Below are 144,179 nucleotides of genomic sequence, written 5' to 3'. Positions count from 1 at the left end.
GCATTGTGTCCACCACCCACCATCCGCCACCCCCTCTTTTACGCTACTGCTACTCTCTGTTTATCATATATGCAGTCACTTTAACCACACCTACAAGTACATACTACCTCAATTAACCTGACTAACCGGTGCCTGTATATAGCCGCGCTTCTGTATATAGCCTAGCCACTTTTTACTGTTGTTTTATATTTCTTTACTTATCTATTGTTCACCTAATACCTATTTTTTACTTAAAAATTGCACTGTTGGTTTGGGCCTGTAAGTAAGCATTTCACTGCACGTGACAAATAAACTTTGATTTGATTTACTGCAGGGAGAGAACGTAAGTCACAGAAAATTGAGATTGTGGTGCATGGACACCACAGAGCGTGTTGACAGGGTGTGTGAAGGCAAAGTTTCTGAAAGGCTGGCATATAGGACCAGCATGGGATAGATGAACAGAGGCAGCTGCTATCTGTGTTGCGCTTTTTCTCCCAGTTGTAAAAGCAGGCAGAGCAGAAACTGGCTACTCATTAGTTGACTGATCTAGCTGGCAAGGTAACTGCTGTTTGACAGAAAAAAAGTATGTATTCCCAGTGCTGAGCTAGTAGTTGCTCACATATTATGTGAGCCAATGTTTCATCACCTCTCGACTGAAGTGAATGAACTACTAGCAGCTAGTTAGCTAGCTAGCAGCTACCACAGCCAGTTCAGCTCTAGCTAGCCTCTAGCTATCTCAGGTAGCAGTATCTAACAGCTGTTGTGTGTATGGAAATGTTTTGTAGCCTTTATTTTGTCTCATTTCAACAGAAGTAATATGATGATGTACCATTAACTATAGCTTGCCAAAAGTTGTCTAACATTAGCTAGCTAGCTAGCTCAATATCTTTAGCTATTATTTTTGTTCAATCACTCTATACCTGAATCAAATGATGAAACCAGTTACCAACCGATTGAAGACCAATCTTCTTATGTTTTTTCAGTGCAATGTTAGTTTTTATTAGTCAGTATAGCAATGTAACGTTATTGATCTGTCAGTTACCATAGCTAATTCCCTACTTTTCACACAGCTCCACAGGCTTCACTGTCATGATGCACAGTCAGTACGCTATGCTCATTATGTTTTAGCAGGATCAGATGGTGACAGGTGTCCATGCAGGGTCAGAGAGCCAGGGAAGACCAGTCTGCGGATGTCAGGTGAATTTTGCAGTATATAAAATTAGTGAATGGATACAAAGTTCCATCTTGAGTTGATGGGTAGGCTACAGTTTGGGATCTGGAAATAATGGTAATTTCAATTATTGAACCATTGATTCTATTAATGGATATCATGTATAAATGTACACCAAGGTAATTCATTGTCATACTTCATCTGAGCAGGATCAGATGGGGACAGGGGTCTCATCAGAGTCAGGCAGCCAGGGAAGACCAGTCTGTAACAGCACAGAGGTGAACAACACTTTATTCTCCCTGTGCATCAAACACAGGACAAGCAAGAAGCTTGGAAGATTGAAACTATTTTAAGGCAGTCCGACAAACCTCTAAAGTCAATTTCATTTCCAAACTGTACCAAGGGTTGATAGAGGCTTTTCCCGATGACACAAAACATGTAAAACAAAAATGTGAGGAAGACCTGGGAGACGCTATTGATGATGATGATGAATGGATACAGATATGTTAGAATGCTCAGTCATGTTCATATAATCTCAGACATAAATTACTGCAGTTTAAGACCATCCATAGAATGTACTATATGCCAGTGAAACTGAAAATCGTGCACTCTGAAATTGTATTATTCTGCTGGAGGTGTAAAGCACAAAAGGGGACATATTTGCATATGTTATGGTCTTGTGAAAGCTGACTGAATTCTTGCAAAGAGTATGTTCTTTTATCTCAGCATGTCTACAGATTTTCCATTCTCCCTGTTTTGTTTGCTTGCCAATGTTGAAACAGGAGATTGTTATCAGAAGAAACTGTGTAACCTAGCATTTATAGCGGCTAGGAAATGCATTGCCATTAATTGGAACATTGGTTATCCTCCCACAGTGTATGGAAGAAATGTCAAGTTATGTACAGTATCACTAGATTTGCTTTAAGATTAAGGGTATACTGTGCAACTTTCATAAGGTCTGGATGCCTTATATGGAATACTGTACGACAAAAAGATTCTGTATTGAAAACATGCCCACTTTAGGGGAGATATCTTTTTAGGCAATCCCTAGCTGCTGGGCTGCTCAGTCCTGGTCCTGGGAGTCTGCTGGACTGTTGTCACTCTGGCCTTGGCCTAACACACCTGAAACCAATAATGAATGTTTCACTAATATCCTAAATCTGAGTGGAGTGTGTTGGGTTGGGGTGGTACAGGGACCCCAGCTATATTGTGTGCAAGTAAAAAGAGCTCTACAGTACTATTATGCCTATGATGTGAATTATATGGAGGGGGTACTTTTTCTGTCTGTTAATGTGTAGCACAGGAGGTTGGTGGCACGTTAATTGGGGAGGACGGGCTCGTAGTAATGGTTGGAATAGAATTGGTGGAATGGTATTAAGTACATCAAACACATGGTTTCCAGTTAAGTTAAGTCTTTGTACTTTATTTATACGAGTTGTTCATTTGTTAGGCTATTGGTTAAAGATGCAACACAATATTGATTACTGAATTACCATTGATCTAGTTCAGTCTTATCAATCACTTAAACTTTTTGTTGTTCTAAATAGAGACAGCTAGAAAGGCCATGGGTCATATTAGATTGTGTAGAAATGCAGGAAATGTGCTTTAGATGCCCCAAGAAATGGGAGGACCCCCCCCGCCAAGTTATGTCATTTTTATTTGAACCCTTTCACGTAATATAAAAAATATACATTATTATTTTTTTAGATCTTCAAACTCTGTCAAGTTGATTGGTGATCATTGCTAGACAGCCATTTTCAAGTCTTGCCATATATTTTCAAGCCAATTTAATTCAAATGTCACGTTCTGACCTGTAAACGTGTTATTTGTTAGTGTTTAGTTTGGTCAGGACGTGGCAGGGGGTATTTGTTTTATGTGGTTCAGAGTGGTTGTGTGTATGTGTCCATGTAGAGAGGGGTATTTGATTTATTAGTCCAGGGTTTTGGTTATTGTTCTATGTTAGTTTATTTCTATGTTCTGTCTAGTCATTTGTATTTCTATGTTTAGTTAATTGGTGTTGGGGCCTTCAGTTGGAGGCAGCTGTCTATCGTTGCCTCTGATTGAAGGTCCTATAATTAGGGGTGTGTTTGGATTGTGGGTAGTTGTATTCTGTTTTGTGCTTGTCACATGACAGAACTGTTAGTGTTGTTTCTGTTAATTGTATACGTGTTTGATTTTGTTTCTCCTTCTTATATATTAAAAAGAGAAGATGAGTATACACTTCCCTGTTGCGTCTTGGTCCTCCACACACGACACGTGTTACATCAAAACTGTAATTAGGCCATTCAGGAACATTCAATGCAACTCCAGTGTATATTTGGCCTTGCGTTTTAGGTTATTGTCCTGCAGAAAGGTGAATTTCTCACAGTGTTTGTTGGAAAGCAGACTGAACCAGATTTGCCTGTGCATAGCTCTATTGAGTTTATTTTTATCCTAAAAAACTCCCTAGTCCTTGCCAATGACATGCATACCCATTACATGACGCAGCCACCACACTTGAAAATATGAAGAGTGGTACTCAGTGATGTATTGGATTTGCCCCAAACGTAACGCTTCTTATTCAGGACAACATAATGGCGCCGTAGGAGATGGCTGCCGTTTTACAATCTCCTAACCAATTGTGCTGGTGTGTGTGTTTTTGTTTTGCGTTATTTGTAACTTATTTTGTACATAATGTTTCTGCCACCGTGTCTTATGACCGAAAAGAGCTTCTAGATATCAGGACAGCGATTACTCACTCCATACTGGAGGAATACCTTTACTTTAACAAGTCGGACGGGAAGGATTTACTTCAGACGCCCAACAAGGCCCTCAACCCCGTCATTAGCAGGAGAAAGATACAGAGATATTGAGGACAAAGATTGGGGTGCCTTGTAAGGATCTGAAGACGAGTGTGTAATCTGCCTTTACCATCGATCCTATTAGTCAACGTACAATCATTGGATAATAAAATAGATGAGCTACGAGCTCGTATATCCTACCAACGGGACATACTGTAATATCTTACGTTTCACCGAGTCGTGGCTGAACGACGACATGAATAACATACAGCTGGCAGGTTTTAAGCTTTTTCGGTAGTATAGAACAGGGGCCTCTGGTAAGACAAGGGGTAGCGGTCTATGTATATTTGGAAATCTAAGGAAGTCTCGAGGTTTTGCTCACCTGAGACCTCTTTACTCCACACACAGACGCATACAAAGCTCTCCCTCACCCCCCATTTGACAAATCTGACCATAATTCTATCCTCCTGATTCCTGCTTACAAGCAAAAACTAAAGCAGGAAGCACCAGTGACTCGGTCAATAAGAAAGTGGTCAGATGAAGCAAATGCTAAGCTGCAGGACTGTTTTGCTAGCACAGACTGGAATATGTTCCGGGATTCTTCCGATGGCATTGAGGAGTACACCACATCAGTCACTGGCTTCATCAATAAGTGCATCGATGACGTCATCCCCACAGTGACCATACGTACATACCCCAACCAAAAGCTCGCTTCTAGGCAAGTAACACTGAAACATGCATGAGAGCATCAGCTGTTCCGGACAACTGTGTGATCACGCTCTCCGTAGCCGATGTGAGTAAGGCCGTAGAGCCAGACGGATTGTCAGTGAAGACACAAGGCCGTAGGGCCAGATTGATTGCCAGGACGTGTACTCCGAGCATGTGCTGATCAATTGGCAAGTGTCTTTACTGACTGAGTCTGTAATAATTGACTACTGACCCGTAGCACTCACGTCTGTAGCCATGAAGTGCTTTGAAAGGCTGGTCATGGCTCACATCAACACCATTATCCCAGAAACCCTAGACCCACTCCAATTTGCATACCGCCCCAGCAGATCCACAGATGATGCAATCTCAATTGCACTCAACACTGCCCTTTCCCACCTGGACAAAAGGAACACTTATGTGAGAATGCTATTCATTCCCTATGTGAGAATACTATTCACAGGCTGCCCTCAGGTGGTAAGGGTAGGTAACAACACATCCGCCACACTGATCCTCAACACAGGGGCCCCTCGGGTGCGTGCTCAGTCCCCTCCTGTACTCCCTGTTCAATCATGACTGCATGACTCCAACACCATCATCAAGTTTGCCGATGACACAACAGTGGTAGGCCTGATCACGACAACGATGAGACAGCCTATAAGGAGGTCAGAGACCTGGCTGTGTGGTGTCAGGACAACAACCTCTCCCTCATCGTGATCAAGACAAAGGAGATGATTGTGGACTACAGGAAAAGGAGGACCAAGCACGCCCCCATTCTCATCAACGGGACTGAAGTGGAGCAGGTTGAGAGCTTCAAGTTCCTTGTTGTCCACATTACCAACAAACTATCATGGTCCAAACACACTAAGACAGTCATGAAGAGGGCACAACAAAGCCTATTACCCTTCAGGAGACTGAAAAGATTTGGCATGGGTCCTCAGATCCTCAAAAGGTTCTACAGCTGCACCATCGAGAGCATCCTGACTGTTTGCATCACTGCCTGGTATGGACGCTGCTTGGCCTCCGACCGCAAGGCACTACAGAAGGTGGTGCGCACGGCCCAGTACATCACTGGGGCCAAGCTTCCTGCCATCCAGGACCTCTATTCCAGGTGGTGTCAGAGGAAGGGCCTACAAATGGTCAACAACTTCAGCCACCCTAGTCTTAGACTGTTCTCTCTGCTGAGTGCCAAGTCTAGGTCCAAAAGGCTTCTTAACAGTTTCTACCCCAAGCCATAAGATATCAATGAATGCCTTTTTATTTTTACTCGTCTACCAATAGGTGTCCTTCTTTGCGAGGCATTGAAAAACCTCCCTAGTCTGTGGTTAAATCTGTGGTTGAAATTCACTGCAACTGTGGGACCTTACAGACAATTGTATGTTTGGGGTACAGAGATGAGGTAGTCATTCAAAAAGCATTTTAAACACTATTATTGCACACAGTGAGTCCATGTAACTGTTGGGGTTTGTTCCTTGTCAAGTATTGGCTCATTGGTGAAATTAGCATTCAGACAATATCTTTAAGTAAATCATTAATTCATTTATTAACCTCTATGGGCTAGCAAGCGTCCCACCTACTCAACAGCCAGTGGAATCCCGTGGCGCGATATTCAAATACCTTAGAAATGCTATTACTTCAATTTCTCAAACATATGACTATTTTACACCATTTTAAAGACAAGACTCTCGTTAATCTAACCACACTGTCCGATTTCAAAAAGGCTTTACAACGAAAGCAAAACATTAGATTATGTCAGCAGAGTACCCAGACAGAAATAATCAGACACCCATTTTTCAAGCTAGCATATAATGTCACATAAACCCAAACCACAGCTAAATGCAGCACTAACATTTGATGATCTTCATCAGATGACACTCCTAGGACATTATCTTATACAATACATGCATGTTTTGTTCAATCAAGTTCATATTTATATCAAAAACCAGCTTTTTACATTAGCATGTGACTAGCATGTGACTAGCATTCCCACCGAACACTTCCGGTGAATTTACTAAATTACTCACGATAAACGTTCACAAAAAACATAAATTATTTTAAGAATTATAGATACAGGTGTCCGATTTTAAAATAGCTTTTCGGTGAAAGCACATTTTGCAATATTCTGAGTACCAAGTGTGGTACTCACCAAACTCAGATTTACTATAAGAAAAATTGGATTACCTTTGCTGTTCTTCGTCAGAATGCACTCCCAGGACTTCTACTTCAATAACAAATGTTGGTTTGGTTCCAAATAATCCATAGTTATATCCAAATAGCGGCGTTTTGTTCGTGCGTTCAAGACACTATCCGAAGGGTAAAGAAGGGTGATGCGCCCGGCGCGTTTCGTGACAAAACAATTCAAAATATTCCATTACCGTACTTCGAAGCATGTCAAACGCTGTTTAAAATCAATTTTTATGCGATTTTTCTCGTAAAAAAGCGATAATATTCCGACCGGGAAACCCTGTTTTCGTTCAAAGACGAAAAAATAAAAACATGGTGTCGGCTCGTGCACGCGCCCCAGTCTCATTGTTCTCAGATCGACCACTATCTAAATGCGCTACTGTTTTTCAGCCATGGCCTGCAAAGTCACCATTCAACGTTCTGGCGCCTTCTGAGAGCCTATGGGAGCGTTAGAAAATGTCACGTTATGCCAGAGATCCCCTGTTTTGGATAGAGATGATCAAGAAGGCCAAGAAATAGTCAGAGAGAGCGCTTCCTGTTTGGAATCTTCTCAGGTTTTGGCCTGCAAAATGAGTTCTGTTATACTCACAGACACCATTCAAACAGTTTAAGCAACTTTAGGGTGTTTTCTATCCAAATCAAACAATTATATGCATATGCTAGTTACTGGGCAGGAGTAGTAACCAGATTAAATCGGGTACGTTTTTTATCCGGCCGTGCAAATGCTGCCCCCTATCCCCAAAAGGTTAATGCAATTGCAGACAGAAGTTGACAACAGGAACATAGCACGCATGTTTCCAAGTAAGTTCTGCAAAATAGAAAACCATATATACATGACAAGCTCTAGTATCTCCCATATCTTCCCTCTACCATATTAGGTACATTTGCTCCCTTCTTGTGACCACCCCAACATACATGTGTCCCATAATCCCCAAATGTTCAACAGTCTTTTTAGCCAAGCACTTTATTATACATAAAGCAACAGTAAAGCACAGTAGTCCTACCAGAAGTGGAACAATCATGGCAGACAGGAACATCATTACCTTACCCGTCACGTTTCCAAATACACCATTAAACCAGTGTTCGATTCGGTCAAAGATGGTGTTGACAGCTTTTCCCAGAGTACCTCATAATTTAGCCAGGTCATTACTAATAGCTGTCATGTTGTCAGAGGAGTCAGGAAGCAACATGACACAATAATCCTCATCGTCTATTCCAAGGGACCTGTAGGCCCCTCTGTCTTTAGCCAATAAGTGCCATTTCGTCTCTGGTCACTACTGCCTTCAAACTCTGCACATTTAGTGACAACCGAGTAAAACCCTATACTTTCAAATTAGAAAGGGCCTGCATGGAGTATGTCAAATTGTTAATCCCTTTACTACAACTCCTGTACCTGGAAAGATTACTAGGGCTGCCATCTCTATCTGAGACAGCACATGTCCATAACCTTCATTATTTTGAGCCATTGCTCTTTTAGCTCTGCCATTCAAGATCTACAAGACCTCAGCGATCACTGCCTCATTGCCTGCACCCGTAATGGGTCAGCGGTCAAACGACCTCCACTCATCACTGTCAAACGCTCCCTGAAACATTTCAACGAGCAAGCCTTTCTATTCGACCTGGCCCTGGTATCCTGGAAGGATATTGACCTCATCCCGTCAGTAGAGGATGCCTGGTTATTTTTTAAAAATGCCTTCCTCTCCATCTTAAATAAGCATGCCCCTTTCAAGAAATTTAGAACCAGGAACAGATATAGCCCTTGGTTCTCCCCAGACCGGACTGCCCTTAACCAACACAAAAATATCCTGTGGCGTTCTGCATTAGCATCGAACTGCCCCCGCGATATGCAACTTTTTAGGGAAGTTAGAAACCAATACACACAGGCAGTTAGAAACGCCAAGGCTAGCTTTTTCAAACAGAAATTCGCTTCGTGCAACTCCAACTCTAAAAAGCTCTGGGACATTGTAAAGTCCATGGAGAATAAGAACACCTCCTCCCAACTGCCCACTGCACTGAGGATAGGAAACTCTGTCACCACCGATAAGCCCACTATAATTGAGAATTTCAATAAGCATTTTTCTACGGCTGGCCATGCTTTCCACCTAACTACCCCTACTGCATTCAACAGCACTGCACCCCCCACAGCTACTCGCCCAAGCCTCCCCCATTTCTCCTTCTCCCAAATCCATTCAGCTGATGTTCTGAAAGAGCTGCAAAATCTGGACCCCTACAAATCAGCTGGGCTTGACAATCTGGACCCTTTCTTTCTAAAATGATCTGCCGAAATTATTGCAACCCCTATTACTAGCCTGTTCAACCTCTCTTTCGTGTCGTCTGAGATTCCCATAGATTGGAAAGCAGCTGCTGTCATCCCCCTCTTCAAAGGAGGTGACACTCTTGACCCAAATTGCTACAGACCTATATCCATCCTACCCTGCCTTTCTAAGGTCTTCGAAAGCCAAGTCAACAAACAGATTACCGACCATTTCGAATCCCACCGCACCCTCTCCGCTATGCAATCTGGTTTCATAGCTGGTCATGGGTGCACCTCAGCCATGCTCAAGGTCCTAAACGTCATCGTAACCGCCATCGATAAGAAACAATACTGTGCTGCCGTATTCATTGACCTGGCCAAAGCTTTTGACTCTGTTAATCACCACATCCTCATCGGCAGACTCAGTACCCTTGGTTTCTCAAACGATTGCGTCGCCTGGTTCACCAACGACTTCTCTGACAGAGTTCAGTGTGTCAAATCGGAGGGCCTACTGTCTGGACCTCTGGCAGTCTCTATGGGGGTACCACAGGGTTCAATTCTTGGGCCAACTCTTTTCTCTGTCTACATAAATGATGTCGCTCTTGCTGCTGGTGAATCTCTGATCCACCTCTACGCAGACGACACCATTCTGTACACTTCTGGCCCTTCTTTGGACACTGTGTTAACAACCCTCCAGACGAGCTTCAATGCCATTCAACTCTCCTTCCGTGGTCTCCAACTGCTCCTAAACACAAGTAAAACTAAATGCATGCTCTTCAACCGATCGCTGCCTGCACCTGCCCGCCTGTCCAGCATCACTTCTCTGGACGGTTCTAACTTAGAATTTGTGGACAACTACAAATACCTAGGTGTCTGGTTAGACTGTAAACTCTCCTTCCAGACTCACATCAATCATCTCCAATCCAAAGTGAAATCTCGAATTGGCTTCCTATTTCGCAACAAAGCATCCTTCACTCATGCTGCCAAACATACCCTCGTAAAACTGACCATCCTACCAATCCTCGACTTCGGCGATGTCATTTACAAAATAGCTTCCAATACCCTACTCAACAAGCTGGATGCAGTCTATCACAGTGCCATCCGTTTTGTCACCAAAGCCCCATATACTACCCACCACTGCGACCTGTACGCTCTCGTTGGCTGGCCTTCGCTTCATAATCGTCGCCAAACACATTGGCTCCAGGTCATCTACAAGACCCTGCTAGGTAAAGTCCCCCCTTATCTCCGCTCACTGGTCACCATAGCAGCACCCACCTGTAGCACGCGCTCCAGCAGGTATATCTCTCTGGTCACCCCTAAAGCCAACTCCTCCTTTGGTCGTCTCTCCTTCCAGTTCTCTGCTGCCAATGACTGGAACGAACTACAAAAATCTCTGAAACTGGAAACACTTATCTCCCTCACTAGCTTTAAGCACCAGCTGTCAGAGCAGCTCACATATCACTGCACCTGTACATAGCCCATCTATAATTTAGCCCAAACTACTACCTCTTCCCCTACCGTATTTATTTATTTTGCTCCTTTGCACCATATTATTTATATTTTATCTCTGAACTTTCTTCAAACTACAAATCTACCATTCCAGTGTTTTTCTTGCTATACTTTATTTACTTTGCCACCATGGCATTTTTTTGCCTTTACCTCCCTTATCTCACATCATTTGCTCACATTGTATATAGTCTTATTTTATTATTTTTTTCTTCTACTGCATCATTGATTGTATGTTGTTTTACTCCATGTGTAACTCTGTGTTTTTGTATGTTGTCGAACTGCTTTGCTTTATCTTGGCCAGGTCGCAATTGTAAATGAGAACTTGTTCTCAACTTGCCTACCTGGTTAAATAAAGGTGAAATAAAAAAATTAATTACAAAAATTCGATCTGAAACTAATTTGCAAAGAACTGTTCAACAGCTCAGAAGCAAGTAATGTTACTACTCTCAGTTCTGTTTTCCCCAGATAACAGCACCCTTTCCATCCCCTGGGGAGGGAAATTTAGCCATTACCCCCACAGATCCAGAGATGATCTGGAGGTGTCCCCATGCCTTTGCCTATGTTTGACATATTTACCCTAGTTATCAATTGTTGCCCATCCAGTACATCAAAACTACTGGTATCCGTTTTTAGGCCTGTGTAAGACATTCCCTGAGTTGCAGATACAAACAGGGGGAGTTATTGTGGATTTTAATCCTGTCAACACAACATCTCCTTTATCATTTAGGGGCTTTACACTACCAGTCAGATACTCTCCCCATTGTACTTTTGGAGGTCCTATGCATTTGATCAGCTGGGAATTGTTACCTGGTTGTACGCCAGGAACCGTCTTCCACCTTGGTCATTTAGTCTCTGTGGGTCCACCCTCTTTAAATTCTTTAGCTGCATCTGAACTATTACCTATTGTCTTATTGGATAATCCACATTCCCATGCTGCTTCCTTTCCCTTAATGACCAACATCAGAATAGTATAATTACCGTTTCTTTGTCGAACCCTGGTATTGTTCCTTTGCATAAAATGGAGTAATTAACATCCAAAATCATTCTTTCTAATTGGTACTACCTGGGTTCCCCACAGAAAGGCTGTGGAGGTGGGTTTCTGGAAAATCATTACCCGTGTGCCAGATGTGTTCACCTTCCCCTGTAATCCTATGTCTGTCACTGCTTCCACCCATTTATTATTCTCCACATCCCCGTCCCAAAGGGAACAAGTAGGATTTGGAAAGCAATAATTACGCTGCATGTGTGTTTCCATGGTTGCGATTTTCTTGTTTCACAACCATAGTGTGTGTATGATGGTGTCCTCGACATCTGATGACTCTTCAGGTTCTGTGGCTGAACTCTCTGTTGGTTCTTCTGGCCTTTGGTCTCGGCCCTCTGCTTCTGTCCTTTGGCTCACCCCTTCTTCCTCCTTCAGATGTTCTCAGGGCCCTGCTCTCCCTCCCTCCAGTCACTCATCTATGGCTTCCACTGTGGGAGATGCTTGCAGTTGGAGAGATGATGCCAGCTGGACCTCTCCGCTACCCGCAGGGCTGGTGGTGTTACCTTGGTTACCTGGAACGGACCATCCATCGTGGCTGGTTCCATGTTTGCTTGTGGACCCTGAGTTTCACCCAGTCTCCAACGGTTATGGGTACCTCGTCAGGGCCTTCACCTGGGATTGATTCTGCTGCTTTCCTAGTGTGAGAGTGGAGACAACTTGTGTTAGGTTTTCACATAGCTTCAATCAATTGTTCAACATAAGGTCTGTTTTTAATAGGTGTGCCTGTGGTATTAGTAAAACCTCTAGCTTTCCAAACCCCACTAGCATATGCTGGATCTGAGTTGAAAGTAAGGGCCTTGCCTTCCCCCAATTCACAAGCTTTGTTCCGAGCTAATAAATCTGTCTGTTGCGCTGATAAATGGTCTGTTAGGGGCCGTATAACCTCAATATCATCTTCCACATCTACTACAGTAAATCCTACATGTTTCTTCCCTGTGCTTTGATCTATATAGGCAGAACCATCAACGAACAGCACCATGTCAGAGTCAAGCAGAGGTACATCAAACAAGTCTTTGTCCGGTACACATTCCTGGGCTGTCCCGATGCCCCTGTTACTGATGATTTGCGTCTAATAACCCCTCCCCTTCTATTAATACAACATAAGCATAATCAATTATTATAATACATCAAACATTTGGTACAGCCCCTATCATGACCCCTAGTTGAACCCATGACATAACTAATGTGACTTGTTAAGCATATCTTTATTACTGAACTTATTTAGGCTTGCCATAACAAAGTTGAATACTTCTTGACGAAAGTGATTTCCGATTTTCATTTGTTTGTAAAAACTTTAAAAACATAATTCTACTTTGATATTATAGGTTACTGTGTGTAGGCCAGTCACACAAAATGTAAATGTAATCCATTTTAAATTCAGATTGTAACACAATCTTTTTTTTTAAAGTCAAGGGGTGTGAATACTTTCTGAAGGCAGTCTGTCAGACTGGTAACAGATAAGACTGACTGGTGCTGTTGAAATGCAGTTCTTGAAAATAAATAACCACAGGACTTGTGTACATCTTGCCAGCCAAGGAGGACAAGGCTTGGGTGGCAGCAGGTCAAGTTGTCCAGTCCCTGTGTCCTTGTGGACAACAATGGGAGGAGGTGCAATTTCATAGAGTCTGTGCTGGCAGACTGGTGTGAGATTAATACAAAGCATTCGAGTTTGTTGATGTTTATTCTGTTATTCAATTGGTGATTGATAATAACATTTAATCTTTCAAATAAAACATCTGTCAATAATGACAAAAATATAAAACGCAAACATGTAAAGTGTTGGTCCCATGTTTCATGAGCTGAAACAACAAATCCCAGAAATTGTCAATACGCACAAAAAGCTTATTCCCTTCAAATGTTTTACACATGTTTGTTTTTCATACTTGTTAGTCAGCATTTCTCCTTTGCCAAGATAATCCATCCACCTGACAGGTGTGGCATACCAAGATGTTGATTAAATGGCATAATCATTACACAGGTGCACCTTGTGCTGGGGACAATAAAAGGCCTCTCAACACAATGCCACAGATGTCTAAAGTGTTGAGGTAGCATGCAATTGGCATGCTGACTGCAGGAATGTCCACCAGAGCTGTTGCCAGAGAATTGAATGTGAATTTCTCTACCATAAGATGCCTCCAATATAGTTTTAGATAATTTGGCAGTACGTCCATCCGGCCTCACAACCGCAGACCACGTGTAACCACGCCAGCCCAGGACCTCCACATCTGGCGTCTGAGACCAGCCACCCGGACAGCTGATGAAACTGTGGGTTTACACAACCAAAGAATTTCTGCACAAACTGTCAGAAACCGTCTCAGGGACACTCATCTGCTTGCTCATCGTCCTCACCAGGGTCTTGACCGGACTGCAGTTCGGCGTCGTAACCGACTTCAGTGGGAAATGCTCACCTTCGATGGCTGCTGGCACGCTGGAGAAGTGTGCGCTTCACAGATGAATCCTGGCTTCAACTGTACCGGACAGATGTTTGCTGATGTCAACATTGTGAACAGAGTGCCCCGTGGTGGCGGTGGGGTTATGGTATGGGCATGCATAAGCTACAGACAACAAACACAATTGCATTTTTTTTTAATGGCAATTTGAATTCACAGATACCGTGACGAGATCCTGAGGCCCATTGTCGTGCCATTCATCCGCCGCCATCACCTCATGTTTCAGTATGATAATGCACGGCCCTGTACACAATTCCTGAAGCTGAAAATGTCCCAGTTCTTCCATGGGCTGCATACTCACCAGACAGATCACCCATTGAGCATGTTTGTGATGGACATGTACGACAGCATGTTCCAGTTCCAGCCAATATCCAGAAACTTCGCACAGCCATTGAAGAGGACTGGGACAACATTCCACAGGCCACAATCAACAGCCTGATCAACTCTATGCGAAGGAGATGTGTTGCGCTGCATGAGGGAAATGGTGGTCACACCAGATACTGACTGGTTTTCTGATCCACGCCCCTATCAGTCGACTAGGGGTGCTGCCAACATGGCCAGCTTCAGTGCAGGTCTCAGATCACTTCAACGTGGAGGTTAGATGTTTTAAATCCTCATCATCCTGTAATGCTCGTCGTAAGTGGTAGTTGAAGTGGACCAAGGCGCAGCGTGGTAAGTGTTCATGATTACTTTATTCATAACCACACTCAAACGAAAACGCACAGTTCCGTCACGCACAGACACTAAACAGAAAACAACCTCCCACAAACACAGGAAGAAAACAGGCTGCCTAAGTATGGTTCCCAATCAGAGACAACGATAGACAGCTGCCTCTGATTGGGAACCACACTGGCCCAAAAACAAAGAAACAGAAAACAGATTTTCCACCCGAGTCACACCCTGACCTAACCAAACATAGAGAATAATAAGGATCTCTACGGTCAGGGCATGACACATCCCTTTTCACGTAGCCTAGACTTTTCTTTCTCTGATGCCTGTCGGTCTGTTTTACCAAATGCACTTTCACCTGGGAAAGGTAATATGCGGCTGGTGCAACATTGTAGCAGTCACTGCAACTAACTGTTTTTATTTTCAATTTACAATTACTCCAAACAGAAATTATTTATAATAAGTCTTGGTGATTCAATAGTTATTCATTACATGACTTTCTAAACTATGCTGGTATTCTTTCTTTTGTCCATTATTAAATATGTTTATTTTAGTATTTTTATTAGTAACAATCATTCATAAATGGCACCATACAGGGTTATATTCATTTGATAAATGTTATTCACAATTACAGTATAAAGACCTTGAAATCACAAAATTGTTCCAGTACAAAGATAGGAGACAAGAGAGCAAGTCCGATCATTAAAATAAATATTACAGAGCAAAGTGGCAAGGTCTACATTCGACAGTCAAGCTTTCTCATTGCAAAAAATATATATGTTTGAGGTTAAACAGAAACTCTCTCCACATTGCCCCCAGACACCACCCTCCAAATCAATTGCCACTTTGAAAGTCAGCAGTTGAGTGAGATTGGAGAAGGGTATGGCACACCTTCAGGGTGTACAGGTTTATTGATGCCATGAATTTATTACGTTTCAAGTTTTGTCGTCATTGCTTGACCCTCTGAAATGAAACAGAAACATAAGTTTTACAGTTAGTTAGTATTACAGTTCAGATAATGTTATCCTAATGTGCACATAGAAGTCCAACAATGGCACAAAGATTTTCATTCCTAGCACCTCATTAGTCTGCACATGAATTTGCGTTCTAGAGCAGAGTGGTAGATGGTCTTCGACACAGCTTTCACCCTCTTCTCCAACGCAACGTTAAGTACTCTCTTGGACTCCAAGCTGGCAACTGACCACCGCTGCACCACAATATGTTTTTTCTCCATTGCCTACATCTTTTTGTCTGCCCTGATAATACATAGATGGCAAACAAATATGCAATAAATAGTAGAAAAAGTAAAGTGGCATATTTTCAAAACAGTATTCAACACAATATGTCAAATGTAAAAATCTAATGTAGAAATTACTTTTGTCATTGAAACCACGTCCACCACTTTGGTTCCTCTTCCTGAAGTTTTAAGTTGCATTCTAGAGGTAAAGACCAAACAAATATTGATCCTACAGTGACAGCTTAAAGCGAGTTGATTTCATCAAAGTGTTAGTTATGTTTTTTTCTGGTGAGATTATTTAAAGCATGATGTGAAATAAAAGCATGCAATGTAAAAAACTGAGTGACTGCGGATCTGACTTTTCCAGATCTTTCCTCCCAACGACTGAAGGTCCCGAAGCTTCTGTGCATGTGCGGGACCCTCCACTCCACGCACAGTCTCTGCTCCACTCATAGAGAACAGGCTAGCCTACTCTGGCGAATGGTGTTTGTTTAATAAAGTTAGATCAAAGCTGACAAATGGGTGGCCGTGGTGGAAAAGTTTGGTAAACCCTGGTGTAGTTGATGGCATTGCATCCTGCAAATAAATCTGAAAGTGACATTGCATAGATGTACAGTGGGGCAAAAAAAGTATTTAGTCAGCCACCAACTGTGCAAGTTCTCCCACTTAAAAAGATGAGAGAGGCCTGTAATTTTCATCATAGGTACACTTCAACTATGACAGACAAAATGAGAAAAAAAAATCCAGAAAATCACATTGTAGGATTTTTTATGAATTTATTTATAAATTATGGTGGAAAATAAGTATTTGGTCAATAACAAAAGTGTATCTCAATACTTTGTTATATACCCTTTGTTGGCAATGACACAGGTCAAACGTTTTCTGTAAGTCTTCACAAGGTTTTCACACACTGTTGCTGGTATTTTGGCCCATTCCTCCATGCAGATCTCCTCTAGAGCAGTAATGTTTTGGGGCTGTCGCTGGGCAACACGGACTTTCAACTCCCTCCAAAGATTTTCTATGGGGTTGTGATCTGGAGACTGGCTAGGCCACTCCAGGACCTTGAAATGCTTCTTACGAAGCCACTCCTTCGTTGCCCGGGCGGTGTGTTTGGGATCATTGTCATGCTGAAAGACCCAGCCACGTTTCATCTTCAATGCCCTTGCTGATGGAAGGAGGTTTTCACTCAAAATCTCACGATACATGGCCCCATTCATTCTTTCCTTTACACGGATCAGTCGTCCTGGTCCCTTTGCAGAAAAACATCCCCAAAGCATGATGTTTCCACCCCCATGCTTCACAGTAGGTATGGTGTTCTTTGGATGCAACTCAGCATTCTTTGTCCTCCCAACACGATGAGTTGAGTTTTTACCAAAAAGTTCTATTTTGGTTTCATCTGACCATATGACATTCTCCCAATCCTCTTCTGGATCATCCAAATGCTCTCTAGCAAACTTCAGACGGGCCTGGACATGAACTGGCTTAAGCAGGGGGACACGTCTGGCACTGCAGGATTTGAGTCCCTGGCGGCGTAGTGTGTTACTGATGGTAGGCTTTGTTACTTTGGTCCCAGCTCTCTGCAGGTCATTCACTAGGTCCCCCCGTGTGGTTCTGGGATTTTTGCTCACCGTTCTTGTGATAATTTTGACCCCACGGGGTGAGATCTTGCGTGGAGCCCCAGATCGAGGGAGATTATCACTGGTCTTGTATGTCTTCCATTTCCTAATAATTGCTCCCACAGTTGATTTCTTCAAACCAAGCTGCTTACCTATTGCAGATTCAGTCTTCCCAGCCTGGTGCAGGTCTACAATTTTGTTTCTGGTGTCCTTTGACAGCTCTTTGGTCTTGGCCATTGTGGAGTTTGGAGTGTGACTGTTTGAGGTTGTGGACAGGTGTCTTTTATACTGATAACAAGTTCAAACAGGTGCCATTAATACAGGTAACGAGTGGAGGACAGAGGAGCCTCTTAAAGAAGTTACAGGTCTGTGAGAGCCAGAAATCTTGCTTGTTTGTAGGTGACCAAATACTTATTTTCCACCATAATTTGCAAATAAATTCATAAAAAACCCTACAATGTGATTTTCTGGATTTTTTTTCTCATTTTGTCTGTCATAGTTGACGTGTACCTATGATGAAAATTACAGGCCTCTCATCTTTTTAAGTGGGAGAACTTGCACAATTGGTGGCTGACTAAATACTTTTTTGCCCCACTGTATCTGAGAAACTGCATGGGTCGTCTTCCTTAGTCTTCTCTACTGGACCATCTTTGAGAAAGGACTCAGACTACAATCAGATTAATGACAAAAAAACATATTACCGCTAAGTCTGAAAAACAATTTCTGCAGACATGAAATAAATGTTTAAATCAAAGCACTTTACATACACCTTATCCACCACCAATGTGTAGCACCCACTTGGTGATGCATTGCAACCATATTGTGCCAAAACTTTCACCACACATCAGCTATCAGGGTGAGAGGTGTGTTATGCACATGGGTGTGTGTGCTCTTTTTGAATGTACTCCTCAATCTAAGTTGGTCTTAGTGTAACCTTCTGCGGTCTATGCCTGACCATACTGTGATACCCTGCCATTAGATTTGGTCCTGTAGCTCCTTATTACACCCACCACAGGAATATAATCTACACTCTCTACTCTCTCAGAACCAAAATAAATTGTATACACTCTCATTTATTACACTTTCAAATGTAAAGCCCCAATCTACCACTCTAAACTCCTCAAGTCAGTCTATAGTACAAATGTCATCATCCTTTGTGTCCTCACATCCCAACCAAACTATGTTTATAAAAGCATTTATACACTCAGCTACTACAGACCAGATCATACGTCATCATGACTTAAGGCTTAATAAGTTTGTCTCTTTACCCCATTCTATCAACAGTGTGATACTGATTAGATGCTGGAAGCTTTAAAAGTGTTCTTACACTATGAATTTGAACATTCAAAGCAACTGGGAAACGTCCATGACAGGCATTGTTGTCACCTTAACTTCTGGGTGACAGGAAGCACGAGCTCCACCACCAATACGCCTACACCACTGCGCACACACCCGTCATGACTATGACAGCTAGCATAGCCATGTCAGCAAATTACTGCTGTCTGAACACACACAAATCCAATTTGGTCACTTGTAACTTGCTGTTTGGACAGTCAGTGTTTATTTTATTTTTTAATTTTTAATTGAGCATTGTATATATATTTAAGCAATAAGGCCCAAGGGAGTGTTGTATGGCCAATATACCATGACTAAGGGCTGTTCTTAGGCACGGCGCAAGGTGCCTTTTTCTATTATAAACTGGTTACCAACGTAATTAGAGCATTAAAAATAAATGGTTTGGTCAATCACGTGGTATACCATGGCTGTCAGCCTATCAGCATCCAGGGCTCGAACCACCCAGTTTATAAATATATAAATGTTTGTGCTGCGCCATCTTGAGAGTTTCAGTGTCAACAGACCCGGCCTGGTGACCATCTATACCACCAACTTTTGGCCTATACTACAATATGGTGCCTGGGGATGGCATTCCTATCTAACCTCAACCATGACTGCACAATTGGAGTGAATACAGAAGAGAGCATGCTGGAATATCCTTGGCGCATGATACAGCAGCAACACATCAGCACACCCACCTGTCAAAGCAAGAACTGAATTATCTCAAAGATCATCCATTCCCTACAGGGATAGGCTGCAAATACTGCGTCCAAAATAAACAAACATTTACTGCAGTAATTTTGCAGTGTAACTACAGTTACAGTGCAGTATAACTGCAGTACACTGCAGTTATTCTGCAATCACCTTACGATGACATTGCAAGTGCAGATATTGCCCTTCCCTTAAAGCCAAGGTAACTTATGACCTGTGGTCCCTATCCAACCCTGCCTATAATAAGTAGCCTTATACCTGTAGCTACAGTATGTTGTATATTAATTATATAGCATGCCTATGTGAAACAGCTCTCAGCATATATTTAGGATGGTACACACTATTCAACCATGGTCCTGTAGAGCCATGGGGAAAGCAGGTTTGAGGGTCAAGCCCTCCAGTGTGTTAGTCCTCATAGTGTTAGCTGGGACAAAAGCTCTCCAGGAACAGGGTTGCTGACCAATGCCCTACATGCCATGACAGGTCAGGAATGCCTGATCCCTACTAACCATAGTATAAGCAGGCCTATTATACTTTAGCAGAGATAGTCTCTTGTTATTGTGGTGTTGGCCTTAAGACTACTCAAACACCCATAAAAACAGTCTTTATTTGGACCTGGGCTCAGAGCCCAGAGTCTTGGTCCATTGGCACTAATCCCTGAAACCCAAATCAACCCCTAGGCCCTGGGAACTTGTGTGGATCTGGAAGTATTGGATAGGTGTAAGCAATAAAGATGAAGTCGGAAGTTTACATACACTTTAGCCAAATACATTTAAACTCAGTTTATCCACAATTCCTGACATTTAAACCTACCATTCCCTGTCTTGGATCAGCACTTTATTTAAAAAATGTGAAATGTTAGAATAATAGAGGAGATAATTATTTCTTTCAGCTTTTATTTCTTTCATCACATACCCTGTGGGTCAGAAGTTTACATACAGTCAATTAGTATTTGGTAGCATTGCCTTTAAATTGTTTAACTTGGGTCAAACGTTTCAGATAGCCTTCCACAAGCTTCCCACAATAAGTTGGGTGAATTTTGGCCCATTCCTCCTGACAGAGCTGGTGCAACTGAGTCAGGTTTGTAGGCCTCCTTGCTCGCACACGCTTTTTCAGTTCTGCCCAAAAATGTTCCCTCCTGCAGCAAAGCACCCCACAACATGATGCTGCCACCCCCGTGCTTCACGGTTGGGATGGTGTTCTTCGGCTTGCAAGCCTCCCCTTTTTCCTCCAAACATAACAATGGTCATTATGGCCAAACAGTATTTTTGTTTCATCAGACCAGAGGACATTTCTCTGGTACAATCTTTGCCCCCATGTGCAGTTGCAAACCGTACTCTGGCTTTTTTATGGCGGTTTTGGAGGAGTGGCTTCTTCCTTGCTAAGCGGCCTTTCAGGTTATGTCGATGTAGGACTCGTTTTACTGTGGCTATAGATACTTTTGTACATATTTCCTCCAGCATCTTCACAAGGTCCTTTGCTGTTGTTGTGGGATTGATTTGCACTTTTCGCACCAAAGTACGTTCATCTCTAGGAGACAGAACGCGTCTCCTTCCTGAACGGTATGGCGGCTGCGTGATCCTATGGTGTTTATACTTGCGTACTATTGTTTGTACAGATGAACGTTGTACCTTCGGGCACTTGGAAATTGCTCCCAAGGATGAACCAGACTTGTGGAGGTCTACAATGTTTTTTCTGAGGTCTTGGCTGATTTATTTGGATTTTTCCATGATGTCAAGCAAAGAGGCACTGTGTTTGAAGGTAGGCCTTGAAATACATCCACAGGTACACCTCAAATGATGTCAATTAGCCTATCAGAAGCTTCTAAATCCATTACATTATTTTCTGGAATTTTCCAAGGTGTTTAAAGGCACAGTCAACTTAGTGTATGTAAACTTCTGACCCACTGGAATTGTGATACAGTGAATTATAAGTGAAATAAGTGAAATTCTCACCCATCATGTATTCTTGTGGTCTGTGTCGTCTGCGTCTAGCAAAAACGTAAACAAATCGTTAGTACTAATGAGAGTGGAGTTGCTGACTTCGGACGTCAACATGACCGGATATTCTTCTTCTCCAATTCCATTACAAATTGACATAGCTAGAAGGAAGGGATCTCCCATCTGTCAAACTATCCTTAACCCTTTTCCTAACTTTAACCTAATTCTCCTATCCTGCTGCGTAAGTTCTCCGAACCTGCTACAAAACGTCAAATCGGACATTAATTTGACAAAAACTGTATGCCTTTGAGGTATGACCATTTAAAGGTAGACATAGAGAGCAATAGTAATACTGCATCTTGCCATCTTGATGTAATTAAATGTATCACTAGCCACTTTAAACAATGCCACTTTATATAATGTTTTCATACCCTACATTACTCATCTCATGTACAGCCTGGCCTGTTGAGGAGTGACGGACTCCATCCTAGCTGGAGGGGTGCTCTCATCTTATCTACGAACATAGACAGGGCTCTAACTCCTCTAGCTCCACAATGAAATAGGGTGCAGGCCAGGCAGCAGGCTGTTAGCCAGCCTGCCAGCTTAGTGGAGTCTGCCACTAGCACAGTCAGCGTAGTCAGCTCAGCTTTCCCCATTGAGACCGTGTCTGTGCCTCGATCTAGGTTGGGCAAAATAAAAAATGCCGGTGTTCGCTTTAGCAATCTCACTAGTATAAAGACCTCCTCCATTCCTGCCATTATTGAAAGAGATTGTGATACCTCACATCTCAAAATTGGGTTACTTAATGTTAGATCCCTCACTTCCAAGGCAGTTATAGTCAATGAACTAATCACTGATCATAATCTTGATGTGATTGGCCTGACTGAAACATGGCTTAAGCCTGATGAATTTACTGTGTTAAATGAGGCCTCACCCCCTGGTTACACTAGTGACCATACCCCCCGTGCATCCGGCAAAGGCGGAGGTGTTGCTAACATTTACGATAGCAAATTTCAATTTACAAAAAAACTAAAATGACGTTTTCGTCCTTTGAGCTTCTAGTCATGAAATCTATGCAGCCTACTCACTCACTTTTTATTGCTACTGTTTACAGGCCTCCTGGGCCATATGCAGTGTTCCTCACTGAGTTCCCGGAATTCCTATCGGATCTTGTAGTCATAGCAGATAATATTCAAATTTTTGGTGACTTTAACATTCACATAGAAAAGTCCACAGACCCACTCCAAAAGGCTTTCGGAGCCATCATCGACTCAGTGGGTTTTGTCCAACATGTCTCTGGACCTACTCACTGCCACAGTCATACTCTGGACCTAGTTTTGTCCCATGGAATAAATGTTGTGGATCTTAATGTTTTTCCTCATAATCCTGGATTATCGGACCGCCATTTTATTGCGTTTGCAATTGCAACAAATAATCTGCTCAGACCCCAACCAAGGAGCATTAAAAGTCGTGCTATAAATTCTCAGACAACCCAAAGATTCCTTGATGCCCTTCCAGACTCCCTCTGCCTGCCCAAGGACGTCAGAGGACAAAAATCAGTTAACCACCTAACCGAGGAACTCAATTTAACCTTGCGCAATACCCTAGATGCAGTTGCACCCCTAAAAATTCAAAACATCTGTCATAAGAAACTAGCTCCCTGGTATACAGAAAATACACGAGCTCTGAAGCAAGCTTCCAGAAAATTGGAACGGAAATGGCGCCACACCAAACTGGAAGTCTTCCGACTAGCTTGGAAAGACAGTACCGTGCAGTATCGAAGAGCCCTCACTGCTGCTCGATCATCCTATTTTTCCAACTTAATTGAGGAAAATAAGAACAATCCGAAATTTCTTTTTGATACTGTCGCAAAGCTAACTAAAAAGCAGCATTTGCAAATGGAGGATGGCTTTCACTTCAGCAGTAATACATTTATGAACTTCTTTGAGGAAAAGATCATGATCATTAGAAAGCAAATTACGGACTCCTCTTTAAATCTGGGTATTCCTCCAAAGCTCTATTGTCCTGAGTCTGCACAACTCTGCCAGGACCTAGGATCAAGGGAGATACTAAAGTGTTTTAGTACTATATCTCTTGACACAATGATGAAAATAATCATGGCCTCCAAACCCTCAAGCTGCATACTGGACCCTATTCCAACTAAACTACTGAAAGAGCTGCTTCCTGTGCTTGGCCCTCCTATGTTGAACATAATAAACGGCTCTCTATCCACCGGATGTGTACCAAGCTCACTAAAAGTGGCAGTAATAAAGCCTCTCTTGAAAAAGCCGAATCTTGACCCAGAAATGATAAAAAACTATCAGCCTATATCGAATCTTCCATTCCTCTCAAAAAAAATTGAAAAAGCTGTTGCACAGCAACTCACTGCCTTCCTGAAGACAAACAATGTATACGAAACGCTTCAGTCTGGTTTTAGACCCCATCATAGCACTGAGACTGCACTTGTGAAGGTGGTAAATGACCTTTTAATGACGTCAGACCGAGGCTCTGCATCTGTCCTCGTGCTCCTAGATCTTAGTGCCGCTTTTGATACCATCGATCACCACATTCTTTTGGAGAGATTGGAAACCCAAATTGGTCTACATGGACAAGTTCTGGCCTGGTTTAGATCTTATCTGTCGGAAAGATATCAGTTTGTCTCTGTGAATGGTTTGTCCTCTGACAAATCAATTGTACATTTCGGTGTTCCTCAAGGTTCCGTTTTAGGACCACTATTGTTTTCACTATATATTTTACCTCTTGGGGATGTCATTCGAAAACATAATGTTAAATTTCACTGCTATGCGGACGACACACAGCTGTACATTTCAATGAAACATGGTGAAGCCCCAAAATTGCCCTCGCTAGAAGCCTGTGTTTCAGACATAAAGAAGTGGATGGCTGCAAACTTTCTACTTTTAAACTCGGACAAAACAGAGATGCTTGTTCTAGGTCCCAAGAAACAAAGAGATCTTCTGTTGAATCTGACAATTAATCTGGATGGTTGTACAGTCGTCTCAAATAAAACTGTGAAGGAACTCGGCGTTACTCTGGACCCTGATCTCTCTTTTGAAGAACATATCAAGACTGTTTCAAGGACAGCTTTTTTCCATCTACGTAACATTGCAAAAATCACAAACTTTCTGTCCAAAAATGACGCAGAAAAATTAATCCATGCTTTTGTTACTTCTAGGCTGGACTACTGCAATGCTCTACTTTCCGGCTACCCGGATAAAGCACTAAATAAACTTCAGTTAGTGCTAAATACGGCTGCTAGAATCCTGACTAGAACCAAAAAATTTGATCATATTACTCCAGTGCTAGCCTCCCTACACTGGCTTCCTGTTAAGGCAAGGGCTGATTTCAAGGTTTTACTGCTAACCTACAAAGCATTACATGGGCTTGCTCCTACCTATCTTTCCGATTTGGTCCATACCTACACGTACGCTACGGTCACAAGACGCAGGCCTCCTAATTGTCCCTAGAATTTCTAAGCAAACGGCTGGAGGTAGGGCTTTCTCCTATAGAGCTCCATTTTTATGGAATGGTCTGCCTACCCATGTGAGAGACGCAGACTCAGTCTCAACCTTCAAGTCTTTACTGAAGACTTATCTCTTCAGTAGGTCCTATGATTAAGTATAGTCTGGCCCAGGAGTGTGAAGGTGAACGGAAAGGCTGGAGCAACGAACCGCCCTTGCTGTCTCTGCCTTGCCGGTTCCCCTCTCTCCACTGGGATTCTCTGCCTCTAACCCTATTACAGGGGCTGAGTCACTGGCGTACTGGTGTTCTTCCATGCCGTCCATGGGAGGGGTGCGTCACTTGAGTGGGCTGAGTCACTGACGTGGTCTTCCTGTCTGGGTTGGCGCCCCCTCTTTGGGTTGTGCCGTGGCGGAGATCTTTGTGGGCTATACTCGGCCTTGTCTTAGGACGGTAAGTTGGTGGTTGGAGACATCCCTCTAGTGGTGTGGGGGCTGTGCTTTGGCAAAGTGGGTGGGGTTATATCCTGCTTGTTTGGCCCTGTCCGGGGGTTTCATCGGATGTGGCCACAGTGTCTCCTAATCCCTCCTGTCTCAGCCTCCAGTATTTATGCTGCAGTAGTTTATGTGTCGGGGGGCTAGGGTCAGTCTGTTACATCTGGAGTATTTCTCGTCTTATCCGGTGTCCAGTGTGAATTTAAATATGCTCTCTCTTTCTTTCTTTCTTTCTTTCTCTCGGACGACCTGAGCCCTAGGACCATGCCTCAGGCATGATGACTCCTTGCTGTCCCCAGTCCACCTGGCCGTGCTGCTGCTCCAGTTTCAACTGTTCTGCCTGCGGCTATGGAACCCTGACCTGTTCACCGGACATGCTTGTTGCACCCTCGACAACTACTATGATTATTATTATTTGACCATGCTGGTCATTTATGAACATTTTAACATCTTGACCATGTTCTGTTATAATATCCACCCGGCACAGCCAGAAGAGGACTGGCCACCCCTCATAGCCTGGTTCCTCTCTAGGTTTCTTCCTAGGTTTTTGGCCTTTCTAGGGAGTTTTTCCTAGGGAGTTTTTCCTAGCCACCGTGCTTCTTTCACATGCATTGCTTGCTGTTTGGGGTTTTAGGCTGGGTTTCTGTACAGCACTTTGAGATATCAGCTGATGTACGAAGGGCTATATAAATAAATTTGATTTGATTTGGGGAGAACAAGTATTTGATACACTGCCGATTTTGCAGGTTTTCCTACTTACAAAGCATGTAGAGGTCTGTAATTTTTATCATAGGTACACTTCAACTGTGAGAGACGAAAACAAAAATCCAGAAAATCACATTGTATGATTTTTAAGTAATTAATTTGCATTTGACCTTATTTTCTTAGTTTTTTCCCAAAACCCTATTCTTTACCCATTAATTTTAGCCATAAGAAGAAAAAAAACAGTTAAACCTGTAGCCAAAGACAGCCAACTTTTACTTCGGTACCCTTGGGCTACTACTCTCTTTGACAATTCAGCCACTGTGTTAACAGTCTTACAACTGTCACCTTTTAATTTTGTGCAACACATGATTCACTTAATAAAAGTGAATCTCAATATGTGGTCCAGGTGCCTTAGTTTTCACATCACGGTTTATGTCCAAATAGGCTTCCAAAAAATTAAATGTTCGCTGTCACGTTAATTTTGATAGACAATTTTATCGAATTACAGTGCATTCAGCAAGTATTCAGACCCGTTCTCTTTTTCCACATTTTGTTACGTTAGTCTTAATCAAAAATGTATTAAATTAATTATTGTCATCAATCAATACACAATACTCCATAATGACAAAGCCAAAACAGGTTTTTAGAAATTTTGCAAATGTATAAAAAAATAAAACATTAAGTATTCAGGCCCTTTTCTATGAGACTCGAAATTGAGCTCAGGTGCATCCTGTTTCCACTGATCATCCTTGATATTTCTACAACTTGATTGGAGTCCACCTGTGGTAAATTCAATTGATGGGACATGATTTGGAAAGGCACACACCTGTCTATATAAGGTCCCACAGTTGACAGTGCATGTCAGAGCAAAAACCAAGCCATGAGGTCGAAGGAATTGTCCGTAGAGCTCTGAAAAAGGATTGTGTCGAGGTACAGATCTAGGGAAGGGTACCAAAAAATGCCTGCAGTATTGAAGGTCCCCAAGAACATAGTGGCCTCCATCATTCTTAAATGGAAGATGTTAGGAACCACTAAGACTCTTCCTAGAGCTGGCCACCTGGCCAAACTGAGCAATAGGGGGAAAAGGGCCTTGGACATGGAGGTGACTAAGAACCTGATGGTCACTCTAATGGAGCTCTAGAGTTCCTCTGTGGAGATGGGAGAACCTTCCAGAAGGACCACCTCCGCAGCACTTCACCAATCAGGCGTTTATGGAAGAGTGGCCAAACAGAAGCCACTCCTCAGTAAAAGGCACATGACAGCCCGCTTGGAGTTTGCCAAAAGGCACCTAAAGACTCCCAGACCTTGATAAACAAGATTCTCTGGTCTGATGAACTCTTTGCCCTGAATGCAAAGCGTCACATCTGGAGGAAACCTGGCACCATCCCTACCGTGAAGCATGGTGGTGGTAGCATCATGCTGTGGGGTTGGTTTTCAGCGGCAGGGACTGGGAGACTAGTCAGGATGGAGGGAAAGATGAACAGAGCAAAGTACAGAGAGATCCTTGATAAAAACCTGCTCCAGAGCGCTCAGGACCTCCGACTGGGGCGAAGGTTCACCTTCCAACAGGACAGCGAACCTAAGCACACAGCCAAGACAACGCAGTAGTGGCTTCGGGACAAGTCTCTGAGTGGCCCAGCCAGAGCCCGGACTTAAACCCGATCGAACATCTCTGGAGAGACCTGAAAATAGCTGTGCAGCGATGCTCCCCATCCAACCTGACAGAGCTTGAGAGGATCTGCAGAGAAGAATGGGAGAAACTCCCCAAATACAGGTGTGCCAAGCTTGTAGTGTCATACCCAAGAAGACTCGATGCTGTAATCACTGCCAAAGGTGCTTCAACAAAGTACTGAGCAAATGGTCTGAATACTTACGTAAATGTGATATTTCAGGGTTTTCTTTATTTATAAATTAGCAAACATTTTGAAAAACCTGTTTTTACTTTGTTATTATGGTGTATTGTGTGTAGATTGACGATAAAACATTTTTTAAATCAATTTTAGAATCAGGCTGTAAAGTAACAGAATGTGGGAAAAGTAAAGGGGTTGGAATAATGTCTGAAGGCACTGTGTATACATAAAGGGATTCTTGTCATTGTTACAGTATATACAGTAAATTATATTCTTACATTTCAAATAACAGGCTCTCCCACCATCTATAATCAGGTCTGCTTCTAGATGAACAGAATGGCTTGGAAAGCCAGACCTTTAGACATCATAGGCCTGTCCAGTACCTTGTTGATTTTTTTCCTATTTATAGTTTAGTTACAAAGTGGAATTTAAATTGATGTACACTCCGTAATGTTGCAGTGTCTTAAGTATACATATACATTTTTCGAAAACAGCACTCAAATCCCATTAAAAAAAAAACAGGAGGTATTAGTCTCATGCTATAGTATATCGATTGTATTCTTCCATTTTAAATAGCCTAACAGGCTCTCCCATCATCTCAATTTATCTGGTCTGCTTGATAAACAAAAATGTAGACCACAACATTATTATACTACCGCAACTCTGTACTCCCCACACACAATCCATGTTTGGCTGATGCTCTTTGTTTGCTATCGTTGAAAATAATTATTTCGCTGCTTCCAGCATGTTTCAATGCCAGGCGTTGGTGAAGTGACAGGGGGTTGGGCTGGGCACGGGGCTAGGCACACAGGTTCTATTTAAAGACCATGCTATTCTTGTGTGTCTTTTCACATCCTGACATTGAGATACATAGCCACAATACTTATAAGGAGTTTATTTAATTTTTCGGTGGCGGCGAGAATTCCACTTTTCTGGATTAGTTAGCAACTATGGCACAGGTTGAGGTTCCAATCCATCAGGAAGTATTGGACCATATAGCTGACATACTGGACCCATTAAGCGACCAACTTCGACAACCAAATACTGCAGTAGACAATCTCTGCTTGATGAACAAAAGACCACAACATGATTATAAAATGACTACCCAATCTCTGTACCCCACACACACAATCCATGTTTGGCAAGTGCTCTTTTCATTTACAATTTAATTCATCCATTTAATAAATAACACTAGCACATCAAATTATGTTACGATTGTTCACTAGCCTACTCCCGTATTGACACAGTAAATATTATTGTCTACGTGCCTTTGACAATATGTTATCAAGTCAGTAAAAAGTTATTATTTTCAAATAAACCAAATTTGCCTCAACACAGTAGGCCTAAATATTTCCTAATAATATCATAATTATCTGGTAAACAATTACATGTTAAGAGTTAATTTCCTGCAATTCTACACATTTTGCCATGGAGTGTAGAGAAAATGTTGCAGTGTTAAAGCAAGTTTGCTGCAATTTTATACATTTTGCCATGGGGTGGAGAGAAGATTTAGAAATGTAACTAACTTCATGCAATTCTACTCATTTTGCCATGGGGTGAAGAGAAATGTTTGCAGTTTTTAATACGTTATCAGAGTGAGAGTAGCCAACAAAATTAATGGAGGCTCCCTGGTCTGTAATTGGACCATGATTACTAAGTTTAGATAGTTGGCTAGACAAATTTACAATCTAAACAATTTTAGCTGACATGGACTTATTGAGTGACTGTCAGTGACTTACATAACAAGAGAAAATCTGCTGATGCACAACCAAATGACAAAAATTGCAACTAGTATATTCTACTATTCTAACTCTCAACAGTAATGGGACCCTGAATTCGTTCTTTTTAATAATAATTGATCCAGGGGCCTACGAAAAGGCTGCCAGTTGCCCATACCTGTGTAGTTCATTTTTCTGTCATTCTGCAAAGAGCAGGCCTACAAAGCGTTAGTGTAGGATGAATATAAAGTAGGCTTTAATAAAAGTGTATCTGGATCAGTAAGAACCAGAAGTTTGCAAATTAATTCACATTAAAAAAAAATTCACAGGGGACTACATCTGGTTGGTGTGGTCATCTTTGATTTAGATGGAGCCATATATTTACATGTAGCCATAAAGGTATGGCTTTGGCTCCATAGCTGCTCCAAAGAATTGAGTCTCACAAAGCCTTACAGATTGCCATTTATTCCATTTGCCTACATGGTTGTTAACCATTGTAATGAATATAATGTCAAACATTTATGCATAAAAATCTGTTAATTTAGAATATAAAAAGACTGAGTAATTGGTTGTGTGCCGGTGTGCTAAATGATCATAGCTTGGAATGGTTATGTAAATGTGGAAATTACATTGCTGTTTTGTCACTGTTGTGCATTGATAAATCACAGTAAAAGGCAGTGAAAATACATATTTATCTTTGAAACACATAGGGCATCCCCTCAATGTATTCATCTTCCATTTATTATTGTAAATTAAAAAAGGTTATTTAATCATACTTTTATGGACATTTCAAACTCACCAAATTCAGTTGGACATAAACTTGCATCACAACTGCATTGAATAAGAAAATGTGCATACATTGATAATCCCTTCTGAATGACATACAATAAATGTGATTCTAGTAAGGAAGCCTTTAAATACAATTGGATCCTTGGGCAAGAAAGGTAGTAACAAGGGAATGGATGCGGGAATAGTTTACAGATATAAAACAAAATATTACCATAGTTTATAGTCAGACAAGGGACATCAAAGATTTTCCTCATATTCAAATGTCTCCTCGACACGCCTACCACTGACGGCCATTTTCGGCTCAAGGGGAGCTCTTATATTACAGGAAGTATTTTTTATACCCACATTGTAGGTGGGATACTTCTTGTATGTAGTTTATGTGTTGCAGGGAACCATGGGAGACTGTGGAGAGGAGCACCGGGACTCAGTTGTTCTCAAAGAGGGAGAGTAGGTCATCATTGCTGTTGTTCGGTAAATCGGGGGGACCAAGGTAAGACAGCAGCTCATCTGGATTTGTCAATTCAGGAAGTAACTGTAGAGGAGAGAGAGAAATCAGAATCCCTAAAGATTATGTACAACAACAGGTACTGCGCTCATTAACACATTGTGCCTCGCTCATCAATCAATCATTCACAGTTGAAAATAGTCAACATTAGCATATGAGCAATGTCTTCCACATTTTTTTGTAGCTCAGAAACTAATATTTAACTCTGTAAATACATATGTTTGTTATAAAAATCTAAAATATTGATACAAAAACCTGTCATTGAAATTACAAAGTCATTTGTGGAATATTAGGTTTCTACATTGTGTAAAAGCTCTACCTATTGAGATGCATTACATTGAACGTATTTCAAGTTTGTGAGTGAGGACATGCAAGAGATCAGCCCTTCATTAATAGATTTTCGGAAGAAGACATCTCTTTTCCTTTCTTTCTGTGCCCCCAGATGTTTAGATGTACTGGTAAAGTTACCAGGTTGTTAACTAGCTGAGGTAACATGACTGATGTTTACAGTCCTTTAAAAGTTGCAGCGTACTGCGGCGCAGCTTGCATGGTGCCGCAGAATTCTATGGCACGTTATTTAAGTGTGAACCACTGGCACCATTAATGCTAGTTAGTGCTAGTTTGACCGCCATAGGGCATCTTTGAGAAGCATTTGATAGCCTTCAATAGTGGCTGTACTAGAGAATTCAAAACCTTTAAAAAAAATACATTTTGCTTAATTAACTTGATTAATATTATGGTGTTTCTATCCAAGAAAAACGAAAAACACTCGGTTTCCGTTAGGATGGAAAGGAAAATATGCAACATGACCGTCTGGAGTAGGCGACAGAACTGGGCTATTTAGCTAAAGAATCCCTGTGTCGTGCGAGCACGCGGGAGACCGGGGTTCAATTCCCCGACGGGGAGGAAGGAGTAGGCTGTCCTTGTAAATAAGAATTTGTTCTTAAAACCTCTTAAGGCTTGGGGGGAGTGTTCAGAAGTTCGGATGAATGACGTGCCCAAAGTAAACTGCCTGTTACTCAGGCCCAGAAGCTAGGAAATGCATATAATGGTAGCATTGGATAGAAAGCACTCTGAAGTTTCAAAAACTGTTAAAATAATGTCTGTGAGTATAACAGAACTGATATGGCAGGAAAAAAAATAAGGAAAATCCATCCGGAATTTTTTGTTGTTGGTCACAGGCCATTTCAATGATAGCCTATGTGAAAAACAAATAGATAGGACCCAGATTGCAGTTCCTAAGGCTTCCACTAGATGTCAACAGTCTTTAGAAAGTGTTTCAGGCTTGTTTTTTGAAAAATGAACAAGTAGTTGTAGTTTTTCCAAGGTGTCTCTCAGGAAAATAGTCTTGTTGCGAGTGTGAATGAGGAGCGCGCTCTTCGATATTTATCTTCCCTATTGAACATACTATTCTCAGTGTTAAATTGTATTGTTTATTTATATATTAGAGTACCTGAGGATTAATTAGAAACATCGTTTGATTTGTTTGGACGAACTTTACCGGTAACTTTTTGGATTCGTTTGTATGCACGTTGAACGAGTGGATTACTGAAATCGATGGCGCCTACTAAACAGACTTTTTGGGATATAAAGGAGGACTTTATCGAACAAAACAACCATTCATTGTGTAGCTGGGACCGTTGGGATTGCAAACAGAGGAAGATCTTCAAAGGTAAGTGATTTATTTTATCGCTATTTGGGATTTTGTGACGCCTGTGCTGGTTTGAAAAAGTATTTTGATGTGGGGCGCTGTCCTCTGATAATCGCATGGTATGCTTTCGCCGTAAAGGCTTTTTTAAAACTGACAACGCGGTTGGATTAACAAGAAGTTACACTTTTAAACGTTGTAAGACACTTGTATTTTCATGAATGTTTAATATTATGATTTTTGTATTTTGCGCTCTGCAATTTCACCGGATGTTGTCGTAGTGGAACGCTAGCGGAACACCGATCCCAAAGAGGTTCTGACTTGCCGAGCTTGATAAAGGTTACACTAAGAGCATAACATTTCTACACCCCAATTGTAGTCTAACCAATACCCAACCGGAAATTCAGTGAAAATAAAAATCTCATTGACCAGTCCACGTGCTTGTCTCAGAGCAGCGCGAAACGGTGCTCAAATAGTCGTAGGCTATTGCTTCAAATCCTATTGCTTCTAACTTCAATATGCTCTTTAAATAAATAAAACCTACACCACTTTTAACAGCACATTACTCAACACTAGTGAGACTCATGTTGCCTACGGTAGGCCTACAGTATATCGAAAAATGTGACTCTCCGCCAATAATTATATATAGAGGATTGGAGGATTCTAAATTAAAACCAAAAGCCACCTCATGGGTCTCACGGTGGCGGCCGGCACGTGTATAGAACCTGCAACCGTTTGCACTGTGGGAGCCCCCATTCACAAAGATTCAAAATACAGAGATGTGTTGGTAAAGGTATATTGTCCTGCTAATATCTCATAATGGGCTATTATAATACTGTACTTATAATACTGTACATGGTGTCCAGGTCAGGATAACCAAAACATTTCTTTATAAAAGACTATCAAAAATAACCTTATTTATTTTGATCCAAAGCCATGAATGAGTGAGTCACTCAGCTTTATGTAGGTGCCGCTATATGACTGTGCCATCAACTTGATAATATATAACGATATTTGGGAGGTTATTTTGTTTTAAAAAAAAAACGAAAGTGAACAATTGTAATCTGAATAAAGGCCAAAATAATATTTGTAAAGGCCAAAATATTTATTTATGTTTTTAGAGGGAGAGAAACGCTGGGCCAATTGTACGCCGCCCTATGGGACTCCCAATCACGGTCAGATGTGATACACAATAATAATTTTTGTGGTATTATTTGTTTTGTCTTTTCTGGTGGATTAAACTGAAATTGCAACCAATCACGGCCTGTTGAGATACAGCCAACCTAACTTAGAATTCTCCCCCTACCCTCCTAGGCAAGTCTATTGTCCAGCTACCTGCTAATAGCCATAATGGCACTGTACAACGTGACCGTGTGTGTTCGAAATAGTACTTTCCAGTAAGCAACAATTTGTTTACTTTCATTAGACAACTTTGTTCCGATATTTCTGTAATTCAGTGATATTTATTCCCATAGTAATTCATTATGGATCCATAACTAAATAAATATCTGCATTTTGAAAGATAATTTGTATCATTATTTTATTAAACGAAAGCACAAAGATTCCATTATTAGTTACATTGTTTTAGTTTGAACGTGCAGACTGGCACTAAGAACAGCGGGAATGTTTCCCTAGGCAGCACCATTATTAGTGCAATGCGCTTAGTGTTGCTCTGTGCTACCCAGTGTGGTGGGGTGTGGGTCCACCTCTCTCCCCCATGGGCTAGGTCCGTCTTCTGTGTGCGGCTCTGCGGCCCATCCCGTGCCCCCTGCCCTCGTACTCTTTCAATGATTTTAAGGAGTGATTTGTTATTCGTCCTTATCTCTGGGACACTAAAAGCCATCCAGGCTGCTCATGTCTGTTGAGGCTCTAAAGATCTTGTCACTCACCTATCTTAGACACATAGGCTGTGAGAACTGGTTAGAACCTGCTTTTGCTTGTTTTAATGCTTTATGGGAGCCAAGAACCCCTTATCTCTCATGTAAGCTTGCCTCCCCCTAGCATGGTTAAGCAGCTTTTTGTGTAGATTAAGTATCTAAAGACTAATTGTAAAATCTTTGAGATCCTTTCCGGTATATCCTGAGAATTCCTTTCCGGTATATCCTGGAGGTTACTTTCTGGGTTCATCCTGAGTGATCTTCCTTCCAATTGCTTGAATAAATCTCTTATTGCTGATAAATGAGTTCTGCCTGATATCTCTGAGTTTTCCTCAACAACATAATACAATATAATGTGTATTACACATTACACAGTGCAAAAGCATTATGAATAGTGCAAAACTTACCATACTGCGAAAATGTTGCCCTATTTATGAACAAGTTGATGAATGAGGGCCATTGTGTAGCAGCTTTGCATAAATTGGAACCAAGACTGTTCTCAGGGCAGGCCTAGATGAAGCTAGATATGTTCGAGTTGCCTCCTGAGTGGCGCAGCAGTCTAAGACACTGCATCGCAGTGCTAGAGGTGTCACTACAAACTTGGGTTGGATCCCAGGCTGTTACACAAATCGTCCGTGACCGGGAATTTGTCCAGCATCGTCCGGGTTAGGGGAGGGTTTGGCAAGGTGAGGCTTTACTTGGCTTATCGCGCTCTAGCAACTCCTTGCGGTGGGTCGGGCGACTGCAGGCTGTCATCAGTTGAACTGTGTTTCCTCTGACACATTGGTGCGGCTAGCTTTCGGGTTAAGCGGGCGGGTGTTGAGAAGAGCGGTTTGGCCGGTCATGTTTTGGAGGACGCATGACTCGACCTTCGCCTCCCGAGCCCGTTGGCGAGTTGCAGCGATCAGACAAGATGGAAATTGAGGAGAAAGGGGGTACAATACCCCTTATTCTCCCCAATTTCGTGACATTCAATTGGTAGTTACAGTCTTGTTCCATCGCTGCAACTCCCGTACGGACTCGGGAGAGGAAAAGGTCGAGAGCCATGCATCCTCTGAAACACGACCCTGCCAAGACACACTGTTTCTTGACACACTGCTCGCTTAACCAGAAGCCAGCCACCAATGTGTCAGAGCAAACAATGTACAACTGGCGACCGTGTCAGCACGCATGCGCCCGGCCTGCCATAGGAGTCGCAAGAGCGCATTGGGACAAGGACATCCTGGCCGGCCAAACCCTCCCCAAATCCAGATGACGCTGGGCCAATTGTGCGTCGCCTCATGGGTCTCCAGGTCACGGCCAGCTGAGACACAGCCTGGCATCGAATCCGGATCTATAGTGACGCCTCAAGCACTGCAGTGCCTTAGACTGCTGCGCCACTCGGAAGGCTCCACGTCTGGAACAATATTTACATTTTACCTAACCCGTTTCCTAACCTTAACCTAATACCGAAAAGTCACTTCTTCTAGTCCAAACTGGCAGACCTGCCCTGAAAACAGTCTTGGTTTCCACTGATGCGATACAGCCATTGTGTACAGTGTGAATGTAAATGTAGTGTAGCAATGCACTGAGTAGCTAGGTCATGAAGTGAGTGAATTAAAATGTTGCTACTCACATCCAAGGAAGGCTCTGGCACCTCTGAGCAAGCGGGACCCCCTAACCCAAAGGAGCTTTCTGTGTGTAGTCTGGTGTTTTGGGAGGGATTGCGAGGCTGCATCATGGGTGCCCCTGGTCCCCCGAGGTGTGAGTTGCTATGGAGGCCTTGATGCTGCTGATGCTGTTGATGCTGGAGAGAACTGTGGGAGGAGTCCATGCGGCCCGAATGGGGAATCTGAGTTGAAAAGTATTATAAGTATTATAAGCTCCTGCATAACACGTCTGTGCCACATCAACGTATAATATTCTTTGGTGTGTTAGAAGTAAAATAAAGTTTTATAACAAGCCAATTCAACTCAAATCCAACTACCCTTCCAAAGTGTCATGCTCCTTTCAATTAGAACTCATCATCAATTCCTTACGACTTTGATGGCACCTGTGATTTGTAGAAGGGCCAAGACAACAAAGCAATATATGAAACCATCTTAACCCACGCTTAACCTATTCTTTATAGTTGAACTTAATCAATTTCTTCAACTTTATATGGTTCATTCATTCAGATTAGAGGTCGACTGATTATGATTTTTCAACGCCGATATACCGATTATGGGAGGACCAAAAAAAGCCGATAGCGATTCAATCAGACAATATATATATATACATACATACAGTGGTGGAAAAAAGTATTTGATCCCCTGCTGATTTTGTGCGTTTGCCCACTTACAAAGAAATTATCAGTCTATAATTTGAATGGTAGATTTATTTGAACAGTGAGAGACAGAATAACAACAAAAAAATCCAGAACAAAGCATATCAAAAATGTTTTAAATTATTTGCATTTTAATGAGGGAAATAAGTATGACTTAGTACTTGGTGGCAAAACCCTTGTTGGCAATCACAGAGGTCAGACATTTCTTGTAGTTGGCCACCAGGTTTGCACACATCTCAGGAAGGATTTTGTCCTACTCCTTTTGCAGATCTTCTCCAAGTCATTAAGGTTTCGAGGCTGACATTTGGCAACTCAAACCTTCAGCTCCCTCCACAGATTTTCTATGGGATTAAGGTCTGGAGACTGGCTAGGCCACTCCAGGACCTTAATGTGCTTCTTCTTGAGCCACTCCTTTGTTGCCTTGGCCGTGTGTTTTGGGTCATTGTCATGCTGGAATACCCATCCACGACCCATTTTCAATGCCCTGGCTGAGGGAAGGAGGTTCTCACCCAAGATTTGACAGTACATGGCCCCGTCAAATGATGCGGTGAAGTTGTCCTGTCCCCTTAGCAGAAAAACACCCCCAAAGCATAATGTTTCCACCTCCATGTTTGACGGTGGAGATGGTGTTCTTGGGGTCATAGGCAGCATTCCTCCTCCTCCAAACACGGCGAGTTGAGTTGATGCCAAAGAGCTCCATTTTGGTCTCATCTGACCACAACACTTTCACCAGTTGTCCTCTGAATCATTCAGATGTTCATTGGCAAACTTCAGATGGGCATGTATATGTATTCTTGAGCAGGGGGACCTTGCGGGCGCTTTTGGATTTCAGTCCTTCACGGCGTAATGTGTTACCAATTGTTTTCTTGGTGACTATGGTCCCAGCTGCCTTGAGATCATTGACAAGATCCTCCCGTGTAGTTCTGGGCTGATTCCTCACCGTTCTCATGATCATTGCAACTCCACGAGGTGAGATCTTGGATGGTGCCCCAGGCCGAGGGATATTGACAGTTCTTTTGTGTTTCCTCCATTTGCAAATAATCACACCAAATGTTGTCACCTTCTCACCAAGCTGCTTGGCGATGGTCTTGTAGCACATTCCAGCCTTGTGTAGGTCTACAATCTTGTCCCTGACATCCTTGGAGAGCTCTTTGGTCTTGCCATGGTGGAGAGTTTGGAATCTGATTGATTGATTGCTTCTGTGGACAGGTGTCTTTTATACAGGTAACAAACTGAGATTAGGAGCACTCCCTTTAAGAGTGTGCCAGAAATCTTTCTAATTGATAGGGGGTCAAATAATTATTTCCCTCATTAAAATGCCAATCAATTTATAACATTTTTGACATGTGTTTTTCTGGTTTTTTTGTTGTTATTCAGTCTCTCACTGTTGAAATAAACCTACCATTAAAATTATAGACTGATCATTTCTTTGTCAGTGGGCAAACGTACAAAATCAGCAGAGGATCAAATACTTCCCCCCACTGTATGTATGTATGTATGTATGTATGTATGTATGTATGTACATACATACATACATACATACATACATACACACACACATATACATACACACACACACACAGTTCGCAACGAGCCAGGCGGCCCAAATTGCGGCATATACCCTGACTCTGCTTGCACTGAACGCAAGAGAAGTGACAATTTCCCTAGTTAATATTGCCTGCTAAGATGAATTTCTTTTAACTAAATATGCAGGCTTAAAAAAATATACTTGTGTATTGATTTTAAGAAATGCATTGACGTTTATCGTTAGGTTCATTGGTGCAACGATTATGCTTTTATCGCAAATGCGCTTTTGTTAAATCATCACCCGTTTGGCGAAGTAGGCTGTGATTTGATGATAAATTAACAGGCACCGCATTGATTATATGCAATACAGGACAAGCTAGTTAAACTAGTAATATCATCAACCATGTGTAGTTAACTAGTGATTATGTTAAGATGTATTGTTTTTTTATAAGATAAGTTTAATTCTAGCTAGCAACTTACCTTGGCTCCTTGCTGCACTCGCGTAACAGGTGGTCAGCCTGCCACGCAGTCTCCTCGTGGATTGCAATGTAATCGGCCATAATCGGCATCCAAAAATGCTGATTATCGATTGTTATGAAAACTTGAAATCAGCCCTAATTAAATCGGCCATGCCGATTAATCGGCCGACCTCTAATTCAGATTACATTATGAATTTTATGGATAACTTATCATAATGACATGCACCATCAACACTGATTAGTAAACCAGGACCCACATACAAAAGAAAGACCACGTCTACAACACTACCCCACAGTTTGGTCTCTAAACGAATAAGGGAACTTCAACTTTGTCACCTAGCTGGTTAGATGAAAAGTGAATGATAATACGTAAAAGCACAAACATGATTATTTTAGGGGTGGGGTGGATTTGTTTGTCAAGGCTCCAGACCATTGAGAACAGGAAGAACAAAGCCCTCAGCAGGGTTGAGGTTAGTACCTGGGATGACATGGGATGTCCCATGGGTTTGTCTGAAGTGAGGAGTCCACTTGGCAGGTCAGCCTGGTAGGAGAGGGGGGGTGGTCCCGAGGAGAACTCCCCAACATTAGGGGTGCCAGGGGCATTTGGGAAGTCTGAGAACCCAGGCTGGTTAGGGTATCCCAATCCTGGGCAGAAACAGACATACACTCCTGTTACTTAGACATTCTCCACCGTTTTAACCATAAATGTACATGATAAGAATGTTTATTTGTTATTTTTTTCACAGAGAGCATTTGCTAATTAATCCATTTCAAAATTAATTTCGGCAAATACTTTGTAGAAAATAAAAGTAATGTTTTAGCAGGGAACGGCTATGAGAGGTGATTTGGAAATTTGGCTAAAACAGTCCAAAACATTTGTATTTGTACACTAAAGGAAAAACGTCAGAACCATTCTTTACTGAATTAACTATTGGTTGTGCTCATTGGGGTACTCCATAGAAAACTGCAAATATTTTGGACACAGAAAAGAAAAAACAGCCGTTTCCTTTGTAATAAGTACAGACAATATCCTATCATATCTCAGTCCCTCCGGGATTTTTTTTTTTTTTTTTTTGGTGATAGATTCAGAGGGGTTGGCTTAAATGCGGAAGACACATTTTGGTTGAATGCATTCAGTTGTGCAACTGACTAGGTATCCCCTTTCCCTACCCAATTTGCAATGATTTCTTACACTGTCACGAAAATGCACTAACAGGGGAAAAAGTTTGTTGACGTGTAGCTTGATTGAACCATTTTATGCTTTAAAAAAGTGCTGCAATTGGTTAAAATTGTTAGCACTTGTTTTGTATTGCGGTGATCATACAGTTTTATGCGGTAATATTGCAGTGATTTGACTGTTTTATGCGGTGTGGTGGATGAATCAGAATTAGTCGGGTAACATAGATAATTAAGATGTTTTATTAGTATAATATGCTTACGTGAGATACTTGTCATTAGAAAGTGTCCTTTGGACTCTGGTGTCTCTCAGTTGCACGTTTCCCTTAGCTGGGGCTCAGTCACTTGGGGCCCAGAGAGGGGAGAGGTCAGACTTGTTTTTTTTACATGTCTCTGTTGCTATGCAGAATATCAGCAAGAGAGGACAGAATGAAACATTGTCTTCATATGTGAATGTGTCTTTACCTATTCTTAAACCATGTGGAGGGATGGCGTGATTAATGGGGAAACAATTATTTGTCTCCACAATGTCTGTGCGCAGGTCACTCCCCTCAGTGAGCTTGTCCAGGAGTGGGAACAAGAGGTGTCTTACTGAGGATGGGCCTCTATGAGATAGCACTGACAGAGGAGATTTATGGTGTATTTTGATAAGAACGCCTAAAAAGCATTCCAGAGGACATGAGCTAATGGTTTTGTTCTATACCGTACCAGGGAGGGACGGTTCTAGGGAGACCAGACACTGGTCTATATAATGAACACTGTTGAGATAGCAGTTGCTGTCTGCTGTGTTTTATAGATATCTTTTCATACAAAACTTAACCTTTGTGAACTGTTCCTAAGATTTGTGGTTTGTCAATGTACGTTGAAGGGGTGGATTCATGGGTATAAAAAGCTCTTTGTATTGTTGTATAGAGACCTTCCTGGTTCATTCGAGAGAGTGCATTATTGAAGGTCAAAGTACTTTGCAAAAGTATCTAAATTATTAAAGATGTAGTTTAACTCAGACTGGTGTGTTTGTAACTCTCCTCATTTGGTAATGCAGAAATTAGCCACCACATTTGGCGACGAGGATGGGATTTGAATCTTCACTTGGTGATCGCGCCTGACGACCTAGGTAAATCGTGCACGAGGGATCCCTCAAACTTGAGATCTCAGGGAAACCACACTTCGGGAACGAAGCAGATGGACCCACCTTTGATCTGAGAGGCAGCAAGCTGAGTGGATACCACATCTCGAACTTAGTTTTTTTTAAAGAAAGAGGTGAGCAAACCACACTTGAAGTCGAGTTTTTAGAAAAGCCTCTGTTACGTGAGCTCTGAGTGTGTATTCCTTTGTGAGGGGGCACCTTGGAGGCGTAAACAGGGCCGAGTCAGAGGGGAGTAATCTGAGAGTTTGCGGACTCAAAGATACTCTGCCACTGGTCGGTTGCGTGCGACCTAGAGCCGTCCTGACACTGAATTGATCACAGTGGGGATTGGTGCGGTCTGTGGGGGTGAGGGGCCAGGGTGACTGTGTGTTCTGTGTGAAACATGGTACTTGGTGAAGCCCTATTGGAATAAGGACCTAGTTCTGAGAATGTCTGGTGACTGTCTAAGTGACCCTCAGAGGTGGTGAATTCCAATTATTTTAAATGTACTAGCCAGGTATGCCCTGAGTTACTCTGTGTGAGTATTTTTGTTAAAGTTACCACTAGGTAATCTTTGTAGGAGCGTTCTGTGTGAGTGGGTAGGTTGACTGTGTGGGTAACCTTTCAATTATGTTCTGATGTTCTGTGTGGACATCTGACCAGTTCTGTGTGAGTATCGGGCCAATCCTGTGTGAGTGATCCTTAAAGTTCTGTGTGAGTACCTAAAAATTCTAACGTTTTATTTGGATTCTGTGAATATATGATGTGTGTGTATAATCGATTACTAGAGATTTGATAAAGAATGCTGAGAATATAATTAGATACAATTTAAACCACCCATTCGTAGACTTATGTAGGTTTTGAGTTGGTATGTTTAATGGATAATTTGATAAAGATGAGGTTTTAAGCGTTAGTAAACTGTCTACAATGTTTGGGAAATTGTGCTCTAGAAACTGATTGGAGTGTGTCCACTTTTGGTTATCTTACCCTAACGATGTAACTATAAATGCGTATTGGATTATCTCCGTCTGGGTACAACAGTTGAAATAAAACTGCCCTTAAGGTCTGAAACTGTTTTATTTTCTCCTCCCAGTATGAGAGGAGTTGCTGGATATATTGAATAAACCGTTTTCCATAAAGTTAAAGCGAATTAAGATGGAATCTCGACATAATTTATAAAGTCGGACAAAGCCTAGGGTATCCATCAAACTAATCATCATTGCCTGATTTTAATATGATTAAGTAAAGTAATTGAAATACGATGAGAAAACATACTTTTATTAAAAGGCGCAAAAAGGCGCAAGATCTGTTTCCTAGTCAATGAATGTTGATTTTACTCTTTGACTGCTAATCTATTCATTTGGCATGTGAGAATCATCGCTGGAGTAAAGCTTGGACTTTGAAATTAGGGCTATGTTCTGGGAATTGTCTCGGTAGTACGTGCCTGATTTTACGACTACAGACAATTGTAAATGGGTTTATTTGCTGGGAGTCTGGTTCATTTAAATAGCATTGGTGGTTCAGTGGTAGAATTCTCGCCTGCTACGCAGGAGGCCCGGGTTCATTTCCCGGCCAATGCGCAAATGGACTAAAATCTGTGTTTTTGATTGTAATTCAACTATTGGTATGTTTTGCCTGGAAAGATACGGTCGCTAGTGTTTGTTGAAGATATAAACTGAACGTTTTGATAGCTTGATTAGTTTAAATTGAAAGACTAATTCATTCAAAATAATAGCGAGGCGAATTTTGATATAATACGTTGTCTGTTGCTGGAAATGACATATAGAGATAATGGCGATAGAGTGTGTCCACCAAAATGTGTTTATTCTTATGGATTGACTGATGTATGTTATAAGTTTGGCGATTTACATGTTATTTTTAAAGTCTTGGACATTTCATAAGTGTGAAGCCGAAAGAGAAGAGGAGGTTGTAAAGTTTGGTTTTAATCTTACGATAGAGGTAAGGCAGAACGTTGTTTGAGTAGTGGGTTATATTTTTGCTTACGGGTAAAAAAAAAAAGGATTAGAAGAGAGTTGGTTGTGAGCACTGTGCTATATTTGGCAGTAAGCTATTCAGGTCTGGATAGTTGAATCGTAAAAGGTTTGTGATGGTTTCTGGTTATTGATTCTTGGTTTGAATGTTTAGGTAACAACAGTGAATTGCAGGTTGAGTTAATTTTATTTTGCAGGAACAGTGCAAATTTATCACAGTTGTGTGTGTCTAATGGCAGGGTATTCCAGACATGGGAAGCTCTCACACTGAAAGCAGATTGACTAAAGGTGCTTTTCCTTAAGGGAACTATACAGTCATCTCTCATGGCAGACCTTCTGTTGCCATAAGGTTTGGGTTTTCTGTTGAACAAAAGTACTAAGTGGGGGAGTATCCTAGATTTGAAGTATAGTTTTGTTACCTCTGTAGTAAAACAATTTCATTTGTTTTGGAAATTAGCTAGGTTGCATTTGGTTATTTGAATTACCTTTTCATTTGCTTTTTAAAAAGAGAGGTTGGAATCAAGTATGATGCAGTGGAACTTAAAATCAGATATCACGTGGAACTTTCCCCCTGATACATAGACATCTGTCTAAGAGGCATCAGTGTTTTCTTTGTGAGGAACATGCAGACTGTGTTTTTATTTTTTATTTTATTGAGATGCAAACATGAGTCTGAGCAACTTTGTCATCTGAACCATTAAAGTAGTGAGTTCTTGTGTAGCTTGTTTGTTATTTGCATGCATTGATCAATGTATCATCTGCTTACATTGGAACTTCAGACCCTGTACGGACAGAAGGAAGATCATTAATGTACGAGCTGAACAGTATTGACCTTTGGGGAATGAAAACATTGTATATTATGTGTGTGGGGAAAAAAGTTAGTTTTGATTCTTACGCTGATGTGATAGCACAAACTTTTTAAAGGTTTTAGTTTTATTAAATGACAAGGATTGTTTTTACTAAATTTATGCAACAGGTTGAAATGATTTGATTGCTGGAAAGAGGTTATGGGTTTGTTTATTGTTTAGTGTTTGTTTATTTTTGGTGTTGATTTCACTTAATTAAACATTGTATTATCTGATGTGTTTGAGTAGGATTCTTTCCTCCGGGATGGATGGAAGTCAATTAAAGTATGTATGTTAAAGGAAACATGGGAGAACACGTCTCAAACAACATTTTATTAAATGCCTGGGATTAAATAATGCTGATTCCTTACGCTGAGAAATGTACTACATTTTTTACACATTTTTTTTCCATTTAGTGGGGTAACAGGAACAATCCAAAAGGTGAAAAAAGCTATCACATATTTGTTGGATATTGGTCTAGTAATGATACCAGCATAATTGTATCTAAGGGTAGCGCATGTTCAATTAAGCATGCATATACATTGATAGATTAAAACAAATGATTAATGATTTGAGGGAGTACAGTGGAATTATCATTAGGTTTTGTTTGTAGTTAACTTTTGGGTTTCTGAATCGGTGTAGTATAATGTATGCTACCGAAGTGTTTTGTGTTTGTCTTTGGGGAAATGGGGATTTCATTATCTCTCTTTGGAATGTTTCCTGGGGCTATAATCTTGGGTGAGTGAGGTAGAGGCCATAAACTACCAAAATGGAAAAGACCTGGCAATTTTTTGTTTGTTTTTACTTTAGGGTTTGCAAATACCCACACAAAACACATTTGTTATTACTATTTGTTGGTGTTTTTAAAATCGTATGTTTGATTTGTTTTCTATTTCCTGTGGGATTGGTGGGTTTTCCATATCACTTTGTGCAAAGATATCTTCCAGGGGTATACACACATGGAATTTTTAGAAGTTTTTTTTTTCTTCTGAGTTTTAATTACAGATGTGAATTATTTTGATAAGGAAATGTTTGAGGGTTTTTCTTTCATTTGTCTAAAATAGTTAGAAACATTTCTGTGATGGGGTGGTTTGATTATCGACCTGTGTCTGGGCTTTCCTGTGGGGTCTGATCAGCCTCATGGGAAAGCCATTTGGATAATACATTTTAGGTCATTTGTTATAATGATTTCAAGGTGATTCGTGAAATTTATAATTATGATGAAGTTTAGAGTTCTTGAACATATTGGTAACTTGGACCTACAGTGGGGGGGAAAAGTATTTGATCCCCTGCTGATTTTGTACATTTGCCCACTTACAAAGAAATTATCAGTCTAACATTTTAATAGTAGGTTTATTTGAACAGTGAGAGACAGAATAACAACAAAAAAATCCAGAAAAACACATGTCAAAAATGTTTTAAATGATTAGCATTTTAATGAGGGAAATAAGTATTTGACCCCTCTGCAAAACATACTTGGTGGCAAAACCCTTGTTGGCAATCACAGAGGTCAGACGTTTCTTGTAGTTGGCCACCAGGTTTGCACACATCTCAGGAGGGATTTTGTCCCACTCCTCTTTGCAGATCTTCTCCAAGTCATTAAGGTTTCGAGGCTGACGTTTGGCAACTCGAACCTTCAGCTCCCTCCACAGATATTCTATGGGATTAAGGTCTGGAGACTGGCTAGGCCACTCCAGGACCTTAATGGGCTTCTTCTTGAGCCACTCCTTTGTTGCCCTGGCCGTGTGTTTTGGGTCATTGTCATGCTGGAATATTCATCCACGACCCATTTTCAGTGCCCTGGCTGAGGGAAGGAGGTTCTCACCCAAGATTTGACGGTACATGGCCCCGTCCATCGTCCCTTTGATGCGGTGAAGTTGTCCTGTCCCCTTAGCAGAAAAACACGCCCAAAGCATAATGTTTCCACCTCCATGTTTGACGGTGGAGATGGTGTTCTTGGGGTCATAGGCAGCATTCCTCCTCCTCCAAACACGGCGAGTTGAGTTGATGTCAAAGAGCTCCATTTTGGTCTCATCTGACCACAACACTTTCACCAGTTGTCCTCTGAGTCATTCAGATGTTCATTGGCAAACTTCAGACGGGCATGTATATGTATTCTTGAGCAGGGGGACCTTGCGGGCGCTGCAGGATTTCAGTCCTTCACGGCGTAGTGTGTAACCAATTGTTTTCTTGGTTACTATGGTCCCAGCTGCCTTGAGATCATTGACAAGATCCTCCCGTGTAGTTCTGGGCTGATTCCTCACCGTTCTCATGATCATTGCAACTCCACGAGGTGAGATCTTGCATGGAGCCCCAGGCCGAGGGATATTGACAGTTCTTGTGCGTTTCTTCCATTTGCGAATAATCGCACCAAATGTTGTCATCACCTCACCAAGCTGCTTGGTGATGGTCTTATAGCCCATTCCAGCCTTGTGTAGGTCTACAATCTTGCCCCTGACATCCTTGGAGAGCTCTTTGGTCTTGGCCATGGTGGAGAGTTTGATCGATTGCTTCTGTGGACAGGTGTCTTTTTTACAGGTAACAAGCTGCGGTTAGGAGCACTCCCTTTAAGAGTGTGCTCCTAATCTCAGCTTGTTACCTGTATAAAAGACACCTGGGAGCCAGAAATCTTTCTGATTGAGAGGGGGTCAAATACTTATTTCCCTCATTAAAATGCAAATCAATTTATAACATTTATGACATGAGTTTTTCTGGATATTTTTGTTGTTATTCTGTCTCTCACTGTTCAAATAAACCTACCATTAAAATTATAGACTGATCCTTTCTTTGTCAGTGGGCAAACGTACAAAATCAGCAGGGGATCAAATACTTTTTTCCCTCACTGTATGTGATAGAGGGCATTGCCTTTAACTAAGGGTAGGCTGATAAGTCTATTTTCCTATGACCATGCTTCTTTCACATGCTTTGCTTGCTGTTTGGGGTTTTAGGCTGGGTTTCTGTACAGCACTTTGAGAATATCAGCTGATGTACGAAGGGCTATATAAAAATACATTTGATTTGATATGGGTAAAATCATTTCTTTGTGGAGGTTTTCAGAGTTGTGATTTTCATTTGATTATGTTATTTGAAATTTTGTTTTATCTTTTGACCAGTAGTAGTGTTTTTTAATACATTACTCTCATGGAGAGTTATGTGTTAAAAATGGGGGAGGATACAGTCCTTTGACGTTTTGGATTCAGTTCTTTGAAATTTGGATTGAAGTTTACACACCTTGAGTGATATGTGAAGGAGTGTATTGTTGTGTTGTTTGTTCCGTTCTATTCCCGATGGGTTATAGGTCTAACTTCCTGATTCTGTGGCTCTGCGATGGAGTTGAAATTGTGATGGGAAGTATTAGCCAATTTGAAAGAATAGTTTCAATAGAATGTGTTGTTATTCTCTTTGAAATATGTTTAGACATTTGTATTAGGAATAATTGGTAAAAGTAATAATTTATCATGTAGTTAATGAACTGAAATAAACTGTTGTTCTGATCTGTTCTTTCGAGGTTTTAATGAAAAGTGACATCAGATGGTATCTTAATGCATGGAAGAGATAATTGGACCGAAAGTGTGTGTACCTCAAACCCCCTCTAATTGGCTGAAGAAAGAGTGACGAAGGCGTTGAATATGGCCCTATCCGAACCATTTCTACCGAGAGGAATGGCCGAGCCAGCAACCGGTGTACAGTATCCGATCGAAGCCATCAACTGCTTTTCTCTCATGTTTCTCTCAGGAGTGTGAGAGGAGTCCACGTGGAGTGAGCATGGGGAAAGGTGCTGTTCTAGCTTTTCTTATGTTGCTGGTATATTGGTTGACAAATTTACAAGACATAATGGGCATCTAAGGTGAAACATTGACATTGGGACATTATAATGGGTCATTCACTTTGAACTTTAAAGCTATCTGAAGAAGAAAGAAGAGGACGCCAGAAGAATCAGTGCCTGGAGGAGGGGTTGGTCAACTGTGCCCAAAACTGTTTAGACTTTTGGGGTTTCAGGTTGATTGTAGAGGTCTACACCACGTAAAATTATAGTAATTTAGATTAAGAATGCATTGAGATACTGATCTGTAGAATAATCGTGATAAAATTGTTAATAGTAGAAATTATGGGATAATTATACTGGATGTTAAAATGAATGTACATTCTGCTAATATTGATGTTTGTTAAATTGAGTTTTTTTTACTTTGAGCGATAAGACAAATTTGAATCACTGAGCAATGTCATTTTAAAATTTTGGTTGGATAATTAACTGGGTTCTAATTATGATTTTATTTGGAAATGTAATGATTTTTAAAACTGAAGGATTGATTTGAGTTGAGTAGGTTAATATCTATATGAGTGAAGAAATTAATGTATTAGGGATTGATTGTTTTGATTGTTGTTATGAACTAAGGATGTTTACGCAATTATAAGCATGCCATGGTGACTGCCATGGGTGAACTCTGATCTGGAGAGTGTAAATGATGCTTATCTATTTGATCTATAGGCATTGCCTTATGAATAGTGGAATCATGATGTTTGTCTTGGGTCATGTTCATTAGGCACCAAGGGAATACATTTTACTTTAACTAGGAGTCACTACCTGGATTTGTACAACAAGATATGCTAATTTTAGTTTCTGGGATGGAAATAGTCATGTCCAACATACTATGCTGATCCATTGGAGTGTGATAGATAACTAAAGATTATTTTATTAAACTCCATTGTTGCATGCACTGCATTATGCATTAATTATGTGCTTTTCACTGTCTATGGAAAATATAGCTTCGAATCTCATAAACTGTATTCATTTTTTGTTTTTCTTTATGGGTTCGTACCGGTGACTGTGTATCATAGCCTTCCCAGACAAATTGCTTAGTAAATGTTGGGGGATTGAAATAAGAGACAGTGCTGAGTTTCTTGCGATGTCATGTGCAGGAACCCCATGCAATGAGTTATTGTTTGGTGATTTTTGGTTTATGTAGAATATATGTATTTTCTATGTGAATGAATGTTCTTAAATCTTGTGATTTTCTTTTAAGTTGAGAGGGGACTCAGAGGGATGACTGTCTTCTCTGTTGTGATGACTCCTGTGTTTCGACACTGGTTCTCCTGTAACGTTACTGTTCTGATTCTCTAGAAGGGACGGAGTCCCTTGAGAGGGGAATGTGGTGGATGAATCAGAATTAGTCGGGTAACATAGATAATTAAGATGTTTTATTAGTATAATATGCTTATGTGAGATACTTGTCATTAGAAAGTGCCCTTTGGACTCTGGTGTCTTTCAGTTGCACGTTTCCCTTAGCTGGGGCTCAGTCACTTGGGGCCCAGAGAGGGGAGAGGTCAGACTTGTTTTTTACATGTCTCTGTTGCTTTGCAGAATATCAGCAAGAGAGGAGGACAGAATGAAACATTGTCTTCATATGTGAATGTGTCTTTACCTATTCTTAAACCATGTGGAGGGATGGCGTGATTAATGGGGAGCCAATTATTTGTCTCCACAATGTCTGTGCGCAGGTAACTCCCCTCAGTGAGCTTGTCCAGGAGTGGGAACAAGAGGTGTCTTACTGAGGATGGGCCTCTATGAGATAGCACTGACAGAGGAGATTTATGGTGTATTTTGATAAGAACGCCTAAAAAGCATTCCAGAGGACATGAGCTAATGATTTTGTTCTATACTGTACCAGGGAGGGACGGTTCTAGGGAGACCAGACACCGATCTATATAATGAACACTGTTGAGATAGCAGTTGCTGTCTGCTGTGTTTTATAGATATCTTTTCATACAAAACTTAACCTTTGTGAACTGTTCCTAAGATTTGTGGTTCGTCAATGTATGTTGAAGGGGTGGATTCATGGGTATAAAAAGCTCTTTGTATTGTTGTATAGAGACCTTCCCTGTTTCATTCGAGAGAGTGCATTAATGAAGGTCAAAGTACTTTTGCAAATGTATCTTAATTATTAAAGATGTAGTTTAACTCAGACTGGTGTGTTTGTAACTCTCCTCATTTGGTAATGCAGAAATTAGCCACCACAGCGGTAATAGTGCGGAGATTGGTAAAATTTGAAACCCCTCACATAATGACCTAAGAATCCTAAAGGGACTGATATATGTATTATTGTTTTCTTCCATTTCATGCCAACTGGACACAACCGTGGTTTGTTATCCACTGGGAAAGTCATGTCTAATTCCAGCTCCACTTCCGTATAAAGTCCCATACTGTTTTTGACTGTACTTCAAGAATACATAATGAAATTCATGAAAATGCAATCGTTTAAGATGCAGTGCATTCGTAAAGTATTCAGACCCCTTGACTTTTTCCACATTTCGTTACATTACAGCCATTTTCTAAAATGGATTAAATTGTTTTTCCCCCTTTATCAATCTACACACATAATGACAAAGTAAAAACTAGTTTGACATTTTTGAAAATGTACTAAAAGTAAACTGAAACATATTTACATAAGTATTCAGACCCTTTACTAAGTACTTTATTGAAGCACCTTTGGCAGCGATTACAGCCGAGTCTTCTGGAGCAGGTTATCATCAAGGATCTCTGTACTTTGCGCCGTTCACCTTTGCCTTGATCCTGACTAGTCTCCCAGTCCCTGCTGCTGAAAAACATCCCCACAGCATGATGCTGCCACCACCATGCTTCACTGTAGGGATGATACCAGGGGGCCTCCCGAGTGGAGCAGTGGTCTAAGGCACTGCATCGCTCTGTCGCAGCCGACCACGACCGGGAGACCCATGGGGCGGCGCACAATTGGCCCAGGGTCGTCCGGTTTATGGGAGGGTTTGGCCGGCAGTTATGTCCTTGTCCCATCGCGCACTAGCGACTTCTGTGGCGGGCCGGGTGCAGTGCACGCTAACACGGTCGCCAGGTGCTTCCTCCGACACATTGGTGCGGCTGGCAGCCGGGTTAAGTGGGCATTGTGTCAAGAAGCAGTGCGGCTTGGTTGGGTTTCGGAGGACGCACGGCTCTCCACTTTCGCCTCTCCCGAAACTGTACGGGAGTTGCAGTGGTGAGACAAGACTAACTCCAATTAGATACCATGAAATTGGGGAGAAAAAGGGGTAAACGTTTTCTTTTTTTAATGGGATGATGCCAGGTTTCCTCACTTGGCATTTGGGCCAAAGAGTTCAATCTTGGTTTCATCAGACCAGAGAATCTTGTTTCTCATTGTCTGGGAGTCTTTAGGTGCCTTTTGGCAAAGTCCTAGTGGGCTGTCATGTGCATTTTACTGAGGAGTGGCTTCCGATTGGCCACTCTACCATAAAGGCCTGATTGGTGGAGTGCTGCAGAGATGATTGTCAATTTCTCGCCTTCATTTCTCAGAACAAGAATAGACTGATGAGTTTCATAAGAACGTTCTTTGTTTCTAGCCTGTAATCGAACCCACAAATGCTGATGCTCCAGATAGTCAACTAGCCTAAAGAAGGCCAGTTTTATTGCTTCTTTAAATCAGCACAACAGTTTTCAGCTGTGCTAACATAATTGCAAAAGGGTTTTCTAATGATCAATTATCCTTTTAAAATGATAAAACTTGGATTAGCTAACAACGTGCCATTGGAACACAGGAGTGATGGTTTGCTGATTATGGGCCTCTGTACGCCTATGTAGATATTCCATATTTTTTTTTTTTTTAAGAATCTGCCATTTCCGGCTACAATAGTCATTTACAACATTAAAATGTCTACACTGTATTTCTGATCAATTTGATGTTATTTTAGAATGAACAAAAAATTGCTTTTCTTTCAAAAACAATTGCATTTCTAAGTGACCCCAAACTTTTGAACGGTAGTGTATATATCATTTTTTGTGGGGCGGGGGATCTTGCCTGTTTTGCTTGTTATTTTGGCATTAATACGTGTCACATATCAGTTTTTTTTTAAAGTATAGCGTTAACAAAGCCGCATACAAACATTATCTCTTTCTTGCTTTCTTGAGTAAGGCAGCTCCAAAATGCAGGTGTTTCAGCCAAGCTCAGTGCTTTCTGTGGTGGTGGGGCTAGCCAGCAGAAAATACAGAGCGTTAAGCTTGATTGGCTCAGTTTTCTGTCATGATTAGGCTCCGTTTTATGTCACTCATGGGACAGTACGTCATCCCCAATTCTAACCTTAGAGCTCGAAAATGTTTGCCCCTTGGGTTCTGCCATAGAGTTATATTAGAAGTGCCCATCCATGAAGGCTCAAGGTCATTGGCCTCAGATATGTGATTTGATGTCATTCTATCTACAGTAGCTTTACTTTCAAAGTCTTAGCTAGCAGTCATCGTCAAGTCGACAATCTACTGGCAAATCCTTTTTAATCCTTGTCATATTTAGATAAATAATGGAGAAATTATGGATAAAACATATCGGTGCTCATCGGCTACTGTACATATAGATTACACAACAAGTTGGAAATCGCAAATTCAACAATAAGTTGTTTGGAAGGAATCAGTGGCTAACTGCAAGCGTTGCAAAGAAGCCACTAACGTTAGCCTGCTATTCAATGGCTGTGTTTCTTCCCCCCAGTTCCCACGCAGAAAATGCCAGGCTTTGATGACAAAGTTTGTTAACAAAATTTGCCAACAAAGGACCGCTGCGCCACCTTCACAAGGTGAGTCCAAAAATGTATTGTACGCTGCTGCATAAATTATGTAATATGCAAGGGAGAAATGTATACTGTAGCTAAGAAAGGAATACTAAGTGTATGTTTTGTAGTAAACTGTTAGTAGCACATGTGCCTCACCCTAATAATTTGGTCTATTTTCACCAACGCGGTATTGTGAACACATCGTTTGTGGCCCGGTGTGTGCTTGTTTGGCTACTTCTTTTTGTATAGCTTTTGACAGTGCTACTGATAATAGGTGTGGTGCTTGGCTTGCACATGCAAATTCAGCAGAAACAACATATAACAACATATAATTGTGTTATTTGACATGTCAAATTAAAAGCTTATTTAATGCGTCAAGTGTTATATGACGTATATCTTTTTTGACACGCAAAGACCCAAATGGCATTCAATACGCCTCACCCTAATAATTTTGACTATATTCACCTCTTAATTTCGCCTAATGTTCTAACTTGGTGGTGCACAAATAGCATATAACCTGTTTTAGAGAAATGTAATCATTGAATATTGTAAGAGCTTTCATTGTCTGTTTATATGCCCCATTTATTTATCCTACAGTTCTGATGGGTACAGGGAGTACACTGTATGAACAACCCATGTTCTGAACTCTGTCGCTGTACATTTCAAAAGCGCTGAACAAATAGTTATATTGACTACGTCTGTCGTTGCTTGCTCATTAATGTCTTAATCAAAATAACGGATTGCCTCTTATCCGCTTGTCGTACCCTCATGCCACAGTTTGTACATCTCAATTGTCAGGAGAAACCACATTTGTGTAAGCATGTCTGCCATATCAGCTATGTTTTTATGTGTAGTGGCTTTGCTGGCATGCATCCCACTTGTTTGTTTTTTTCCCCACCAAGATTTACATGCTAAAATCACTAATGCTACCAGTACAACTCGGGAAAGCATACAGTTTATAAGGCAACAGATAAAATAATAGATGATTAACTTATTGAGGGTCTTATTTTGGTGACATGATGACCGATGCTTGGCTACCGTTTGACAGATAAAAAGAATCTTGCTCTTTTGTCCATAATAACCTCATTATCTAGGTAGCCTACCCACACTGTATCTGCAAGATGTTGGCTAGAGTGCAACGTTCCACAACCAGAGGGGTACATTCGCTATATAACGCAACCTTTTGTGACAAAACCATCAGTAGAGTTGAAAATGCGATGGAAACCCATTTAACTTGTATTATTTATTCGTAGATGCCATCATGAGAAGGGACAATTATGTGGATATATTGAAGCAACATCTCAAGACATCAGTCAGGAAGTTAAAGCTTGGTCACAAATGGGTCTTCCAAATGGACAATTACCCCAAAAGTTATTTTTATGTGCAGTACGTCATCACGCACAGCATTTTATCCACAACAAATCAAACATCTTTGGAGGGAAAATGCATATGTTTTTATGCAGATTTTTGATTAGTGTTTAAATCTGTCACCAATTCGATGGAAACCTAGAAAATGTCCATATTTTCCCCCCAAACAATCACTTTTATTTTAACACAGGTTTAACACTTAACATAGGCTTAACTCCCAACAAACACTTTTCAACTTTTTATTTTATTTTTTAAATTTTAACACAGGCCAGGCCCGTGTTACCGCATATCCCAGCAATAATGCCTTGCCTTACGCCTGAGAAGAAAACATTTTGCAACAATTTCCTCAACTTGCCATTGGGTCATCCATTGGCTCAACTTCCACCTTGCCAAATTTACCCCACAGCCACCATTTTGACTATATTAGCCTACACACAGCTACAGTGGTTCCTCCTTTAAAAATTGTGAGCTTACACTGTGGTACTTAGAGGTAATTTGTGGTTAAGTACAGTACCCTGCATCACCACTTCATTGCCCCAGGCCAGCACAAGGGGGAGTTAGAGCACTGATTATGCTTTTGGGTCCTACTGTGTCTCTAACTGACAATGAATGGGCGACGTAAACCTAAATAGAAACTGATAATTGTGCACAACTTCAGCATTACTTACTAAAACTGTTGTTACACTAAGGTTTTTCTTATTTATCTTGTTAGGATTATTTTTGCTCTTACTGTAGTAGTCTAGCCCACTCCCGACCGGTCACGTTGTACAGCGCCTGAGTAGCACAATGGTCTAAGACACTGCATAGCAATACAAGCTGTGCTGCTACAGATGCCGGTTCAATACCTGTGCCGCCCTCGACTGGAAGACCCATGAGATTATTGTAGGTTTTTGGTTTCTCTCCCTCTATAAACAGAAATAAATAATTCTAAATAACAAACTGGTTTTATTTACAAATTAATAACGATGTCTCACCCCATGTTCAAGAATAGCCTTTTTCCTCACTCATTTACGTTAATTGAAAATCTCCAAAATATTGTTATTTTTTAAACAAGGTGATTATTATTATTATTATTATTATTATTATTATTATAATAGAATTATATAAAAGGCAGTTGTAGATTCTCAAAGATATAATAACAGTGTTAATATTATTCGGAAGTTTACATACACTTAGGTTGGAGTCATTAAAACTCATTTTTCAACCACTCCACAGAATTCTTGTTAACAAACTATAATTTTGGCAAGTCGGTTAGGACATCTACTTTGTGCATGACACAAGTCATTTTTCCAACAATTGTTTACAGACAGATTATTTCACTTATAATTCACTGTATCAAAATTCCAGTGGGTCAGAAGTTTACATACACTAAGTTGACTGTGCGTTTAAACAGCTTGGAAAATTCCAGAAAATTATGTCATGGCTTTAGAAGCTTCTCATAGGCTAATTGACATCATTTGAGTCAATTCGAGGTGTACCTGTGGATGTATTTCAAGGCCTACCTTCAAACTCAGTGCCTTTTTGCTTGACATCATGGGAAAATAAAAATAAATCAGCCAAGACCTCAGAAAAAAAACATTGTAGACCTCCACAAGTCTGGTTCATCCTTGGGAGCAATTTCCAAACTCCTGAAGGGACCACGTTCATCTGTACAAACAATAGTACGCAAGTATAAACACCATAGGACCACGCAGCCGTCATACCGCTCAGGAAGGAGACGCGTTCTGTCTCCTAGAGATGAACGTACTTTGGTGCAAAAAGTGCAAATCAATCCCAGAACAGCAGCAAAGGACCATGTGAAGATGCTGGAGGAAACGGGTACAAAAGTATCCATTTCCACAGTAAAACGAGTCCTATATCGACATAACCTGAAAGGCCGCTCAGCAAGGAAGAAGCCACTGCTCCAAAACCTCCATAAATAAGCCAGATTACGGTTTGCAACTGCACATGGGGACAAAGATCGTACTTCAAATGTCCTCTGGTCTGATGAAACAAAAATAGAACTGTTTGGCCATAATGACCCTCGCTATGTTTTGAGGAAAAAGGCGGAGGATTGCAAGCCAAAGAACACCATCCCAACCATGAAGCATGAGGGTGGCAGCATCATGTTGTGGGGATGCTTTTCTGCAGGAGGGACTGGTGCACTTCACAAAATAGATGGCATCATGAGAAGGGAAAATTATGTGGATATATTGAAGCAACATCTCAAGACATCAGTCAGGAAGTTAAAGCTTGGTCACAAATGGGTCTTCCAAATGGACAATTACCCCAAGCATACTTCCAAAGTTGTGGCAAAATGGCTTAAGGACAACAAAGTCAAGGTATTGGAGTGGCCATCACAAAGCCCTCACCTCAATCCAATATAATTTTTGTGGGCAGAACTGAAAAAGCGTGTGCGAGCAAGGAGGCCTACAAACCTGACTCAGTTACACCAGCTCTGTCAGGAGGAATGGGCCAGAATTCACTCAACTTATTGTGGGAAGCTTGTGGAAGGCTAGCCAAAATGTTTGACCCAAATTAAACAATTTAAAGGCAATGCTACCAAATACTAATTGAGTGTATGTAAACTTCTGACCCACTGGGAATGTGATGAAATAAATAAAAGCTGAAATAAATCACTCTCTCTACTATTATTCTGACATTTCACATTCTTAAAATAAAGTGGTGATCCTTAACTGTCCTAAGACAGGGAATTTTTACTCTGATTAAATGTCAGGAATTGTGAAAAACTGAGTTGAAATGTATTTGGCTAAGGTGTATGTAAAGTTCCGACTTCAACTATATATTGGTCATATTGTTCATGGCTCCCGAGTAGCGCACAATGGGATTGTCTTGAAGTTTTCCAGCTGTATCCACTGAAAGAGCATGAGGTTCAAGGCACGAGGGCAGGGGCACAGGATGGGCCGCAGAGCCGCGCACAGAAGACCAATCTAGCCCATGGGGAAGGGAGGAGGAGGAAGATGGAGAGGGGGTGGGCCACCACACTGCACCCACCCCACCACACTGGCAACACTTTAAGGGGCATTGCACTAATAATGGCGCTGACAAGGGAAACGTTCCCGCTGTTCACGTTAAAACTAAAACAATGTAACTAATAATGGCATCTTTATGCTTCGTTAACCTGTTAGGGCTAGGGGGCAGCATTTGCACGTCTGGATAAAAAAAATGTACCCGATTTAATCTGGTTACTAATCCTACCCAGTAACTAGAATATGCATATGTTTGAATGGTGTCTGTGAGTATAACAGAACTCATTTGGCAGGCAAAACCCTGAGACATTTTCTGACAGGAAGTGCATACCTGATGTGTTGTATTACCTTTAAACCTATCCCATTGAAAAACACAGGGGCTGAGGAATATTTTGGCACTTCCTATTGCTTCCACTAGATGTCACCAGCCTTTACAAAGTGTTTTGAGTCTTCTGGAGGGAGATCTGACCGAACAAGAGCCATGGAACGATGATGTCCCATTAGACACCTGGCGCGCGAGTTCATGTTGGGTACCCTCGTTCCAATACGTTATAAAAGAGTATGCATTCGTCAACCTTAAATATTATTCATGTTCTGGTTAAAAAAGGCCCTAATGATTTATGCTATACAACGTTTGACATGTTTGAACGAACGTAAATATATTTTTTCCCCTCGTTCATGACGAGAAGTCCGGCTGGCTTAGATCATGTGCTAACAAGACGGAGATTTTTGGACATAAATGATGAGCTTTTTTGAACAAAACTACATTCGTTATGGACCTGTGATACCTGGAAGTGACATCTGATGAAGAGAATCAAAGGTAATGGATTATTTACATAGTATTTTCGATTTTAGATCTCCCCAACATGACGTCTAGTCTGTATCGCAACGCGTATTTTTCTGGGCGCAGTGCTCAGATTATTGCAAAGTGTGATTTCCCAGTAAGGTTATTTTTAAATCTGGCAAGTTGACTGCGTTCAAGAGATGTAAATCTATAATTCTTTAAATGACAATATAATATTTTACCAATGTTTTCTAATTTTAATTATTTAATTTGTTACGCTGACTTGACTGCCGGTTATTGGAGGGAAACGATTTCCTCAACATCAATGCCATAGTAAAACGCTGTTTTTGGATATAAATATGAACTTGATAGAACTAAAAATGCATGCATTGTCTAACATAATGTCCTAGGAGTGTCATCTGATGGAGATTGTAAAAGGTTAGTGCATCATTTTAGCTGGTTTTATGGTTTTGGTGACCCTGTCTTTGACTTGACAAAACATTACACACAACTCTTGTAAATGTACTGTCCTAACATACTCTAAATTTATGCTTTCGCCGTAAAACATTTTTGAAATCGTAAAACGTGGTTAGATTAAGGAGATGTTTATCTTTCAAAGGGTGTAAAATAGTTGTATGTTTGAAAAATTTGAATTTTGACATTTATTTGGATTCAAATTTGCCGCTCTTGAAATGCACCTGCTGTTGATGGAGTGCACCACGGGTGGCACGCTAGCGTCCCACCTAGCCCATAGAGGTTAATAAAATAATGATAAAAAACTAAAAATGACTTAGTTATGGATCCTTAATGAAGTACTATGGGAAGAATTATCACTGAATTACAGAAATATCCTCCAATCCTCTATATGTAATTATTGGCGGAGAGTCACATCATATTTTTCTATATACTGTAGGCCTACCACAGGCGACATGAGTCTCACTAGTGTTGAGTAACGTGCTGTTAAAAGTGGTGTAGGACTTATTTATTTAAAGAGCATATTGAAGTTACAAGCAATAGCCTACAACTATTTTAGCACTGTTTGCTCTGAAACAAGCATAGGGAATGGTCTTGATAAATCAATGAGATTTTTATTTTCACTGAATCTCCGTTTGTGTATTGGTTAGACTAGATTTACAAAATTAGGGTGTAAAAATTAGGGCGACAGCTGACGCATTGGTCCAGAGACAGACGGCATTGGCAGAGAGTCAGGGGGGAATGACACGTTGAAGAGTGCGAGGAACGAGATAGAGTCACAATCCATGCCAGGCACACGTGAGCTCTGGAACTCCACCTCCGTCAGGCAGAGTCAACATACCTGGCGGGTTCGTCAGGTCGTCAGTTCACCCTGACATTTCCATTCCTCTTCTGACAACAGAACTTGACGACCTGCTCACGAGGCACAGCAAGGGCCGTCCAGACCATTGTGCTGTTCTGCTATTCCAAGGAAGTGTAACCAAAGAGAGATACCACGAGTGGGCACAGAATACCAACTGGGATAGATCCCGATGCAAATGTGGCTTACCAGCGAACCTCTGTGTTCATCATTAATTCTATGTCTCAGAAGTTTCTGTCCATGACTGATGCAACCAGAAAAATCATTAAAGACCGAGTTAACGAGTACTTGAGGTCACCGAAAAAGTCTGGACATGGCCTACTCTCCCTTATGTAAGGAATTAGGCACTTTCCCATTTTTCTACAGTAGGTTCTGTAGGCTAATTTTACTTGTCAGACTGCACAGTAGCCTAATAAACAAATGCAGGTGGCTTACATCTTCAACATGCTTTAAATGCTTTATTATCCAAATGTAAAAGCATATACTGTACAGTAGTTTGTTTCTTCATCAACATCGTTATGCTTTCGTTAATAAAATAACGATGAAAATACTCTTTCAAACACACACGGTCACATTGTACAGTGCCATTATGTCTATTAAGCAGAGCTATATTTTGGCCTTTATGGGCAGCGCACAATTGGCCAAGCGTTTCCCTCCCTCTAAAAACAGAAATAAATGTTTTGGCCTTTACAAATATTATTTTGGCCTTTATTCAGATTACAATCGATCCCTTTCGTTTTTTTGAAAACGAAATAACCTCAAATATCGTTATATATTTTCATCAAGTTGATGGCAGTCATATAGCAGCACCTACAAAAAGCTGAGTGACACACTCATTCATGGCTTTGGATCAACAAAAATAAGTACCAACATTCTTTCTAATAGTCTTTAATAAAGACATGTTTTGGTTATCCTGACCTGGACACCATGTACAGTTTTATAATAGCCCATTATTAGCAGGACAATATACCTTTACCAACACCTCTCTGTATTTTGATACTTTGGCTAAATAGCCCAGTGTTTAAGTAGTTATGAATCCATAACAAATTACTATGGAAATAAATATCACTGAATTAAAGAAATATCCTCCAAACCTCTAATCCTCTATATGTAATTATTTGCAGAGAGTAACGTCATATACTGTAGGTCTACCGTAGGCGACATGAGTCTCACTAGTGTTGAGTAAAGTGCTGTTGTTTATTTAAAAAGCATATTGAATTTAGAAGCAATAGCCTACAACTATGTAAGCACCGTTTCGCGCTGCTCTGAGACAAGCATGGGGACTGGTCTTGATGAATCAGTGAGATTTATATTTTTCACTGAATCTCCGTTTGGGTATTGGTTAGATTAGAATTTGAAAATTAGGGTGTAGAAATGTTATGCTCTTAGTGTAACCTTTATTTAACTCGGCAAGTCAGTTAAGAAAAAAAATCTTATTTACAAGGACAGCCTACTCCTTCTTCCCCGACGGGGAATTGAACCCCGGTCTCCCGCGTGCCCGCAAGACACAGGGATTCTTTAGCTAAATAGCCCAGTATTTCCTGACCTTCACGTTGTACACCGCCATATTTTCTGTTCCATCCTAACGGAAACCCAGAGGGTTTTTAGTTTTTCTTGGAATAGAAACACCATAATATTAATCAAATTAATTAAGCAAGTACCAGTGGAAAGAAAGTATGGTCACACCTACTCATTCCAGGGTTTTTCTTTATTTTTACTATGTTCTATATTGTAGAATAATAGTGAATACATCACAACTATGAAATAACACATATGGAATCAGTTAAGAACAAATTCTTATTTACAAGGACAGCCTACTCCTTCCTCCCCATCGGGGAATTGAAACCCGGTCTCCCGTGTGCCCGCATTCTTAGTTCAGCCATTATTGAAGGCTATCAAATGCTTCTCAAAGATGCCCTCTGGTGGTCAAACTAGCACTAACAAACATTAATGGTACCAGTGGTTCACACTTAAATAACGTGCCATAGAATTCTGCAATTTATGCATATATATTATAGAATTTATGCAAGCTGCGCCACAGTACGCTGCAACTTTTAAAGGAGGAACCACTGTACAAGGATGCACTTTCTGGATAGGTTTAGGATCTCATACTGAAGCTTATAGAGACCCCCAACTGGTGTAAAATAAAACAAAATGGATGCAAGCATCATGAAATCGACCAGTTTTTTTTTACCTAATTTGCTTACCACTTTTTCCATGTAGTTTCTTTCTTCACAGATTCCACGAAATGATCACTTTTACCCTTACCTACACGCACATATTACCTCAATTACCTCATACCCCTGCACAATGACTCGGTACCGAGTCAACTCCTTGTATATAGCCTAGTTATTGTGTTACCATTTCTATTATTTAGCAAACTTGTATTACTTTTAATTCTGCATCGTTGGGAAAGGACTCCTAAGTAAGAATTTGACAGTAAAGTCTACACACCTGTTGTATTCGGCGCATGTGACAAATACATTTTCATTTGATGCATTGATGATATTTGGTCACTGAATACATTTATGTATAGTTTCCTAGAAACAAGGGGTGGCTCAACTAACCCTTTGGCCGACTTGGCCAACTCTCCCCTATACCATTCTGTTTGTGCTGACTTTCCACTCTTTTCCAGTCCTTTTAATGCCATACACGTTTGGCAGTGACAGAGTCCAAGGAGTGGAATGCTAGCAGAAATCAGGTTCTGGATTTCAGGCTACTCTGGAAGTCCATAAAACAAATACTTAAAAAAGTGGATATGGAAGTGATAATGGCACCACACTTCCCTACCACATGAGAGGAGTTAGTCAGTCTACCTTGGCTGGGGTAGTCCGGAGTACTGCTGTTTCCCCCTGCTGGCATGGAGGGGTAGGGCGATGAGGCTGGGCCTAGGGAGGCGATCATCTCCATGACACTGGGCAGGATCATGTGACTGGGGCTCAGTGTGCGGCAGCGCTTCAGTGCCGGACCATCCGGCTCTTCTTTGATGTGAAGGTCGGGTTTGATGGGAACGGGCTTCCAGCTGCACACCGGGTCAATGGTAATCTCCTCATACTCCGAGCTGCGTGCGTGTAAAATTCAGAGGTGAACGTTTTAGATACGTGGCTGCAGATGAAATAGCACCGTATTCTTTATATGGTGCACCACTTTTGACCAGATAGGGCTCTGGTCAGAAGTAGTGCACCAAATAGGGAATAGGCTGCCATTCAGGACGTAACTATGTTGTGGGTTTTGTGAGAGACATATTGTTGAGGGGATTGGGGGGGGGATAATAGAGAATGGGAGAGGAATATGGGGGAAAGACTATAAAGCACAATCAGGTACAAATCAGAATGACATGGGGGAGTTGGTTCTTACTTCTGAATGTAGATGAGGATCCCCAGCATGTACTGGTCCACCTCTAGACCCTCCAGTAGAGCCGTCTTACTGCAAGGGGGAAAGGACGTAGTAGTGAGCTACAATTTATTTAGGACATAGTAGTGAGGTTCAATCGATTTGAATAGTGCAAGGGAGTTATGTAGTAGTCTACTATTCTAACGTACTTGCACACAGGACAGCGCCAGGTCCCCCTCTCACAGTTCAGCTGCAGGTAGGACTCTAGGTCGAAACACTGAAACCAGGTTGAGAGAGAGAGTAGGATTAGCCGAAAATTCATCCAGATACAGAAACATAATATTGATCCGTCACTCACAAACCCTCACGTGTGTAGAGCTCTGACATGTGACTTCCTTGGCACTCAAGAGTTTATAGCCCATCTCCAGGGAACAGGTGAAGGATCAACACTGGCTGCGTCTGAAGTGACACCCTATTCCCTATATAGTGCCCTACAAGTAGAGCACTATTTAGGGAATTGGGAGCCATTTCAGATGCAGCACTGTGTTTTTTCCACTCTGAGGGAGCAGTGTTAGTGGAGCTGATCGGTGTGGTACTGGCAAGGAGTACTGACCTGTATGTGTCTGCAGTCATGGCCTCGCGCTGGCAGCTGGATGCGGCGGAAGGTGATGGGGCACTTGAGGGACACCCTGATAGCCGTCTGCTCCACCCCATCCTCCCCATTCAGCCCCGGTGTCCCTGGGATGGTGCCGCTGCTGAAGTTCCTCTTGACTGCAGTGGGGAGCGGGGGAGAGAGTGAATTTAAGGCCTTTTCACACTGCATTTGTCTTAGCCTTGGGCTATCCTTAACCCCATGCTAAGACTGTCCCTGTGTTAACTTAGCCTGTGTTCACTGAAACCAACTGTCACTTTTCTGGAGTAGAATACTGAAATTAGGAACAATGGAACTCTGATAGGCTAGCCCCAAAAAGTTGGCGCTAACCCTGCTCCAGAGCAGAGCCAGCTAGCCCTGGGCTAAGGTTGGTGCTAGCTCACTTGAGAATATGCAAGAGTGAACACTATATTTGCCCCAGGATAAAAGCTCCCATAGCTAAGAGCAGTGTGAACAGGGCTTTAGAGACACATTGGCCATGCGGCGAGTGAAGTCCCCATTGTAGAGTTACAGGATGTATTGCTAATGCTATGACGCCGTAGTGCTCAGAGCCTTATCGTGGGACAGTAGCATAAAAGGGATGGAGAAATGAATGCACAGGTTTCACAAAGGCTGTGTCGCTTTGTTGGTAAACCATGACGCTTGCAATGTCAGGATTATGGGTTTGATTCCCGCTGGGGCCCCCAATATGAATATTTATGCATGCGCTACCGTTATTAGCTTTTGATAAAATCAACTGCTAAATGGCATACAGTATTTAATCTATTCTAAAATTGATTAAATACATTTTTTCCTTCTCAATCTACACACAATAACCCAAAATGACAGTGAAAACAGTTTTTTAGAATTCTTTGTAAATTTATTACAAATAAATAATTATTTACATAAGTATTCAGAACCTTTGCTATGAGACTCAATTGAGCTCAGGTGCATCCTGTTTCCATTGATCATCCTTGAGCTGTTGCTACAACTTGATTGGAGTCCACCTGTGGTAAATTCAATTGATTGGATATGATTCGGAAAGGCACACACCTGTCTATATAAGGTCCCACAGTTGACAGTGCATGTTAGAGCAAAAACTAAGCCATGAGGTCAAAGGAATTGTCAGTAGAGCTCCGACACAGCATTGTGTTGAGGCATAGATCTGGGGAAGGGTACCAAAAGATGCAGCATTGAAGGTCCATGAACACAGGTGGACTCCATCAATCTTAAATGAAAGAAATTTGGAACCACTAAAACCCTTCCTAGAGCTGGCCGCCCGGTCAAACTGAACAATCGGGGGAGAAGGGCCTTGGTCAGGGGAGGTGACCAAGAACCTGATGGTCACTCTGACGGAGCTCCATAGTTCCTCTGTGGAGATGGGAGAACCTTCCAGAAGGACAACCATCTCTGCAGCACTCAACTAAATCAGGCCTATATGGTAGAGTGGCCAGACAGAAACCACTCCTCAGTAAAAAGCACATGACAGTCTCATTGGAGTTTGCCAAATGGCACCTAATGGAATCTCAGACCTTGAGAAACAAGATAATCTGGTCTGATGAAACCAAGATTGAACTCTTTGGCCTGGATGCCAAGAGTCACGTCTGAAGGAAACCTGGCACCATTCCTACGGTGAAGCACGTTGGTGGCAGCATCATGCTGTAGGGGTGTTTTCAGCAGCAGGTCTGGGAGAGTCAGGATTGAGGGAAAGATGAACGGAGAAAAGTACAGAGAGATCCTTGATGAAAATGCTCCAGAGCGCTTAGGACCTCAGACTGGAGCAAAGGTTCATCTTCCAACAGGACAACGACCCTAAGTACACAGCCAAGACAACGCAGGAGTGGCTTTGTGACAAGTCTCTGAATGTCCTTGAGTGGCCCAGAACCCGATCGAACATAGAGAAATAGCTGTGCAGCGACGCTCCCCATCCAACCTGACAGAGCTTGAGGGGATTTGCAAAGAAGAATGGAAGAAACCCCCCAAATACAGGTGTGCCAAGCTTGTAGCGTCATACCCAAGGATACCTTTTTTTAGACAATTTTCTAAACACATGTTTTTGCTTTGTCATTATGTGGTATTGTGTGTAGATTGATGAGGAAAAAGATAATTTAATCAATTTTAGATTAAGGCTGTAACGGAACAAAATATGGAAAAAGTCAAGGGGTCTGAATACTTTCTGAAGGCGCTGTATACTACTAAAAGCTTATCCAGACTTTTCAATAGATTTGAAACAACTGAGAATGGCAAATGGTGGTACCAGAGGTAGTCCTAGTTCCAATGCAAGGTTTCCCTTGTAAAATAGATTTTATATCTCAATGGGAGTTTCCTGATAAATTAAAACCTGTTAGGGCTAGGGGGCAGCATTGACACGGCTGGATAAAAAACATACCCGATTTAATCTGGTTACCACTCCTACTCAGTAACTAGAATATGCATATACTTATTACATATGGATAGAAAACACCCTAAATTTTCTAAAACTGTTTGAATGGTGTCTGTGAGTATAACAGAACTCAAATGGCAGGTCAAAACCTGAGAGATTCCTTTACAGGAAGTGGCCTGTCTGACCATTTCTGGAACTTCTTTGCCATCTCTATCATTTACTAAGGATCTCTGCTCTAACGTGACACTTCCCACGTCTTCCATAGGCTCTCATAGCCCGGGAAAAAGAGAATGTCGTCATTCCAGCCCCAGGCTGAAACACATTATCGCCTTTCTCAAGTGGCCCATCAAGAGACACTAGCTTATGCGCGTGACCCCGACCGCCCCCGCCTTTGGGATTTTTTCCTCTGTTTGCCGAAAAGGAGATTCCCTGTCGGAATATTATCGCTTTTCTACGAGAAAAATGACGTAAAAATTGATTTTAAACAGCGGTTGACATGCTTCGACGTACGGCAATGGAATACTTTGAATTTTATTGTCAGGAATTGCGCCAAGCGCGCGACACTTCTTTACTATTTCGGATAGTGTCTGGAACGCATACGAACAAAACGCCGCTATTCGGATATAACGATGGATTATTTTGGACCAAACCAACATTTGTTATTGAAGTAGACGTCCTGGGTGTGCATTCTGACGAAGACAACAAAAGGTAATGACATTTTTATAATAGTAAATATGATTATGGTGAGTGCTAAACTTGCCGGGTGTCTAAATAGCGAGCCCGTGATGCCTGGGCTATGTACTTAGAATATTGCAAAATGTGCTTTCACCAAAAGCTATTTTAAAATCGGACATATCGAGTGCATAGAGGAGGTCTGTATCTATAATTCTTAAAATAATTGTTGTGCTTTTTGTGAACGTTTATCGTGAGTAATTTAGTAAAATGTTAGCGAATTCCCCGTAAGTTTGCGGGGGTATGCTAGTTCTGAACGTCACATGCTAATGTAAAAAGCTGGTTTTTGATATAAATATGAACTTGATTGAACAAAACATGCATGTATTGTATAACATAATGTCCTAGGGTTGTCATCTGATGAAGATCATCAAAGGTGAGTGCTGCATTTAGCTGTCTTCTGGGTTTTGGTGACATTATATGCTGGCTTGAAAAATGGGTGTCTGATTATTTCTGGCTTGGTACTCTGCTGACATAATCTAATGTTTTGCTTTCGTTGTAAAGCCTTTTTGAAATCGGACAGTGTGGTTAGATTAACGAGAGTCTTATCTTTAAATGGCTGTAAAATAGTCATATGTTTGAGAAATTGAAGTAATAGGATTTTGAAGATTTTGAAAATCGCGCCACAGGCTGGCAGTGGCTGTTACGTAGGTGGGACGAATTCGTCCCGCCGGTCCCATAGAGGTTAAAGGTTCAATAAATAAATGCCCCACTCACTCTTAGTGACACAGTGCTCCGCTGGCAACAGCCGCTTCTTCATCAAGCCCTGTAGCACCGAGCGCACTGACGGCCTGTGGACCAGCTGGAGCACAAACAGGTGAGACTGCAGGTAGCGAGGGCGAGGGGTAGAGAGGAGAGAGACAGCGAAATAGATGTTTAGGATTAGAGATTATCAGTGCAATAGTGAACACTCTACATAGAGGGCAACAGCTTTGACTGTGCCTCAATGTTAACTGTGATGTGACACTTGCAGAAGAGTTGGTTACAATGGTGAGACTCCATTCAACAGAGTGTGGGTGTGCGCTGCAGGACACTTACACAACAGCAGGCTGTGACCGTGATCTGGATGGTGTTCCTCCCAGGCTGACATACTTGCTTCAGGTACAGGGGCTTGTGGGAAGTCTTGTTGTCGCCACGCTGGATGGTGAGGGGCGTGGCGTTAACGCTCACCTGCACCGACGCCGGCCAGTTGGTGTTCATCTGGCGGTCCTCGTGGTGGTAACACTTAAACTGGAGCTCCAAGTCCGGCCTGCGTACGGTACACACATGCACCCACACACACCAAATCATCTACAACAGCAATATATTAGTATAGCATGGTTTAGTTAAGCAATAAGACCCGAGGGGGTGTGGTACTGTATATGGCCAATATACCACGGCTAAGGGCTGTTCTTAGCACGACACAAAGTGGAGTGCTAGGACACAGTCCTTAGCCGTGGTATATTGGCCATATATCACAAACCCCCTGAGGTCCTTATTGTTATTATAAACTGGTTACCAACATAATTAGAGCAATAAAAACAAATGTTCTGTCATACCCATGGTATACGGCCTGATATACCACGGCTTTCAGCCAATCAGCATTCAGGGCTCGAACCACCCAGTTTATAATACAGTATATTACAGAATAGTATAGTATAGCATAGCACAGTACAATCCAATATATAAAATGAAAAGCAGCAGAGCTTGAACCTCATCATGAGGGTCTTGTAGACGGAGTCGCGCAGCTGGAAGACGTGGTTGCTGACAGCCAGGTTGTGCTCCAGGCGGAAGGGTTCCAGCACCACGCCATCTCGTACAGGGAAGGTCAACCGCAGGTCATCGCTGGGGTTACCTGTTGAGCAAAGCCAGGCGGAATCAATCAGCCACCATGTCTCGTTGTTAGACCATCCAAACACACACAACACTAGTTTCTCTGTTTTCTGGAGGCACATAGCCTTACTTGCGTAAGTGCAGAGAAATGATGAAAACAAAGACTACGCTAACCACGTTTCCATCCACAGTTTTTATGCGAGTAATGTCATACCATATAAAAATTAATCACGACAGTTGTGATGGATACAGGAAGTTTCGGTACAAAAGTATAAATACCGATAGATAATTTGTTCGTTCGACATGGTGGGATCTTTTTGTGTCCGTAAAATTAATTATGCGAGAAATGGCGGTGGAAACGCATCAATGCGCAAATACCAAATATTGATATAATAACCATCATATTGAAGTAAACTTGAAATCACACGATGACATGGTGTGTGGTCCTCCCACTACGACTCAGGAAAACATGCAGTTTAAATTAAGCTACATATGAAATAAATTATGATGAACTGAAAGTGCATGGTATGAGCTTGATGCTCCTTCCAATAAATGCTGAGGGTCTTATTCTGGTGACATGATGATCGATGCTTGACTGCCGATTAAAAAAATATACATAATCTTATCCATAATCTCATAATGTAGACTAGCCTACCCGCACTGTATCTGAGTCATGGCTAGACAGAATCCTGTTTTTGTCAAATTAATGTCAAAAGTAGATTTTTTTGCATTTTAACATGACGTTAATTAGTCAAAAGCTAGATCACTTCTAGCCATTACCCTGTATCTGCGAGCTGCTGGCTAAAGCACACGTGCCAAGACCAGAGTAGGCACATTTTCTATTTAAAGCAACAGTTTTTGTGACAACACATAGAACATTAGGAAGAAAAAAAACGTAAGCCAAAAATGCACATTGTATGCACTACGTCATCACGCACAGTCAGTTTGGTGGAAACACACCACCGGTGGGGAAAATTGACCTATTTTCTTTATGTAGATTTTTGAATATTTGCATGAAAATCTGTCGCCAATTGGATGGAAGCCTAGATGATCGTGGACTTCAAGAAACAACAGAGGGAGCACCCCCTATCCACATTGACGGGACAGCAGTGAAGAAGGTGGAAAGCTTCAAGTTCTTCGGCGTACACATCACTGACAAACTGGAATGGTCCACCCACAGACAGTGTGGTGAAGAAGGTGCAACAGCACCTCTTCAACCTCAGGAGGCTGAAGAAATTTGGCTTGTCACCTAAAACCCTCACAAACTTTTACAGATGCACAATCGAGAGCATCTTTTGGTGCTGTATCACCTCCTGGTACGGCAATTGCGACGCCGCAACCGCAAGGCTCTCCGGAGGGTGATGCGATATGCCCAACACATCACCGGGGGCAAACTACCTGCCCTCAAGGACACCTACAGTACCCGATGTCACAGGAAGGCCAAAAAGCTCATCAAGGACAACAACCACAAGCGCCACTGCCTGTTCCTCCCGTAATCATCCAGAAGGCGAGCTCAGTACAGGTACGTCAATGCTGGGACCGAGAGACTGAAAAACAGCTTCTATCTCAAGGCCATCAGACTGGCCACTTTAATAAATGGAACACTAGTCACTTTAATAATGTTTACATATTTTGCATTACCCATCTCATTTGTATATACTGTATCCGGTACTATTCTACTGTATCATATTCCATGCCGCTCTGACATTGCTCATCCATACATTTGTATATTCTTAATTCCATTCCTTTACTAGATTTGTGTATATTGGGTATATATTGTGTAACTTTTAGATATTACTGCACTGTCGGAGCTAGAAGCACAAGCAATTCGCTTCACCCACAATAACATCTGCTAAACACGTGTATGTGACCAATAAAATATAATTTGATTTAGCTACTGAGAGACAAGGGATTTCCAAAGCAAATTCTGTGTACGAGTGTGTCGTGTTTGAGGTTTACCTGTGGGGAGTGGTGGGGGTAGGGAGTTTGTGTTTGGCTTGATGTCAGGCAGGAAAGCTGGCTTGACGTCTTGGCCAGGAGACATGTAGGGGGGCACCGCACTGCCTGGGGTTATGGGAGGGGTGGGGTTTCCAAGAAGGGGAGAGCTTGGATAACCAGGCATCGCCCTGCCCGGCTGGGACACAAAGAGAATGAGAGTAGGGTTAGGTTGCTGTACTTGGAGGACTCAAAATAGCAGTAATGTGCTGTGCTTTGAGATGTTGGCATTCAGAGGCAACGTAGGTCTACATCTCTACACACAAAAACAAGCCTGGTCCCAAATCTGTTTGTGCCGTCTTTCCAACTCCTACAGCCATTGGCAAGACAGCACAAACTGATCTGGGACCATGTTACACAAAAACATAATGAAGGTGGAATGAGTTCTCTCTCTCTGTCTCACCCCATTGACTGCAGTCTGGTTGAAGGTGTTGTAAACTCCACCGACTCCCCCAGCTGCTAGTGCATTTAGTGTGTTGCCCTGTCCGTTGAACTGCTCCGACTGAAAGGTAAATCGCACAACACTGGTTTGTGCTCTGGACTCTAGTTTGGGTATTATTACAGTAGCCAGCCAGGGCATACACACACACATAGGAGGGAGGGTGTGAAAACAGCACAGCCCACCAGGCTGTGTAACAGACAGACAGGAATAGGCGTTCGACAGATAGTGACACTGGATAGCGTTACCTTGTAGTACTGTCCTGGGTGGGCTGGTCCCGAGGGGTACTGGCCCATGTTGCCCTGCTGCATGGGCATCTTGTGGCCTTGGTAGGAGGGGGAGGTGGCTGAGCGCTGGGGTCCCAGGCCCCCGTGGTACTGGATGGGCTGCCCAGGGTAGGGCCCCTGACCAGGAGCAGGGCCAGCCATGCCTGGACCATACTGCTGCCCGGGAAAGCCCTGAGGGAGACACACAGAGGGGGCAAAATGGAACAGAGATATGTGTTGACCTCAAAACAAAACTGGGCACACAATTATATTTCTGGAATGATGAGGATACAAACAAATGAAAGCTATAATGTCACTGAGATTAACCTCACCAAATAAGGAAGTTGAGCTTACTTGAATTCTAAGCTCGCGAAATTACACTTTGATACCCAGCATTAATTGGAGGCGTTTACTTGCTAAAATGTGAAGTGACACCTGGCTATTATAAGAGAATGGCCCATTTTGGTGAAGTTGGACAGCGTAACCAAAAACAACTACATTAACGGCAAACTCCATATCAAGCTTAATATTATAATTCACATGGTATATTTTTTACTTATGGCTGTCAGTCTACAAATTGTTTGCATTAGAAAGTATGTGAAGTCATTCGCCGGGAGAGACTCACCTCAGCGTTGTATGGGCGTTTGAGTCCCTGCTGTGGCCTGGGTGGTCCATGCTGAGCCCCGGGGTAGCCTGGGTGCTGGGGCATCCTCTGACCTTGAGGGGCACCGTACATGGGCCCCATGGACGGGGGACGAGCGGGACCCATCCCTGCCGGGGACATGCCAGGGGGACCTCTGGGGCCCGAGTGTTGCATGAACTGTGTGTTGTAGCCCGCACCGCCACCCATCTGAAAAGTTCTCTAGGTTAGTGTGGGCATGACATGGTGGATGAGATAAAGGAAACAGAAGTAACTTTGATGTTCTCTGTTTTCCCAGGGTTACATGGTTATAATAACGTATATTTATGTCCATATTGAGCAGTGTTGCAAAGTTGAATAACTTCCCTCTGTTAAACATGACATCAGCCACTCACTCCTATAGCCAGTAGGGGGTGCAGTATCCACTCAGACCAACAGAGGCCACCATTTTGGTTGGATGTTTCTGCACAATACATGAGTCTGACAGGCAACTCCAATTAGGTGTTTATGTCGCAACCCCTGGCTTGTGGTCATCTGAGACAATAGTACTACTATAGCAGACAGTATGCACTACAGAGTTGGATTAATTTGCCCCAAGACTCTGATCTTGGGTCAGTTTAGCATTTCCCCCTGTAATTGTTAAGGTTAGGATTTGGGGGAAGGCAAGCTGATCCTAGATCTGTACCTATGGAAAAATTCACTAGAGCATGTACTACATTGCCCTCCCTAACTCCTTCCTTACCTGGCCATAGTTCATCTCCTGATTCTGCTTCTCCTGGATAGCAGCAACCGTTGCCGTGGCTGTGGCCGTTGCTGTGGCAGCCGCTGCAGCCACCGCTGCCGCCGCCGCCTGGGTGAAGTCGGTTTGAGGGCGGATGCCGTGAGGGGGCATGCCCATAGACCCCCCTCCGTTATTGGGGTAACTGAGGGGACAGAGAAATGGTTGTTTCAAAATAAACCAACCTGAAAATAGTGTGACTCCAGTATTTCACACAGGTACATTTTCCCCCAGTAAAACAGTAACTGTTCCGTATAAACAGAAACCATCATCCTCTTGGCTACTATACAAACACTACAGGAGGACTACTATACAACATGTATGTCTGGCAGCTAATTCATTCGGTTTTGGTTTGGACACTTGTCCCTTGTGCTCGGAGGGAACAGTTCCAGCTATTCAAAAATGAATGGTGTATTGAGATTAGTGTCACCCTGAATGTTAATCGATTTAGTTTTGCAGTGCACCACTCAGGATTAAATAGCCTACTAGTCGACTGAATCCACAATGGTATGAGAGGGGATGGCAAAAGGAAACTGCTGTTAATGGGTGAGTCAGAGACAGGTCTCACTAAAAGGAAACGGTTGCAGCCAAGAAGATGGACGAGGAGCTCTGACACTATCCAGCCTTCACATACTGGAGTGGGCAGAGGCATATTGCCAACACGGGTATGTGTGTGTGGGGGAGATGTTGACTCCCTTAATCTTTGCCTCCAAATCTCTCCTCTCCTTCTCCTCGAGGTAATTCCACATAAATGAGCGGAGATAAAAACACGTGGCCTGGGCTATATCGGTCGGTCGGTCTGTCTGTCGCTTACCTGCCCACGTATCCAGGCCCGGCGGGGTATCCCCCATTGCCCCTGCCGTACACGCCCTGCTGCATGTAGCCTTTGTTGGGCTCCGGGTAGCCCTGTTGACCCATAAACTGCTGGCCCATCCCAGGGCTATGGCCGGGAATCATGTTGCCCCCGCCAGAGTTCCCACCTGGACCCATCGGGTTCCCACCCAGGACCTGAGGGGGAGGAGAAACAAACAGAGTGTTTACGAGGTGAATCACTATCAACCTAGTTCTAATATGATTCACCCCAATGATTCTTGTACTTTGGAATGTTGATGTATCGCCTGTGGAGGAAAGGAAGGGAGGGTGACATTATATTCCAGCTGTATGTAGCATCCCAAGTGGGTCCAGGTTGAAAGTAGTGCACTACATAGGGTATAGGGTGCCATTTGGGATGCACTCTTAATGTTTGCTTTCGTGGGGTCACGGGTGTATCCATACCTGGCTGGGTGAAGGATTGGTTACCCCCCACACTGTGGTTACCACAGACAGGGAGCCTGCCGGCTGATTGCTGCCTTGCTGCCAGGACACAGGGTCATAAGGGTAGGAGCCGTCACTGAGGAGGAGGAGAGACAGAGATTACTGACTGGAGAATTGGGTCGTGGCCAACACTTCCTCTGTGGCCCTTCAGGGACCTCAACTATGGGTTAAGGCGGATAAGTCCATGGAGCTTTGAGCGGATGCTGGAGCTTTGCTGAGTCAGGAGAGAAATATGGACATGTATTTATACATGTAAGCAACATGCATGCCTGAAGATTCTGGCTTTGCTATAGCCCGTGCATATTTAAAAATCTGTGCTGGGCATGTGTGCCGCTTGTGCTTTACTCAGTGGATTTGCCTGTGCATGTCAATCACATTATCACACGACACTGCACCATGTCTCCATGGAGACAAAGCCGTCACCTAGATACGGGTAAAAGTAGCAGTGCCAAGAGAGAAGTTACGTGTGTGACTCATACTGGATAAAACAGGACTGCTCTAGTTATTCCTGTTTGCTTTCCATAATCAGCCTTGCAGCGCACATCTTGTTGAGTCTGGCACACAGGCACAGCATGGTTTCTGTTATTTTGGCCCAAAAAAAAAAAAGAAAAGTCCATAAATAAAACTGTTGCAGGCAAAAATGACTGGGAGAAAAAAAAAAATTCAATCCCATTGCAAAATAATGCTTATATTCATTGATGGAAATACCAGTCAGTGGAAATACATTTGACCATCATGAGCATCAGTCTATAGGTTAATTTGCATAATTTTGTGGAATTAAATTGGCCTGTGTGTATTTTCATTAGTCATCATGCATCTTATTTATCCAACACAACTGTCACACACGCACAACATACAGAGTTCATCAGCTGGTTGCTGCTGGAGTAAACATGCTTTTATAAGCCCATTCATTGCGCAATAATTCTAAATGCGTGTGTTAAACACAGTTTTGGTGCACAGTTAAAAAAGCTATTTTATTTATTTATTTCTCAAACAGGCTATTGAAGCGCGCCCCCCATTCACAATTCAAGTGCAGGCAACAGGCTATCAGCGCGTCATCCACCACTTTACAATGTGAGCTGGAGGCAGTATGCATTTTAAAAACATTGTTTGAAACCTATATGTTTTATTTCATTTAAATGAGGCATGTCTTACCTTCATTCAAAGTAGCCTATAGGCAAAACCCGACCATAAAACGTGGAGGCAATTATTTTATAAAGACTTTATAGGCGGCGCGTGAGTTTCAAGTTTGGGGAAGCTAACAATTTATCCTACCATTTCTTCCGTTTTACGTGCCAGTTATGATTTTCATATGCACGTTTTAATGGAACAATTTCATTTCAATTATAACGTTTTCGTTTCTCAAAATCATTGTCACATGGTTAATCATAAAAATCTGAATTAAAATGATAAAAAATCTAAAAGTTAAGTCAACTAATGCGAGGTCACCAACATATTGATACACCATGATCCATTGGCGCATAAAGAAATGAGCGCATGGAACTAGGCCTATAAATTCCACTGCTCTTTCACACCGAGGATTGGTGATTATCGAGGGAGATTGTTGGAAAGATTTTTCAAATAGCTTACATTGAAAAACTATAGTTTTAATATATTATCATTCGCAATGGATGTAAAAAAGTAAAAATAAAAAATACACTTTCCTACATTTCCACGGAGCAGGCCAGGTACTTCTATGCATGCTCAGGCGCGCACGCTCCCTCAACATTATTAGGAGAGAGAAACCAGACACATGCTCATTGATCACATCGAGCACTCCAAACAAAAAGGGAATTTAAAGTGTAGCAGTTTGTGAACTCCGCACTCCAAGACCTCTCCACTCCAAGAATGAGAACGGTAAATGACAGTAATTAATGTAACCAAATGGCAAGGACTAACGGTACATTTACTACTGGTGACATATGTAATAGGGAATTGATCATATAAAATAAAAAGGGCAAACAATTCACACAATGAATGTTTAAGAATTCGCGGGAGACTGATGAGCCATTCTGGAGAGACTGGCCTTCACCTCACACCCCTCCGCTTCTTATTGTCTCAAAATGTTTAATTATACTCAAGACACATTATCTTCACACATATTTGTTATGCTTTTCACTGACAGCTAGGCCTATTGCCACGCGCTGCCCAAATTGGCATAAGCCTATGAGAGCTTCTGATTTGAAACAATACAAAGCAAAATATGACATTTTTTGTTACTAATGATCCTTGTTCCTCTGTGGCTAAGTCATGTTTTCTGGTGAAGTATTTAAATGATTTAATTTATTTCTGTATAGACAGGACTAATTACATAATTTTGTGAAACGTATTTCTATCTCTCTTGCTCTTTTGGTTTTCATATCAACTTTCATTTTTTTCCAGAAGCCAAAAGTCGTCTTGTTTTGCACGCTTTGTACAAAATAAAATGCAGTACAACAGGATATTTCTAAACATAGTTCTTTATTAGCAAGCTATAACTGGCATGTTCGAATGTCTAATACCATGATCAACCGAATATGACCTCACCACCTGGGTGGTCTTAACCAATCATAGCGTAGTATGATACGGCTGTAAAATGCATCCAATTACAATTCAGTAGGTTTACACATATGAATATTACTTCCCCTTCTTTTAAAAGAAAAATGTACAACATATTCTAAGCGTTTCTTTTGAATACATGCTCTGTAGTTTGAACTGTACACTGCTCCTTCTGCGGTGTGGACGTGATATGAATGTTCAGTGTCAGCTGGCTGGATGAAGACTGCTGGCTTCCAGTGGCCATGCTCCTGGATTCTAACTGACTCTGTCGTTCAGTGGTGGCAGTGTTCTCGCTGACCTGTCATAGTTGTCTCTGTGCACGTTTTTCATGCATTTCTTTGTAGCTGACGACCTTAGGTTGCAGCTGCTGGTTAGTGCTGGGAAGGTTTGAGCGAAGTCTGCGGCTCATCAACAGCTGGGCTGGTGATTTGAAGTTGTCAACTGGAGTGTTGAGGTATTCAAGGAGACTGAGGTAGGGGTCTCTCTTGTCTGCTTTTGCTTTGTCCATGAGTGATTTAGCAATCTGCACAGATTTTTCAGCAAGGCCATTCATTTGAGGGTAATGCGGGCTTGTGGTGACATGTGTGAACTCCCATGCTTTTGTGAAGGATTCAAACTCATTTGATTTGTAACAGGGGCCATTGTCAGATATAAAAGTCTCTAAAAATGCCATGCCTGGCAAGGATTGCTTTCAGCTTGTGTATCACAGCTGCAGATGTGGTGCTGTGAAGCTTGTCGAGTTCGAAGTATCTGCTGTAGTAGTCCACTGTTACGATGTAGTCCTCGTTGTTCCAGGTGAACAGATCGGTTGCCACGACCTGCCAGGGTTGGTCTGGGATACAGTGAGGTAACATTGGCTCTGGTGATTGAGGAGCATCGTTGAAGACATGTGGGGCATTTACTAACAATGTCCTCTGTTTGCACATTCCGTGCCAAAACAAAATGTCCCGCGTGCTCTCTGTTTGCACTTTTCCATGCCCATGTGTCCAGCATGGATTTTTTGGTCAAAATCTCTTCTCTGAGAATGGTAGGAATGATGATTTTCTCTCCTTTGAGAGAACCATCGTGATGAACTATCATCACGATGGTTCCAGAACTCTGAGACACTCAGAGGGGATTTTCTCCTCTCCTCAGGCCATCCATCCTGTATGACTTTCCTCAGCTGTGTGAGTTGTGAGTCCTTTTCTGTTTCTGCTCAGCTCTCCTTCAGTTTTGTGTCACTAACTGGTAAGTTGTTGTACACAGTGTGCACTTGCATGTCCATGCCTTCACTGAGGCTGCGGTCCTTGTAGGTAAGAAACTTCCTGGAGAGTGTGTCTGCGACAGGGATGTCTTTGCCTGGACGGTGAGTGATTGTGAAGTCGTATTTTTGTAGTTGAAGGATCATTCTCTGTAGCCTTGGCCGTGCTGCGGCTAGTGGTTTCCTCATGATTGACTCGAGGGGCTTGTGGTCAGATTTCACAATGACTTGTCGTCCATATACGTACTGATGGAAACGCTTACATCCGAACAGAATGGTGTACAGCCCCTTTTCGATTTGAGCGTAGTTCATTTCACAGTCAGTGATTTGAAAGCGTAGCCGATGGGCTTTCCTTCTTGCAGTAGCACTGCACCTAGTCCATACTTCAACGCGTCCACTTGGAGTCTGAGCTCTTTGTTGGGGTCGTAGTAGGTAATGTTGGTAGGATAGACCCTGGCCTCTGTCCAAACAAACCAGACTGAAGTGAGGGTTATATCAGCACAAAACTGTGTTGAGTAAGCTACGTTGGAGTGAGAGGTGGTGACATTTTTGCCTTGTGTGGGTGTACTTTGTCATTCAAATAAAAACTTTACTGTCACACTCTTTTCTCAACTCCCACGTTTAGCCAGCCATCCTCAAAAGAAGATCACTTTATCGGTCAGTTCATCTCGACTCTCCCTTGCCTCCTTGACAGAAATTCACAGAATGGATGTATTTCTGGGCCCGTATTCACAAAGCATCTCAGAGTATGACCAAGGATCAGTTTTGTGTTTTAAATCATAATGAATAAGAGGGGGGGACCTGATCCTAGATCAGCACTCCTACTCTGAGACATGTGAATACAGACCCTGAAAGTCACAGCCATTCTTCTAAACTACAAAACCACATCAAAGCTTAATCATCCTTATCGAATGGAGAGGGAGGAGAGATGGGCTGGCTATCTGGCTGGGTGGGTAGTTGTTACACACCTGTGTGGATTAGGAGGTAGGCCAGGTTTCATTGAGTTCATGGGGTTCATTGGAAGGACGTTGGGATCAGCAGAGAGCCCCACAACTCCTCAACCAGCAGACAGCCTGAAAACAAAAGAACACGTGGTTTAGACATGAGGCCAACTATTAAGATAGCAGTCTACTGTACCGTTGGAGAATAGACAGGAACATTTGTCATTTCATTTGCATATTCAGAAAGTCTTTAATTATAAGAGGAGAAACTACCAAAACAATGATCGGCAGAGCATCCTACCAGAGCTACCAGAGGGGCACTACTGAGAAAAATTAACATAGGCCTACCGCCCAATGTTGTTGTTACGTATACAGTACCTTCAGCAAGTATTCACACCCCTGGACTTTTTCCACATTTTGTTGTGTTACAGCCTGAATTTAAAATGGTTTACATTTATATTTATCACTGGCCTACACACAATACCCCATAATGTCAAAGTGGACTTCAGTTTTTCGAAATGTTTCCAAATTAATAAAAAATAACAAGCTCTAATGTCTTGAGTCAATAAGTATTCAACCCCTTTGTTATGGCAAGACTAAATAAGTTCAGGAGTAAAAATGTGCTTAACATGACGCATAATAATTTGCATGGACTCACTCTGTGTGCAATAACAGTGTTTAACCTCTCTAGGGTAGGGAGCAGTATTTTCACATCCGGATAAAAAACGTACCCGATTTAATCTGGTTATTACTACTGCCCAGAAACTAGAATATGCATATAATTGTTTGATTTGGATAGAAAACACCCTAAAGTTTCTAAAACTGTTTGAATGGTGTCTGTGAGTATAACAGAACTCATATGGCAGGCCAAAACCTGAGAAGATTCTGTACAGGAAGTGCCCTCTCTGACCATTTCTTGGCCTTCTATACCCTCTTTATCGAAAACAGAGGATCTCTGCTGTAACGTGACACTTTCTAAGGCTCCCATAGGCTCTCAGAAGGCGCCAGAACGTTGAATGATGACTTTGCAGCCCCTGGCTGAAAAACAGTAGCGCATTTGGATAGTGGTCGATCTGAGAACAATGAGACGGGGGTCGCGCGTGCACGTGAAGAGTCCATTTTACATTTTCAGTCTTTGAACGAAAAAGACGTCTCCTGGTCGGAATATTATCGCTATTTTACGAGAAAAATCGCATAAAAATTGATTTTAAACAGCGTTTGATATGCTTCGAAGTATGGTAATGGGATATTTTGACATTTTTTGTCACGACATGCGTCCGCGCGTCACCGTTCGGATAGTGTCTTGAATGCAAGAACAAAACAGAGGATATTTGAACATAACTATGGATTATTTTGAACCAAAACAACATTTGTGGATGAAGTAGAAGTCCTGGGAGTGCCTTCTGACGAAGAACAGCAAAGGTAATCCAATTTTTCTTATAGTAATTCTGAGTTTAGTGAACGCCAAACTTGGTGGGTGTCAAATTAGCTAGCCCGTGATGGCGAGCTATCTACTCAGAATATTGCAAAATGTGCTTTTGCCGAAAAGCTATTTTAAAATCTGACACCGCGATTGCATAAAGGAGTTCTGTATCTATAATTCTTTAAATAATTTAATGTTTTTTGTGAATGTTTATCGTGAGTAATTTAGTAAATTCACCGGAAGTTTTCGGTATGTTTGCTAGTTCTGAACGTCACATGCTAATGTAAAAAGCTGTTTTTTGATATAAATATGAACTTGATTGAACAAAACATGCATGTATTGTATAACATAATGTCCTAGGAGTGTTATCTGATGAAGATCAAAGGTTAGTGCTGCATTTAGCTGTGGTTTTGGTTTTTGTGACATTATATGCTAGCTTGAAAAATGGGTGTGTGATTATTTCTGGCTGGGTACTCTCCTCACAATCTAATGTTTTGCTTTTGTTGTAAAGCCTTTTTGAAATCGGACAATGTGGTTAGATAAAGGAGCGTCTTTAAAATGGTGTAAAATAGTCATATGTTTGAGAAATTGAAGTAATAGCATTTTTAAGGTATTTGAATATCGCGCCACTCTATTCCACTGGCTGTTGACTAGGTGGGACGATTTCGTCCCACATACCCTAGAGAGGTTAACATGATTTTTGAAAGACTTCCTCATCTCTGTACCCCACACATACAACTATCTGTAAGATCACTCAGTTGAGCAGTGACTATCAAACACAGATTTAACCACAAAGACCAGGGATGTTTTAGAATGCCTTGCAAAAAGGGCAACCTACAGTGGCAAGAAAAAGTATGTGAACCCTTTGGAATTACATGGATTTCTGCATAAATTAGTCAAAACTAAATGAGTTTTCCAAAAGCTAATTGGAGTCAGCTAACCTGGAGTCCAATCAATGAAACGAAATTTGAGATTTTTTGGTTAGATCTGCCCTGCCCTATAAAAAACACTCACAAAATGTGGAGTTTGCTATTCACATGAAGCATTGCCTGATGTGAACCATGCCACAAACAAAAGAGATCTCAGAAGACCTAAGATTATGGGCATGGGTCCTCAGATGCTCAAAAGGTTCTACAGCTGCACCAGAGAGCATCCTGACTGGTTGCATCACTGCCTGGCCTCCGACCGCAAGGCACCACAGAGGGTAGCACGAACGGCCCAGTACATCACTGGGGCCAAGCTTCCTGTCAAAGACTCCAGCCAACCTAGTCATAGACTGTTCTCTCTGCTACCGCACGGCAAGTGGTACCGGAGCACCAAGGCTAAGTCCAAGAGGCTTCTAAACAGCTTCTACCCTGAAGCCATAAGACTCCTGAACATCTAGCCAAATGGCTACCCAGACTATTTGCATTGCCCCCCCCCCCTCTCTCTTTACACCACTGCTACTTTCAGTTGTCATCTATGCATAGTCACTTTAATAAATCTACCTACATGTACATGCTACCTCAACTAACCGGTGCCCCCACACATTGACTCTGTATTGGTACCCCCCTGTATATAGTCTCACTATTGTTATTTTACTGCTGCTCTTTAATTACTTGTTACTTTTCACTCTTATTCTTATCCGTATTTTTTTGAAACTGCATTGTTGGTTAAGGACTCGTAAGTAAGCATTTCACTGCAAGGTTGTTGTATTCGGCACATGCAACTAATACAATTTGTTTAAGAATTGTTGACTTGCATAAACCTAGAAAGGGTTACAAAAGTATATCTAAAAGCCTTGATGTTCATCAGTCTATGGTAAGACAAATTGTCTATAAATGGAGAAAGTTCAGCCCTGTCGCTACTCTCCCTAGGAGTGGCCGTCCTGCAAAGATGACTGCAAGAGCACAGTGCAGAATGCTCATTGAGGTTAAGAAGAATCCTAGAGTGTCAGCTAAAGACTTACAGAACTCTCTGGAACATGTTAACATATGTTGACGAGTCTACGATACGTAAAACACTAAACAAGAATGGTGTGCATGGGAGGACAACACAGAAGAAGCCACTGCTGTCCAAAAAAAACATTGCTGCACATGTGAAATTCGCAAAAGAGCACCTGGATGTTCCACAGCGCTTCTGGCAAAATATTCTGTGGACAGATGAAACAGTTGAGTTGTTTGGAAGGAACACACAACACTATGTGTGGAGGAAAAAAGCACAGCATACCAACATCAAAACCTCATCCCAACTGTAAAGTATGGTGGAGGGAGCATCATGGTTTGGGGCTGCTTTGCTGCCTCAGGGCCTGGACAGCTTGCTATCATTGACAGAAAAACGAATTCCCAAGTTTATCAAGACATTTTGCAGGAGAATGTAAGGCTATCTGTCCGCCAATTGAAGCTCAACAGAAGTTGGGTGATGCAACATGACAACGACCCAAAACACAGAAGTAAAATCAACAATAGAATAGCGTCAACAGAAGAAAATACGCCTTCTGGAGTGGCCCAGTCAGAGTGCTGACCTCAACCTGATTTAAAATGTGGCATGACCTCAAGAGCTGTTCACACCAGACATGCTAAGAATATTGCTGAACAAACAGTTGTGTAAAGATGAATGGTCCAAAATTCCTCCTGACCATTGTGCAGGTCTGATCTGAAACTACAGAAAACGTTTGGTTGATTTTATTGCTGCCAAGGGTTCACATACTTTTCCCACCCTACACTGTGAATGTTTACACAGTGTGTTCAATAAAGACATGAAAACGTGTAATTGTTTGTTATTAGTTTAAGCAGACTGTGTTTGTCTATTGTTGTGACTTAGATGAAGATCAGATAACATTTTGACAATTTATGCAGAAATCCAGGTAATTCCAAAGGGTTCACATACGTTTTCTTGCCACTGTATTTGTAGATAAAAAAAAATAAAAAGCAGACATTGAATATCCTTTTGAGCATGGTGAAGTTATTAATTACACTTTGGATGGTGTATCAACACATCCAGTCACCACAAAGATACAGGCGTCCTTCCTAACTCAGCTGCCGGAGAGGAAGGAAACTGCTCAGGGATTTCACCATGAGGCCAATGGTGACTTAAAAACAGTTACAGAGTTGTGATAGGAGAAAACTGAGGATGGATCAACAACATTGTAGTTACTCCACAATACTAACCTAAATTGACAGAGTGAAAAGAAGGAAGCCTGTACAGAATACAAATATTCCAAAACATGCAGCTTGTTTGCAACAAGTCACGAAAGTAATACTGCAAAAAATGTGGCAAAGCAATACTTTTTTTGTCCTGAATACAAAAGTGTTATGTTTGGGGCAAATCCAATACAACATTAGTGAACGACCGGCTCAAATCTATCTTTCATGCTGGAAAAACTCCCCAGTCCATAATGATTACAAGCATACCCATAACATGATGCAGCCATCCCTATGCTTGAAATATGGCGAGTGGTACTCAGTAATATTATTAGGCAAAATCATAGAAGAAAACCTAGTTCAGTCTGCTTTCCACCAGAAATGTGAAGATCAATTCACCTTTCAACAGGACAATTGTCACGCCCTGACCTGAGAGAGCCTTTTCTATGTCTCTATTTAGGTTGGTCAGGGTGTGTTTTGGCCTGGTATGGCTCTCAATCAGGGACAGCTGTACATCGTTGTCACTGATTGGGAATCATACTTAGGCAGCCTGTTTTCCTTTGGGGTTTGTGGGTAGTTAATTTCTGTTTAGTGTGTTAGGATACCTGACAGGACTGTTTGGCTGTCGTTTGTGGTTTCTTTGTGAAGTGCCTTTTTCATCCAAAATAAAAGATGAACAAATTCCACGCTGCACCTTGGTCCTCTTCTTCCAAAGACAGCCGTTACAACAATAACCTAAAACCCAAGGCTAAATCTACACTGGAGTTGCTTACCAAGACAGTGAATACTCCTGAGTGGCCTAGTTACCGTTTTGACTTAAATCTGCTTGAAAATCTGAAGGCACTGTAGCAGGACAGATGGTCACCATTTCAGCCTCGGGCAGGTCAGATGGAGAGAAAAGTTGTTACATGATCAAAGTCGTGATGTCCATTGTCATGATGTACATCATAATAACATCAGGCCAAACCAAAACTTCCTTAGGGAAACGGGGGAGAGTTGTTGGAGAACCGGGTCCTCCACTGAATTTATGAGCAGCCAGGAAGTGAGACTGAGTGGTATTGAATGTAATGTTGCTGTTACGTATACCGTGCCTTTGTAGCTGAATCTGTGCTTGAAATTCACTGCTCGACTGAGGGACCTTATTGAAAATGTGTGGGGTATAAAGATGAGGTAGTGTCATGACCGGCCTGCTCGGGTCAGGTTACTGGGGACCACAATCCAACAGAGAGATCTCTCACACCCACCAGAGTGGAAGAGATCGAGGGGTATAAAGGGGGGAGGGGGGGGGGAGTTTGACACCTCACACCCATTGTAAATCTAAGGCAGCAGACAAAATTCCTTTGTCCCCTCACTATGGAGAACCGGCCTCAGAACATTAACATGCAATAAATGGACTTTGGGACAATGGGTTTCGTCAGCCACAAGGGTGGTAATGACGATAGATGGAATATGAAAATGAATGTCATTTTTGTTATTAAAAGTTAGAGGACAACGTTATAACGAAAACATTAACTTTAAGAGTTTTCCTAATATATGCTTGATGTTTATACATTGTTTGTTGGGTGGAAAATGTCCAAATCAAAGAGAATGTTTTGGTAAAGATGAAATGTGAAGTTGTCTGGATCTGAGTAAAATCCAGACCTTGCCGCGTAACTTGGTACGCCCAGAGAATTGCCGTAAAGGCGGAAACGCCCACTTCCGAGCCGAGGGTATAAGACATGTGAGTTAAGAAATAACATATCAGACTAAGTGACCCGAGCTGCAGCCAAGGTCTGAGTAGTCAACAAACCCAAAACGCAACACGAGGTTGAAGACAAAGGAACCTTCTTCTATCCATGCTACGGATGAGTACTTGCGTCTAAGAGGGTGAATATTCAAGCAGGACCACCCGGTCACCACTCTCCATCGAATTGTGTATCTACACTGCTTTCGTTCCTACGCTGTGAGCCTTGGGGTACAGGGCTGGCTGTGCTCAGAAGACCCCTTTCAGAACAAGGGTGAGGAAACAGACCATTAAGACAAAGGATACTGACATCGTGAGGACAACCAGAGAGTTACACCAGAGAAGCCGAAACGGTCCACGCAGAGACCCCCATCAGAGACCTTCAACACATAATTACATCATATTCTGACCCATAAGAGCGCAGTTCGGGCAAGGTTAGGGTTAAAATAAGCATAGCTTACAAATGCACCCAAATGTATATTTCTCTCATGTACTTTCTCTCTTTTGAATCCCCATTTTGGGTAACACGTGTCATAGTGTGTTGGCCCGTTTGTATTATGTTCTAATCAATAGCCTAGACTGTGTATCTTATATTATCATTTTAGCTTGCTAGTAAATAAATAATCAACTAAATTGGTGTGGTACGGACTCATTGGTGGGACTCAGGTTTGTGCAGATTCACGGATTATGCGACGTTCAGAATGAGACTGTAGAGGAAATTGATTAATTAGCGACTGTTGTAAAATCAATATTCTGATGTTCTTTGAATTAATTTGGGAAATAGAAACTCAATAAAACCAAACTTTCCCATTGTACCCCAGGTTAATGACTTAATAATTGCCTGATTCATTTTATCACGTAATTATAAACCGTTAATCAATTCGATGAGCAGCAGTCACCACATTAACCAATACAGTAGTCACAACAGTAGTCATTCAAAAATCATGTTAAACCCTATTATTGCACACAAAGTGAGTCCATGCAGCTTATTATGTGACTTGATAACCAGATTTTTACTCCTTAACTTATTTAAGTTGGCCATAACAAAGGGGTTGAATACTTATTGACATTTCAGCTTTTCATGTGTAAATCATTTGTAAACATTTAAATAACATAATTCCACTTTGACATTATGAGGCATTGTGTGTAGGCCAGTGACACAAAATCTCAATTTAATCCATTTTAAATTCATGTTGTAACAACAAAATATGGAAAAAGTCAAGACTGACCAGGTGAACACTATGATCCCTTATTGATGTCACTTGTTAAATCCACTTCAAAATCAGTGTCAATGAAGGGGAGGAGACCGGTTAAAGGATTTCTAAGCCTTGAGACGTGGATTGTGTATGTGTGCCATTCAGAGGGTGAATGGGCAAGACAAAAGATTTAAGTGCTTTGCCAGGGGTATGGTAGTAGGTGCCTGGCGCACCGGTTTGAGTGTGTCAACAATGCAACTCTACTGGGCTTTTCACACTCAAACATTTTCCTGTGTGGATCAAGAATGGTCAACCACCCAAAGGACCTCCAGCCTACTTGACACAACTGTGGCAAGCTTGGAGTCGACATGGGCCAGCATCCCTGTGGAACACTTGACACCTTGTAGTCCATGCCCCGACGAATTGAGGCTGATCTGAGGGCAAAAGGGGGTGCAACGCAATATTAGGAAGGTGTTCCTAATGTTTTGTACACTCAGTGTATACGTTTAGCCGAGAGGATAGGTGAATTAATTATTCAATATATCAAACTTTGTTGACTAAGACTAGATACCTTGAAGAACATTGTTAAGATTGGGGGCATTCTGGGAAGCCTGTCAGTCAACCAGGATTTCCTGTTAGAAAATAGGGTAAAATCATTCCAAACAATATAAAAATTACATCTACCGACTAAATAAGGGCATGTCTAAATAGATATTTTTGGCTATAGCGCCATCGCAGATTTGGTCCATTTATCCCCCCTGCGGTAATTTCCAATAATTGCCGCTGAAAAATAGGCTAAGAAACCCAAGATAGGTAAATGGTTGGATAGATTTCACCAGGGGTACTCTGCTCCTTCAGAGCAAGCAGATGACAAAGTTCACATATTTATTCAGGACTTGTGGTTGGACATGGTAAAGGTGAATTTGTGTGTGGTTCTGCAACAAAGGAGAGCCATAAGCAGGTGATAAGTATGAATCTATTCAACCAATATATTTCAAATAAGGAAATTAGAAGACATCTTAATGTCATGACTTGACTAAAATATAAATGGAAAATAGGAAACAAACTTACTCTTAACACAACTGGAAAGAAACTGAGCAATGGCTTGACAGAATTTAAATACAAACTAAAAGGTGTGAATAAGCCAGGGCAGTCCTGATAATTAGTGGCAAGAGTGTGGCATTGAGAAGAGACTCAACAGGTGAAATCAACTTGGTTAATCAAGTTCATCTCAGTAGTATGATGCTCCACTCTGAGGTATTTTGTACAGTCACCAACCAGCTGCATGGGGCCGTACAGAGTACCGCAGTGGAGGTGAATATACTTTTATCAATATATTCACCTCCACTGTGGGTCTCTATTACAGTGGTTACCAAACTGCGGGAGGTCCCCGCCAAAAATAAAAATAACTTAAGGAACTAAGTCAGACGTTAAACTTACTCTTGAAAGTTCTAATAGTAGTATGCACAAGTTGCAATTTCGAGAATTGGGTAGTGCATCATCAGTTCCTCTTGTTATGTTTGACATTGCATACCTTAGAGAGCTATTTATAACTTGTCAGAAATGTCCAGATCAACTAGCCCATGTCAGCTAACCTTTTGTCATTTTGTTTTTTTAGCCCAGAGATATTGTTGTAATTTTTTTGTTACTCAAATATCCCATGAATACATATTAGACATGGCAAAATTTATAGAATTGCAAGAAAAGTATCTTTAAAACTGCAAAACTTTGTTTGTACCCCTTGACAAAATGTGTAGAATTGCAGGAAATAAGTTTTAATTAACCCTGAAAAATTAACTTCACCAACAAGAGGGGTGTGAACAGTTTGTGTCATGAACAGTGCTTGTGCCCATAGAAATAGGTGGGGTGCGGGATGTTCCCCAATGCTGGAAGGGGGGGCCCTGAGTAAAAGAGCCCGGTGGACAACTTAAAATGTTTGAGGGGTTATGGAAAACACAATAAAATGGCCCAAAGATGCCATATACAGTGCAGTCGGAAAGTATTCAGACCCCTTCCCTTTTCCCACATTGTTAGGTTATAGCCTTATTCTGAAATGGATTAAATAAAACATTTCCTCAATCTACACACAATATCCCACAATGACAAAGCGAAAACAGCTTATTTTTTATTTTTCCAAATGTATTAAAAATAAAAAATACCTGATTTACATATGTATTCAGACCCTTTGCTATGAGAATCGAAATTGAGCTCCGGTGCATCCTGTTTCCATTGATCATCCTTGAGATGTTTCTACAACTTGGAGTCCACCTGTGGTAAATTCAATTGATTGGACATGAAAAGCACACCTGTCTATATAAGGTCCCACAGTAGACAGTGCATGTCAGAACAAAAACCAAGCCATGAAGTTGAAGGAATTCAAATCAAATAACATTTTATTCGTCACATGCGCCGAATACAACAGGTGTAGACCTTACTGTGAAATGCTTACTTACAAGTCCTTAAACCAACAATGCAGTTCAAGAACTAGAGTTAATCAAATATTTACTAAATAAACCAAAGTAAAAAAATAAATCAAAAAGTAACAAGAAATGTACATAATAACTAGGCTATATACAGGGGGTACCAGTACAGAGTCAATGTGCGGGGGTACAGGTTAATTGAGGTCATTTGTAAAGTGACTATGCATAGATAATAAACAGCAAGTAGCAGCAGTGTAAAAACAAAGGGGGGGGGGGGGGGTCAATGTAAATATTCCGGGAGACCATTTGATTAGTTTAGTTAAGCAGTATTATGGCTTGGGGGTAGAAGCTGTTAAGGAGCCTTTTGGTCCTAGACTTGGTGCTCCGTCAGGAAGTTCAGGATCCAGTTGTAGAGGGAGGTGTTTAGTCCCAGGGTCCTTAGCTTAGTGATGAGCTGTGTGTGCACTATGGTGTTGAACGCCGAGCTGTAGTCAATTAACAGCATTCTCACATAGGTGATCCTTTTGTCCAGGTGGGAAAGGGTGGAGTGCGATTGAGATCTTTGGATCAGTTGGGGCGGTATGTGAATTTGAGTGGGTCTAGGGTTTCTGGCACGATGGTGTTGATGTGAGCCATGATCAGCCTTTCAAAGCACTTCATGGCTACCGACGTGAGTGCTACGGTAATCATTTAGGCAGGTTACCTTCGCTATCTTGGGCACAGGGACTATGGTGGTCTATTTGAAACATGTAAGTATTTCAGATTCGGCCAGGGAGAGGTTGAAAATGTCTGTGAAGACACTTGCCAGGTGGTCCGCGCATGCTTTGAGTACACGTCCTGGTAATCCGTCTGGCCCCGTGGCTTTGTGAATGTTGACCTGTTTAAAGGTCTTGCACACATCGGCTAAGGAGAGCATGATCACACAATTGTCCACAGATCTGGGGAAGGGTACCAAAACATTTCTGCAGTATTGAAGGTCCCCAAGAACACAGTGGCCTCCATCATTCTTAAATGGAAGAAGTTTGGAACCAACAAGACTCTTCCTAGAGCTGGCCGCCTGGCCAAACTGAGCAATCGGGAGAGAAGCCCTTGGTCAGGGAGATGACCAAGAACCCGATTGTCACTGACAGAGCTCCAGAGTTTCTCTGTGGAGATGGGAAAACCTTCCAAAAGGACAACCATCTCTGCAGCACTCCACCAATCAGGCCTTTTATGGTAGAGTAGGCAGACGGAAGCCTCTCCCTAGTAAAATGCACATGACAGACCTCTGGTCTGATGAAACCACAAATGAACCTGAATGCCAAGCGTCATGTCTGGAGGAAACCTGGCACCATCTCTACGGTGAAGCATGGTGGTGGCAGCATCATGCTGTGAGGATGTTTTTCAGCGGCAGGGACTGGGAGACTAGTCAGGGGAGACAAAGATGAACGGAGCGAAGTACAGAGAGATCCTTGACGAAAACCTGCTCCCAGAGAGCTCAGGACCTCCATCTGTGGTCAAAGGTTCACCTTCCAACAGGACAACAACCCTAAACACACAGCCAAGACTACGCAGGAGTGGCTTCGGAACAAGTCTCTGAATGTCCTTGAGTGGCCCAGCCAGAACCCGGACTTGAACCTGATAAAACATCTCTGGAGAGACAAGAAAAAAGCTGTGCAGTGACGCTCCCCATCCAACCTGACAGAGCTTTAGAAGATTTGCAGAGAAGAATTGGACATTAGAGCGGTGGAAATCTGTCCTTTGGTCTAATGAGTCCAAATTTGAGATTTTTGGTTCCAACAGTCGTGTCTTTGTGAGATGTAGAGTAGGTGAACTGATGATCTCCACATGTGTGGTTCCCACCGTGAAGCATGGATGAGAAGTTGTGATGGTGCTTTGCTGTTGACACTGTCAGTGACTTATTTTGATTTCAAGGCACACTTAACCAGCATGGCTACCACAGCATTCTGAAGCGATACGCCATCCCATCTAGTTTACGCTTATAGTGGGACTATAATTTGTTTTTCAACAGGACAATGACCCAACACACCTCCACGCTGTATAAAGGCTATTTAACCAAGAAGGAGAGTGACGGAGTGCTGCATCAGATGACCTGGACTCCAATCACCCGACCTCAAACCAATTGAGATGGTTTGGGATGAGTTGGACCGCAGAGTGAAGGAAAAGCAGCGAACAAGTGCTCAGCATATGTGGGAACTCCTTCAAGAATGTTGGAAAAGCATTCCTCATGAAGTTGGTTGAGAGAATGCCAAGAATTTGAAAGCTGTCATCAAGGCAAAGAGTGGCTACTTTGAAGAATCTAAAATATATGATTTGTTTAACACTTTTTGGGTAACTACATGATTCCATTTGTTTTTTCATAGTTTGTGTCTACACAATTATTCTACAATGTAGAAAATAGTAAAAATTAAGAAAAACCCTTGAATGAGTAGATGTCCAAACATTTGACTGATCATTGCAACTCCACGAGGTGAGATCTTGCATGGAGCCCCAGGCCGAGGGATATTGACAGTTCTTTTGTGTTTCTTCCATTTGCAAATAATCGCACCAAATGTTGTCACCTTCTCACCAAGCTGCTTGGCGATTGTAGCACATTCCAGCCTTGTGTAGGTCTACAATCTTGTCCCTGACATCCTTGGAGAGCTCTTTGGTCTTGGCCATGGTGGAGAGTTTGGAATCTGATTGATTGCTTCCTTCTGTGGACAGGTGTCTTTTTTACAGGTAACAAGCTACAGTTAGGAGCACTCCCTTTAAGAGTGTGCTCCTAATCTCAGCTCATTACCTGTATAAAAGACACCTGGGAACCAGAAATCGTTCTGATTGAGAGGGGGTCAAATACTTATTTCCCTCATTAAAATGCAAATCAATTTATAACATTTCTGACATGCGTTTTTCTGGATATTTTTGTTGTTCTTCTGTCTCTCACTGTTGAAATAAACCTACCATTAAAATTATAGACTGATCCTTTCTTTGTCAATGGGCAAACGTACAAAATCAGCAGGGGATCAAATACTTTTTTCCCCCACTGTACACACACTCACGGACAGTTTATTAGGTTCACGAAAATGGTTTGTTCCTACAGACAGTGAGGCATGTGGCCGTAGCTTGCTATATCAAGCAGGAAGACAGGCATCGAGGCAGTCAGTTACTGTTCAATTGAACATTCAATTGACAAAACGAGTGACCTAAGCGACTTTGAGCGTGGTATGATCGTCGGTGCCAGGCAAGCCGGTTCCAGTATCTCAGAAATGTCTTCCTGGGCTTTTAATGCACCGCAGTGTCTAGGGTTTACAGAGAATTGTCCGACAAACAAAAACATCCAGTCAGCGGCAATACTGTGGGCGAAAACAGCTCGTTAATGAGAGAGGTCGAAGGAGAATGGCAAAAATCATACAAGCTAACAGGCGGGCCAGAAATAGGTAAATAACGGCGCAGTACAACAGTGGTGTTCAGAATGTCATCTCGAAACGCACAACTTGTCGGTCCTTGTCATGGATGGGCTATTGCAGCAGACGACCAAACCTGGTTCCACTCCTATCAGCTAAAAACAAGAAGCAGCAGCTCCAGTGGGCACGTAATCACCAACACTGGACAATTGAGGAGTGGTTCCTGTTGCATCATGCCGATGGCTGACTCAGGATTTGGCGTAAGCAGCATGAGTCCATGGCCCCATCCTGCCTGGTGTCAACTGTACAGGCTGCACTGTGTGTGTAGCCTGACACAAAATGATTTTAAAATCTTAACCAAATCCCAATTCAAGCAAACGTACATTTTCCCCATGCAGGCCAAACGTAAGTATCAAAGAAGTATGGTCTAAAGGCCTCGGCATGGTTCCCAACTGAAACAGTTGGTACATATATTATGACTACATTTCGTGACAGTTTTGTCTTTGGCTGGAGTTTTTTTCCGGCTGTTCGTGTGCACTTTTGGTAGGAAAACCTAAGTTCGGGAGCCAAAGTCTACGCCCCTTCATCGGTGACTGGTCAACTGTAGGGGTGACGCAAGTTTATTCTTCTTCTCGATTCAGCCCTGTAACTCAGTGTGGATTCAACATGGCAAATTACAACTTAGAGCATTGCTTGGCCGGAGGTACAGAAGTAAATAAGACGGAAAGCAACATGCAGTCTTCAACAGAGGATGAGCTATGTTTTTGTATTTTCTATTGTAGTCAAGGAAACGAGTAGCCATGTTTGCTAACAACAGCTAGCCAGCTAGCGCTAGCTGACATAAAATCAAAGGAGGAGGGAGGAGGAGGCAGCAGAGTATGAGAGAGTTAAGGACACCTACAAGGAAAATTGCAGGGAGAGTGGGCTGGCAAAAGTAGAGATGTATGGGAGGAGAGAGCAATAATTGGAGAGCAGGAGAGAGAGTTGGAGCATTAATTAGGTGTAAAAATCACCCAGTCGAGGGTCTCCTGCTGCAGTTTTACCCAAAAGAACTCTTGAAACCCTCCACCATCACTCTCTCGGCCGTATGCCCCTACATCCGTCTCTCTCATATTATATGTCTTGCAAATCTAGTAGATTCCGGGCAATTCCCGGGTCTCTCTGTTAGAGGTCGACCGATTAATCGGAATGGCCGATTAATTAGGGCCGATTTCAAGTTTTCCTAACAATCGGAAATCGGTATTTTTGGACACCGATTTGGACCAATTTTTTTTTTTACCTTTATTTAACTAGGCAAGTCAGTTAAGAACACATTCTTATTTTCAATGACGGCCTAGGAATGGTGGGTTAACTGCCTTGTTCAGGGACAGAACGACAGATTTTTACCTTGTCAGCTCGGGGATTCGTTTTTGCAACCTTCCGGTTATTAGTCCAACGCTCTAACCACCTGCCTTACATTGCACTCCGCGAGGAGCCTGCATGGCAGGCTGACTACCTGTTACGCGAGGGCAGCAAGAAGCCAAGGTAAGTTGCTAGCTAGCATTAAAGTTATCTTATTAAAAACAATCAATCTTAACATAATCACTAGTTAACTACACATGGTTGATGATATTACTAGTTTATCTAGCATGTCCTGCGTTGCATATAATCGATGTGGTGCCTGTTAATTTCTCATCGAATCACACCCTACTTCTCCAAACGGGTGATGATTTAGCACTATCGTTGCACCAAACCTAACCATAAACATCAATGCCTTTCTTTAAAATCAATACACAAGTATATATTTTTAAACCTGCATATTTAGTTAATATTGCCTGCTAACATGAATTTCTTATAATTAGGGAAATTGTGTCACTTCTCTTGCGTTCCGTGCAAGCAGTCAGGGTATATGCAGCAGTTTGGGCCGCTTGGCTCGTTGCGAACTGTGTGAAGTCCTAACAAAGACTGTAATGAATTTCCCATAATTGTACATAATTATGACATAACATTGAAGGATGTACAATGTAACAGCAGTATTTAGACTTAGGGATGCCACCCATTAGATAAAATAGGGAACAGTACCGTATTTCACTGAAAGAATAAAACGTTTTGTTTTCAAAATGATAGTTTCCGGATTCGACCATATTAATGACCAAAGGCTCGTATTTCTGTGTGTTATTATGTTATAATTAAGTCTATGATTTGATATTTGGTAGAGCAGTCTGACTGAGCGATGGTAGGCAGCAGCAGGCTCGTAAGCATTCGTTCAAACAGCACTTTAGTGCGTTTGCCAGCAGCTCTTTTCGCTGTGCTTCAAGCATTGAGCTGTTTATGACTTCAAGCCTATCAACTCCCGAGATTAGGCTGGTGTAACTGACGTGAAATGGCTAGCTAGTTAGCGGTGTGCACGCTAATAGCGTTTCAAATCGGTGATGTCACTCGCTCTGAGACTTGGAGTAGTTGTTCCCCTTGCTCTGCAACGGACGCGGCTTTTGTGGAGCGATGGGTAACGATGCTTCGAGGGTGGCTGTTGTCGATGTGTTCCTGGTTCGAGCCCAGGTAGGGGCGAGGAGAGGGACGGAAGCTATACTGTTACACTGGCAATACTAAAGTGCCTATAAGAACATCCAATAGTCAAAGATATGAAATACAAATGGTATAGAGAGAAATAGTCCTATAATTCCTATAATAACTACAACCTAAAACTTCTTACCTGGGAATATTGAAGACTCATGTTAAAAGGAACCACCAGCTTTCATATGTTCTCAGCAACTTAAACGTTAGCTTTTTTACATGGCACATATTGCACTTTTACTTTCTTCTCCAACACTTTGTTTTTGCATTATTTAAACCAAATTGAACATGTTTCATTAATTATTTGAAGCCAAATTGATTTTATTGATGTATTATATTAAGTAAAATAAGTGTTCATTCCATATTGTTGTAATTGTCATTATTACAAATACATGTTTTTTTTTTATTTTAAATTTTTTAAACAGCATCGGCTTTTTTTGGTCCTCCAATAATCAGTATCGCCGTTGAAAACGTATAAATCGGTCGACCTCTACTCTCTGTGTATGCAATTTTATCAGTCCTTGATTTTATTGTCCCGCACATGTCTTCCTTGTTTGGCTGTAGATGGCTTATTACCAGTTTATCACCCTCTACTGTCCTGGGGTAATATTTCCACTTTCCCCCCTTTTTTAAGCAAACTAGGCAAGTCAGTTAAGTGAGTATGCGAGCACACTCATTCGCTTTGCCCAGCAGAGTTCACACCAAAGCATGCTGATGCCTTAATCCTGCTTCAGAGTGCAGTGAAGTGGTATGCTCAGGCATCAGACATCAGTACTAATTGTTAGGCTGAGGCAACACGTGAGGAGGTTGTGCACCTGTGTCCTGTGCAGCAGCATGATGCCATGCAGTGCTTGTGTTGTTGCTTTTGGACAATATCACTGCCTCTGTGGCTACTGCTGCACGCCACAGATTCCTCACAACTGAGAAGAGATTAGGACTAAAAATAGCAGCAGGATTTGAAAAAGGTGGAAAATGTGATATTGAGAGTGGAAACAGTGTGAATGTCTCTCGCTCTCCGTGGCCAAATGGCACACATGCAGCAGAGTAGAAGAGCCGAGCAGTAGCACGGGTGAAGATGTTTCAGAATGAGGAGTTTAATTTCCCTTGAGGGGCCTTTGTACAAAGGGTTGTCATCCCCCCTCCAACCCCTCACTATCCCCCATCCCCTCACACTGGGCCATACCACATAGCCAGGATGAGCACCATTAACTGGCATGCTAATTTGTTGGAATCATTGCCTTTTGTCCCTCCCTCCCTCCACCCCTCTGTGTCCCTCCCTCCCCACTGCACCACCCTTAATTCTGTCACTGCCTGTTTGCTAGATTTAGGTCAGACAGCCTCCAGCTTGAAAAATACATGTGGAAAGAAGAGGGGGGTGAGGGGAGGGGGGGCAGCGGAGTATGAGAGAGAGAGGACGCCTACCAGGATAATAAGGGAAAATTGCAGGGAGAGTGGGCCGGCAAAGGTAGAGAGGGAGGGGAGGAGAGAGCAATAACTGGAGAGCGGAAGAGGGAAAGAGATTGTTGGAGCATTCATTTGATATATCGCCCATGTCAGATATTTCGCTTTAAAATGTATACCAAAACAAAAACCATTGATTTCTAAATTTAATAAACCATATAACTCTATGCACAAGGACTACTTTTAACAATTTCCCCAGAAAACTTTACAAAAACACATTTACAGGAAGAACTGTACAGATACAAAGTTAGGTAACAGAATAAAACGGAAGGACATTTTACCGAAATTCTGTTACTAGATTTTTAATCTGCACAGTTTTATTCCAATAAATGTTTTACATTTTATTTACTGTGTACATTTTTCTAGTAGTCATTGTGCATAGAGTTGTATGGTTTGTTAAACTTTGAAATCAACGTTTTTTGTTTGCATACATTCTAAAGTGAAAGTCTGTGTAATTCCGTTTCCATGGAATTGCCCTTAACCTGTTGGGGCTAGGGGGCAGTATTTGCACGGCCGGATAAAAAACGTACCCGATTTAATCTGGTTACTACTCCTGCCCAGTAACTAGAATATGCATATAATTATTGGCTTTGGATAGAAAACACCCAAAAGTTTCTAAAACTGTTTGAATGGTGTCTGTGAGTATAACAGAACTCATTTGGCAGGCCAAAACCTGAGAAGATTCCTTACAGGAAGTGGCCTGTCTGACAATTTCTTGCCCTCCTTGATCATCTCTAACAAATACAGGGGATCTCTGGCATGACGTGACACTTCCTACGGCTCCCATGGGCTCTCAGAAGGCGGGAAAAAGCTGAACAATGTAATTCCATCCCCAGGCTGAAACACATTAGCGCGTTTGGCAAGTGCTCTGACTGAGGCTCGTGCATGAGGGGATAGCATGCTTTTACTTTCACTCTCTTTGTAATAAAAAACGATTTCCCGGTCGGAATATTATCGCTTTTTTACGAGAAAAATGGCATAAAAATGGATTTTAAACAGCGGTTGACATGCTTCGAAGTACGGTAATGGAATATTTAGAATTTTTTTGTCACGAAATGCACCATGCTCGTCACCCTTATTTACCCTTTCGGATAGTGTCTTGAACGCACAAACAAAACGCCGCTATTTGGATATAACAATGGATTATTTGGGACCAAACCAACATTTGTTATTGAAGTAGAAGTCCTGGGAGTGCATTCTGACGAAGAACAGCAAAGGTAATAACATTTTTCTTATAGTAAATCTGACTTTGGTGAGTGCTAAACTTGCTGGGTGTCTAAATAGCTAGCCCTGTGATGCCGGGCTATCTACTGAGAATATTGCAAAATGTGCTTTCACCGAAAAGCTATTTTAAAATCGGACATATCGAGTGCATAGAGGAGTTCTGTATCTATAATTCTTAAAATAATTGTTATGTTTTTTGTGAACGTTTATCGTGAGTAATTTAGTAAATTCACCGGTAGTGTTCGGTGGGAATGCTAGTCACATGCTAGTCACATGCTAATGTAAAAAGCTGGTTTTTGATATAAATATGACCTTGATTGAACAAAACATGCATGTATTGTATAACATAATGTCCTAGGGTTGTCATCTGATGAAGATCAAAGGTTAGTGCTGCATTTAGCTGTGGTTTGGGTTTATGTGACATTATATGCTAGCTTAAAAAATGGGTGTCTGATTATTTCTGTCTGTGTACTCTGCTGACATAATCTAATGTTTTGTTTTCGTTGTAAAGCCTTTTTGAAATCGGACAGTGTGGTTAGATTAACGAGAGTCTTGTCTTTAAAATGGTGTAAAATAGTCATATGTTTGAAAAATTGAAGTAATAGCATTTCTAAGGTATTTGAATAACACGCCACGGGATTCAACTGGCTGTTGAGTAGGTGGTTCAAAATAATCCATAGTTATGTTCAAATATCCTCTGTTTTGTTCGTGCGTTCAAGACACTATCCGAATGGTAAAGAAGGGTTTTTGCATTTTTGAGGTATTTGAATATCGCGCCACGGGATTACACTGGCTGTTGAGTAGGTCGCCCATAGAGGTTAACCAATGTACTGTGCCGAAGTTTACGCATACCTTTTCAGAGGCAAGACAAAGCGGAGGTTAGATCTAATGAGAAGGACTGTATGGGAGCATTGCTGCTGAGATGAGAACTGTTATTGTGTAGCGCGGCAGACAGAGTGCGGTGGGTCGCTGCTCACACAGCATTAACACATGGTCCTTTAATCCTCTCAGAGTATGGCTGAGGACCGACGGCAAGTTAATGTAGACGCCAATCAAAACAAATTACATCCTCCTCAACTGATCGTCATGGCATCTGGTCTGATGGAGCGAAGGTACTGGTTATATGACTAGGAGGATCTGGCTGCATTACACACACGTAGCTGAGTGAACGATGGAGGATTCCACGTGGGAAAATGTGTCAGATATACTAACCGTGTGATCTGTCTCAGATCAATATTCCTGACACACACACTGTGAATGACTGACTACCCCACACACACTCTCCACTTAGCTGCCCTGAAACAAACTCAGACGCTCTACCCCACACAGATCCAGGTCACGCACAGCCCTGCTCCAACCCCCCCAGTGTTAGGGACTGGCACGGAACTGTAAACACTCACTCACTCATATAAACCTTTGGGCCCACTTCTTATTAAACACCCTGGGATTCACATGTTTATCAGCAAAGTATTCCCTAGATCAGCACTCGTACTTAGATGCTTTATGACTATGGGCCCTGCCACTAAAGACCTATTGGTTGCCAAATAAACATTCTTGGGGTGGGGGGGATGAGGAAAAGACAGGTAGCTTTATTCTGGTGGTTGCACCTCCAAAACAAACTCAATCACTTCCTCCTGCATTCATTCCATTGTAAAGGTGCCCTCCCTGCGGTGTCATCCTCTCTAGCACCACTTCAATGGCCTGTTCACCTGAACCTCCAGCTTCAGCCAAAGGCACAACTGTTGAAAAGCTTTCTGAATTGCTCTGAGCACGTATGTACCAAGCGTCTCATAGTAGGAATGCTGATCTAGGATCAGGTCCCCCATCCATTCATTATAATCTAAAAAGACACTGACCCTAAATCAGCACTTCATGAATACAGGCCAGGTCTTCTGGTTAGCTAGATGACATCTGTCAATTCAACCCACAATCTCAAGTCAAGGCAACATAAGGTGAAGGCACCAATTTGTAAGTCGCTCTGGATAAGAGCGTCTGCTAAATGACGTAAATGTAATGTAAATGATATTCAACAACAGCCTTATTATTCCAGCCAACCTTGGACAGTCCATCCTGTGTGGCTGACTCCTGAAACACAAAGACATGGATGGAACAGCCAGCAGCAGCCCCATTAATTTAGCCTAGCGCCGACATGATGTGCTCTACAGTGAAAGGAATCAGAAGACCCATTCCAGTATGAGTAGCTAGAAGGACAACAGCACAGAGAGCAAGGCTTACCTCTTCACACAAGCTTGAGAGACGGTTGCTACCTTTCCAAAAGCACCTAGTTGCAACACTTGCCCATCAAGCTGTGTCCTCTGTCCAGCACAAGAGCTCCAGAAAACAGGACATTAGTGCTTATCCCCACCACTGCTCAAGCCATTCACCAACACCAAATGGACAGAGGCTGAAGTCAAATAACTGGTCGGTGTGGGGCCCCTCCCCCAACACGGGCCCTTTGAGGAATGGTTTGCGAAGAGAAGAGTGCTGGGAAGGAGGGAGCTGAGTGAACAGAGGACAGAGGGGGGGCCCAAGATTACACATTCCTGAACATCACTACAGTGTCAGACAACACACTTTTACACTCCCCAAAATCCAACGCAGATGTGCTCACTCATTTGTGGAGACCCGGTTGCGCACACAGACATACTTGCTTGGCATCCCTGATGACATAGGCCTTACACATAGAATTGTAATGAATCATCATAGTGATGGCATCTGATAAAGTTTCATTGGGCATTCCCCAGTCTCAACAACTCATTTGGGAAACTCAGAGTGCAGCTAGAGAAAGAAATCCCAGAAATATCAGACACTGATGACAGTTAGGAGGCAACACAGAGCGCAGTCTCAGAACCACCTGGGTTTCCAAAATGCACCACCTCTAGCAGCCTCTACTGGAACAAGCTAGAGAAGGGACTGAAACCAAAAACTGTTTCAGCCTCTTTGAATAGCAGGGGTGAAAGGTCCCCAGGAGGACAAGAGCAATGGATCCCTCACAGAAACAGGATTTTGAGCTCCCCTCCCCCAGACAGTATTCCATCTCCTGAAGAACAGGTAAGGTCAAGTCAATTATTTGGAACCACAGACAGAAGCAAATGGGACGAAACCCGAACTTGTCCAATAAGGAAGGCTCATTTCAGTTGCAAAACGGTTTCCATTGCAAAATCATGTTTTGATGTTCTCTGAAGGGTTGCCAACTGTCTGAGACTTTGAAAACGCATAGCCTACATAAAAGGTGACCTTTTTCAGGATGGTAATTCATTCACTTGAGGTGAACTTAGCAGCAGCATTAAAATAACCCTGAAAGAATCTCTTGATGTGATAAGCCTAACCGCCCTTTTCCTCTACAATTGCTCAAACCGTTTGTCACTGAACCAAATCAAGGCAACAAGACGCAACAACAGTCAAAAGAACGGCTTTCGAGTTAACCTCAATGCCACCCTTATTTGTTTAGAGACATAGGTGACACGAATACTGCTTAGGCCCTATTCCCACTACAAGAGATGAAGGGGAGTCTGAGGAGCGGAGTGGCAAAAGAGATTTCAATTCATATTACATCCTTACCTTTCATTTCATTGTGACTGGCAACGTGACATTCTTGGTCCAAAGCTCAAATTGACCATAAATTTAACAGTAGCCACTAAGAACAAACTATTTAACAATCTGAGAAACTTTTCATCTAAAACATATTACCGTATAGATTAATGCAACCAAACCATATTACACTCCTGAGTAATGCAACAATTCACAAGTATGCGAATACGATTAAATGGTTTGATTTTCTTGTCCGTACACATTAAATTAGCTGACAATACAGAGCTAACTCCTGCTAGCTAACAACATCCTTTAGATCAGTGATTCCCAAACTTTTTATATTCCCGTACCCCTTCAAACATTCAACCTCCAGCTGCACACCCCCTCTAGCAGCAGGGTCAGCGCGCTCTCAAATGTTATTTTCTGCCATCATTGTAAACCTGCCACACACACAAACTATACAATACATTTATTAAACATAAGAATGAGTGTGAGTTGTCACAAACCGGCTCGTGGGAAGTGACAAAGAGCTCTTATAGGACCAGGGGGCAAATAATAATAATCAATAATTTCTCTCTTTATTTAACCATCTTACATATAAAACCTTATTTGTTCATCGAAAATTGTGAACTCACCACAGGTTAATGAGAAGGGTGTGCTTGAAAGGATGCACATAACTCTGAAATGTTGGGTTGTATTTTATTGGAGAGACTCAGTCTTAAATCATTTTCCACACACAGTCTGTGCCTGTATTTAGTTTTCATGCTAGTGAGGGCCGAGAATCCACTCTCACATAGGTACGTGGATGCAAAGGGCATCAGTGTCTTAACAGCGTGATTTGCCAAGGCAGGATACTCTGAGCACAGCCCAATCAAGAAATCTGGCAGTGGCTTCTGATTAAATTCAATTTTCACAGAACCGCTTGTTGCAATTTCATGAGGCTCTCCTGTTCAGATATCGGTAAGTGGACTGGAGGCAGGGCATGAAAGGGATAACGAATTCAGTTGTTTGCACACCCAACTCACTCAGGTGCTTTGCTATATCACATTTGACATTGTCCGTAAGCTTGAGTTCAATTGCAAAAAAAAAAAAAAAACATACAACGACGGAAAGACCTGTGTGTTGTCCTTGTTAATACAGACAGAAAATAACTCCAACTTCTTAATCATAGCCTCAATATTGGCCCGCACACTGAATATAAACTCAGCAAAAAAGAAACGTCCCCTTTTCAGGGCACTGTCTTTCAAAGATAATTCGTAAAAATCCAAATAACTTCACATATCTTCATTGTAAAAGGGTTTAAACACTGTTTCCCATGCTTGATCAATGAACAATTAATGAACATGCACCTGTGGAACGGTCGTTAAGACACTAACAGCTTACAGACGGTAGGCAATAAAGGTCACAGTTATGAAAACTTAGGACACTAAAGGAGGCCTTTCTATTGACTCTGAAAAACACCAAAAGAAGATGCCCAGGGTCCCTGCTCATCTGCGTGAACGTGCCTTAGGCATGCTGCAAGCAGGCATGAGGACCGCAGATGTGGCCAGGGCAATAAATTGCAATGTTCGTACTGTGAGACGCCTAAGACAGCGCTACAGGGAGACAGGACGGACAGCTGATCGTCCTCGCTGTGACAGACCATGTGTAACAACACCTGCACAGGATCGGTACATCCGAACATCACACCTGCGGGACAGGTACAGGATGGCAACAACTGCCCGAGTTACACCAGGAACGCACAATCCCTCCATCAGTGCTCAGACTGTACGCAATAGGCTGAGAGAGACTGGACTGAGGGCTTGTAGGCATGTTGTAAGGCAGGTCCTCACCAGACATCACCGGCAACAACGTCACCTATGGGCACAAACCCACCGTTGCTGGACCAGACAGAACTGGCAAAAAGTGCTCTTCACTGACAAGTCGTGGTTTTGGTCTCACCAAGGGTGATGGTCAGATTCGCGTTTATTGTCAAAGGAATGAGCTTTACACCGAGGCCTGTACTCTGGAGCGGGATCAATTTGGAGGTGGAGGGTCCGTCATGGTCTGGGGCGGTGTGTCACAGCATCATCAGACTGAGGTTGTTGTCATTGCAGGCAATCTCAACGCTGTGCGTTACAGGGAAGACATCCTCCTCCCTCATGTGGTACCCTTCCTGCAGGCTCATCCTGACATGACCCTCCAGCATGACAATGCCACCAGCCATACTGCTCGTTCTGTGCATGATTTCCTGCAAGACAGGAATGTGAGTGTTCTGCCATGGCCAGCAAAGAGCCCGCATCTCAATCCCAGCAAGAACTGGCAAATCTGGTGCAGTCCATGAGGAGGAGATGCACTGCAGTACTTAATGCAGCTGGTGGCCACACCAGATACTAACTTACTTTAGATTTTGACCCCCGCTTTGTTCAGGGACACATTATTCCATTTCTGTTAGTCACATGTCTGTGGAACCTGTTCAGTTTATGTCTCAATTGTTGAATCTTATGTTCATAGAAATATTTACACATGTTAAGTTTGCTGAAAATAAACGCAGTTGACAGTGAGAGGGCGTTTCTTTTTTTTTGCTGAGTTTAGTTGTGGAGAGTCCCTGTAATCCTAGATTCAGATCATTCAGGTAAGAAAAAACATCACCCAGATAGGCCAGTCGTGTGAGAAACACGTCATCATGCAAGCGGTCAGACAAGTGAAAATGATGGTCAGTAAAGAAAACTTAAGCTCAATTAAAAAAAAAAAAACATGTCAATACTTTGCCCCTTGATAACCAGAGCACTTCTGCATGTTGTAAAAGTGTTACATGGTCGCTGCCCATATCATTGTATAGTGCAGAAAATACATGAGAGTTCAGGGGCCTTGCTTTAACAAAGTTAACATGTTTCACTGTAGTCTCCAAAACGTCTTTCAAGCTGTCAGGCATTCCCTTGGCAGCAAGAGCTTCTCGATGAATGCTGCAGTGTACCCAAGTGGCGTCGGGAGCAACTTCTTGCACGCGTGTTACCACTCCACTATGTTTCCCTGTCATGGCTTTTGCGCCATCAATACAGATACCAACATGAGCTGCAGCTACATATGGACCATTAATGGAATTCCTGCGAGAAAGTAACGGTTAATGTGATTGGATGCTAATTATTTGACTAGGCTACCTGTATTTGACATTGTGTTTTTACGTCGCTGAACACTAGATGGTTTAATTTTGGGCAGTAATATGAGGCTCCTCAGACGAGAAAAAACCCTCACCCAAATGTATAGCCCGTTGGAAAATATAAATGACTGTTTGAAAATGTGAATCACATTTTTATTTGGCGTACCCCCGACGGCATTGCACGTACTGTACCCCAGTTTGGGAATACCTGCTTTAGATCAAGTAACATTAGCATATTAATAATGAACGTTTACCCCTCCCATACAAATATAAAGGTACAGTAACGTTATCATACAGTGTCATTCATATTATAATATAGGCTACACAGCTAGGTAACATTAGCTAGCAAGCTAGCTAGCTAAACAAAATCATTTCTGCATCCTCCTCACAACAACGTGCTGGCTGTTAGCTGCATGTTGACGTTTAGCTAACCCATAGCTCTTAACTTTAATACGCTAGTGTAAGCCTAAGAGCTACTATCTTTGAACAAACCAGGCTTCATTTGATCAATATTATGGAAGTCATTATATGAAAATTGCGACTGAAAACGTTGACAATTCCCTGGGGAGTTGCTTCTTGCCTGGACTTCGGTGGTCAAGCCAAAAAATACATAACAAAAAAAATAAAATAAAAAAAACTCTATTGAGAGTTAAATCTACGGCAACGATTTCAGAATGTAACATGTGGTTAAAACAATTTCAGGAAAAAAAAAACATCTAAAAAAAATCTATAAAACAAGTCTCAAAAACAAGGAAAAATGTCTGTAGGCCTAAATTTCAGCTGTTTCAAAAACATTGCTCTGCTATTAAACATTTTACTGTAAGAGTGTTGGCTCAACGAGACAATTCTGTTTACACTGCCCTGCTTAGATGGGGGCAACTGTCGAGCGAAAGTCGTGCGCTACCTCCAAGTCTAGTAGGTATGAAGACCCTCTTAGTCATGGTTGACATTTTTTATACACATATGCACATGTCGATTAGTGATGGGGGGTTGGGAAAAAAAATCTATATAGTTACATCTCAATATTATTTTGCGACGATATTATATTGACATTTGACTCCTAGCTAGTGCTAGTTGGCTGTACCTGCGCCAACACTCATCCTATAGCTTGTTTTCCGTCACCTTTTTAAATAGTGAGCCAACATCTTTTCAGCACTTTTATTTACCTGACTGATCAAAACTTGTTTCACCTGGATTCACCTTGTCAGTCTGTCATGCAAAGAGCAGGTGTACATAATAATTTGTAAACTCAGTGTATTATGCTAATAATAATAGTAAACCGTATGGCAGCAGCATACGGGGTGGGTGTATGCGTGGTGGTGAGTGTCTCTATAAGCAAGTGTGTTGGTGTTCGTGTGAGTTTGTGTGTGCAAGTGTGTGTAGGCGTAACAGGTGGATATACATGTAAACACGGCTGAAAAGTGACTGGTAGCAGGAACACATACTTATGGTATATACAAATTTGTGCACAACATTTTGAGAGAAATGTTTTTTGTGCGTATGGAAAAAGTCTGGAATCTTTCATTTTAGCTCATGAAACATGGGACCAACACTTTACATGTTGCATTTATATTTTTGTTCAGTATAGATATGTATACTAATGGCAATCAATGAACAGCACCAGTAGTACTAGTAGTAATCTAATCCATATTCATTTTAACAGCAGCGTAGGTGTGAGGGGGAGCAGTAGTTGTTATCTATTTAAACAGTCTTATGGCCAGGGGGATAAGCTTAATAGGAGTCTTGGTCTAAAGCGAACTTTCATCAAGGTATGAGATGCATTTCTATAATTGGTTTCCCTCTTCATTGTCAGTATCCTTTTTCTGCATTATGATATCTGTAACATTGATGTATCAAATATTCGCTTCAGAAGCTTGCACATTCACCACATTGTATGCTTGTTCCGAGATGTATTCTTAAGACTTTTACTGAAGCAAATCTTTTTGACATCTTGAAAATCATGTGTTCTAGCTAAGATTCTTATAAAATATATGCTGAAATACATTTCATACATGGCAGTACTGTTAGATCTATAGATCTATACATATAGACACACACAGTTGAAAGTGCATGTCAGAGCAAAAAACAATCCATGAGGTTGAAAGAATTGTGCGTAAAGCTCTGACAGGATTGTGTCGAGGCACAGAACTGGGGAAGGGTACAAAAACATTTCTGCAGCATTGAAGGTCCCCAAGAACACAGTGGCCTCCATTTTTAAATGGAAGAAGTTTGGAACCACCAAGACTCTTCCTAGAGCTGGTAGCCCGGCCAAACTGAGCAATCGGGGGAGAAGCCCTTGGTCAGGGAGGTGACCAAGAACCCGATGGGCACTCTGTCAGAGCTCCAGAGTTCCTCTGTGGAGATGGGAGAACCTTCCAGAAGGACAACCATCTCTGCAGCACTCCACCAAATCAGGCCTATATGGTAGAGTGGCCAGATGGAAGCCATTCCTCAGTAAAAAGCATGACAGCCCCCTTGGAGTTTGCCAAAAAGCACCTAAAAGGACTCTTACCATGTGAAACAAGATTCTCTAGTCTGATGAAACCAAGATTGAACTCTTTGGCCTGAATGCCAAGCATCACGTCTGTAAGAAACCTGGCACCCTCCCTACGGTGAAGCATGGTGATGGCAGCATCATGCTGTGGGGATCTTTTTCAGCGGCAGGGACTGGGAGACTAGTCAAGATGGAGGGAAAGATGAACAGAGCTAAGTACAGAGAGATCCTTGATGAAAACCTACTCTAGAGTGCTCAGGACCTCAGACTGGGGCGAAGGTTCACCTTCCAACAGGTCAACGACCCTCAGCACACAGCCAAGACAACGCAGGAGTCTTTGAATGTACTTGAGTGGCCCAGCCAGAGCCCAGACTTGAACCCGATCTAAAATCTCTGGAGACCTGAAAATAGCTGTGCACTGACACTTCTTATCCAACCTGACAGAGCTTGAGAGGATCTGCAGAGAATGGGAGAAACTCCCCAATACAGGTGTGCCAAGCATGTAGTGTCATACCCAAGAAGACTCAATGCTGTAATTGCAGCAAAAATGTCTTAAAACCTGTTTTTGCTTCGTCATTATGGGGTATTGTGTGTAGATTGCTGAAGATTTTTATTTAATCAATTTTAGAATAAGGCTGTAACGTAACAAAATGTGGAAAAATTCAAGGGTTCTGAATACTTTCCGAATGCACTGTATATTCTTTAAGAATCAATGGATACATATAATGAATTTATAAAATGGATGTAGCAATTGCCGATTGCCCTTTAAGATTTGAATGTCTATTTCAGACTCGGGCTCCCGAGTGGCGCAGAGGTCTAAGGCACTGCATCTCAGTGCAAGAGAAGTCACTACAGTCCCTGTTTATTTTATTTCTTAACTGACTTGCCTAGTTTTCTTTTTTAATGAACATCCATAACTGTAGTTTTTTCCTCTCTAAAGTAATAATAATTCTAAATTATTGTTTTTGTATTCAGCAAAGACTTTCCTTTGAAATGGCTAACAATGTTTTGACCTAAGACTTACAAACTGAGACTTTTAATAATATGTTCAGTCTCTCAAAAATCCAATTTCATGTAGCATCCATAACTTGTCTTTTATGCTTTATTTCGCCAACATGCCAATATTTAAAAGTCTGCTTTTTGGGGTAAACACTACTATAGACACACGCATCAAAAGTTGTATTTATATTTTGTTTGTCCATTCTGTGAGACGTGAAAGTTGTGATTTTGTGTGCAAATTTAATGTCCATAACACTGGAATCTCCCATAATCAACAGGGGCAATTGGTTTTCGCCCCCGGCCGCCCCCTCTCTCTCCCCAAATGAGTGCGAGTGAATGTGAAGCTGTTGGCTCTGGCTCCGACTGTGGGTCAATCCCTAATGGCACTCTAGTGGGCTCTAGTCAAAAGTAGTGTATTATATAGGGTATAGAGTGCCATTTGGGGAGCATCCACTATGCTGAGCACATCTGCAAGGCTGACTGGCTCACTCTACCCAGCTAAGGGACCAGGGGAGTGCAGATGCTTTTACACAAACTACAGAATCAACAAAATTACTGGTGCAGCATACACAAAAAGACCCCCCTCTCGTTTTCATTCACTAGTACTGTATCTGGCTGGCTGCCTGGCAGTGAGCTCTTGAAGACACGGTCATCACAGGCTACCTTCACAGGTAGAGAAGAAGTAGAGAGGCAGGCATCTAGCAAGCAACCAGCGCACTACTTTGACAACAAAACGAAAATGTACATACCGATAAACCAAACTCACATGCATAAAGCTTAGGCTAAAACATTATTTTTAAACAAATGAAATGTTTGAGGTAAAAAGATAGGTGTATGGCATAATGTCACAATGATAAGCATGCAATTGTCTCTACATCCCATGAGAGATGTTTAACAAGGAAAATAGTTAGCTGGAGAGACAAAATGTCCCCAAGCTCCCCCAAATACCAGGTCAAAGGTTGAGTGATGTCAGCTGAACATGCAGTACTTATGGGAATTTATTTAGAGAAGGGCAAGTTAACACCAACAACCACCTTCACCCCAGAAAATGCTTTAGTTACAACTCATTACTCGAGGAAGTCATCAGAATCATAAAGCCATATGGGAATGCCAACAACACCTAATTGGGTGACAAGGCAGCAAGACTTTGCCATTGGCCCCCCACAAAAAAAATGTTAGACCTTCATATAAATGAAGAAAAACTGGTCATTAGTTTACAGTTGGGTGTATTTGAACTGGTATGCCCAGTCATCACAGGTGTGTTCACTTTTAATCCATTCCAAAGTGCACATCTTCCTCTCTGTATAAACTTGGGCAGAGAGCGGTTGTGCTGTGCCGGCCCTGCTCTCTTTCTCTTCCCTGCTGCACCGTGACTCACCCTGCACACAGTCACTGGCCCCTTCCTGCTTCGAAGTGAAAAAACAGCTTGACTGCTGACTGATCGGCCGGCTGATCTGCACCGACAGGAGCAACTCACTGGGAGTCGGCTGCACACACGCACACACAGACACTGGCTGCCTGCTGCACGGGACCCTGTCAGAGTGTGTGTGGGGAGAGGGGGGGCTCGGCAACAAAGCGAGCGGTCCCTCCTCATTCAGAACACATACAAAGACACTTCTCTAGTGAGACATGGGAACACGTATCACTTCAGAGTTAATACTGTTAACAGCCTTTGTGTGTTATGACTTGGGAGGTACGGACCCATCAATAGATCGTGGCTCTCTTCAGTGTCTGTTAATCAGTCCTGATGGACCATCCACTCCACTGCAGGCCAACTGGAATTTATGTCATCCAACCTGTACAGTGAGGGAAAAAAGTATTTGATCCCCTGCTGATGGGAGAACCTTCCAATGATCATGAGAATGGTGAGGAATCAGCCCAGAACTACACGGGAGGATCTTGTCAATGATCTCAAAGCAGCTGGGACCATAGTCACCAAGAAAACAATTGGTAACACACTACGCCGTGAAGGACTGAAATCCTGCAGCACCAGCAAGGTCCCCCTGCTCAAGAAAGCACATATACATGCCCGTCTGAAGTTTGCCAATGAACATCTGAATGATTCAGAGGACAACTGGGGTGGAAGTGTTGTGGTCAGATGAGACCAAAATGGAGCTTTTTGGCATCAACTCAACTCACCGTGTTTGGAGGAGGAGGAATGCTGCCTATGACCCCAAGAACACCATCCCCACCGTCAAACATGGAGGTGGAAACATCATGCTTTGGGGGCGTTTTTCTGCTAAGGGGACAAGACAACTTCACCCCATCAAAGGGACGATGGACCGGACCATGTACCGTCAAATCTTGGGTGACAACCTCCTTCCCTCAGCCAGGGCATTGAAAATGGGTCGTGGATGGGTATTCCAGCATGACAATGACCCAAAACACACGGCCAAGGAAACAAAGGAGTGGCTCAAGAAGAAGCACATTAAGGTCCTGGAGTGGCTTAGCCAGTCTCCAGACCTTAATCCCATAGAAAATCTGTGGAGGGAGCTGAAGGTTCGAGTTGTCAAACGTCAGCCTCGAAACCTTAACCTGTTAGGGCTAGGGGGCAGTATTGACACGGCTGGATAAAAAACGTACCCGATTTAATCTGGTTACTACTCCTGCCCAGTAACTAGAATATGCATAATTATTGGCTTTGGATAGAAAACACCCTAAAGTTCCTAAAACTGTTTGAATGGTGTCTGTGAGTATAACAGAACTCATATGGCAGGCCAAAACCTGAGAAGATTCCATGCAGGAAGTGGCCTGTCTGACAATTTCTTGCCCTTCTTGATTATCTCTATCCATTACAGAGGATCTCTGCTGTTACGTGACACTTCCTACGGCTCCCATGGGCTCTCAGAAGGCGGCAAAAAGCTGAATCGTGGCTTTGCAGGCTCTGGCTGAAAAAAAGTAGCGCGTTTGGGTAGTGGCTGGTTACAGTACTGTGAGACTCAGGCGCGTGCCCGAGTCGACCTCATGCTTTGTTTTCTTTCGTCTGTTTACCTAAACGCAGATTCCCGGTCGGAATATTATCGCTTTTTTACGAGAAAAATGGCATAAAAATGGATTTTAACCTGTTAGGGCTAGGGGGCAGCATTGACACGGCTGGATAAAAAACATACCCGATTTAATCTGGTTACCACTCCTACCCAGTAACTAGAATATGCATATACTTATTACATATGGATAGAAAACACCCTAAATTATTTTCTAAAACTGTTTGAATTGTGTCTGTGAGTATAACAGAACTCAAATGGCAGGTCAAAACCTTTGGGATTTTTTCCTCTGTTTGCCGAAAAGGAGATTCCCTGTCGGAATATTATCGCTTTTCTACAAGAAAAATGTTGTAAAAATTGATTTTAAACAGCGGTTGACATGCTTCGAAGTACGGTAATGGAATATTTAGAAATGTTTTGTCACGAATTGCGACATGCTCGTGACACTTATTTACTATTTCGGATAGTGTCTGGAACGCATACGAACAAAACGCCGCTATTCGGATATAACGATGGATTATTTTGGACCAAACCAACATTTGTTATTGAAGTAGCAGTCCTGGGATGTGCATTCTGACGAAGAACAACAAAGGTAATGAAACTTTTGTAATAGTAAATCGGAGTTTGGTCAGGGCTAAACTTGGCGGGTGTCTAAATAGCGAGCCCGTGATGGCTGGGCTATGTACTCAGAATATTGCAAAATGTGCTTTCACCGAAAAGCTATTTTAAAATTGGACACCTCGATTGCACAAAGGAGTTCTGTATCTATAATTCTTAAAATAATTGTTATGTTTTTTGTGAACGTTTATCGTGAGTAATTTAGTAAATTAACCGGAAGTTTGTGGGGGGTATGCTAGTTCTGAACGTCACATGCTAATGTAAAAAGCTGGTTTTTGATATAAATATGAACTTGATTGAACAAAACATGCATGTATTGTATAACATAATGTCCTAGGTGTGTCATCTGATGAAGATCATCAAAGGTTAGTGCTGCATTTAGCTGTCTTCTGGGTTTTTGTGACATATGCTAGCTTGAAAAATGGGTGTCTGATTATTTCTGGCTGGGTACTCTGCTGACATAATCTAATGTTTTGCTTTCGTTGTAAAGCCTTTTTGAAATCGGACAGTGTGGTTAGATTAACGAGAGTCTTGTCTTTAAAATGGTGTAAAATAGTCATATGTTTGAGAAATTGAAGTAATAGCATTTCTAAGGTATTTGAAAATCGCGCCACGGGATTACACTGGCTGTTGCGTATGTGGGACGATTGTGTCCCACCTAGCCCAGAGAGGTTAACCTCTCTAGGGTAGGGGGCAGTATTTTCACATCCAGATAAAAAAACGTACCCGATTTAATCTGGTTATTACTACTGCCCAGAAACTAGAATATGCATATAATTGTTTGATTTGGATAGAAAACACCCTAAAGTTTCTAAAACTGTTTGAATGGTGTCTGTGAGTATAACAGAACTCATATGGCAGGCAAAAACCTGAGAAGATTCTGTACATGAAGTGCCCTCTCTGACCATTTCTTGGCCTTCTACACTCTCTTTATTGAAAACAAAGGATCTCTGCTGTAACGTGACACTTTCTGAGGCTCCCATAGGCTCTCAGAAGGCGCCAGAACGTTGAATGATGACTCTGCTGTCCCAGGCTGAAAAACAGTAGCGCATTTGGTAAGTGGTCGATCTGAGACCAATGAGACGGGTGTGCGCGTGCACGTGAAGAGTCCATTTTAGATTTTGAGTCTTTGAACGGAAAGGACGTCTCCCGGTCGGAATATTTTCGCTTTTTTACGAGAAAAATCGCATAAAAATTGACTTTAAACAGCGTTTGACATGCTTCAAAGTACAGTAATGGAATATTTTGAAATTTGTCACGATACGCGTCACCATTCGGATAGTGTCTTGAACGCAAGAACAAAACAGAGGATATTTAAACATAACTATGGATTATTTTGAACCAAAACAACATTTGTGGATGAAGTAGACAACCACTGTGATGATTATTATTATTATTATTATTATTATTATTATTATTATTATTATTATTATTATACCCTGCTGGTCATCTATGAACAATAGAACATCTTGGCCGTGTTCTGTATTAATCTCCACCCGGCACAGCCAGAAGAGGACTGGCCAACCCTCATAGCCTGGTTCCCCTCTAGGTTTCTTCCTAGGTTCTGGCCTTTCTAGGGAGTTTTTCCCAGCCACCGTGCTTCTACACCTGCATTGCTTGTTGTTTGGGGTTTTAGGCTGGGTTTCTGTACAGCACTTTGAGATATCAGCTGATGTAAGAAGGGCTTCATAAATAAATGTGACTTGATCTTTATCGCATTATTCACACACACTCAAAATACGCTGCGTCAACTTCAGTAGCCTACCTGTCCTCTTCTAGTTGGGCATGTGAGATCAAGTGCGCCTAGTATACACTACATGACCAAGAGTATGTGGACACCCCTTCAAATTAATGGATTTGGTTAGTTCAGCCACAGCCGTTGCTGTCAGGTGTATAAAATCAAGAACACAGCCATGCAATCTCCATAGACAAACATTGACAGTAGAATGGCCTTACTGAAGAGCTCAGTGACTTTCAACCTGGCACCGTCATAGGATGCCACCTTTCCAACTAGTCAGTTCATCAAATTTCTGCCTTGATAGAGGTGCCACGGTCAACTGTAAGTGCTGTTATTGTAAAGTGGAAATGTCTAGGAGCAACAAAAGCTCAGCCGCGAAGTGGTAGGCCACACAAGCTCACAGAACGGGACCGCCGAGTGCTGAAGCGTGTAGCACATAAAAATCTGTCCTCGGTTGCAACTCACTACCGCGTTCCAAACTGCCTCGAAGCAACGAAGGCACAATAACTGTTCGTCGGGAGCTTCATGAAATGGGTTTCCATGGCCGAGCAGCTACACACAAGCCTAATCAGTGGAAACAGTGGATCAGTGGAAACGCGTTCGCTGGAACGATGAATCACTCTTCACCATCTAGCAGTCAGACGGACTAATCTGGGTTTAGCGGATACCAGGAGAACGCTACCTGCCCCAATGCATAGTGCCAACTTTAAAATTTGGTGGGGGAATAATAATGGTCCAGGGCTGGGGGGGGGATGTTCGACAAGCAGGTGTTCACATACATTTGGTTATGTAGTGTATATATATATATACACTGCTCAAAAAAATAAAGGGAACACTTAAACACATCCTAGATCTGAATGAAAGAAATAATCTTATTAAATACTTTTCTTTAAACAATAAATCACAAAAATAATCAATGGAAATCCAATTTATCAACCCATGGAGGTCTGGATTTGGAGTCACACTCAAAATTAAAGTGGAAAACCACACTACAGGCTGATCCAACTTTGATGTAATGTCCTTAACCTGTTGGGGGTAGGGGGCAGTATTGACACGGCCGGATAAAAAAACGTACCCGATTTAATCTGGTTACTACTCCTGCCCAGTAACTAGAATATGCATATAATTATTGGCTTTGGATAGAAAACACCCTAAAGTCTCTAAAACTGTTTGAATGGTGTCTGTGAGTATAACAGAACTCATATGGCAGGCAAAAACCTGAGAGGATTCTATATGGGAAGTGGCCTGTCTGACAAGTTGTTGTTCATCTTGGCTCTTTTTATTGAAGACTGAGGATCTTTGCTATAACGTGACACTTCCTACGGCTCCCATAGGCTTTTTTTTTTTTTTGGCTCTGTCATATCCTCACATGGTCTCTCCTATCATTGCTACGCAGACGACACACAATTAATCTTCTCCTTTCCCCCTTCTGATAACCAGGTGGCGAATCGCCTCTCTGCATGTCTGGCAGACATATCAGTGTGGATGACGGATCACCATCTCAAGCTGAACCTCGGCAAGATGGAGCTGCTCTTCCTCCCGGGGAAGGACTGCCCGTTCCATGATCTCACCATCACGGTTGACAACTCCATTGTGTCCTCCTCCCAGAGTGCTAAGAGCCTTGGCGTGACCCTGGACAACACCCTGTCGTTCTCCGCTAACATCAAGGCGGTGACCCGATCCTGTAGGTTCATGCTTCACAACATTCGCAGAGTACGACCCTGCCTCACACAGGAAGCGGCGCAGGTCCTAATCCCGGCACTTGTCATCGCCCGTCTGGATTACTGCAACTCGCTGTTGGCGGGGCTCCCTGCCTGTGCCATTAAACCCCTACAACTCATCCAGAACGCCGCAGCCCGTCTGGTGTTCAACCTTCCCAAGTTCTCTCACGTCACCCCGCTCATTCCACTGGCTTCCAGTTGAACCTCGCATCTGCTTCAAGACCATGGTGCTTGGCTACGGAGCTGTGAGGGGAACGGCACCTCCGTACCTTCAGGCTCTGATCAGTCCCTACACCCAAAGCATGGCACTGCGTTCATCCACCTCTGGCCTGCTCGCTTCCCTACCTCTGCGGAAGCACAGTTTCCGCTCAGCCCAGTCAAAACTGTTTGCTGCTCTGGCACCCCAATGGTGGAACAAGCTCCCTCACGATGCCAGGACAGCGGAGTCAATCACCACCTTCCGGAGACACCTGAACCCCACCTCTTTAAGGAATACCTGGGATAGGATGAAGTAATCCTTCTAACCCTCCCCCCCAAAAAGATATAGATGTACTATTGTAAAGTGGTTGTTCCACTGGATATCATAAGGTGAATGCACCAATTTGTAAGTCCCTCTGAATAAGAGCGTCTGCTAGATGACGTAAATGTAAATGTAATACAGTGGTAACTAAAAGATACCAACATTTTGTCCATTCAATGTAGACTAAATATGATGTGGCTGTCCATGTCACTGATGTGAGTGTGTGTGTGTGCCCAAGTAGAAAAAAACATGTTGACTCACCCTACATGTAGAGAAACGCCAATGCCATGCTCCTCTTTCATGTTGGCTAAACGGTCTATGACGCTGTCATACAGTACATGCTTTTAGTTTTTGTTGTCCTAGGCTACCTGGCTGAAATATTTGCTGGCTACATCTAGCTACATGTTGAACTTCCATGCTCTCAGGCCAGGTGCAAAATGTATGAAATGTATGGTTGGATCAGAGTCGCCATTATAATCAGTGGACAGTACAGAGAATTAAGTCAAACCATAAGTCCAAATCCCAATCCATGTCTAATTTAGGAAAGGGACGATTTTAGCTAGCTAGCCAGCCAGCCACCGGAGAACAACAACAATTCACTTTTCTTTTCTGGAAATAATGTAATTTGGCTTGTGATGTGATTGGTCTGAAGCCGAATCCAAACTGGCTTCCCTTGACACTTTTTTTTTGGTGCGCCAGGACCATTCACAGCTGAGCTCACTCAGTTTAGCGCAGTGATGATTGGCTATAATTTATTTTAAACAATTATCAAGGGAGGCGAAACGCTTGCTGGCTTCCCTTGCATTCAATGCTACGGGCTGCAACAATGTCATACTCTTTCTGACTGGACAGCATCAGGCAGATACGCTACACATAGTGAGACAGGGGGGCACTGTTATGTTCGCTCGGATGCTTTCTCTGGTGAAATACATTCAGCCTCTTGCAAATTGGAGAACATTTATGAAACACAGAGGCTAAAGAATAAAGTATTTTGTGTTTTTTTTCAGGGAAGTCTGGCTTCCTTTGGCATCCATGAATAGGGGCGGCAGGTAGCCTAGTGGTTAGAGCGTTGGACTAGTAACTGAAAGGTTGCAAGATTGAATCCCCGAGCTGACAAGGTAAAAATCTGTAGTTCTGCCCATGTTCCTAGGTTGTCACTGAAAATAAGAATTTGTTCTTAACTGACTTGCCTAGTTAAATAAAGGTAAAATAAAAAAATTACACTTTCCCGAATTGGATCCTTTGTTTCCATTCTACTCCTCCCTTCCTATAGGCAGAAACTCAAACAGGGAGTACCCGTGCTAAGGTCTATTCAACCCCGGTCTGGCCTATCCGAATCCATGCTTCAAGATTGTTTTGATCACACGGACTGGAATATATTCCGGGTTGCCTCTGAGAATAACATTGACGTATACACTGACACGGTGACTGAGTTCATCAGGAAGTGTATAGGGAATGTTGTTCCCATTGTGACTATTAAAACCTTCCCAAACCCAAAACCACGGATAGATGGCAGCATTCACACAAAACTGAAAGTGTGAACCAGCACATTTACCCATGGCAAGGTGGGACTCCAGACAATTACGGATTAGAAAGGGAAAACCAGCCACGTTGCGGAAACCAACGCTTTGCTCCCGGACAAGCTTAAAACCTTCTTCGCCCTCCTTGAAGATAACACAGTGCCACCGATGCAGCCCGCTCCTGAAGACTGTGGGTGCTCATTCTCCATGGCCGACGTGGGTAAGTCTGCTGTCCTCACTTGCTCCAACATGTCCACCATTGTTCCTATACCCAAGAAAGCAAAGGTAACTGAACTAAATGACTATCGCCCTGTAGCACTCACTTCTGTCATTATGAAGTGCTTTGAGAGGCTGGTAAAGGATCATATCACCTCCACCTTACCTGACACCCTAGACCCACTTCAATTTGCATACCGCCCCAATAGATCCACAGACGATGCAATCGCCATCACACTGCATCTGGACAAGAGGAATACCTATGTAAGATCGCTGTTCATTGACTACAGCTCAGCCTTCAACACCATAGTACCCTCCTAGCTTGGGGCCCTTGGTCTGAACCCCAACCTGTGCAACTGGGTCCTGGACTTCCTGACAGGCCGCCCCCAACAACACCTCTACTACACTGATCCTCAACACATGGGCCCCAGAAGTGTGCATGCTCAGCCCCCTCCAGTACTCCCTGTTCACCCATGACTGGGTGGCCATGCACAACTCCAACTCGATCATCAAGTTTGCAGACGACACAACAATAGTAGGCCTTATTACCAACAATGACGAGACAGCCTATAGGGAGGAGGTGAAGGCCCTGGCAGAGTGGGCCTCAACGTCAACAAAATGAAGAAGCTGATCATGGACTTCAGGAGACAGCAGAGGGAACATGCCCCCATCCACATCGATGGGTCCGCAGTTGAGAAGCTGAAAAGCTTCAAGTTCCTTGGCATACACATCACTGACAATCTGAAATGGTCCACCCACACAGACAGTGTGGTGAAGGCGGCGCAACAGCGCCTCTTCAACCTCAGGTGGCTGAAGAAATTCAGCTTGGCCCCTAAGAGCCTCACAAACTTTTACAGATGCACCATTGAGAGCATCACCGCCTGGTATGGCAACTGCACCGCCCACAACCGCAGGGCTCTCCAGAGGGGGGTCTCCCCAACACATTACTGGGCACACTGTCCACCCTCCAGGACACCTACAGCACCCAATTTCACTGGAAGGCCAAAAAGATCATCAAAGACATCAACCACCCAAGTCACAGCCTGTTCACCCCGCTATCATCCAAAACTCGGGGTCAGTACAGATGCATCAAAGCTGGGACAGAGAGACTGAAACACAGCTTCTACCGCAAGGACATAAGACTGTTAAATAGCCATCACTAGTCGGCCTCAACCCAGTACCCTGCCCTGAAATTAGTCACTATCACTAGCCGGCTACCACCCGGTTACTCAACCCTGCACCTTAGAGGCTGCTGCCCTATGTAAATATACATGGAATCACTGGTCACTTTAATAATGTTAACATACTGTATTCTAGTCAATGCCACTCCGACATTGATCATCCTAATAATTATATATTTCTTAAATGATTTTACTTTGAGATGTGTGTCTTGTTAGATACTACTTCACTTTTAGAGCTAGGAACACAATCAATCCGCTACATCCGCAATACATCTGCTAAATATGGTGTAGGTGACCAATAAAATTGTATTTAATTAAATATATAGCCTATAGCAGGGGGTGTGCAACCTTTGTCATATGACTGACAATTTACAATTTAAAAAATCTGAGTGCCAGTTATGATTTTCATATAAGCATTGCGGGCTATTCAACTGTGCACAGAAAATGTCTAACTGCATAACCTAATTGTAGCTGGCTACTAGACAGAGACACTGTCCATTCAGCCACACCCCACAGTGCTCCACTACGCCTACCTGTATCAAGGCACTTTCCATTTAGTGGTGCTGAATCACATATGCGGCCTTAATGTGTAGATTTTTCTTAATTCCTTGGTCGAGTTTGTTTGTCTTTATGCATCCTTGTCGATTGAAGGCCTAAGTAATTGCTTTGACGTATGCCTTTTATTTCAATGCATGTGTAGGGTTTATCTGGCATAGTTTGAATTCGCAGTCAGCTGTTTTATGCTCAGGTTACTTTCACATTGATGTCGGTATTTGATAGCGTGTATTATGCATCTATTTCATGTTGTGCTTGTAACCAATGTGAAATGGCTAGCTAGTTAGCGGTGGTGCGCGCTAATAACATTTCAATCGGTGACGTTACTCGCTCTGAGACCTGAAGTAGTTGTTCTCCTTGCTCTGCGAGGGCCGTGGCTTTTGTGGCGCGATGGGTAACGATGCTTCGTGGGTGTCAGTTGTTGATGTGTGCAGAGGGTCCCTGGTTCAAGCCCAGGTTGGGGCGAGGAGAGGGATGGAAGCTATACTGTTCCACGCTGTCCCACAAGTAGGCTAAATTGGTCAATGTAGCCTATGTATGATGAGGTTGAGTAGTAAGTACATTGTACACACCATTCCACAGACCTTTAAACCTAATATACTGGTGATAATTTGTATTTTTTTTATTTGACCTTTATTTATACAGGTTCATTCTCATTGAGATAAATATCTCTTTTCCAAGAGAGACCTGGTCCAATAGCAGCAAGGGGAACAACGTTTCAGACAAAACAAATTACATACACTCACACAACATTAAACAAAACTAAACACACATACAGTACAACAAAAACATAATACATTTAAAAACACAAACATCTTGACTAAAAACAGCTGGCCTAAAAACAATTACACTCTTCTATAATATATACATCGATCAAGTGTTTGAACTCCGCCAACGAAACTAGATCATCACATTTTAAAATGTTCAAAAGAGAATTCCAGGACCACGGTGCTAAGTAACTAAAACTATTTCTACCATGACCTGTTCTAATTTTTGGTACTGTTAGAAGCAAATCAGAATGGGACCGTAATTGATACTTATTTACTGACCTAACTAAAAAAGAACAGAGATAAAATGGCATTTTACCCAATATGGCCTTATAAATCAGTGTATACCAGTGTTTAAGCCTACGCAAGGTCAATGACGACCAGCCAACAGCGCTGTAGAGATCACAATGATGTGTTAGACGTTTCTGATTTGTAATGAACCTGAGGGCTGCATGATACACTGAATCAAGTGCTCTCAGGGTAGTGGCTGAGGCCTGCATATATATATATAACATCACTAAAATCTAAAACCGACAGTAATGTACATCGTACAAGCTTCTTCCTGGCCTCAAAAGAAAAACAAGCCTTATGCCTGTAATAAAATCCTATTTTCAGCTTGAGCTTCCTTATTAAGTTCTCTACATGCACAGTGAAGCTCAGCTTATCATCAACCCACACACCCAAATATTTGTACACTTTAACTTGCTCTATATACTTTAACTTGCAATGACATGATTTGTAACATGCCTGGCATTTGAAAATACCATGCATTTTGTTTTACCCGAATTTAGAATCAGCTTTAAATCATACAGATTCTGTTGTATGATGTTAAATGCTCTTTGGGCATTTTCAAAAGCTAAAGATAAACTACTACCACTTGAATAAAGAACAGTATCATCTGCATAAAAATGAACATCCGCTGTTTCAATAAGATCCCCAATGTTGTTGATATACAAAATGAACAACAGTGGGCCCAAAATAGAACCTTGCGGAACACCTGAGCACACCTCTATGGACTCAGATTTGCAACCATCCGCCATTACACATTGTGTACAATTTGATTGGTTTATAAATTACTTATCTAGAGCATGACCAGTAATTCCACAACATTTTAACCTTTGCACTAACACAGCATGGTCCACGGTGTCAAATGCCTTCAACAAATCAATGAAAACAGACACACAATGTAACTTCTTATCAAGAACACAGTGGATGTCATTTAAAACCTTCAATGTTGCTGAAACAGTGCTGTGGCCGGACCTAAAACCTGATTGCATTCCATTTAAGATATTGTTTTCTTGGAAGTAGGTCTTTAGCTGCCTACTAACTAAGGACTCCAGTACCTTTGATAGTACAGACAATTTTGAAATGGGTCGATAGTTGTCAAGTAGCGAAGGATCTCCACCTTTCAGGAGAGGCAGTACAAAAGCAGATTTCCATAACTTGAGGATTTCCTTAACATCAAGCGTGAGGTTAACAATACATGTTAAGGGGGAGCAAAGATGTCAGCGGCTAGGTGTAGGAGGCGGGGGTCTAGTTCATCAGGGCCAGGGGATTTTTTAAATCAATTTCTTTCAGGGCTTTACACACTTCCGAAACAGAGAAGGATGAAAAGGAAAACCTGGTGAAGGAGTGCACAGGGGTGTCAGGTAAATTTATAGGGGGCTCAATTATACATTTGACCTTTTCAAATAAACTGCCTGCATCTAAAAAATGCTTGTTCAAGGCTTTCAGAATGGAGGTTCTCTCAGTTACAATCTGAGTGTCGACCAACAATTGTTTAGGAAGCAGTGTATCTTTTCTGCACTCCAAACCTTTCACTACTTGCCAAAATTTGGATGCATTATTTACATTTTGTGAAGTAGATTTCAGGTAGTGGCCTGCTTTCAATTTACGGATCATAGCCACACCCATATTTCGAAGATGTTTAAAAGCCATCCAATCATCTGCCAAACCAGTCCCTCTTGCTTTAGCCCACATAGCATTTCGTTCCCTTATGATTTTTGTAAATTCCTTAGTAAACCAAGGGTTCTCTCTGCCCTTAATCCTGCATTTTTTTAAAGGGGCATGCCTATTGCATACATACATAATGTATTGGGAGGAACATTTTATTTTTTTGCGGTTCTCCAAATAGCAGTACAGTAAATGAGCTTCAACTGGTGGGTGTATTTCTACACCCTAGTTTTAGATGAACTGATGCCACTGAAAACTCAAGAGTCATAATTCTACAAGCCTCTCGTTCACATGTCCGATAGGCCCATAAGGGGCTTATTGGAGCTTTCATCTGTGACAGACTTGTAAGTGTGCTTTAAACAATCTACATTTGTTGTTTGCTAGGCATACAAATGATAATGTTTTGATACAGTTGAAACGAGGTGTATTTGTGGTGGCCGCAACCGGACTAGATTGTGAAAGACACTTGGCGGAATGCATCGCTTGACTGCCGTGAGTGATTCGCACAATAGCCTATCGTTAGCGAACTGCAGCAACCAAACGATTCGTTCTCGAGTTCGTTGAACAGAGGCTGTGTGTATGTGTTGGTTCTACAAAGCAGTGTCCATCATACCATTCAATAAATTAATTGCATTCATTGTTGCACCATGCGATCACTGATCCGTTTTAAACATGCAAATAGACAGTTGATGTTCGGAATACGTCTCCAGCAGGTCAAACGAACGACAAAAATGAACCGAGTCACTCGGAATCATGACTAAAAAAATGAATCGTGCGCGAACTGCACATCACTAGCTACTTCTCATCTGAACGAACGATGAAGACAACAAAAATTCGCTAACGTTAGCAAAGCTGACCATTGTCACCCCCCATTCGTAAACACACGCTACTATCGTTGTCCTATTCATATTGTAGTGGTACAGTTATGTTATATTTAAACCACAATGATTGGAAAAAATATAAATTGAAGACATTTTGAATGGGGTATAAATAAAGGCAACTGTCAGTGTGACAGTGTTTACGAAATGGTTGCTAGCCAGCTAACATTAGCTAACACTTGAGACGAATTTGGATATTTTACGAGACAGTAGTTCAATGCCAAGACAAAATCGTAACTACGTAGCCTACTTACGTTAACGTTACTTTCCTAAATATATGACGAGACGATTGAATAACATGCGAATAATGGCTTGGGCCATTTGTGGCTAACAAGCTAACTCTGTGCCCTGCTAGTTAGTAAACAACTCTGATGTAACAAATATCCTGTACCAAAATGTAGCTCGTTAGTTAGCAAAAGTCAATGATGTGGCAGTACTGTGCTACCACTAGCTATAGGTTTTATAGCTAACTAGCTACATGATGGTTTAGCCTGCTCGCTGTTTAGCTACATGCTAGCTAACGTTAGCTTTAAGTGACAATGGAGTGAAGTGGCTGCTGGTGCTGGCTTACCTTGCAACTTCAACTGCCCGGGGTTGGTCTGCGTGGCTGCAGTCTGAGCTCCGCGGCAGTAATGCGCAAACCCGTTTTCTGGATGCTTGGGACACGGTTTCATTAATATAAATTGTACTGATAAAATAACGTAGCTATCTAACGTTAGCTTTCAGGACAAGTTGCTACTGTAGCTAACTAACGTTAAAATGTCGAAAGGTTGTCCAGGCTCGTCTATCTAGGAAACTTGTTTAGGCTAACGTTACTTAACCAGCTAACATTAACTAGCGACCCTCCGCAGCGCTCGGCACCATCAGTGCTATTTCAATAAAGTACAGCTTTAATTCAATTAATTTTAAAACGGTGTAGCATTGTCCGTCACCCAAGCGTTCTACTTTGATGGATAACCCTGCCCTACCCTCTCAATAATGTCGCTAACTGGCGTGATAACTGCGGGCAGCCTGGTCTGCTTGCCTGCTGTATTGAAGGGCTGCACTTTCCTTGGCTCTGTTCTCCACTAACGTTACAGTGCGAATTCTAGCCACCACAGTTCAGCCAGCCAGCTAGCTAGCTAAGAAGCTGCTTCCTTCTGTTGCACAATGGGCTGGTGTAATTTATTCATGAGATCAAGGACTTCTATGACCACACTGTAATATAGTCTGATTAATCAGGCTGTAGTACACAGGTAATTAATTCATTTGTATATAAAGCCCGAAACGAAGGCTTCCAAAATCGTGTAAATGTAAACTATGTACTTTTACATGCCAGAATGTATAATGAAATTACATTTAAACTCCGTTGCTTCAACTGCTCGATTTTTTGGGGGACAAAATATCCATAGGAAAGTATTGTTTTTTTCTGATTTAAAAAATATATATATTTTAGTCTAATGTTGGATATTCAGTTTTCGCATGCCATGACAATGAAAATTGTATATTCTGAATGAAGAACAATGAAAACTGTTTTTGTGGGAATTTTAGATTTTTCTGAAAATTAAAATCGGAATAAAACATTTTAGAAAATGAAAAATTCACCAAAGAAAACGTGTTGATTGTTCCCCATCCTCCCCTGATTCAGAATATACAACTATCATGGCATCATTGGTTCAATAGCTATTCATGAAACAAAACTGAATATCCAATATAAAACTAATTTTACCTAGGTGCAGAACTGTACTGCTCTCTGAAAAGTCAGGTAAACAATACTTTCCTGTGCATACTTTGTCTTAAATTTCGAGCAGATGAAGGACAAACCGGTATAGTAAGTTTAAATGTAATTGTATTCAATATTCTTGCTTGTAAGGAACATTTACAAGATTTTGCAGGCATTAGTTTCAGGCTGTGTGTATTACAACCTAAATAATCAGACTAGTTGTAATTGATAAGTATGTATAACAATATTAATAACAATAATACATTATCTAATTAATTAATATTAATTCATGAAATAATAGTTGTCATCTACCTGAATTGGAATTTTACAGATGGAAATGGAGAGCAGTCAATTATTTTAGAACTGCATCAGATTCAGATCATTTATTTCCGACAATAAGGTCCCGAGTCGTTCTGAATAAGAGTGTCTGTCTGCTAAATGATATATTTGCCATATGGGCTGAAATATAAGTGGTAGTCGGTCAAAGAAAATCAACCTCTTCCAACTTCAGATTAGTGTCATACCCTGTTTTTGTACTGTAGTATAAATGTAATATACCCAGAACATATGTTGCAATGACTCCTGTTGACATGAGCTGACAGCAAGTTGTCTGCTTATCAGTCTATATACAAAAAAGGATCTAAAGCAGACCACAGGAGTCCCTCTGCATAGAGATGTTTTGCACACGGTTAGTCATAGTATAGGATTTTTTTTATCATAGCTGCTATCCCCATACATTCACTCAAGGTCTATATGACTTTGATAAATATGTGTTGTTGTCCTGCTCTGTAAATCCCTATCTTTACAGTAGTCCCTCTTGAGATTTGGAGGACTCATTATTTCAGCAAAGTCTGGAGCAACACTAGGTGTAATTACTGTGTGATTCACTGCTACCACCGTAAACAATGTAAGCCCGTGAGGTAATAAGGTGGTGCTGTTCTCATCATGAATCAGCATGCAAGTGAGCTTATGGAAATACAGTTTGTTTCTGTTTTTAGAGGAACATACCGGCACATGGAGATAAGTTCATAATAATATGCTGCCAAACAATAGTTTTCTTGAAAGGGAGTCTTAAAGAAACAATACCTAATAAGGTCCTTATCAATTGCTTATGACTATGGAAATGTTAATTACATTATAATGGATCTGTTTTCAGCTAATTCTAACACTGTTAAAAGATTAAAGAAACTAAATGTAGGCAGTCATGCACAAACATCTTTGGGACAACTTGTAGTCTTTTACAATTGATAACAACAAGTAGACCTACACTCCAGAGTCTGTGGAATGTAACCTTTTTGTAGTTCTCCCCTCGAGGGCTTCTTGGTCTCCTCGCCTGTGACTGTCACAGCATACCATGAGAATTAACCTGTAGTTGTGTTGAGCCTTGGGGATAGGCTGAAGAGAGATGAACAATTGATCTGGCCTTGATGAGCCCTCACGGTTTAGTGCCAAGTGTAGCATTCTTTAGCCAAAGTGCATGAGGGCATCTATTCAGCATGTTCGCTCTCTCTCACACTGGGAAAACTGGTCAGCTGATCACACTGGATACAAGGAGCTCAAGAGGATGGCTTATAGATGATCACCCAGAGGATGAAAAATACATGTTGAGGAAAGCTTTATCAGGGTCAAAATAAATAAACAAAAATGTACACCTTGCTCCAATAGAGCAAATATGTCTCTAGGAAACTAATCTGTCCACATTATGTTTTTCAGAGTTAATTGCTTACCTAATTGAAGGTCCAGCCTTTAAATTCCTGATATTTTTTGTGGCATCATTCAGTACATGCAGTCTATTTTCCACAGAACGAAGACCATCTTAGTTCAAATGGAGTCTACTGATAAAATATGACTTGTATATAATGATGATAATGAAAGGAATACAGTGTATAAAGGACCAAAGCTCCAAAACGGAGTGATCCTGCCATAATTGTTCCTAGAGCGGAGTGAAACCTGAATGCCATTTCATGTTAGTGGTGCACTACGAGACATATTTCTGGGTTCTGTCTGCACAAGTGACGAGCCTACAGAACTGTGATCTGCAGATCCTTGTTGCCCTGGAAACAGAAGCTTACATTTTTTGGGCATATTCTCCCTGTTCCTTCCAAGTGCCCCCCCCCTCCCACCTAATTCATCCTACTGCACAGCCTCCACCCCAACCTGCTGCAGTCATTTACCACTGTCAGAACAGCAGGCACACACACTCACGGAGTGTGTTTGGTATCCTGTTAAATGGTCAGAGATGCACTGCTATTGAATGTATGCTGTGTGACTAAGATATGGGCCATGCTGTGCTATGGTGCAAGAATTTCACCCATTGCTGCAGAGGGTAACAAAGAAGCCAATCCAGTAATCCCAAAGGATGTTCCCACGAAAGATGCATCGAGCCTGGAATGAAAACGGGATCTTATTGAATATTATGATATCAATGTGTGTTTATTAGTCAGATAATACTTGCAAGCTATTATAATTTGATCATGCATGCCCACATTAAGTACTGTATGTCCCATGGTAGCTAACAATAAGATCCCACAGAAATGCCAAGAATACACTGTATTCTTCCACCTAATAGAGATACGACAAAACATGACATGCCCCTTAGGAGGACTTGAAAACCAAATCCAATTACCACACACTACTGTACTGTGAAATGTCAATACTTTACGTGGGTGAGTGTGCATGGGATTCTTTTTAACCTCTTGGATTCACTCTGCATTCCATCGAATGACTTTTCTGTCCAGAACAGGAACATTTCTTTAAAGTTGCTGACTGTCAATAACAGTTGGTCTACGTCCCAAATGGCACCCGATACCCTACATAGTGCACTACTTTTGACTAGAGCCCTATAGACCCTGGTCAAAAGTAGTGCGCTATGTAGGGAATAGGGTGCCATTTTGAATGCACACTTTGTCCCAGGATAGTGGAGGGTGGAGGAGGGTGGGGGAAAGTCCACAGAGAAGGCTGCATCCTGCTGTGAGTCCCCTCCAGGAGTATGTTAGTGTAAATATGATTATAATGACACACATAGCTATGGGATTAAAACACTACAAGAGCTCAGTTATAGTCATATAGTGATGTGAGGTATGTTAACATTATTCTAAGTACATTGTTATGATTTCTAATAATATGTACAGTGAGGGAAAAAAGTATTTGATCCCCTGCTGATTTTGTACGTTTGCCCACTGACAAAGAAATGATCAGTCTATAATTTTAATGGTAGGTTTATTTGAACAGTGAGAGACAGAATAACAACAACAAAAATCCAGAAAAACGCATGTCAAAAATGTTATAAATTGATTTGCATTTTAATGAGGGAAATAAGTATTTGATCCCTCTGCAAAACATGACTTAGTACTTGGTGGCAAAACCCTTGTTGGCAATCACAGAGGTCAGATGTTTCTTGTAGTTGGCCACCAGGTTTGCACACATCTCAGGAGGGATTTTGTCCCACTCCTCTTTCCAGATCTTCTCCAAGTCATTAAGGTTTCGAGGCTGACGTTTGGCAACTCGAACCTTCAGCTCCCTCCACAGATTTTCTATGGGATTAAGGTCTGGAGACTGGCTAGGCCACTCCAGGACCTTAATGTGCTTCTTCTTGAGCCACTCCTTTGTTGCCTTGGCCATGTGTTTTGGGTCATTGTCATGCTGGAATACCCATCCACGACCCATTTTCAATGCCCTGGCTGAGGGAAGGAGGTTCTCACCCAAGATTTTACAGTACATGGCCCCGTCCATCGTCCCTTTGATGCGGTGAAGTTGTCCTGTCCCCTTAGCAGAAAAAGCATAATGTTTCCGCCTCCATGTTTGACGGTGGGTATGGTGTTCTTGGGGTCATAGGCAGCATTCCTCTTCCTCCTCCAAACACGGCAAGTTGAGTTGATGCCAAAGAGCTCCATTTTGGTCTCATCTGACCATAACACTTTCACCCAGTTGTCCTCTGAATCATTCAGATGTTCATTGGCAAACTTCAGACGGGCATGTATATGTGCTTTCTTGAGCAGGGGGACCTTGCGGGCGCTGCAGGATTTCAGTCCTTCACGGCGTAGTGTGTTACCAATTGTTTTCTTGGTGACTATGGTCCCAGCTGCCTTGAGATCATTGACAAGATCCTCCCGTGTAGTTCTGGGCTGATTCCTCACCGTTCTCATGATCATTGCAACTCCACGAGGTGAGATCTTGCATGGAGCCCCAGGCCGAGGGATATTGACAGTTCTTTTGTGTTTCTTCCATTTGCGAATAATCGCACCAACTGTTGTCACCTTCTCACCAAGCTGCTTGGCAATGGTCTTGTAGCCCATTCCAGCCTTGTGTAGGTCTACAATCTTGTCCCTGACATCCTTGGAGAGCCCTTTGGTCTTGGCCATGGTGGAGAGTTTGGAATCTGATTGATTGATTGCTTCTGTGGACAGGTGTCTTTTATACAGGTAACAAACTGAGATTAGGAGCACTCCCTTTAAGAGTGTGCTCCTAATCTCAGCTCGTTACCTGTATAAAAGACACCTGGGAGCCAGAAATCTTTCTGATTGAGAGAGGGTCAAATACTTATTTCCCTCATTAAAATGCAAATCAATTTATAACATTTTTGACATGCGTTTTTCTGGATTTTTGTTGTTGTTATTCTGTCTCTCACTGTTCAAATAAACCTACCATTAAAATTATAGACTGTAGACTGATCATTTCTTTGTCAGTGGGCAAGCGTACAAAATCAGCAGGGGATCAAATACTTTTTCCCTCACTGTATCTCAAAGGCAATACTTAAATATATACCTAAATATAATCAATCCCACAATGAGTCAACTACATTATAGGCATGGCTGTAGGTTTCTATTATTATGGGTGGTGCGATATTGTTGGAGCTGGGTCAAGGTGGGTTTTATTTTATGGCATTGGTATGGCAATGAGTTTTTTGAGCCAATGGAGGTGAGATGTGGCATACAAGATAATATAGATTGAGCACCAGGCTTCAGCCAATGATGATCGTGTGCGGGGACAGGCTTAAACCATGTGACGTGCCAAAGAGCAGAGGACTTTGCCCCGGGGAAGAGCCATCTGACACAATGAGGGAGCCTTTCTCATTTAAAACAAGCTGTTGTTCCTCTCACCAGAGGTGATGACCGCCCGTGGTGGAGGGGCACAGTCAGGCACCACGCTGGAGTCTCAGGGGACATAGCGGGGTTGTCATAAATGAAATCTGAGGTTGAAAAACCTGCTCACTAGCAAGCAATAAGGAGCTGCGTGTTTGGCCAACACCTATCCTGAACATATCTGCCAGTCAACACATAACAGTTAGGTTTTCTCTGTAGAACATATTGGTAACCTCACCAGAAGCTGAATCTGACCAGCTGACCAGTACATGTTCTGAATCGCTATTATCTTACACTGGAGACTGATAGCATCCCTGATCTTATCTTACAATAAGGGAAAATATCCTCTCTGCTAAATCTTAAGGCTCAGACACACCGGTTGGATTGTCAAACTTTTGCCTGCCAGAGTGTCGGCTATGGAATCAATATCATGCAAAATGTATTCACAAATGTAAATCACCAATCCAAAAATGTAAATCACTTTCCACAAATGTAAATCGCTATCCACAAATGCAATTCGCTATCCACAAACAAACACCTTTTGATTTGTATTTGTAAATCAATATATTGCATTAGAATTTTTTCATAACTGCAGATATGCAGGTCATTTCCAAGGGCCTTAAGTAAAATGACTGCCATAAATGTTTGCACACAGGAGAGATATGCGCAAACATGACAGATATGGCAAACCTGCAACTCCATATTTGGAAGTGCTTAGATCACCTGACTTTTGGCAGGGATTTGACTACAAGAAAAATACAAAAAATTCTCACGCATAGAAAAAAAGTTCACTGTACAAAAAAAGTTCTCACGCGTATAAAATTTGTTCTCACGCGTAGAAAGTGATTTGGTTTCATAGAAAAAAGGTTTGTACCCATATCAAGCAAATCACTGGCAGCCTCTCGTTCAGCCATGTTGATGCCTGCCTTTCAATGCTGTAGAAATTATAGTATGGTAACCATAATATGTTAACGTAAATAATCGAAACCATAGCCCTAGATCACTCTATATTTGCAACACTATTGCGGTGTACACCGTTCATCACCCAAATAGTTGAATTAGCTGGCCAGTGTGATAGCACCACCAAATGTGAAGGATATGTCAAAGTGATTATAATCCATCCGCTGTCTCATGTTGCACAGACAATGAGCAGTAAGGAGACAAGTGTTCCAGAGGCCTCTAACCGTTTCCCCCAGGATAGGCATGCAAAAGGTGGAGTGGAGGTGTAGGATATGGAATCAGACTTTGTAACAGTATTACTTCCGTCCCTCTCCTCGCCCAAACCTGGGTTTGAACCAGGGACCCTCTGCATACATCGACAACGGTCACCCTCGAAGCATTGTTACCCATCGCTCCACAAAAGCCACAGCCATTGCAGAGCCAGGGAAACTACTTCAAGGTCTCAGAGCGAGTGAAATCACGATTGAAGCGCCATTAGCGTGCACCGCTTACTAGCTAGCATTTCACACCGGTTACACTCACCACCTTTGACCTCTTTTTCCCGCAGCAACCAGTGATCAGGTGATTGTGCCGACCCCCCCCCCATTTCTTTCAAGGGTATTAATCTATAAATACATATTTTTGCCAAAATGTGTCATCTCTGCCATGTCTTATTCGACTAGTAGTTGTTCTGAAATGTTTATTGCTTGCCTACATTTTACTCCCTCTGTTTAATATAACACACATTAATTATTAATTTTGGTTGCCTATCCTGACGTGAAGTTTGTTTTATAGAAAGCATTTGACTCTGATGTGTGCCACAGAATGTATTTGACTCTGGCCACAAAATTAAGGAAATTAGAGGGGGGGGGGGGGGGGGGTGGCAAGGCCATCTTCTTGCCTGCCGAAATCCCCCCCCTTCTATCTTGGGACTGCAAGTGTAATGAATACTCAGGGAGAAAAAGGTGTAGATTCACGCTCCGTTTGGGTCTTAAAGCACGTGGTCAATACACAATCTTTTTAATGCTACGTGTGTAAAGTAAACAAGTGCAGGCATCAAATAAGCGCGTGAAAATGTGCTTGCAGGCAGTCCAATATGTGCTAAATAAACGGCTGCAAGCGGTCCTGCACACGTCAAATTAACGCCTACAGCTGCTAAATATACACCTACACACACTAATTTAACTCGTTCTTTAATATGCTAATTTTAATAGCCAATTTCCCTAGCTCCTCCTTTCAACCAGATTTCACAGTTGAAGGAACTTCCTTTTCCACTGCATTGCAAGCAGAGTATGAACCTTTACAAGGTAACAGTTTTGTCTTTGAAAATTGTTGTTACTGAAACATAAAGTTTATCAGCTAGTTTACAGTGGAAGGATCTGTTTCTCATCACTGGCTATAAAATTCAGCAAACATTAATCTAGCACCAGGATCAGCAGTACTTAGCATAAGCTAAATCAGACATTTACTAGCTAATTTAGCGAAATTCACTAGCCTCGAACCCCGGCCATATTATATCATATAGTTAGCCTCAAACTGCCCGGTCATACTGCTAGCCACAGTGAACGGTGCTGTCGTGTGTTTTATTAAAATCCCTGCTGAAAAAACATGTCAACTATAACAGCCACGGAAACACATTGGACTATGTTAATACTATCAAGGCAAATTACATACTAGCAAGATTGTTGCTTGAACGCAGGGCCAGACATACATAGATTAGACAATGGAGATGCTGAACATCCTGGTAGTTTTCGATTTTTGGACTATTGTCTTTATTTTGCTTTATCATTGACTAAATTTGACTTATTGGCTTGTACTGAAGCAGGACATGTTTTTGAGTTACGTTTTTAGGCCAAAACCTTGTATTTAAGCAAAACAACAGCTAAAGGTAGGCAACTTCTTCAGCCTGACTGGCTGTCATTTCAATGCTAGTGGTAGCCACGCTAGCTCGCGATTAGCATGAAGACACTGTAAAGCTCACATAAAGCAAATTTGGCTAGTGACAACCTTGTAAAATCCTTGCTAACATCTACATGTCAGCTTTCGAACAGAGTAGACTTTAATGTGCACGTTCACTTCGTTTTCTGAATATTTATGTTCCATCAAAGCTTATTAGGGTAAAATAACTTCAGGCATATACCCAGTACTGCTTCAAAGGAATAGGGTTCCCATTCCTTCCGCTTTATTTTCACACAATTGTGTCTTGCAGAAGGGAACCATAAAGAGGAGTTTGGAGTGGGCAAGGCTGGCGTGACCCTGGACAACACCCTGTCGTTCTCCGCTAACATCAAGGCGGTGACCCGATCCTGTAGGTTCATGCTCTACAACATTCGCAGAGTACAACCTTGCCTTACACAGGAAGCGGCGCAGGTCCTAATCCAGGCACTTGTCATCTCCCGTCTGGATTACTGCAACTCTCTGCTGGCGGGGCTCCCTGCCTGTGCCATTAAACCCCTACAACTCATCCAGAACGCCGCAGCCCGTCTGGTGTTCAACCTTCCCAAGTTCTCTCACGTCACCCCGCTCCTCCGCACACTCCACTGGCTTCCAGTTGAAGCCCGCATCTGCTACAAGACCATGGTGCTTGCCTACGGAGCTGCGAGGGGAACGGCACCTCCGTACCTTCAGGCTCTGATCAGTCCCTACACCCAAAGAAGGGCACTGCGTTCATCCACCTCTGGCCTGCTCGCCTCCCTACCTCTGCGGAAGCACAGTTCCCGCTCAGCCCAGTCAAAACTGTTCGCTGCTCTGGCACCCCAATGGTGGAACAAGCTCCCTCACGATGCCAGGACAGCGGAGTCAATCACCACCTTCCGGAGACACCTGAAACCCCACCTCTTTAAGGAATACCTGGGATAGGATAAAGTAATCCTTCTAAGCCCAATCAAATATCCAATGTAATTAAAACATGTATCCCAATTTACAGTCAATCAACATTTGTCAGTTGTGTTAATGTTATGAACTACAAACAATCTATGGTTCTTGGAGTTAATTAATCAATTGAAAGTGACTACAATTAGACGTTTTAAAACTGCCAGTAAAGATGACAAAAAAAAGTAATCTGCTCCTATGGGTCTGTTAAATTTTTTCAGACACTTCAAACCGACACTCTTGTTAATGTTTGACGTCAGGCAAAATGTCTTCAGCCACCGTAGGACGGAGAGCCGCTGGTTGGCATTTTTGACTGCAGTGTCTGTGTGGGTGTACTAGGAAAGGACATTAGAAGTTAGGTCCCCATGATATCAAGGCTTCTTACCATCTCCACTCCAGCCAACATCGATTTAAAAAACTGGAACAATAAATATCATGTAGCACATAGTAGCAAAAATGTAACAACTCCAGTTTGCCTATTGTCCCAACAAATGTCAATTATACATATGTCAGAGTGCATTTTCTTTTATAGCTCTGCTTTCAGCGCCATCCTGACCCACAAACTGGTTAGCAGACTCAGGGCTCTGAGTGTAAATCCTGTAGTAACAAATTAGATTTTTTACATTATCACAAGAATGTGTATTCCCAGAATGGACCCGACACTACCATGGTACACCTGATCACCAGTGATCATGAGTAAATGAAGGAGCTGTGGGACCTGACATAATGGTGATAGGACAATAGTCTTAGCGTAAGCAAAACAAAGTAGATGGTGATACTTCACCATTCTCCCATCTACTGTACATTGACATGGAGATGATCAGCAGCTTCAAGTTCCTGGGCACCCAGCTATCCTTTTCTGCCCTCAGTTACTTCACTCAAAGTCCCACTTGTGCTTCTCCACTACCCTCAAACTTGCTGCACCACGACCTATGTACCAACTACAGTGTCTGTTTTTATTTCCATAACACATGTAAATGAAATGTCCATATTTACTGTAAGATTTATTTATGGTAACATTGCACATATTGTAATATAGTCCCTTGACATACATGACTTAACTACTTTGTATCATGCTCAGTTTACCTACTCTAAGAAATCATACATTTATTTAAATATTAAAGCTGCATTATGTATTACTGTGTCCAATTGATTCTGGAAGGTTGTAATGTTTTTGAAAACTTTCACTACACAACTTTTTTTTGCTGATGGACAATCCTGTCTGAAACTTTCAAATATCAATTATTATTATCAATTAACATTGGCTGCAGTATTCCTGACTTACCAGGTAGTCATGCAATCATAAATTAATTCTCTTTAAATCAAATCGTATTTGTCACATGCGCCAAATACAACAGATGTAGACCTTACAGTGAAATGCTTACTTACAAGCCCTTAACCAACAATGCAGTTAAAAAAACTACAGAAAAGTAAATAAAGAGCATCAGTAAAATAACAATAGCGAGGCTATATACAGGGGATACCGGTACAGAGAATGTGCGGGGGCACCGGTTAGTCGAGTTAATATATACATGTAGGTAGAGATATTAAAGTGACTATGCATAGATAGAGTAGCAGCAAATAGTCTGGGTAGCCATTTGATTAGATGTTCAGTAGTCTTATGGCTTGGGGATAGAATCTGTTTAGAAGCCTCTTGGACCTAGACTTGGCGCTACGGTAACGCTTGCCGTGCGGTAGCAGAGGGAACTGTAGCTGTGGCTCCACTGGCAATCCCAGCCTAGGAATGCTGAAGCCTCCGAAGTGAAAATGAAAACCTTCTCCATGGTTAAAGGGTATGTGTTCCCCCCTGAAAAGAGGGAAGGGGGGGACATTAAAGTCCATAAGGAACACTTATTGGAGAACACAATACTCTAAGTGAAAGTAGTTTGGGATTTAATTTATCTATTAAATTATTAGGGGGCCCATGGAAGAATAAGGCTATAAAATGCGTGATGAGGTGATATTTTATTGATGTGGGCCGTGTTACTTCAATGATCATGGTTTTGCATCTAACCTTCCACCTCCAGAAGCCAGTCCCTCCAGAATCATATGACTCGTCTCTCTATTGCTCTTTGATTAGTACCGGGTGGGGAGCGCACTGCTTTGAAGAGAGAAGCTGTGTCTTTGGCCAAAAGAGTTTTCTCAGCGTAGATGAAAACCTCTCTGAAGAGGCTTGAGTGTCTATTCATGCAAGGCAGGAGACCTAGACACTTCAGACCCTCTTCGAATCTATAAAGTCAAAAAAGTCAATGAATTTGCCCTTAAGAATTTAACTAAACTTGAGATTAATTAGATATATGGAAACTCACTGCTCAAGAGCATCCCGTATCCTGCTTTCTAAGTAAAACTTTGTGGCTGACTCCACCAGGGCATCCCTCTCCAATGTACGAATGTATTGCACTGGACCCAACATGACCGCTTCCTGTGCCTCGTCAACAGTTTGTGCTAACTGGATCTTAGATTGTTTATTGAACTGTGTTTTGGGACAAATTAGCAAAACAATAAACATATTATCACTACCCTTAAAAAAGATTGACTGCCAACAAAAGGAAACCTAATCTATGTGGAAAACTATTCATGAACCAAAACCAATTTTTTTTTCAAACTTAGTGCAAATTAACAGTAACATAACATCCATCACAGTATAAAATTACTTACCTTCTCCAACTTCTCTCTGAAGTCATATTCCGCAATTTCTTTCAGTTCTGGCACAGGAGGTTGTAGGCCACACACTTGCCTGTATAGCCTCTCTGAAAAAGCGTGGCTCTACACCCCCATGTACCAGACAGACAGCAATCATTCGGCCCACCTGCTTGTATACGCCGTCATAGAGTGCTGTCACACAGAAGACAAACAGTAAATAAAGGACACATTACATACAAAAATCAAATGTCTTACTCAAGTCATATATATTGCCATAAACAAATGTGTCTTTGTTGGTGTAAAAGTGTAACTCACCTTGAGAGTTGCAAGAAAAGCATTTTTGCCAATCAGGTCCCTCAAATATTGCAGAGGAATGGATGGCACTCATTAGCAGCCGGAGAAATTCTCTTGAGGGACCACCCTCAGCTGCCCCTTTTCTGTCAGCATCCCTAAAAACCATGTCTATTTTTGCCTCCGGATTAAAACGGGCTCTCTTAAAGCCTCTCATTGCACAATCATAAACGTTGTCAATCATCACGTTAACTTGGTTGGCATCTCATTAACTTCAGCAGTGTTTGGAGGTCAACACTAAAAAAAAAAGACATTCAGAAGAGCAAAGCTCAGATACTTCCCACAATTCATCTGTAATAACAAGACATTGAATTATTTACAGGGATGACTTACTCATTGTCATCAACAGAAGAGTGTGGTGAAGGTGGACAATAAGCCTCAGGGAATGGTGGAGGGGAGGCCACAGGAAGTGGTATAGGTGGAGGGGGCCACAAGAAGTGGTGCAGAAGATGGGGGTGCCACAGGAATAGGTGCTGCCACAAGTGTAGCCTTGTTTGTAGAAGTAGTCTGTTAAATGTAATTTAAAGGCTTATACATTTCAAAAACATGGAGAAAGCAATAAAGCTGTCAAACATAATGTGATTGCGTTCTAAAAATGATTTACAGAAAAAAGGTAGCCGCATGCATCACTCACTATAGAATGTAATCAATGTGTAGGTCAAGAAGACATTTTAAGGATGCATGTAGCTCTATTTTTAAAATAATATTTTCAATATGTATCACATTCAACAAGCAGAGAGTTGTTTTCTCCTCCATGGTCCGTCCTAACTCTGGAGGGAACCCCATATCTGGAGACAGCATTCATGAAGCAATCCATTACAGTACTGCTGCGATTGTTGCTGGAAGCACGGAGAAACAACGAGACGGCTGTACCCATCAATGCCACCATGTATGACTATCCTCCACCTAAATCAGAAAATACAGCACTGGTTGATACAAAAGCTGAAGACACATTAAATATACAAACATCACCATCCTCCTTTACCGCTTAAATGCTGCATCAGGTTCCTCCAGTATATAACAAAGCAGCAGACCAAATATTACGTTAACATCCAAAATGTGGAACAATGTTAATGAACAGTCTACCGCGGATCACAACTATAAGTACTTCCATTAGCCCGCTAAAGGCTACAACAAGGGTTTGTTCTAGACTGTTTCCTGCAGCGGAAGATGTGTGATTACAATAGCTACTTCAATTAGGAAAAATAACCACGTTTATATTGATGAGTCAAGAGGACAGACTCTCCTGTTGTTCACACTTAGGCACAAATACTTTGCTCCAACTGTTATTGCCTCCGTATGTCCTCAATATAAGCATGTTTGTTAATTTCATGATGCGGATATTCTATCAATCACAAAACAATTATTATCCACATGAGTGACATATAGTATCAAGGGCCATTGCTATCTGAACTGTTAGTTGTTGATGAACAAGTTGTTGATGAACAATTTTAGATGTTACAATGTACAACTTCTCACCAGTGATATAGATAATTGTGTCTATCACAAAGATACATCTACCTTATCAGTTTGTGGTTTCCATCAAGGTGCCATAACGAGTTTGGTCCAGCAACACGTTATGACCTTCTTTGCAGCCGCCCTCGGGTTAACACGAAGCATGCTGTCCCTCACTCTGCGTCTCTGCACCCAGAGCCCTTAATTGTGATCGAACAGCCTCCGCTCCACGTTTGTCGTTCCCAGCCACCAAGTCCTTAATCTTTTCATCCAGAGCCAAGTCTGACATGTCAGAATATAACGGTGCCGGTGACAGATTGAAGTGTCTGGGGAAAAAAGTAACAACGGACAGGGATGAGGTAATATATAACATCATAGTCATTTTAAAGTCCTGTCTTGATTGTAGTCATTCTAAATGATTTGATTGGTAAGAAACTGGAAACCATGCATCTAAAGTCTGTAGTTTATAGCATTACTCCCAAGCACAACTGACCTTAGACAACGTTTGACTGTCGATCAGGACACATGTAGAATATCTGCCATCTGAGACACACTGAAAGCACAGGACATCAGAAACCTCAGTTGCTCTTGAGTGATGGCTTAACAAGGTGCACGTCTAGCTCCTCTCCAAGTCCGAGGAGCCCGGTAACTGGAACTGGCTGTAACAATAATACACTGTGTTTAGGGTACTTAATGTATTGTGACACAGCCCACCCCTCTCATTCCAAAATCACTTTTAAATTATAGTAACTGTCACAAATTGTGGCCAATTAAATTTGTTATAATATTGGATTTTAAAGCCAAGACATAAATAGAAATGTTGACCAAGGACGAATAGAATGGGCAGCAGGAGAGCAAGGAGAAAAAAAAACAACCGTAAACCCAACCACACCCAACATTTATCAGCTTCCCCCTAGCCCACTCAAGGCTCCTCTGCATGGTTTCCATTCTGCAAGACGACAGTTTTTTGAAAATAGAGACCATGGATGGGACTGCGATTCCTGTTCAAACAGTGCCATAGTCCTAACTTTAACGTTCCTGGTTTATGTCTGAAGTTGTTAATTTCTACATCATAGGCTTAGATGAAATATTCATATTTCAAAGGGTATTCAAAAGTGATATATGTGCTGTTGGAAAGCTGATATGTTGTAGATATTAGCAAAGTTTTTACAGGGTTGTCCTAGGTCAAATGAGTTTTGTGAGCTTTGCAAATGTTTTCATGCTAATCGCGAGCTAGCTCAGCTAAGGCTAGGTAGCATTGATATTATAGCTAGCCAGCCAGCCTGCCTGAAGTTTTAGACCTTCAGTTGTTGTTTTGCCTACAAATGCAAAAACATGTTTGACGTCAGTACTATTCGATAATAAGTCACCTTTATGTAACTAGCAGGGCTGTAAAAATATTACAAGACAGCGCCGTTCACTGTGGCTATGGCCGGGGTGTGCGGCTAAGGAACGTTATCAAGCAAACTAGTAACTAATTTAGCAATCCAGCCATTTAAATACCAGCATTCATTACAACAAAATATATATATTCTACATATACTAGCTAAATATAAAATACTCCCTTGCCCTAATCAGATTTACAATATTAGCGACACATAAGCCTAAATTACTTGCACTGCTGTCTCAGTGTCTGAGCCTCCAACATAGCTGCATAGCCATACACAGATCCATCCTCTGTGTTAGCTAGCAGATCAACTTTATGATTAAGTAATAATACTATTAAAAAATAATCATCCTTGTTAATGTGCACTGAAGGGCATCAAGTCCAGGATTATCGGAGAGCAGAAGCCGAGTGCAGCCATTTAGGGTCTGTTTGCAGCGGATATGGAAGTTCCTTCTCGCCATCTTTAATTGTGGTGTTGTTGCATCAAACTGACTGTACGCCGATTTAATGAAAGGAGGAGCTAGGGAAATTGGCTGGTAAAATTAGCATATTAAAGAATGCGTTAAGTTAACATGTGTAGGTGTATATTTAGCAGCTGTAGGCGTTAATTTGATGTGTGCAGGACCGCTTGCAGCCGTTTATTTCGCACATATGCACATGCTTATTTGACGCGTGCACCACGTTAATTTAGAGCCAGCACCTGCTTACTTCACAAACGCAGCATTAAAAATATTGTGTTTTGACCACGTGCTTTAAGACCCAAACGGCGTTCCATATATTAAGCCTTCGTAGAAGGCAGGAATCGTGGTCACAGGCAGGCACTGGTCAAACACAGGTAGGCAGTCAAAAAAACAAACAATACCTCACAACCATACAAACAGAAAGAACTGAACTAAATAGGGAGCTGATGAGACCAGGTGAGAAATGAACACATGTGAAATCAGTGAACAAAAATAAAAGACAGGGCTACGTTCCAGAACACAAATAAACAGGGATACGTTCAAGAACACAAAGAAAAAGAACACAAGGTTGACTAACAAAAGAAAAGCAGTACCTTACAGCAAGGCTGGCACACTTCAGAATCATTTTGGTAGCTCATGTTGACCAGTTGTGTGTGCCACAGAAAGTATTTGACTAGCCACAAAATTAAGGAAATTAGAAGGGGGGAGGATTTCGGCAAGGCCATTTTCTTGCCTTCCGAAATCCCTTTCTCTACGCGTGAGAACTTTTTGTCTTTATGGCAGTCATTTTACTCAAGACCCTTGGAAATGACCTGCATATCTGCAGTTATAAAAATTCTGACTGGAAAAAACATTTTGAACGGTCATCCAACTCTGAATTCATACTCGGGAACTCTAGCATATTTCTAAAGCCGTCAGCTGCCACGGTAGAGGAGACTGGCCACCATAGTTAAGATATTAGCATTTTTGCGTTTGCCTTATGCTGCATTAGACGAGGGACGCAAAACCCGTCATACTAGTCAGCATAGCGGGCCAAGAAAGCAAGAAAGCCAGTGAGGCAAAAGCAAGCCAGCACGAGGTGTGTGTACTATGGTGATTTCAGTAAACAAATAGTGCAAATCAACATCCAGTAGAAAACATTGCTACAGCAGACGGCCACATTTGAAATATTTTAACTTGGCGGCAAGTCCAGTCTATGTGTAGCACTGAATGGTATTTGCCGTCGTTGTCTCACTGCAAACAACGAAATTCGGTTTTATCGTTTACTTCGTGGCATCTTAACGCAGTGGTCATCATAGCAACGTATACCGTCGTGCTGGCTTGCTTTTGCCGTCAAAATACTTATTGGTTTCTTGTCCCGCTATGCTGACTGGTATGACGGTTTTTGCGTCCCTCGTCTAAATGCAGTATAAAATACAGAAACCAAAAGAACTGGGGCCTATTCATTACGCCAACTCTTCTGCAAAACGTTTCTTAAACGGAAGCAAATGGGGCGGGACCGACCTGAATTTGTCCAATATAAACTATCGTTTAGTTCTGTTTGCTTCCGGTTGGTTGGGAACGGTAAACGGTTTCCGTAATGGAATACGCCCCTGGCTGGGAGGAGAGAGAGACCGCGTGCTATGGTGTCATCAAAATACACAATGAATAGCCTGCTAATGTACATTTCTGGACCTTGTAAACTGTCGAGAATAGACCAATAACTGATCCAAATGGTTGGATAATCAGGCATAGGATGGTAACTACTCCCTGTGTAAGGCTCCATTCTTGTGTATTTTATTTTATTCCTCGTGTTACTATTTTATTTGTATTCTTATTTTAAACTGCATTGTAGAGAAGGGCTCATAAGCAAGCATTTCATGGTAAAGTCTACAGTTGTATTAGGCGCATATGACAAATACAATTTGATTTGATTTTATGCAATTATTTCAGCATGAAGCATTCAAAAAGGATGCTTGAGCGGTTATTGTCTTGCTCTTCACTGTAATCATAGGGCTAATATCAATACTATGCATGCCAGTCTCTTTTGGCTAAAAGTAAAGGCGACTGACTGCATCACTTTTTGTTTTAATATAAGAAGCAAATGTGTTAAATTCAAAATTGTTTCCATAGTCACAGTACACACACCACTGACACACACACTTACCCCACCAGCTATGTGTGACGTTTTACATATATGTAGTTCTGTCCTTAATCTGTTCTTGTCTATTAATTCTGTAATGTGTCATGTTTTGTTTGGACCCAAGGAAGAGTAGCTGCTGCAATCGTCACAGCTAACGGTGATCGTAATAATACATTTTAAAAAATAGCGGAGCTTTGCTGTGCCCGAGGAACGCACAGATCTGCCATTTCATAATCAAACTTTTTTCTTGCAATTTATCAGGTAAATATTTATAGCCCGTAATATTTAGCTAATGAGTGGCTTAATATTTAGCGAATATTTAGCTGGTTTTCCTGAAATCCCAATAGGCTACAAAATCTATAGGAGATTAAAAAAATTATAAGAGGCCTAATAGGTTTGATTTTGCTAATTGCTGAATGTAAAGTAGGCCTTTAAGCCAAATTAACTGTCAGGGAAAGTTACGGAGGGAGTGCATCACTGTCCGCCAGTGACGATAACATTGTTGCACTGATGTATTAAATGGTTGCACAGGACAGACAGTGATGAGCACAGTGAAAAAAAATATCCGAACTAAATGACATCTATTAGAAAAATGGAAATCAATTGCAAGCCACTTGAGCAATGAGGCAAGCATCATGTAAAAGATGCGCAGGCTAAACAGCGTTTGTTGTTGAATAGCCTATCGACATTTAATTTAAAAACACATTTCTATATTATATTTTTGATTAGGCTACATGTAGTTGTCACTATGACAATGAACACACCCTGAAGAACAGAATGGTCTGTGATACCACCTTAATAATAGGCCTATTAGCGTGCAGTAGGACGCTTTGATTAGTTGATTGACAGGTGTAGGCTACTGTTGAACGATAAGCTTTCCTCTAGTGTGGATGCTCGCCAACATTTTATAGTTATATATAATGCAGAATTTTGGTAATTAACTACAATGACCATAGTCCATTGCGCCTTATCTACTTTGAAAAACTAGTCAAATGATTTCGTCAGACAGGAGGCGCTGGAAGATGGCGGCGAGTGTAGACGAGATTTCAGCTTGCTCCGAGTAACCTTAACTTTTATCCCTCTCAAACTTACTTAAATGTAACGGAACTTGGCTTATAGTAAACACAATAGAGAACAACACTTAGTTGACCGATAATTTGATTCATAACTTTGAGAAATGGAAGGAAAAAATGTGCGAAAGAGCAAAGGGAGGAGAAGGCAGTTGCTAGCTGAGCACTCATACGTTGGAGAAAAACCGCCACCTGACTCATCAGGAGAAGAAATGGAGGATTCTGGACATTCGGTTGATTCTGAAAATGCAGTCAATAGTCCTGCACCCAAAAAGACACAGAAAGAATTGTCTTTGCGCGAATTACAGGTCAACATAATCGATGCTGTCTCTGCAAAGATAAACGAAAGAGCCGACGGTCTGGAGAAAATGATACGCGAAAACACATCAAAAATAGTTGACCTCGAGACCTCTCTGAATCATGCATACAAGAGTATCGAAGAGCTTAAACTTGCAAACACTGCTACGTCTGAGAAATGCACTGCTCAGGAGAAGACCATCGCAGACATGCAAGAGCGCTTATCGGAAGCAGAGCGATACCGGAGAAGGTGGGGGCTACGGCTTTACGGTGTCCCCGAGAACCAGGATGAGAATGTGAAGCGCTTAGTAAGAGACATCTGTAACCGTGTTGCACCGGACTTTCCCGATGGATATATGGATATGGCTGTGGATGTCGCTCATCGTATTGGGAAGAAACAAGATGCCATCGTCAGCCGATCGATCATCATCCAGTTTGCTTTTCGCACAGCGAGAGATGCAGTTTGGAAGAAAGCAAAGGAAAGCGCCTTTCTGAAAGAAAGAAAACTTAGATTCGGTGAGGACTTGACTGCAGCAGACAAGGCAGCAAAGGCAAAATTGTGGCCTCTCGTACAACAGGCCCGAAATCAAGGAAACGGTGGATACTACAGGGGAATCAGAGCTTTTTTCGCCAACGGTAAAGAAATACGACCGGGGTGATTTGATTTGTTCTGTCGGTAGGTTTACAAGGTAGTTCCTTCCCCACTGCAAACTGAACGTTCTACTTTTGAAACATGGTGTTACTATTTTACAAGTTAAGAATTCTGTTAATACATATATGAAGCAACTTTTTATAGAGAGGGTAAAGTTGAGATTGCATAGGATTTTTCATTCTATTCTATAGATATGGACTTGAAGTTTATGTCAATCAATGCCAGGGGGATACGTAACATGTTGAAGAGAAAAGCTTTTTTTTTGTTTTGTAAGGACTGCAACGCAGATCTTGTATTCGTTCAAGAAACACATTCATGCAAAGAGGACTATAATTATTGGAAAAATCAGTGGGGCAGTGACATTTTTTTGGCCCACGGGACAAATTATTCAGCTGGGGTTGCAATTTTAGCACACAATTTCAAAGGGAAATTTTTGTTTACTCAAATGGACTCCAATGGACATTGGCTAGTAGCGGTCATCAACCACATGGACAGATTATTTGTGTTGTGTAATGTATATGGATACTGTTCTAGTCCTCCAAATAACTTACTTCTAGAGGAAATTGAAGAAATTCTTAAAAATCTTCTGAGAAAATATCCATCCAGTCAGATAATAGTTGGTGGAGATTTTAATATGGTTTATTCTAATGAGACTGATAGATTGCCTCATAGGCCTAACATTGGTGTGAACAAGTTGGTGAATTTCTGCCAAAGCCTGGACTTAATTGACATATGGAGAGTAAAAAACCCTGGAGAGATACAATACACATGGAGTAATAGAGATCGTTTCTTACAATCAAGAATTGATTTGTGGGTGATAACCTCTAGTCTTGTGCCCAACACTGTAGAGGTGAAAATACTGCCAGCAGTCCTGACGGATCATAAAGTCATATGGTTGACTGTAAGAATATGCAGTAATGATGGTAAGAAATACTCTGGTGGTTACTGGAAACTAAATAACTCATTGTTATTGCATGATGATTTAAAAAATGTGATTAAGAATCTAATTTCTGTTTACTGGAGTTTAGCTACATCTAATGCAGAATATGGGAAATATTGGGAACTGCTGAAATTTAAAATCCGCTCAGCCTGTATTACTTATGGAAAACGGCTTGCTTTAAGAAGGAGATGTGAGGTAGCTGAACTCTCTAGGACAATTGCCGTTATCACAGAGATTGAACATCTTGATCTTAATGAGAAAGTTAAATTGAATGATTTACAGAATCAACTAGATACATTGTATGAGGAAAAGGCTAGAGGAGCTTTCATAAGATCTAGAAAACAATGGCTTGAAAAAGGAGAAAAGAACAGTAGATACTTTTTTAATTTGGAGAAGAGGAGAGGGGAACTCAACACACTTCGGAAACTTAAAATTAATGGGGTTACCACTGAGGATAGAGAGTTGATATCAGAATTTACCACTAAATTTTATGAGAATCTTTACTCCTTAGATAACAATTTGAGTGACTCTAAGGATCTCCTTGATTCTATAGAGAATGTTAATTCGATTAGTGAAGAACTCAATCAGTCTTGTTGCCAAGATTTATCCATTATGGACATCCAGTACGGGGTTGCTCAGTTAAAAAAGAACAAATCTCCAGGTTGTGATGGATTAACCTCTGAATTTTACAAAACCTTCTTTGAAGAAATAGCACCTTTTTTACTTGAAACCTT

The 144,179-nt window shown here is 41.9% G+C and overlaps 1 protein-coding gene across 3 annotated transcripts; it reads right to left on the bottom strand.

The window, feature by feature from the left end:
• Window positions 1-30,275: 30,275 nt before the first annotated feature.
• On the bottom strand, window positions 30,276-122,590 carry LOC106587026 (zinc finger MIZ domain-containing protein 2). Of its 3 annotated transcripts, none has more exons than XM_014174871.2 (19): window positions 122,046-122,587; window positions 78,180-78,284; window positions 73,395-73,509; window positions 72,934-73,127; window positions 72,084-72,264; window positions 71,327-71,551; window positions 70,684-70,893; window positions 70,400-70,498; window positions 69,961-70,135; window positions 67,882-68,023; window positions 67,228-67,438; window positions 66,907-67,012; window positions 63,057-63,214; window positions 62,653-62,720; window positions 62,468-62,536; window positions 61,927-62,171; window positions 39,435-39,601; window positions 36,261-36,476; window positions 30,276-31,147 (listed from the first exon to the last, which is right to left on the bottom strand). In XM_014174871.2, the coding sequence occupies exons 2-19, from the start codon at window positions 78,227-78,229 to the stop codon at window positions 31,040-31,042; spliced, it is 2,739 nt and encodes a 912-aa protein (XP_014030346.1). In that variant the 5' UTR covers window positions 78,230-78,284; window positions 122,046-122,587; the 3' UTR covers window positions 30,276-31,039. The 3 variants fall into 3 exon arrangements, with proteins under 3 accessions (XP_014030346.1, XP_014030347.1, XP_014030348.1); XM_014174872.2 differs by lacking the exon at window positions 122,046-122,587 and adding an exon at window positions 98,896-99,042; XM_014174873.2 differs by lacking the exon at window positions 70,400-70,498 and having other exon boundaries at window positions 122,046-122,590.
• Between the last annotated feature and the right edge of the window lie 21,589 nt (window positions 122,591-144,179).

This window comes from Salmo salar, chromosome ssa26 (genome assembly GCF_905237065.1).
Source record: "Salmo salar chromosome ssa26, Ssal_v3.1, whole genome shotgun sequence".
NCBI classification, from domain to species: Eukaryota; Metazoa; Chordata; class Actinopteri; order Salmoniformes; family Salmonidae; genus Salmo; species Salmo salar.
This window is presented reverse-complemented; position numbering and strand designations above follow the sequence as displayed.

Coding starts and splice junctions, on each gene's coding strand:
- LOC106587026 (XM_014174871.2), bottom strand. CDS start 78,229: ATGAACCCCATGAACTCAATGAAACCTGGCCTACCTCCTAATCCACAC. Junction 62,537..62,652: donor TGGCGCTGTCCTGTGTGCAA/GTACGTTAGAAT, acceptor TCCCCCTTGCAG/TAAGACGGCTCTACTGGAGG. Junction 36,477..39,434: donor GACATCCCATGTCATCCCAG/GTACTAACCTCA, acceptor TTTTCAACTCAG/ATTCCCCATTCGGGCCGCAT.